This window comes from Pyrus communis, chromosome 6, assembly GCF_963583255.1.
Source record: "Pyrus communis chromosome 6, drPyrComm1.1, whole genome shotgun sequence".
Taxonomy (NCBI): Eukaryota; Viridiplantae; Streptophyta; class Magnoliopsida; order Rosales; family Rosaceae; genus Pyrus; species Pyrus communis.
Window position 1 is genome coordinate 27,186,976 of NC_084808.1, and position 114,560 is coordinate 27,301,535.

At 36.5% G+C, this 114,560-nt stretch overlaps 13 protein-coding genes across 17 annotated transcripts; 7 read left to right on the forward strand and 6 right to left on the reverse strand.

Moving 5' to 3' along the window:
• The first annotated feature begins 12,062 nt into the window (after nt 1-12,062).
• Nucleotides 12,063-15,331, forward strand: LOC137738172 (transcription factor bHLH30). The gene is made up of 2 exons (XM_068477798.1): nt 12,063-13,058; nt 13,937-15,331. The coding sequence occupies exons 1-2, from the start codon at nt 12,480-12,482 to the stop codon at nt 14,429-14,431; spliced, it is 1,074 nt and encodes a 357-aa protein (XP_068333899.1). The 5' UTR covers nt 12,063-12,479; the 3' UTR covers nt 14,432-15,331.
• Nucleotides 15,332-22,077: 6,746 nt separating this feature from the next.
• LOC137737442 (uncharacterized) lies at nt 22,078-27,062 on the forward strand. 2 transcript variants are annotated; one of them, XM_068476912.1, is made up of 14 exons: nt 22,078-22,413; nt 23,263-23,353; nt 23,500-23,584; nt 23,725-23,794; nt 23,960-24,029; nt 24,453-24,522; nt 24,644-24,689; nt 24,795-25,044; nt 25,132-25,337; nt 25,492-25,566; nt 26,102-26,162; nt 26,315-26,395; nt 26,499-26,578; nt 26,700-27,062. In XM_068476912.1, the coding sequence occupies exons 1-14, from the start codon at nt 22,277-22,279 to the stop codon at nt 26,776-26,778; spliced, it is 1,401 nt and encodes a 466-aa protein (XP_068333013.1). In that variant the 5' UTR covers nt 22,078-22,276; the 3' UTR covers nt 26,779-27,062. The 2 variants fall into 2 exon arrangements, with proteins under 2 accessions (XP_068333013.1, XP_068333014.1); XM_068476913.1 differs by lacking the exon at nt 22,078-22,413 and having other exon boundaries at nt 23,292-23,359.
• A 131-nt stretch (nt 27,063-27,193) lies between these two features.
• LOC137737443 (leucoanthocyanidin reductase-like) lies at nt 27,194-31,167 on the reverse strand. 2 transcript variants are annotated; one of them, XM_068476917.1, is made up of 5 exons: nt 30,839-31,167; nt 30,581-30,721; nt 29,317-29,554; nt 28,024-28,215; nt 27,194-27,734 (listed from the first exon to the last, which is right to left on the reverse strand). In XM_068476917.1, the coding sequence occupies exons 1-5, from the start codon at nt 31,040-31,042 to the stop codon at nt 27,463-27,465; spliced, it is 1,047 nt and encodes a 348-aa protein (XP_068333018.1). In that variant the 5' UTR covers nt 31,043-31,167; the 3' UTR covers nt 27,194-27,462. The 2 variants fall into 2 exon arrangements, with proteins under 2 accessions (XP_068333018.1, XP_068333015.1); XM_068476914.1 differs by having other exon boundaries at nt 28,024-28,227.
• Nucleotides 31,168-39,254: 8,087 nt separating this feature from the next.
• Nucleotides 39,255-45,175, reverse strand: LOC137737187 (transcriptional repressor ILP1-like). Of its 2 annotated transcripts, XR_011068820.1 has the most exons (7): nt 43,783-45,175; nt 43,195-43,362; nt 41,657-42,333; nt 41,268-41,550; nt 40,762-41,051; nt 39,832-40,118; nt 39,255-39,402 (listed from the first exon to the last, which is right to left on the reverse strand). XR_011068820.1 is itself a non-coding variant. In XM_068476590.1 (6 exons), the coding sequence occupies exons 1-6, from the start codon at nt 44,959-44,961 to the stop codon at nt 39,926-39,928; spliced, it is 2,790 nt and encodes a 929-aa protein (XP_068332691.1). In that variant the 5' UTR covers nt 44,962-45,175; the 3' UTR covers nt 39,460-39,925. The 2 variants fall into 2 exon arrangements, 1 of the variants encoding a protein (XP_068332691.1); XM_068476590.1 differs by lacking the exon at nt 39,255-39,402 and having other exon boundaries at nt 39,460-40,118.
• Nucleotides 45,176-47,018: 1,843 nt separating this feature from the next.
• Nucleotides 47,019-50,449, forward strand: LOC137737552 (SUPPRESSOR OF GAMMA RESPONSE 1-like). The gene is made up of 6 exons (XM_068477070.1): nt 47,019-47,177; nt 48,249-48,390; nt 48,578-48,764; nt 48,844-49,340; nt 49,617-50,093; nt 50,199-50,449. The coding sequence occupies exons 1-6, from the start codon at nt 47,170-47,172 to the stop codon at nt 50,250-50,252; spliced, it is 1,365 nt and encodes a 454-aa protein (XP_068333171.1). The 5' UTR covers nt 47,019-47,169; the 3' UTR covers nt 50,253-50,449.
• Nucleotides 50,450-54,063: 3,614 nt separating this feature from the next.
• Nucleotides 54,064-54,647, reverse strand: LOC137738072 (small polypeptide DEVIL 4-like). Its single transcript, XM_068477674.1, has one exon. The coding sequence runs from the start codon at nt 54,471-54,473 to the stop codon at nt 54,321-54,323; it is 153 nt and encodes a 50-aa protein (XP_068333775.1). The 5' UTR covers nt 54,474-54,647; the 3' UTR covers nt 54,064-54,320.
• Nucleotides 54,648-58,617: 3,970 nt separating this feature from the next.
• On the reverse strand, nt 58,618-62,098 carry LOC137736934 (serine/threonine-protein kinase STN7, chloroplastic). Its single transcript, XM_068476260.1, has 10 exons — nt 61,518-62,098; nt 61,340-61,429; nt 61,086-61,208; nt 60,847-60,948; nt 60,514-60,682; nt 60,315-60,408; nt 59,847-59,940; nt 59,686-59,742; nt 59,190-59,603; nt 58,618-58,968 (listed from the first exon to the last, which is right to left on the reverse strand). The coding sequence occupies exons 1-10, from the start codon at nt 61,962-61,964 to the stop codon at nt 58,798-58,800; spliced, it is 1,761 nt and encodes a 586-aa protein (XP_068332361.1). The 5' UTR covers nt 61,965-62,098; the 3' UTR covers nt 58,618-58,797.
• A 1,470-nt stretch (nt 62,099-63,568) lies between these two features.
• Nucleotides 63,569-65,312, reverse strand: LOC137736935 (probable galacturonosyltransferase-like 3). Its single transcript, XM_068476261.1, has one exon. The coding sequence runs from the start codon at nt 65,295-65,297 to the stop codon at nt 64,032-64,034; it is 1,266 nt and encodes a 421-aa protein (XP_068332362.1). The 5' UTR covers nt 65,298-65,312; the 3' UTR covers nt 63,569-64,031.
• A 6,647-nt stretch (nt 65,313-71,959) lies between these two features.
• Nucleotides 71,960-76,716, forward strand: LOC137737660 (receptor-like protein 4). Its single transcript, XM_068477203.1, has 9 exons — nt 71,960-72,226; nt 72,315-73,367; nt 73,472-73,622; nt 73,733-73,804; nt 73,895-73,963; nt 74,688-74,756; nt 75,322-75,399; nt 75,617-75,825; nt 76,151-76,716. Exons 1-9 carry the CDS (start codon nt 72,145-72,147, stop codon nt 76,255-76,257), a joined length of 1,890 nt encoding a protein of 629 aa, XP_068333304.1. The 5' UTR covers nt 71,960-72,144; the 3' UTR covers nt 76,258-76,716.
• A 12,688-nt stretch (nt 76,717-89,404) lies between these two features.
• LOC137736919 (AP2/ERF and B3 domain-containing transcription factor RAV1-like) lies at nt 89,405-90,934 on the forward strand. Its single transcript, XM_068476238.1, has one exon. The coding sequence runs from the start codon at nt 89,506-89,508 to the stop codon at nt 90,724-90,726; it is 1,221 nt and encodes a 406-aa protein (XP_068332339.1). The 5' UTR covers nt 89,405-89,505; the 3' UTR covers nt 90,727-90,934.
• A 5,463-nt stretch (nt 90,935-96,397) lies between these two features.
• Nucleotides 96,398-99,778, forward strand: LOC137737868 (methionine aminopeptidase 1B, chloroplastic-like). 2 transcript variants are annotated; one of them, XM_068477441.1, is made up of 11 exons: nt 96,398-96,582; nt 96,668-96,749; nt 96,972-97,212; nt 97,683-97,844; nt 97,955-97,996; nt 98,345-98,416; nt 98,596-98,675; nt 98,842-98,939; nt 99,028-99,075; nt 99,278-99,427; nt 99,515-99,778. In XM_068477441.1, exons 1-10 carry the CDS (start codon nt 96,456-96,458, stop codon nt 99,421-99,423), a joined length of 1,098 nt encoding a protein of 365 aa, XP_068333542.1. In that variant the 5' UTR covers nt 96,398-96,455; the 3' UTR covers nt 99,424-99,427; nt 99,515-99,778. The 2 variants fall into 2 exon arrangements, with proteins under 2 accessions (XP_068333542.1, XP_068333541.1); XM_068477440.1 differs by having other exon boundaries at nt 99,278-99,778.
• A 1,284-nt stretch (nt 99,779-101,062) lies between these two features.
• Nucleotides 101,063-102,667, forward strand: LOC137737101 (allene oxide cyclase, chloroplastic-like). Its single transcript, XM_068476473.1, has 2 exons — nt 101,063-101,437; nt 101,867-102,667. Exons 1-2 carry the CDS (start codon nt 101,203-101,205, stop codon nt 102,388-102,390), a joined length of 759 nt encoding a protein of 252 aa, XP_068332574.1. The 5' UTR covers nt 101,063-101,202; the 3' UTR covers nt 102,391-102,667.
• Nucleotides 102,668-105,236: 2,569 nt separating this feature from the next.
• Nucleotides 105,237-106,892, reverse strand: LOC137736537 (zinc finger protein WIP6-like). The gene is made up of 2 exons (XM_068475789.1): nt 106,426-106,892; nt 105,237-105,914 (listed from the first exon to the last, which is right to left on the reverse strand). The coding sequence occupies exons 1-2, from the start codon at nt 106,846-106,848 to the stop codon at nt 105,456-105,458; spliced, it is 882 nt and encodes a 293-aa protein (XP_068331890.1). The 5' UTR covers nt 106,849-106,892; the 3' UTR covers nt 105,237-105,455.
• Nucleotides 106,893-114,560: the final 7,668 nt, after the last annotated feature.

A 114,560-nucleotide genomic window follows, 5' to 3' on the forward strand; every position in this document is an offset into this window, starting at 1 on the left:
GACCTTTCGCTCCATATTCTAGTAGTTCACTCTTTATTTTTCAACTTATGGTTCTTTTTTTTCTTTCTAAAGAACAAAGGGACCGGCGAATCCTTGTCACAATTTAATGGGGATGATCATTATGATCAAGTGGCTCAAGTTTTTTTGTTTTTTTTTTTTGTTTTTTTTTTACATAAGCGATAGCGATTTCATTACTAATTAAGAATGGTTACAATGGATTTTACTTGGGTAAATTTCTTTATTGACCATTACATTGATCTAGAGATAATTTGTATAGACACTCAAAATGATTAAACTCTTATATGGTTACCACAAATAAAAAACCGTAAGTGAAAATTTACTGTAAAAATAATAGATGCAACAAATATATATATTAGGTCACACATAAAGAGTGGCTCAGGTTAATGGAATGGAATCCTCTCTAGATCCCTTCCACCTAATCTATCAAGTCTGGATATCTGAGTCATTGAAATTTGATCCAACGATTACAAATAGGGACTCATTTAAAAAGTTATAATAACTTTAACTGTTGGATTCAATTTCAATAGCCCAAATCTCCAAACTTGATGGATTAGGAGGAAAGAATCCGGAGATGATCCCTTTCCCAAGTTAATTTCTAACGACAAACAATTGGTTTTACAAGAGTTTAATTAGTAAACGGTCACATGTCAAAATGTTTCCCAAAAGCTGAACATAGAGATGATGCAGCATAAAGAGAAAATTGAGTGCTTAATATTCTATATTTTTATTTATTTATTATTTTAGAAAACCTCAACACACAAAGAGAAAATTGAGTGATTACTATTCTATATGTTTTAGAATCTACTGCTCATCCGCCAATTATTAGGTCGATCGATATACACACATTGTGTCATTGCGAGCCGATTTGCTGTGCATTCATATAACCTAATACCAGTACGTATCCGATTATCCGAAGACAATAAACTTCAAAAAATAAAAAACACATATAGATTACGGAATTCTAGATATGATACGTCAACACAACACAACTCAAAATTCACATGAATGTGTAATCCGATGAGTAGATAATTGACATAACTATTATTTGAGTAAGAATGATAAATTTTCTCCATTTTTTTATGAATGATATGAATTATTGTATTACTATTATTTTTACATTGACTAAAATATTGATCAAAATATAGGCCGATACATATCCTAAACAACCGAGCGCAGACACAATGCATGTCAAACTTTTGCCAAAAATAATTTGGTTCACTTTTCTATTTTCTTTGGTCATATGATTTGGTCCACTTCACTTGGATCACCTAGCTAGTACCAATTATTGGTGTTACTAGCTAAGATTAATTTCCTGAAAAAAACAAAGATTAATTAACTAGTTGCTTGTTCATATGAGAAAATTTGACTACTTGTACTTTCATGTGATCAGATATGGTTTATTATACGATCACAAATTAGTAGTGATTGACAAATTGGGCAGCTTCAAAGCCTCAAGCCTCGAGACCTTGGAGGCTTGGAGGGAGGAAGAGGAATCAGTAGATTTTTTATATATGGCACAAGACAATATTGATTTGGGACCAATATTAGTACATGTGTAACCTCTTCGATCATTCGTTTAGTTGAATATCAAAGTACGCGACGAACAAGACTAAGAAGAATATTATTAAACAAACGAGAATGCCGAAATGGCTACAAAATCCTAAGAGACTACATCGTGACTAACTTGTTTCTTAAACTAAATTACGAACTATATTTACAGAAAACTAAACCTACGACTCGGATGGGCTAGGCCCAAATCCTAAACTAACAAGCAAAACTCAAATATTAAGATAAACCTAAGTACTAATATTTTCCAACACCCCCGTCAAACTCATGGTGGTAAACGACATGAGTTTGCCAACAAGCAGATGCATATGCAAGTTCCATTATGCTAATTTGCAATGCCAATTCCAATATGAAATTCCATTAGTGCAAGTGCAAGTTTCTAATGCCAGTGTCAGTGCCAGTGCAAGATTCCAATGCCAATTGCGAACTTCTGAACAAATCAATAAAAAATCCAGTTCACCATGTTAACAACGTCATCCAAATGATCACCAGTTCAAACACTCGAGCAATCGTTACGGTGGGCAACAACAGGCTTCCCAATACAAGCCAAACAAACCATATTTCTTTCTTGCCCGTGTGGGCCTAAACCTCAAACAATTTTCAATTTCCTTTTCTTCCTCGTTCTCCACGTCGAGTTTTACTAGGCAGTGCATACAAATACCATTACATATACTTTGACTTCAAAGTCCAATCTAAATTCCAAATTTCGTCATCAATTCCACAGAAATCAAAACCCAGACTTCAGAAACAAATAACAGAGCAGCGCTAGTGCCTAATACCTCAATTCTTGGGTTTGGGGTTGGTCAGATAGCAGGTTCGTGGGTCGAGTTGCAGCAGCGGTGTGGCGGGTCAAGGTGGATGCAGATGAAGGTGGTCCAAGGAGGAGACAAACTCGATCCGAGTTTGTGTTCTCGGGTCTGGGCTTCGTCAAAACCAGTGGCGAGTATGAGATTGCTAGGGATGCAGGTCAGACGCTGGAGTACGGGACAATAACGAACGACGAACAATGAACAACGATAATTTTTTTTCGTTTTTTTGACTTCAACGAATTTATCTAAACTGGAACGATCAAACAGCGGAAGACGACAACAAACTGACACGGGACGTACAAGAGCAGATTAAATCCCGAAGGATCAAAACTGCTCTGATACCAATTTGAATATCAGAGTGTGCCACGAATAAAACTAACAAGAATATTATTAAACAAACGAGAATGCCAAAACGACTACATACTACATCTTGACTAACTTGTTTCTTAACTAAATTACAAACTATATTCATAGAGAACTAAAGGAAACCCTAACTTGGATGGACTAGGTCCAAATCCTAAACTAACAAGCAAAACCCAAATATTAAAATAAACCTAAGTACTAATATTTTCCAACACCTTTTTGTTGATCTTATGCGTTTGTAACCTCTGGAGTGTTTAGAATCTCATAAAATGTCTTATCATTACCGGTAGAAACTCTATGTTTATCTCTTTCATTGTGCGACGAGAGAAAGTATTGAGGGTGTATTACGATGGATGACATCAACCAAAGAATCTCTCTTTGAAAAGGTAAGACGTTAGAAACAATACCAATTTGTACAATGCAATTAGGTCGCCAGGATTAGTGGTGGGTTCGAAAAACCGAAAGTTAAAGGCAAAAAAAAAAAAAAAAAAAAAAAAAAAAAAAGTAATGCTAGGGAGACTAAATTTTGAAAACTAAAGAACATGGAAGTTGATTATTGATTTATTACTTAAGCGTTGATAAACGCGCTTATTCCTACCTGTGACACATATTTAGTTTACAAATTTAGTCCCCTTATCGTTACCAAAAAAAAAAATATATATATACCAAACACCAAACTGAAATCTGTTGGTTTAGTTTCGATTTCAGTGATCCAGAAACCGAATCAAATTGTTTTAATTTATTTTGCTGATATGCACTCGTGGGTTTATATATTTCAGGCCGGTCAGGGCCGGTTAACAGTTTTCAATTTTTGGGCCTTATTATCGTTCTTCTCCAGTCCTCACTCTCTCACTGCTCTCAACAGTTAGAGACTTCACCAAAACTCGATGGAGCTTTCTCTCTCCTCGTCTCCCACCGGCAGCTGATCTTCGTAACCTTTCGTGCTTGACGAAATTGTTATTTAACTTACTCAGCTCCTTCTTCGCTGCCTCCTCATGCGTTGTCATTTCTATATGTTTACAGCCTACTTCTTCTCGAGAAAAGCTTACATACAACTGAAACATTGCCGTGACGACATCTCAACTCTATCGCTCAGGCCACCAAAATCTTAACTCAAACATCTGGAATGGAAGCACTTTGTAAACCCAACGAGGCACTGCGTCCAATTATTTGCCAAGGCCCAAGTCAATCATTTTTGGGCTCAACATAAACTTCTAGTCACCCCGATTAAGGTAGGCCCTTGAGCCCATTGGACCGGCCCTCTGCTGCAAAAATTACAATCCAACCGAAATAGGAAGGAAAAAACCCCTTGAATTTGGGATGAATGATACTAAATTGTCGACCCAGAAAATTGATTATCAAATAGATAATATTAGAAAGACTAAATTTAAATTAAAATTGTAAACTAAATGATCACTAATAAGAAATAAACACGTTAACTAATACTTAAGTAATAATTCAATCATCAACAACCACATTATTTAATTTACAAATTTTGATTTTCCTAGCATTACTGTTAGCAAATTAAAATGAACAAAACATGTACAAATTCATATGTCTATAAGGAAACAGTTTTCCAAGGGTAGAAGGCATTGTGCACGAGAGCCATTACATTCAATGTTGCTTACAATTATTAACATTTTTGTCCCTCGTATTTGAGGGAAACCGTGAAGAAGTTGGAGTATTATTATAAAACCAATTAGCAATGTGAGGAGTAGTCCAATTACTTATAAGTACATGCATGGTTATTCCTCTTATTAATGAGGGATTCATTCCCCCCACGCCCCTTCACATGTGGCGAATTTTCAAGCTTAACACATAGACAACACAATTCGGGTGACGTAGAGCACGTGTGACTGTTGGACTTCACACATAGGACAACATGTTATGATACCATTAAGAAAGTTTAGATTCCACTATAAAATTAATTGACAATATGAAGAGTAACTTAACTACTTATAAGCACATGTAAGATCATTTTTCTCATCAATGTGAGATCATTCTCAACAAACTAATCTTATGTAACAATTTTTTATACTAACTTCAACTAAGGAAATGGAGATATTTAAATCTAGACATAATGGATTGAAGATGATAACACTAAAAATATGTTAAAACCTTTATTTCCCGTTCCACACTCTCCCAAAAAAGAAAGGCTTGCCTTGCTTAAGATTAAAGGGATTAAGGCAAAAGCCCTTAACCTGGCAGGTAATACACGTTGATCAACTCTATAAAGACAGTATAGTACTACTGCCATGCATTTTCAGCTCCTCTGATTTAGAGAGACATATGCACTAACATTAGACTCAACTTTCGGCTGTAGAAGTGAAATTTCTTGTGGAATTGACAAAGACGTATGAACTGGGTGGAGGGTATGATTGGAAGCAGCTAGGGCACTGTCCCACCAAAGGGACAAACCACCTCCTTGGAAATTAATTAGGTGTTCTTCTTGTCCTACAAATCAACGGATATCAACAACTGGCCGGGTACAAATCAAATACTCAAATATTCTTGTTCTTCCACGACTGGGACAGCTACCCAGCCCTCTATACCATATAGGGCTGCAAATTACAAACACATACATGCCCAGTCAAGCACCATAGACTGCTTTATTGGGAAAATGAAGTTTTGTGGAATTTGGCTCAAAGTAGAGATTTTTCTTGGGCCCACTCAGAGATCTTATTGATCACCACAAATTAGCCTAACTACATACGGGACAAATCCGACCGTCCATTCATGTTGCCTTTTTGGTTATGGAGCTTATATTTGTCTAGGGCTCTGGGAGCTGATGGCCTAGGAAGAAGGAGAACAAACAAAATGGGAGGGAATCTTTATCACTTATGTGCCCTGAGATTGAAATGCTGATTAAGAAATCTGCACTATAGAAAGTGGTAATGAAACAGCCTCAACTAGGAGAAAATTTGTTATATCATCCGTTGTACAAAATATACACAGTAAAGTTAGGAAAAGTATTGTATGGAGGTCTCCTCAAGTTAAGACAGTAATTGATCGATATGACCATCAAAAATTGTCTCATAACAGAACTAGTTGTTGATGATACTCTCTTCTTGGTTGCTTTTTTATTTTTTATTTTTTTTATTTTTAGCATAACTAAAGTTCATACAACCATGCGTCTATTTCTATCATCATATCATCCAGCTAACCATATCTTAATAATAAAAATAAACGCGTGATTGCATGCAACCGGTAAGACATAAAACCCTCTCATCAAGTAGATTATTTAAACAGTCAACTTAAGAAGAGAGAATGGCACTTGTGGAATATTAGGTATGCTACAATATGAACTTGCATATGGTAAATCTTAACAGTTTGCATTTTCTCCAAAAGTAGGATCCAGTTAAGTTGATGGGTAGGTAGGTTTGTTTGGTTGGAGTTCAAGTATAAACTTTTGAGAGAAAAATATATTTGATCATGACTTAATGGGAATACCATACGAATGTTAGAAAAGCTGCTGCATTTAAATTCAAATATAAACACTGAGAAACAAATGGGATCCTGTTACTTTTCTAATATGTGACAAAAGGATAGAATTATTTAAATGAGTGCCTAATCTCTTCTAGTCTTATGATAATCTGTTTTATTTATAACCAGGGCAAAGGGTGATTAATTTATATAAGCAGAGACGCTTAAAGTAGACCCCGTTTTGTGGACTTAACTACTACTACTAGTCTTTGCAACTTGCAACCCACACTCAGCTTTGGCAAAAAGTGCCTTTAATTAGAAGCACTTCACTATAAACAATTATTCTCCCGTACGATCTTTACACATATCCTACTATTTTGTGGCCATCTACATGGACCACATCTCGTAGATTAAAATATATTGAATACGTTGTATATTAATATACCGATTGCTTCAACTGTAATGCAGATGTTTATTTCCTCTATTTGGTGAAATGAAAGCAAGAGATACGAAACTAAATTTAACATAAAAATTCCTCAAAGACTAGTTGTTAATACAAATACATAAATTATACCATAGTCATCTATGTTAGTATGTAAAGACATTTCACATCGAAAACTTAAGAAATCTTGAATCAGTTTATAAGAAAATGAGCTACATTCTCAATATTGCTAACTTGTCTTGAGTGAAGCCTCAACTTCCTTTATGGACGATAATTTACGAAAATTATTTAGATCAATAAAAAAATTGAAATGATCGATATTTTGATCAGCTACAATATTAATTTGGGAAAAAAGAAACTAAAATTTGCAATTGGAATACTATATATTATCATTTTCAAAACGCCAGAAGAAATGTGTGACCACTTACTCACTTAGGAAACAATCTGGTCACAGTCCAAATGAAATAGGAAGCTGAGATTGTTTGCGTGATAAAACTTGCAAGGTTTTAGGCTACGTGACTGACTGCAACTATAACGACTAATTTAGATTCATTGTATAAATATTTAATTTATTGCAATGACAGGTACTGATTACTGGGGTTTGTAAGTGGGTTGCTAGAAATATTTAGAAAGAAAACGACTAAATGAGTGAAATGGGAAAAGAAAATTGTAGGCCAAATACTGAGCATCAATTATGAAAGTAGAACCTGCCTTTTTTAACAAGCTCTGTCCATAGTTGTAAATTTCTGAACTTAACCTTAACAAGCTGCGAAAAATCCTCTTTAAGTTTTTAAATGCCCCTCATTCCTTTTGTTTTTTTTTTTTTTTGGTCCTCACGCACTAATGACTAAATCTTGTTGAGTTGCATGTATTTGGTTAATTAGGACAAATAAGCATTAGATTGTCAATACAACAATTAAAGACAAAATTAGACAATAGAGTAAAAAAATTAGGTATTTTGTAACTAATTTTTTCAGCATTTGCAATAAAACTAGCTTTATTTGTCCAAAAAGAAGCTTAAATTTTTTAAGGTGCCCCTCTTAGTTAAATTTCTAGCTTCGTCCTTGATGATGGGGCATAACACTTCCTATCTGCGGATTGAGGGGACCAATATTTCGGAGGATGGCATATATTTTTTTCTAAACTAAACCTTAAATCTTTACAAATCTAGTGGTAGGTGGTAACTATCACATCTCCGCCTGGGCCCCTACCACATCTCAGGTCCAACTCCAATGTAGCATAATATTGTCCGCTTTGGACCCCGACCATGCCCTCACAGTTTTGTTTCTGGGAACTCACATAAGAACTTCCCAGTGGATCACCTATCCTGGGATTGCTCTCGCGCGCTACTCGCTTAACTTCAGAGTTCCGATAGAACCCAAAGTCAGTGAGCTCCCAAAAGGCCTCATGCTAGGTAGAAATAAGAATATACATATAAGGCTTACATGATTCACTTCCCTAAATGATGTGGGATGTTACAATAACAATTGGCAAAGAGTATGAATTCATATATCTTTCAGTGGAGGAAGGATATGCATGTCAGTGGATATAATACCTTGTAATTTAATTTCAGTACCTACAATTACAGAATGTGTACAGAGTATGCATGCATGGTTGGTCCACTAAGAATTAAAGTTTACTTCTGAAGGTAAGTTATGGCTTTTGCGCAAGAGATCCATCATGCTTGTACTTAACCCCTTGTTTTCATGATGGCATCAAAATGTAGGGTTTTTCTTGCTTGTGCTAAAATCTAAATATTATATTTTTAAACTCCCTGGAGACGAGTTAAAATAAGTACCAATAGAGGCCATTTGCTCCTTCAAATTGAAAAGAAATGAACCAGTAATTCTTCTTATTTGTGGAACACTCGAACGGGTTTGTTTTAAGTTTTAGTTATCTCTCCCTATGAATATTTAGTCTTAGGTTAGTTTTTTTATACCTTTTTAAAATATGTTACATGTACCCTTTAATCAACTAATGTTTTTGTAATGTAATTAGCATCCTAGAATGATCCTACATAATTAACAGTGTATATGACGTCCATAATATAAGACCAACTAATCTTGTAACAATAATAACAATGTCATTCCGTGATAATTTTACCATTATTATGTAATTGTAATTTTACTATTTCATAGAGTTTAACTACACATTTTGTGTAATTCAGACGCCGAATGTTAATGACATGTTGTACCTTACATGGTGTCAGCTAATAATATTTTATGTTTATATACTATAACAAGACGTTTATGGCGTAATAATCAATGTTGCCAGTCTACTAAATAATATCATTCTATAACACTATAATTATGTAAGATTAGACAGTAAACGTTCAGCATTATAATTTAACTTTATTAAGGGTACAGTAGAGTTTCCCTTTAGTTTTTACCGATGATATTTTAGATTATTTGTTGTTAGGTCATAGTTTCTTGAAATGGGGAGGAGTAGTCAAGAAGCATGAAACTTTGTCCAAAAGAAAAGCCAGAAAAAGCAAATGAACATTGGTTAAAAAAATGTGAAGGGAATTCAAAGAACACTCATTATATAAACCAACACACAGACACAGCTGGTAATGAAGTTGGAAGCTTAATTCACGATGCCTGCAGGAGAGAGGGAGGCATTAGGCAGCAATAAGCACGAATAGTGGTGAGAGGGAACAAGCGTCATGACAGGGTGGGACTGATGTCATCATAAACCCCACATAAAGCCCTTCTCGTGCATTTTGTTAGTGGTGCTGCAGCTATCATCAAATGTTTGAATCAGCATGCTGTAATATATACATACATACATATATATATATATATATATATATATATATATATAATCAACATATAGTATATATAACATAAATAATGTTAAGAAGCTACAATAAAAAAAATAAAAATAAAAAAAAAGGAAGAAGAAGAAAGGTATAAAAAGTTTATTGGGACCAAACTCTCCATGCGTGTGAACAGTGACCACAAAGTCCCTCCAAGGGTAAACCCTTCCCATAGTCTCCAAGCCCTAGAAAATATGATTAAAAACAAATAAAGATATGTGTATATATGAAATAAAAGTACACTGAACATGTTTAAAGATTACAAAGCTTCCAGGTTGCAGAAGAAAATAGTAACAGTGCCTTGTGACTGACCCAAATGTAGGGAGAGGAGGTGCACTAGAGGAGACATTGGAATGAACTTGCTTGTACTTGTTACTTAATGGGTTTAATTCATCATGTTAAAGTTAAACAGCTTAGTAACCATAGCTAAAGCCACTTTAGATCAAAGCCCTTGTTAGCGTTGGCTTAAGTGGCGACAATGGCTAGTGAGTGAGAATCAGGTATTGAGTTAGCAAAGCTAAACGTAGCTTTTAGTTGGGGTCAAACTTAGCCTTATTCTTTTAACTTGAATCCCTTTAGCCCTTTGATTGAAGATTGATTTTGCCAATTTTAAGACTAAATGTGGCCTACAGTTCTTGGTTGGAGATAACCTTAGATTGATTTTAAATCTTTTGCACCTATTTTTTGTGCAATAATGTGGTTCAAATTCGTCTTTGACAAGAATCGAACCTAAGACCTCTCACTTACAAGTGAAGAGGAATACTACTAGACCGTTAGTACTAAGTGGCAGTTAGACCAATTTTTTAGAACATATTTAATTATACAAACCATGTGATGTGTCATCAATAAAAAATAAGCACGTTAATCAACACTTAAGTTATATATAATTCAATCATCAACAATCACGTCATATAATAAACAAAATATGATTTAAATAGGTTTCTTTCTAACATTACCTTATATCAAAGGGATTAAGACAAAAAAGGGGATCGCTCTCTCACTAAAAATAATTAATTATTGTGTTGGAAAGGGAAATAACTAAAAAGGTAACTAGTGTTAATAATGATTTTTGTTTACCCATGCTGCTTCTATAAATATATACACAAATATTAACTGTGGGATTACCCAGAAGGCCTCGACAGTGAGTAGCTTTAAGGCATGTTAACATTGTTGTATCTTGTTTTTAACATAAAGGCATGATAAGTAAAAGAAGGTGTAAACCTCTTTAGGGCCAACCAGCAACCAGTAGGGGCAGGGAAATAGAGCTCCTGGTGCAAGATTAGAACAACATTGACAAGAGAGGAGGGAGGAGCCTGGAATGGCGTGCCCAGTTGCCACACAACAAAAAGTGTTTGGAAACATCAATTATTCCCCTTCCTCCTTCCCCTTGGTGTTATTGTTGCCATGGCCTTTCATGTTTCAATGAGAAATCTTACCAACTACCAAATGATATACACTTTTTCATATTTTTCCCAAGTATTCATCATCATTTTGTCTTCGTTGGAATGTGGCTAAGAAATAAATTCAGACAAGTTATAATTAATGACATATATAAGAGGTTATGAGGTAAGAATTACATGCACTAAGTACGTTACTGTAACAGTATATCGATTCAATAATTTAGTATTATGTTGTTTACTTTTTCATCTTGTAATTGAGTCGCTCTAATGAGTATGAGGACAACAAGAGTATGAAGGATGCCTTTGAAATTGAACTTGCTCCTTCACGCGAATATCCCATGATAATGGAATTGTACAACATATCAAGCTCAAAAGGTAAGAAGCATAAGTAATATGCAATATTGTACACCATGTATTTGTAGAGATATCATATGAGACTGAAATCCAAGGTATAATACTCAGAGAGAGAGAGAGAGAGAGAGAGAGAGGAGAGGAGGGGGGGGGGGTGGAGTGTGCTCCAAGACACAATGATTACATAGTCTTGGGGAAGCAGAAAGGGTGGCATGGAAATAGCCAAGAGTATGGAAGAACGTGGGGACTTGACCGAGGTATATACGAAAGGAAAGGCCTATTCTTAAATCATGAATAATAAAATTAAATAATATAAATTAAGAATATAAAAAGAAATTTAAAAAATTAGAAAAACAAAAAGGAAAAGGGTTTGGCTACGCCTTTTATCATGATGATACTTCTCAGCCTTTTTGGTCTTTGGTCGGTCGACAATCTGTGTGTTGTGTGTTCACTCTGGTTAATTGTGCTGCCTGCCTGTGTTTCCCATCTCTATATAGCTACCTCCTCCTTCACTCAATCCTCTCTCTCTCTCTCTCTCTCCAAGTAGTACTACTGCACTCACAAAGTGTAATTATTTGCTTTGAACCAATCACAAAGCAACAAGCAAAATGCTTTTTATTTTACATGGAGGATTATGCTTTTAGGTTTAAATTATATTTAATGTGTGTATATAAAAAAAAAAAAAGAATAGTGGAAAGATAAATGAATAAAATAGAAATGGGATCCATCCCCACCCTGAAAGCTACAGCAATGGAATGGATAGAGAATGCCGTAAGAAGAAAGGAAAGGAGACTAGCAGTACTCAACAGACTATATATTTAGAGTGGTGGAAAGGTGCAGAGAGAGTCACAGGTTTGGAGAGAGGGAGAGGGAGAGGGAGAGATAAAAGAATTGAGAGAGGAGAGAGAGCAAAAAAAAACCAAAGGAAACAAAAAGATACCAACAAAGCACACAAAGGAAAAGGAAAGCTCAGTTGAAAACCAAGGATAAAAAGGGTCCTCACCCCAACAAACACAGCCCACAAAGGCGTGGCAGATCAAAAAACCTACCCGAGTGATTGAGATAGAGCGAGAAAACAACAAAACCACAAGAGAGAGAGGGAGAGAGACGAACATTGATCATCCTGAAACACCAAAACCCTCCATATATACATACACACACATATATATTTATATTCCCTTGATTCCGTTTCATCCTTCTCTTCAATTCCTTGGCTTTTAAAATTAGTACTTTCATTTTTTATGAAACCCTAGCTAGAAGCCTAGAAATATACACGAGAAGGGAAGATGATGTGTGGGAAGAAAGAAGATCAAGGGGAGTGCTCTCAGTCAGTCCAGAACCTACAAGCTTTCCAAGAACACTTGTTTCTCCAACAACAACAACATCATCAGATGCAACAACAACAACATCATCAGATGCAACAACAACAAGGTTTGATTTTTCCACATGATCATCAACCTCCTCCTCCAATCTTGCAGCCATGGACTCTCCCACCGAACCACACCTTCAACCCAACCGCCCACGACCCATTTCTCCTCTCAACTCCTCCCCCAATTCCGTCGTCATCATCCTATGCTTCTTTCTTCAACCGAAGAGCTCCTTCTCTCCAGCTCACATACGACGGTTCAGCGTCTGACCACCACCACCACCTCAGAATTTTGTCCGAGACGCTTGGACCGATGGTTCAACCCGGTTCGGGCCCTTTCGGTCTTCAGGCCGAGTTAGGAAAGTTGACCGCCCAAGAAATCATGGACGCCAAGGCACTCGCCGCTTCTAAGAGTCACAGCGAGGCTGAGAGGAGACGAAGAGAGAGAATCAACAACCATCTCGCCAAGTTGCGCAGCTTATTGCCCAGCACCACCAAAGTAAGTATATGCTGAAAATAATAACATTGAAACGACACCAAAAAAAAAAAAAAAAAAAAAAAAAATCTCAAACATAAGTGATATTATCATGCGCGTACAACATGTATTTTTTTTTTTTTTTGTTATATGGAGGTTTTCGAACTTTGAACCTAGCCTCCCTTATCCATCACCCACCCACCATCTCCAGCGGACTACAACATTTTGTATTTTATATAGGGTGTGACAATATTCTCTTTTTCCTACCCTTTTTCGGTTTCTCTTGTTTTGTTTTGTAATGAGCTAGCTTTTCAATTTCAATCCAATATCTTTGTGGATCTTCTTAAGATTCTATTTAGGCTTTAAGATTATGCGCACCTTCCATCAAGAGTCGAGACCTAGCTATCTTTCATTAGAAATGTGGTTACATTTTATGAATAAGCTTTTCCATCCTTTTTCTTGTTTCTTTTGGTTTCTTCTTTTCTGAGTCGTGTGGTAGTTCCGAGGTGAGAAAGGAAAAAGAAAAAAAACCAAAGAAAAAGGAAGAATAAGCGTAATGTCGAAGTGTTGATGTGATAAAGAGGAACCATGGAGCAGTTAAAAAGCTTCTCATGGAAAATTCTTGCCGGAAATATCATATATATCACACATCAGTCAAACCATGTTCGAGAAATCAAAGAAATTAAAGGCCAGACAAAGTAGCACCTTTGTCAGTCACTAAATGCACCCATCCCATGATCTTCCTTCAAAAACCATGCCATTCATCAAAATAACATTAATTAGCTAACCTAAATTCTTAGTTATTTCGTTCAAGTGCATGTAATGCAATACTAATCAACATTAAACCAAATAAATAGGGTTTCTGCCTTTTGTTAAGTCTCTTTTCTGTTTTTGTGATATAGACGGACAAAGCTTCATTGCTAGCGGAAGTGATACAACATGTGAAAGAGCTGAAACGCCAAACTTCTCTGATCGCCGAGACGAGTCCGGTACCGACAGAAACTGACGAACTATTAGTAGACGATGAATCGGACGAGGACGGTAAGTTTGTGATAAAGGCCTCACTTTGCTGCGAGGACCGATCGGATCTCTTGCCCGACCTAATCAAGACATTGAAAGCCTTGCGCTTGAGAACGCTCAAAGCTGAGATCACAACACTCGGCGGACGTGTGAAGAACGTGTTGTTTATCACCGGAGAAGAGGACTCAAGTAATAGCGGAGGGGAGCAAGTACAAATGCCGCATCAGCAGTACTGTAAAAGTTCGATACAAGAAGCGCTGAAGGCGGTCATGGAGAAGACCGCCGGCGGTGGTGGTGATCAGGATCAGTCTTCCTCAGGGAGTGCTAAGAGACAAAGGACTAATAACATCAATATCCTTGAACACAGGTCGCTTTGATTAATTAATATGAAGCCTAGGGCTTATTAGTTTTAATTAATTTTCTTTTATTTCTTTTGGTGGTTTGGGTTTTTCTTTGGTTGGTTTGTCGTGTTTGTTGTGGTGTATTTCCGTGATTGAACAAATGAGTAATGATGGTGTGGTTTGTGTACTACCTGCATTACTCCAAAAAATTGGTGAGAGAGTGGGAGAGAGATGGAGAGACGTAGAGAGAGAAGGTCTTTGGTTTGTTAGGAAGGAAAAAAACAGTAGGATCTTTTTCGTGAGGAGAGAAACCTTATATAAAATCCAAAGGTAGAAACTAAAATTGCATCATGGTCTTTGATTTGATCCCTTTTCAACTCAAAGATGCAGTCTGTCTGTGTTATGTGTTGGGGTTTTTGTTTTTTTGCTACTAGTTTTGTTGATCACTCTCAATCTAATCAGAGAATTGAGCAGAGCAGTTGTAGCACTGGTGGAACTATATATATTTAGTACTGTTTCACTAGTCAGTTCTCTTGTGGTAATGATAATGGTGACGATCTCGTTTTGTCATGAACAAAATTGGCCACCGCCACTGGTCGCCATGGCTCTACCACTCTAGTCTTCCTCCACAGTTCGTACGTACAGACTCTATTGTTCTTTTTGGTAATGAGCTCTATGTTCAGTAATGGAAAGCAATCGAAACGCTAAGGATCGAGCGAGTGCGAGGCATGCATGTTTCAGTTTTATCAGATCCTCTTTTATCACTGATATTTACTGATTTAAATAGACAGTACTGCTCGTGAATGTCCATATTCTACTACATATTAATACATATATTTTTGTGTATTTTTGGATCCTTTATGCCTTCTTCTATTTATTTTGTCACCGCTTTTCTTGGAGGAATAGATATGCACTTCGTTATTGGTATATAAACATGTGCGATGTGTGTGTATGTGTGTGTGTGTGTGTGTGTGTGTGTGTGTGTGTATGTATATATATTTGGTATATAAACATGTGCGAAGTGTATCTGTATATATATGTGTGTGTGTGTATGGAGAGAGAGAGGAGAGAGCATGTTGATAACTTGATATGGATTAATCAATATATTCTTCTAATTTCACAAGGTAATTACTAATTAGCTTCTTATGGTTACGTATGTGGTTGCATGAAGATGCGCAATATCACCTCCCTTTAAGTTTCCTTTTGCCCTTCTCTTTGGTTGGGGGATAACAAAAGTTTTCTTAAATTAGTCACCTGACTAAAGCTGCTGTTTTTCTTTTTTAAGCGATAATGTTAGTTGGTTAAATTGTTAGTTATTAGGAGGGTGAGCGGTAAGATCGAACCCACACTATAGTGCATAGGCACCATTGCTTTCTGCCACTGCAATTAAACACCATATGCAATGTTGCTGAGTTTTGGTTAAAGGCATGCAATAACAAAAGTGTAGTGTTATTTGCACTCCAAAACTTTTTTGTGCATTCCAAACTTTCTATATTTAAAAAGAACAATACAAGTTGAAATCTTTTGCACTCAAAATCTTTTGTGGCCTTTCTATGACCTATCCCATTTGTTGACATCTGGCCAATCATTTGAACTCCACTTAACAGTGTTACTCAGGTATATAAGGCACAAATATGAGAGATTTTTCAGTGTGACCGCAACACAGGGTGGTACATCATGTCACTATGCAAATGGTGGGATATGTGTGTTAAAAAGTTAATAACTTAAAAAGTAAAATTTCCTACCACTTATATAAAAACACGTAGTATATCATCCGTGTTTTAGTCACAATAAAAATTTTCTCCACAGATGGGCCAAAGAAAATTTGGATGCAGAAGATTTGAACTCAACCAATACATAGATTAAATGTGCCAGAAACGTAATATGGTACACTAAGTGTCATAATACAATTGGTTAAAAATTTAAAAAAAAAAAAATTTAACCAATTATATTATAACTTTTTGTGAACCGAACTGTGTTCTCATGCACAATGAAATAATATCTCCACTTTATGAGGAGTACCCTAAAAACTTGATACGTACATTTCAAAATGTAAATGAAAATATGAAATGCATGAACTTATTACCTATATCTGTGTGGAATAATTATGTTTTCGAGGGAATATTACTGCATCGGCATAATTGTTTTTGCTCGATTATGTGAAACGTCATTTGATGGATACGAATATATACTTGGGAAACCCAGCACTACGTACTCGAAAAACAGTTTATGACAACGTCATTACATGCAAATATTGCCTTATCTCGATCGTTTATTGGGTTTCTGCACTCAAAGGCTTTTATGTGATCTATCCCATTTGTTAGCATTTGGCCAATCATTTGAACCCCATTTAACATTGTTAACTTTTTAACTTATCTTTTTAATAAAAAATAAAAAATTAAAGTAAAAAAGACACGTGTTACTCAAGTATATAAAACACGGAGAGGCCAAGGAAGATTTTGGATGCAGAAGATTTGAACTTGACCAATACACTTGATTCAATGTGCCGAAAACGGGGCTTGATACACTAAGTGTTATAATACAATTGGTTAGAATTTTTTTTTTTTTTAAAAGTGCATTTTTGCTTACCATCATAAACTATGATGTATGCTTACCATACACCTAATCAATTCACACGTGTCCTTTCACTTAACCTTGGTTAATTTTCTTCAAAATTTACAAAGTAACATTTATTGTGAAAGTTAACTAGAGTTAGATGAAATAACACGTGTCAATTGATTAAATGTATGGTGAGCTTACACTATAGACTATAGTTATGGTGGTGAGCCAAAATGCTCCTGAAAAAAAAATTCAACCAATTGTATTATAACATTTTGTGTATCGGATCGTGTTCTCGTGCACATTAAAAAATCTCTCCACGTGAAGTACCCTAAAAACTTGATACGTACATTTCAAAATGTAAATGAAAATTATGAAATGCATGAACTTATTCCCTATATCTGTGTGGAATAATTATATTTTCGAGGGAAGATTACTACAGATCTGCATAATTGTTTTTACTCGATTATGTGAAACGTCATTAAATGGATACGAATATATACTCGGGAAACCCAGCACTACGTACTCGAAAAACTATTAATGACAACGTCATTGCATGCAGGTATTGCCTTATAGCTCGATCGTTTATAAGGTTGTAAGTTGGAATTCTGTTTCTGATTCCGACTATAAAACTTTCAAATTTGAATTTGAAAATTTTGAATCCAAATATTTTCCGAAAATTTGAAACAGAAGTTGAAATGCATTTAGAGATTTCGAGAATTTATAATTGTGTATGTTGGTCGATTGGCGCTGTGCGTCCAATTCCAACTTTTTATTGGATATAATACACCTGCTGGTTCATATATAAATTATTGGAAAACTGTTGTCATTAGCAAGGAGTGCTGGATAAATAATGTGTTTAAACGGTTGTCTCACTGGAATTGGTCAGATTAATTGATAAAAAATAAGGTTATCCACAATTTCAGATTAGTTTTATTATGTGGTATTCTAAACCACCCAATGATTCAGTTATAAAACTTAAATGAATATATAAGGCTTAACTATTAATTAGTAGTAGGAACAAGTAATTGGGAGTATGAATTTTTCCTCCTCGTGGCAAGATGAAGCATGCATGCCACTTCGGCTAATGGCAATGAACAAAATCAAATCTATCTATTATGTATAGAGCTCGTTTGGAAACTCTTTTAAATTACTGAAATCGCTTTTGATGAGAGTGTTTTTGGTACCAATGTCTAGTAAAAATGCAAGTGAATCTTGAAAAAAATACTTGAAGTGTTTCTTGCAAAAAATATATAACTGGCAATTCTTGCAGGAGGGACTGTAAGTGCTTTTGAAACCCAAAAACACTTTCACCAAAAAAGTTTTCATTCATCTTGAAGTACAACTAAAAGAGCTCTAAGTTTTTATTAAGCATTTTGTCAAGTATCATACAATAGCAACTATACCAAAGTTATAGGAATTATGTGAAAGAGATGTACATTTTGGGTCGAGCAGCATAAGGTCTTGAAGCTTTTTTGGGCCCTGAAGTTTGGGTTAACCTGATCTAATGTTGCAGTGGGTTGGAAACAACGCTGACGTAATCCGTGATCAGTTTGTGACGGAAGCAAAACTCAATACTTCTTAATGGCCCATAGTGCTATCTCCATGTTCCAACCTCAATAATTTTTTTATTGCACCAATTAGAAATGAAAGAATAACCCAACTTTAGTGTATATTTTTATTTTTAAATAAGATCATAAACACAAACTACTAGAAAAGTTGAAGTAGAAAAACAATAAGCTATGTTTATTCTAAATATTATACTAATTATGCCCCTCATCTCTAGCTTGTTCGTGGTTCTTCCTCTTGTCGGTAGTGGCAGATTCGACAATAACGGCACAAATGTTGTGGTGGAGGTAGCAATCTTCCAGATTGTGTGAGTTTGCTCTTTCTGTCGTATTTTCTTATGGGTTATACTTGTATTTGGACTACTTTGGACTTTCTGTTTCATTTCGTAGTTTTTTTTTATTTTTTTTTATTTTTTTAAGTAATGAATGTTTCTATTTTGACCAAAAAAAAAAATCGTTTTCAAGTTTTCTGACCAAAAGTAAATGATAGAAGTATTTTATTTAGTTTTGGTATTTTCCTAGTTCCGACAGTGAGTTGTGTGAGGAAGCTTCGTTTCTGGGCCCCATCCTCGTGAAATAATAGACGGGCAAAAGTTGAACCCTAAATTGTATAATGATATATGGATAAGAGGAAATGTGTTTAGCAACATGTATATATTGAATATAATTTTATATCAATAAAAAAAGAGGTTAAGCCCTTCTTTGTAAGTTTTTAAAAGGATTTACGGTATGTCTTGGTTTAGGATGGAGGTAGTCGCCCTTCCTCGGATGATTGATAATAAAAATGTACAAAGAATAAAAAAGGTGATATTTGACTTTTCAAAAGATGAGTAGGAGTTCCTACTAAAATGTTTGTTGCTGATTTATAAAACTTCGACTTATAATCAAAGTTGTTCATATTTTGTAACGACGGTAAATAGTTATTTTAAATTTATTGTAATTTATAAAGGGGTTTTTGAACATTAGTTGTGACATCCCACATCGCTCAGGAGAGTGATCCTTATATGTATATTCTCATCTTTACCTAGCACGAGGCCTTTTGGGAGCTCACTGGTTTCGGGTTCCGTTGGAACTCCGAAATTAAGCGAGTAACGCACGAGAGCACTCCCATGATAGGTGACCCACTGAGAAGTTCTCGTGTGAGTTCCTAGAAACAAAACCGTGAGGGTGTGCTGGGGGCCCAAAGTGGACAATATCGTGCTACAGTGGAGTCAAGTCTGGGAAGTGGTCCTGCCTGGGCGGGGATGTGACAATTTGGTATTAAAGTCTAACCTTGGTCGTGGTGTGCCGACGAGGACGTCGGGCCCCTAAGGGGGGTGGATTGTGACATCCCACATCGCTCAGGGGAGTGATCCTTATATGTATATTCTCATCTCTACCTAGCACGATGTCATTTGGGAGCTCACTGGCTTCAGATTTCGTTGGAACTCCGAAGTTAAGCGAGTAGCGCGCGAGAACACTTCCATGATGGGTGACCCACTGGGAAGTTCTCGTGTGAGTTCCCAGAAACAAAATCGTGAGGGTGTGCTGGGGGCCCAAAGTAGACAATATCGTGCTACAGTGGAGTCGGGTCCGGGAAGTGGTCCTGCCCGGGCCGGAATGTGACATTAGTCTTTGCAAAAGATTAAAATTAAAAAAAAAACCTAGTGCTTGTAGTGTACTTTTATCAAAATTGATATTCAATTTTTATTATTTAATGTGTATTTTTATTTAATCTCTCCACATTAAATTTTAATTTTATTAATATGCACATATTTAGTTCTTTAATTATAAATGAACATAGAAAATATTAAAAGAATTTTGTGATACAAAATATATAAATACATGATTGTGTTGTGCCGAAATATATATAATTGACTTTTTTGTACCTACATGATTGTACTGAAAAATATTATAATGAACCTAAATGTATGTACCGAAATGTATTATATTGAATTAATGTACCTAAATATCAATACCGAAATGTATGTACCGAAATATATGTACCGAAATTTATGTATCGAAATATATGTACCGAAATGTATTTACCGAAATGTACGTACCAAAATGTATGTACCGAAATGTATTATATTGAATTAATATACCTAAATGTCAATACCGAAATGTATGTATCAAAATGTACGTACCGAAATGTATGTACCAAAATATAGTATATTGAATTAATGTACCTGAAAGTCAATACTCAAATGAGAGGTATTATGTTTGAATCTCATGAATGGCAAATTCGATACCAAATTAAGTTGTTCATTGTGTGGTTTAGCCGAACCCCCGCGCCTTAGTGTAAAATATATCGTTGTACTAAAAAAAATAAAAAAATAAAAACTCAAATGTGTGTACCAAAATGTATGTACCGAAATGCATGTATATGTTTAATGTACCTATATGTTTGTATCGATGGATATAATGAAATATTCAAATATATTAATGTACCTAAATGAAGAACATACGAAATTGTTATTGGACTGTATATTATAAAAAAAAAAAAAAAATTAGTTGCCTAAATGTAGACATTAAATTATTATGATAAATTATATTTAAATGTAATTAATACATTAAAATAGGAATAAAAAGATAAATAAAACATCAAAATATAACTAATAAATGAGATGATTAAATGTACTAGGGACTAAAATTGGATTTTAATCTTACACAAGGTTATAGTCTAAAACTCATCTTTTTTAAGGATTAAAATGAAATTTTATATTTAATTTATAAATTGGGTTATTTATGCATTCTTATTTTGTTTCACGTGATGATCTTCTTCCGGCCGGTGTTGTTATTTACTGAGAAAATTGCCGCTGAATTATACAAAGTGTGAAAGGATGAAGTTTGTTATGCAGAGTCATCATTTCTGTTCTTTTCTCCATAAATATATTCAATACAATTTGTCCATTTCAGGGGGTGGATTGTTAATCAATCAAAACAAACAGCCAAAAGGATTGTAAAGTATCTTCTTAATTTAATCTAAGATCTTTTTTTATTATTTGTTTAAAGACAAACTAATGAAAGGGACTTGAAAATTTTGAGTTTCAACGATAATAACAAAATAAAGGGTAAATTGAATAGTACTAGATTTGATTTTTTATGTAAAAATATAATTTTTCGTTAAAGTGAACAGTATCGTGGACTTTTCGTTAAAACTCCATTTGTTTAATTCATTAATCAATTGATTTTTTTTTTCTTTTGACAATTGATCATTTGATTCTTTGTTTTTAAGTTGTGCTCGTAAGCTCGTTTGACAGTGCTGTTAAAATAACTGAAAAATTTTATGATGATTATGTTTTGAGTTGTACAAATGCATTTCATAATGTCCTTTTTAGGAAAAACACTTCAAGTGCTGTTCAAGAGCAATGTTGAATTAACTTAAAAATACTTTTAAAATGACTGAAAATATTTTAAAAAAAATAGATTTCAAAAGCACTTACAATATTTACGAAGAATTTATTTCAAAAATATTTTCAATCGTTTTAAAAACACTTTCAAGTTATCCATCTAAAAATTTATCCCGCAAACGACACTTCTCGTGAAGGTGAAATTGAAGAATGTAAAACAAAAAACAAAAGCAAAAGACGCTTCTACAAGCAAAACCTCGAAGAAATCTCCTTTCCTGTCTTTTCTCTCATCAGTTTTAAACCTCCGACACCCTTCTTCGCTCGTCTCTCCGTTTCCGTACACTCCCCCTCTAAAATCCGTCCTCTGCAGACAGAGATACGGAGACAGCGAACCTTAATTTCTTTGCAGTAGTTTCTGGAAAATGTTGGTTCAGAGGAGAGTGATGACGTGGAGATCGGTGGCCAAGTCTTTGCAAACACTTGTCGCCCACGCCTCCCTTTTGACGTTCACGATTCTCCTCGTTCTCAAGCTCCACCGTTCCGTCCGCTACTCTTGGTGGTTCGTTATTTTTTCTTCCCTTTGCATTTTTCATGTCTATTGTTTGGCTGCCGAGAAACTGAGAGAAAATAAAAGGGGAAAAACGGAATCTTTCATATGCGTTTGAATTTTTTATTACCAGAGAGTATTAAGAGACTGTAATTTATCGTCTTTTACTGCATTGTACTGTGAAACTAAGGTGCCCATTTGTGAGTTTGTGAAGTTTTTACCTTTGTGGGTTCAAATTTCTTTATTTAGAGAGTGAATTGCTGAGAATCCCCCTCAATATTCGAGTAAAAAACTTGTGGGTTCTGCTTATTAATTTAAAAAGTTACATTCTTGAGCTCGTAGGTGATTCTATTGGGCATGCATTTTCGATGGTCGTGGAAGGTTGTTGATCGAGATCTTTGGATTTTATTTGATGTTTTTAGTTAGGTTTTGTTATGCTTTTTGTTTCAAATTCTTATGTGGACTATGATATTTCGGCATCCGCAATTTCATTAGCTCAATGAATCCATTTTGTAAGATAATTCAATCAGACCCATGCACTATCAAATCTATAAAAACAGAGTTGAAAACATACGAATTCAGTTAGGAAATTAACAAGGTGTAAGCCATTCATTGTTGCCATGGTTGTAGTGGCTGCTGCGTTTGCATTGTAGTTGTGGCTGATTAGTGAAGATTGTAGAAAGAACCTTTTGAGGCCATCGCTTGTAAGAAAACTGCATATGGTTTAGGTTCTGTCACTTGTAGTTGTCTCGAGGGTTCTGAATATCTTGATGAAGCATAACTATCTCTAAAACTCCCAAAGCTCAGCTGGCTTTTTTGGTATTGATTAATATATATTGTTCTGTTTTCGTAATACTGCAGGATCATATTATCCCCTCTGTGGCTTTTCCATGTAGTTGTAGCACGAGGCAGATTTTCGTTACCTGCTCCAAAGCTCCCTAATGATCGCAATGTATGAGTTAGTATGTCCATTTTTTATTTTTATTTTTTGCATTTGTCCCCACTGTGTATGATCATTTTTTTCATAGACGATCCAATTTATTTATTTATGTTTAAAGTCGAGCAACGAAAAAGTAAATATCTCTTTCTTATGGGCAGTGGGCACCTTTTCATGCTGTCATGGCGACACCATTGCTTGTCGCATTTGAACTAATGCTTTGTATATACCTTCAGAGCAGATATGGTATACAGGCGGCATACTTAATGACAGGGATCATTGAAATCATGTTCTTTATCTATAACGTGTTTACTTTTCGGTGGTCAACAAAGGAATCATCAAACTGTCACTTATGATTACTTCTTGGTGAATTTTAATGTGTGCAGTTGTAAGCTTGAAGATTGTCTTTGCACCCTTGTTGGCATTTGAACTAGCAATTCTATTTGATAATGTCAGGTATCTGTATTTCTTCCAATCATATTTCCAAATTTGAACATCAACCTGAGACGAAAAATCTTGTTAATTGGTTCTGTAAGACTCTGTAGCTTGCATTGTATTATGTGATGTTTCTGTTAAGGAAATTGTAATACAGTTTAAGTAATTAATGTTTCTATTGTGTAGGATGTGTAAGGCTCTAATGCCTGGAGACGATGAACATGCGAATGATGATGTGATATGGGAAACGCTTCCTGTAAGTTTTCCACTATGTTTTCAAATGACGATTGAGTTGGGATGGTGCATTTCTTGTTCTTATTAATAATTGTCTTAAATGAATGCAAGTGGCGAGTATGACTTGAATATACAGTAGTCCATTTGCTCTGGCAAATTTGCAGTATTATTACAAGTAACTTTTATGTGGCATGCTGACAAGTGATAATTAAATGTGTTACTCGGAAAGAAGAAAAAATAATGGTAGTGAAGACCTTTTCTTTCTCTAATAGTATGTATATTGGATTGTACAAGTAAATTAAGGCTGCATTCCCTTGCACAGGCAGTGAATATAAAGATGGTAATTGTTGTGTGATATATTCCTTGTCTGTGTATAACTGTATATTGTATTTTTGGAAATTCATTTACACTTTCTATACTAAATTTACCATTCTTTGGCTTCCAGCACTTCTGGATTTCTATATCCATGGTCGTCCTTCTTGCTGCCACAGTATTCACTCTTTTAAAGATAAATGGTAAGTTTAGTTATGAGTTGTAGTTACTGCGTGATATACTCCTTGTTAGCGTACAGTTATCAATAACGTTACCATGTCATGATGCATTGCTTTGGCCTGATTAACTTTATTCGACATACAGGTGATATTTCTGCTCTAGGCTGGTGGGACTTATTCATAAACTTTGGGTACTGTAACTACGTTTACATTTGTGTATACAGTAATGTTTGAAATTTATGTTTAGTATTCTTTGTCTTCACCTACTGAAGTAACCTCTGTATATCCCTTTACAGAATTGCACAGGGTTTTGCCTTTCTTGTTTGCACGAAGTGGTATAATCCAGCTATTCACAGACACGCTCACATTCAAGAACCTTGTTCATCTTCCATGAATGTAAAATACGTTGACTGGAATAGTGGCTTAGTTGTTTCTTCAGATGACGATCAAGACGAGACTGTAGTATGCAGCCTGCAGGATATCGGTGGGCATATTATGAAAATTCCTCTAATCATTTTCCAGATCCTACTCTTTATGCACTTAGAGGTATATTCGGCGTTTAAAAGAACCTATTTGTTGATAGTTTGGAATGTTCTCAACATGTCATCATCTCAAGTATATTTGTCGTTTCAGGGGAGGCCATCGGCTGCTAGGCATATCCCAGTTCCAGTTCTTTTTGCTCCTCTTCTTTTAGTGCAAGGAACCGGTCTTTTGTTTTCTGCATATAGATTAACAGAGAAAATTGTTCTTTTAGTACATGATGGAGTTTTTTCTGTAAGATACTTGGACATAGCATCAAAAGTTCGCGAGTATTTTGGGTTCTATCGCCATGGTTCAAGGTAAGGCTTTATTTCTTGGAAATGGAAAATTTAAATGTTCTCTGGAGATCTCTACTCCAACGAGCTGTAAGCAAATTAAAATTATTGTCTAAATTGTTGGTTATGATTCATTTCATCCTGTTGGCTTGTTGGTTATGATCCATCCTGTTGGCAGGTTATTGGGCTGGTGGTCGATTGACGAAAGAAGTCGAGAGGAACAGGCTAGACTGTATTGTGCAGAGGCTTCAGGGTCTGTGATTTCTATACATTCATAACTGCATTTTTTCTGCAACATTAAGCAATTTTTCTCCATACCGCCTGCTTTCTTTTTTAAACGATATTAAAGTGTCCTTGTATACTTTTACTTAGAAGTTTTAAGGACCTCAAAATGTTGTGTAAAATCTGTAGATGCTGCGCTTTGAGTGCGTTCTTATGTGGTAAACATAGATGCTTGATATTCTGCAAGGCGTGTTAATGCACACCACATATAATGGTCGTTTTCTTTTCTCCTGAAATTACAATGTAGTTATTGCTATCCATTTTTATCCTTCAGTAATCTAGACAGGTCCTGCTGTTTGTGCCTCGTATTGCCATCGCGTCTGTTGCTAAAATATGTTGCAGTTTTGATTCTTATGCATTTATAGAATATGTTGCAGTTTTGATTCTTATGTGTTTTTTTTTCCTTGCAAGTTCTGTTGCATACAAACATGCCCCTTACGTTGCATGAAAGTAGATGTATCTTGCAAAGTCATCATTGTCAATCCTTGCTTTGATCTTTCTTTCAGGTATAACACTTTTTCACCTGATATAGTGAAGAAGTTGCCTAGATCGGACCTTGTTGAGGAGGTGAACACTATTTTAATTCTATTGGCCGACGGCTACCTCTTAATCGAACCATTTGTCTTGGTTTCGGCATTGTTTTACTGTCTGATTGATATTGGATACATGTAATATCAGCTTATAATAGTTCTTTAAATACTTCTATTTTTCTATCTCAGATTTGGAAACTGCAAGCTGCACTCAGTGAGCAAACAGAAATCACGAAATTTAGCCAGCAGGAGTATGAAAGACTTCAGAATGTAATGCTTCAACAGCGACGTTTAATATTATAAATATATACAAAAATTTCAATGTTGATTTCATAAATGTCACAAGCCTACCTGCTTTTGATGAATCCTGCAGGAAAAGATCCTATGTAGAGTATGCTTTGAAGAACAGATTAATATGGTCCTGCTTCCATGCCGGCATCATGTTCTGTGCAGGTACCTTCTTCATGTACCCTTTCACAGCTACTTGTTTCCACCCTTACAGCATATTATTTTCCATCGTTTGCAAGTTATGGTGATTTTACTCACCAATTCGGTGTTTTTAACGCATTTTCAGCACTTGCTGTGAGAAGTGTAAAAAGTGCCCCATATGTCGTGTCAGAATTGAACAGCGAGTGCCGATATCTCATGTGTAAAGTATGCCCGAAGACCAGCAGTTGTTGCTTGTGATTTTCGGATACTAGGTCGAGACAAGCAATTGGAAGCTGGAAATTTTTCTTTCAACCATGCCCTTTTTGTTGTGGTATAATACCAAAAATTGTAAATATGATGGCGATATAGTCACGAATTTCAAAAGTGTTGATTGAGCTTACCTGTCCATATTTTACACACAATCTGTCTAAGTCACGATTGAGAATGCGACCATTTGAAAGGTAAAAAGCTCTGTTCATCTTGATTTTTTTTTTTTTTTGCTTTTTGTTTTGGTTCGCAATATTTTAACCTAATTTAAACTACAGAAAGATGAATTCTTTAATGTAAGCCAAAGGGCATGCACTGTTCTCGTCAACTTGATAACGTAAAATCCTACTAAAATATTGCAAACTTATGGCAGAAGAAATCCGTCATCATATTGAATAATCAATCACCTCACATAATTTAACAGACTTATTACATTGAAATATCCAACAACCACAAGAAACTGGAATCCTTTTTAACAATGTAAAAATGAAAATCCAGTTACTTTGTCCAGCAGCCAAACAACCAAATTAGCATCTTCTTTGAAGAAACCCTAGGAAACCCCATACTGTTGAACTTTCTTTTCTAGTGGGAGTAAATCAAGAACATGAATTTGATCAACAGTCTTGATTCTGATAGATTGATCAAGCACAAGTGGGAGTGACAGCCCTGGACTCGACGACGGCGTTTTTGGTGGAGACTTTCTGATCCTTCTCCTCCTGCACTAGCTCTAGGTTGTCCTTCAACTTGAGAAGAAAGTCATTGAAGCACTCATCCAAGGTCCTGAAAGAATCTCCAGGGTAGAGAGTTCCCACTTCCACATCACGAGGCCCCTCCACTGCAAAATTCACCTGACATCCTTTGATAAAGATGTCATGCGTGAACGATGCCACTATACTTTCTGGTATACGATTCTCTGCAATTAGTAAACTCTAACTTGTTACAAAGTACATGCAAACTTGCCAACCTAATAGGGTTTATATATTGTATTCTAAACTAGTCTAATCTTCACATGTAGGTTAGGTTAGTTGATCGGATTAATTTTGTTTCGGCTTCCTGTATCCAAGCTTCGAGTAAGATACATAATTCATGATGTTAACTGACGTAACTTACATCTGCATCTATATATTAATTCGTGGCACCAAAAGATTGGTCCCAAACACATGCCTAATCAAATGTAGGTGAAGAGTAAAAAGGGAAGTGACCTGCAGCAAGGGCTAGTAAGTGATTTTCAGTGATGGTGATTCTAGGGAGAGTCCGGCCAATTTTCTTCTCCCACAGAGATGCAAGCCCGTTGATGTCGTATAAATTGCTCGGCGGTCGGAAATGAACATTTTTGTTGATTGTTCGGATGTCCTTCGCGGTCTTTATTGTGAATTTTCCAATATCCGTACCGTCTACAAAATAGGCTGTGTACGAAAATAAAACACCAAACATATTTCTTTTAGTGGATAAACATTGGGACCGAACACAGTGGGCCCGAACTTTGGGTGGGTTAGGCACGGGCACGGGCACGGCACAACAGCAACGGATGAGAAAGGACAATGGGAAAAGATTATTGCAATATTTATCGTCTATATACAGAGGGAGAAGAAAAAATGATATTTTTTTTTATAATTTTAGAATTGTCTTTCTCTCATTATGATTTTAAAAGAAAAAAAAACAAATTGACAAAATAAAAATAATCACTGTGTAGTGGGACTGGTTAGTCAGTTTATTATTTTCTAAATTATAATATTTTTTTATTATGGAAAAATAAATTTATTCAAGGATAGAAACATTGATAGCAACAGTTTTTAGTACAATCAAAGAGAAAATCATTTCTTGCAATTGTGGGTAAAGACCTATCCTAGTATAAGTATCATGAATGGAGCGTCAAATGCTAGTAATAACATCGACAAGAAAATTCGCCTCCTAAAAGATAAGAGTCTAAAATATAGAAGAAAACAAGCCTACAAGTAACTTCGTGTCCTCAATTATAATCTTCAATTATGAAACTATATATATATATTTTTTTTTTTGTTATATAGTTTCATATTTTGTTCAAAAAAATAATAGTTTCATAAAAAGCAATATTAACTAAAACAAAATAAATTAAAAATCAAAACAATAAATAATATATATTAGACTAATAAATAAAAATAAAATAAAATAAGTCATGGCAAGAGCCTAGTCACTAATAAATTCACAAATTAAATGGAAAAGACAAAAAAACACTTGTACCCCTAATTAATTGGAAAATAAAAAATATATAACGAATATGTTATTGGTACCTACATCATTGATTTATTTGATACATTTGAATGACTAAATGATTATCGATTTAAATGATTTTTTTTTAAGATAAACTTCAAATGAAGATTAAGAGATTAAGCGGTTCTGATTATCAAATATCTACGTTAAAGATACATTATTTGCAAATAAAAAAATTAACTCGAATGCAAGTATTATCATATGCTACAAATTCACACAAAAATGACTAGGTGTGTACCATATACCTTTGACGGTGCCATCACCGTAGATTTGGAACCGATCCAACGGTGGGAGAACCTCAGAGGGGTGTGTGTTGTCAAAGTAGGGCCAAGAGGCAATGGAGTTGCAGCAAATGTATGTGTAGGGCACCCCAGATTTCTCGACCCAACGTCTAACCTTGCGTTTCTCCACATACATGGTGAGCCCTGGTTCAACCGGATCAGCCCTGTCCACATCATGTCCAAACTCCGAAGGCAAAAACCTCTGCAACATAAATTTTGCAGAAAAAATATTTACAAAATCATCAAAAACCTCAGCAACATAACTGCCTCGTTTAATATTCCACTAAAAAACCTTTAATTGTTCCTAAAAGCATTTTTCACAGAACATATTTTAAGAACAGTATTTTTTTTCAAAATATTTATAAAAAAAAAAAAAAAAACTAACGAAAATATCATCAAAAACTTTAGTTTTAATGAAAATGACAAAATAAAAGTGTAAGTGAATAGTATCAGGAATGACTTTTTAAAGTAAAAATGTCTATAACGTTAAAAATGAACTGCAACAGAAGTGCTTTGTTAAGATTTTCTTAAAAAAATTTCAAAAACTTGCTTGGTTAATTTTTTTTTAAATATTTTTTTTTTTGTTTTGAATTCAAGCTACTTCCAGCAAAAATTGGAGGACAGAGGATCGGAAAGAGAGAATATCGAGAGAGAGGAAATAGGGGGTGACGAGAAAGAAAGACAGGGAGAGGGCGAGGAGGTGAGGAGAGAGAAGAAAAAGAGGGTGATGAGAGAGAAGACACCGAGGGTGATGAGTTAGGAAAAAGAAGGCGAGGAGAGAGATAAGACAGAGGGTGATGATGTAATTAAGAAGAGAACAAAGAGAGGGTGAGGATGAGAAGAGAACAAAGAGATAAAGGTGAGGACAGAAAAAAGCAAAAATAAAGATCTTCAGAAAAAGAGAGAATTTTTAAAAATTCAGTTTTTTAGTGTTTTTGAGATATAAATTTTCTAAAAACTTATTCTCAGTGTTTTTGAAAAATGCCTTATATTTTTAAGGCTAGTTTTAAATTTATTTTTTTTTAAAAGTCCTGCCAAATAAGAATTCAAAATTTAAAACTTAAAAAATGTTTGTAAATTTAAAAAATTGAACTTGAGTAAGATTCCAAAACAAACTAAATATATAAAGATATTTTGTTACATTTTTTTAATGACAATATTTTGTTCTAAAAAAAGTACATAATATAATACATTTGTGTTTTTTGTGTGTCGGATATAATATATTTACCTTAACTGTACCAACTGCTGCGATGGCCTCGACTAGGGCAATCTGGTCCAATATTGTCGCACCGCCGACGGCTGATATTACTGTCTCGATTTCATGCTCTCTCAGTATCTTCTCCATTAGGGGTTTATCAGAAATCAGCCCCTGAAAATGGTCGATATTACAACATATTAAAACATGGTAAAGTGAACAAAAAATATGAACATGTAAAGTCATAAAAAATATTTTGCAAACGTTATGTACAGAAAATTATTTTCATACGTGTAAGATTATGGCGCCTTTGTGTTTGAAGGACTTGACGGTGTCAGCCTTAGAAGGGTGAAGAGGGCCGGGCCGGACGAGAACATACGTGGGTTGGCCAGCGGCGAGGCTGGCTTCGGCTACAAACCTCCCGATGAAACCGGTGGCGCCGACAATGAGGACTCTGCCATTTATGGCAACAGAAAGAGAAGGTGAAACAGTCATGGCTGTTGCTGCTGCTAGCTCTTCCTTCCTGCTACAGAGTGCCTTGACTTTTCTTCTTCTTTGTATGTTTTTTTTTGCCCTCAAATTTCAAAAGTCCTTTTTTCCCAAGTTATTTTTGACACGATTGGGCATGTGAAGTGTGTGAAGTAAGGGAGGAATATATGTTGTCTATATATAGATGGATACTTTGATTTTGTTACTATTTTTGCCATAAGGCAAAGGGAAGGCCCGTTGATGTAATTTCATCTACCCTTCAACATCTTTGTAGGTGTATTTTTATCGTATCATATGATCAAATGTTTTGAAGTGTAGCTGACTATTCTGCTTCATGCGTTGACTGATAGCTGTAGCTATATACAAACAATTAGCAAGCTCTTCTTTACTTATTTTGTAAGATTTGAAAGAAGTTTAATTAATTGTCCAACTTTAACGGAGGTCCATCCTCTAGGGTTTAACATCAACGAATTTTGTTTACTTTTGGAGTTGAAGAAAATCAATTCACAATCATGGTATACATTCTAGAAGGCTAAGAGTTGAGATTATTCCGTAGTCTTAAAAAGGCAATTCCAAGCAAGCAATGTTTTATGCTTTGTTAGACGAGAGGGGGGAGAACATTTATCATATACAAATTTATCTTACTCAACAAAAATGTTTTGTTTTCACGATTCGAATCCATGACCTTTTGATCATAGATGAACAACTTTTCCATTGGTTTCTTGAAGAGTTGTATAACTCCATTTGAATTACGGGATTTGCAAAAATGATTTGGATATGATAATGAGGCTTAGTTTGCAACATTAACGAAAAAAATGTAAATGTATTTTAAATAATTAGATGCAATACATTTTTTGACAAACAACCAAAAAAAAAAAAAAAAAAGATGCAATACATTTAACATGTATGTTTATGAAAATAACCGCATGCTATGAGTCTTTTGAAATGCATTTGTTTTCTTCCGTTTTTTCGTTGCTCAAATATAGGATAAATGCTATGAGTCTAAACAAATAATTTGACATTATAATATATTATCTAAATCTGCAAAGTTTGGAATCCGTTTGTCCAAATGAACCCTAACATTTCCGGAATCCTTAATTCCATTTTTACTGCTAACTTGATACGATCTTTGCATGATTTACAAATTCTACACTCTTGAAAATACCAAAAAAAAAAAAAAAAAAAAAAACTTCAAGATGGGAAAATAGAATTTCCTTCTAGTGCTGAGACCCCACAGCCACATGATAAGTTGGAATCTACGAGTCCACCAGCAGCCAGGGGCGAGTATGAACCAAGTGTCTTGAGCTTGAATGTGATTCCTATCTGCATTTTCAGTTTTGGTCAAATTTCAATTAATTTCCAGCATAAAAAAGTGTTTATTTTCTGGAAACCATGATAGTGTAGTTCAGTTTATTAGCCAATAAAACAAAGGAAAACATATGGCAGATGTGTCATCGGCTTATCCGCTACAATTATAATATTCTTCTCGTACAAAAATTGCATGCAAATTAATATTATCGGTTTCTGTTTGGTTTACAATAAGGTGATGCTATTCATGTACCGGTTTTTATTTCTCATATATTCTTTGTTAATTTTTATCATATGACATTTTTCAATTCATTCACTTCAACGATCGAAATTTAAAGGAATAATATCACTCTTCAATAATTAGGCTCTTTCTTTCAAGTTTACAGTTTTAATCTTCCTTTCCTTGCCAAATAAGGATGGAGGCTGCTGCAAAATCTTGAGTTCTTGGTGTCCCACTTGTTAAAAGCAAAGTATTCTTGCACAACTCTTTCTGGCAGGCATCTTTGGGGGCCGCCCCGTTGGCATGTTGGTGAGGTATTTTGGAAGCTCTTCTAATTCTTGAAAGAGGATCTCGCTGGCGTGTAGGTAACGATAGATTAATACGGATTTGGCAAGATCGATGGCTTGAGCGGCCTCACCTCTTTCATCCTCTCACACCTTCTTCGGTTGACCGCGAAGTTGAATTCGTATCTGATTTGATTCATTCTGAGTCGGCTTATTGGAACCGTGATTTGGTTAAAGAGTTGTTTTAACCATGTGATGCTTACAGAGTTGCTTTTAGTTTGCGTAACGAGGCTTTTTCTTCACATCCGAGTTCTGTGGGTGCCTCTATGTGGAGAGCCATTTGGAAAGCTAACATTCCTGGTAAGGTAAAAATGTGCGTTTGGAGGGCTTGGCTTAATGTTTTGCCTACCCGTGCCAATTTGGAGAAAAAAATGGATGGCGGTGGACAATGTTTATATTATTTGTAGTTACTCTTCACAGTCAGCGTTACATGTGTTCTGTGACTGTCCATTTGCCCGAGCTATTTATTTTTCTTCCCATCTCAACATGGGTCCAAGGCCCCCGGGGTTGTCCTCTATGTCCAATTGGATGTCGTCGTGTGTGGCTTCTCTGCCTTCTAATCAGCTTGCTTTATTGTTCATTCTCATTCACTCTATATGGCATGCAAGGAATTCCTTGCTATGGGATGGAAAAATTGAAAGCCCGGCCCTGGTTAGTCACTTATCTAAACTTCAACTGGATGATTTCATCAAGGCTAAACCAATGTCACACTCTTGCCCTATACAAGTGTCGTCCCATTGGTGTCCTCCTCCATCTGGGTGGATTAAGATCAATGTGGATGATTCTTTTCTTGCAGCCTTAAACCTGGGTGGTGTAGGTGCGGTCTTTCGCGACTAAGCCGGTAGCTATGCTGGAGGTTTTGTTCGTCAAATATCCTCTACATCAAATCCCACAATGGTTGAACTATTACCTGTCCGTGATGGTGTTTGTTGGGCTATGCAAAGGAATTTTGTGGAAAGTGACTCTTGCAGGTTGTTCAAGCTATTGGCAACCTCAAGCAAGGTGCTTCTCATATGGACTTACTAGTGGATGACATTCGTGATGGTGTTTGTTGGGCTATGTAAAGGAATTTGTCAAGAATTATTGTGGAAAGTGACACTTTGCAGGTTGTTCAAGCTATTGGCAACCTCAAGCAAGGTGCTTCTCATATGTGTTAACAGTAGTGCAGAGAAGCACATAAATGCAGAAAGAGCATGTATCGAAGAAGAAAAGAGAGAAGAGAATAAGAGAGAGAGAGAGAGAGAGAGTAATTGATTACACTGATACTGAATTGATGTATACAGTAGCCTTACAATCTTCTTATATAGACTCTTAGTCCTTAAGCTAGCTGACAGTTACTAACTAACTAACAATATATCTGAGGTGGCATAATAGAACTGCTGAGATGGCATTTGATGTGGCACTATCTTCAACAATATGGACTTATTAGTGGATGACATCCGAACTAGCTTGAGGGGATTTGAAGCTTCGCAGGTTTGTTATGTTCGCCAGTCTGCAAATGACATGGCTCATCGTATTGCCAAGTTGGCTCCTTCTTCTTCCTCTGAATTTTGTTGGTTTGAGGAGCCCCTGGATTTGATTGTGGGTGCCCCCTTTGATTCTGTATGATATGTTTTCAATCTCAATGAAACCACTATCGTTTCTATTAAAAAAAGAAAAGAAAAAAGAAATAGATCTTTATTTCTATGATAATTTAATTAATCAATCAGTATGCGCAAAAAACTTTAAACTAGTATTACATTGTAAATGTACGCGACATTCTCTGTAATCCGTATGGAAGTTGACATATGTTGGCCTTCAATGGTTTTCAACTTTGATGAGGTTGATTATCTTTGGTAAATGATGAACAATACTTGGCCAGTTGGCCATGCTTAAAACGTTTTGAAGGAAGTCCAAATCCGCAAAACAGCCTGTGACTAATTCATAAAATTTTGTGTTTATGATTAGAATTGTTTGTATTATCAATCAATCTGTAAGGATTATATCTGCAACAACAACAAAAATATATAAAATTGTTTAGTCATTGAACTGTATAATAATAAAAGATCGAAATCATTAGAAGTATTACAAATCATTTGTCATTTGCTATAACCGATTGACTAAACGAACCATCTATCATTTTCTATAATTTAGTTTTAATTAATTTAAATGCAGTGATGATATTTATATAGTAATTTATAGTATGTATTGTTCTGTTCATAAAAACAAAATAGGCCACAACTATTTTGAGGAGGAGTTCCTCCACAGTTTAGTGGAGCCAAGTAATGCTCATAAATGGTCTTTACAATTTCGATTGAAAATCTAAAATCCAAGAGATTCACGTACCAATCCAAGACTATAAATAAATAGTCTCAACTCGGAATGATGATTCTACTTCGTAATACAATCAATTAATTTGTGTCAATATATGATATCTACATTAAAAAAAAAAAATCAAATAAAAGTGAAATTTTCTCAATACGGTTCGTCTCCGTTATTTTTGGCTTTCACTAAATACTATATCACCTGCACATTATTTGTGCATATACTTCGCGTGTACGAACTCGTTAATCCACCTTGATTGTTCGAAGTTTCAAGTTTCACCAACCAAGGCACCTACAACAGCATGTTGTGCACACAATTTAACAACGTTAGGTCTCAAGACAAGAAATCAATTCAAGTTTGACACTCGGAATGCACTCACCAACTTCACTGTTGAATTTGGTCAGGTTCTTTAATTTTGTGGTCCCTGTAATGACATCATACTTTTAATGTGACTCTTGCGATGAAAATGTTGCTAATTCAACACTTACGATGCCATGGTTAGCAATTATAGTCCAAATTATAACATCAATTAGTTTTCCGTTAAAAAACTCACATGAGCATTTTGTGCATGGTTAAAATCGTCATTTCAAACACTCAACTTAACTCAAAACTAATTGTAGCAGTGGTCTCTTAACTTAACTCAATATTAGTTTCTTTAGTCTTTGAACTTAATAATGTGTTGTCTGGTAGGTCTTTTTCACTAACGCCGTCTATTTTTCTGTTAAATTAGGGATATATTAAGAACTTCGCCCTACATCACTAAAAATGAATTTTTAAAAAATGAGAAAATAAGAAAGAAAAGAAAACTAAAAAATAAGTTTTTTTTTTAGAAACTTGAATACATAGGAATTTTCTTTTTTGTAGTTCAATATGCAATTTGTAAGTTGTTGAGTCCACCACAATGACCTCCTACCAACTTTGAAATCGCGTTTGCATTATATTTAAAAGTTGCTAAAGTTCAACCATTTTTATAGTTCAATTTTATTTTGTATTAAGTTTTAGTTATTATTTTATAAATTTTTGTTTTTTTTAAGCTTATTCTATTGTTTTTTTTATTTTATAATTTTAAGTTGAAGAATCTAATATATCCCTAGATTTAACTTTAAAAATAGACGAAGTTAGTGAAAACCACTAATGATGCAAGACAGTGTTAAGTTTTTGATGACCAAAAAAAACCAATATGAATGTTTAAGAATTAAAATTAAACTAAAGGTGAAATTCAAGGACTACTGCTACAATGAATTGGAATGGTGTTTTCTGTCGCTCCCTTGTCTCCAATATTCAGCTTTTCAAATTTTCTTGCGACTTTGTTTTTTTTTTTTTTAATTTTAAAATTTATACGATCTGCATCAATATGCATGGTCCCCTAGCACTATATCGACAACAACTATCTAGGCGTGCTACTGCAGAATTGAAACCAAACAAATCAAATAAATATAAGCCACGTACCTCAAAAATCTGAGTAATGCATGGAGACATTACATATATCTACGTTCATGGAATTCAACTTGGACTTCAAAACATATAAAATAATTTCCAAAACTTGTTTTGAAGTCTCATCTGGTCTAATCCCAATATCCAAAACTTGTTTACCTTAACAGAAAAAACTTGGAGTTTACTTCTTGTAGTGTAAGAAGTACGATCGTCGCAAGAACTGAGCTGGTCATACAATGGATATAATATTAACAACACAGGCGGCAATTGGTGAAGATTATTGTAAAATTGGTTCATCAAAAAAATAAACGGTTCCTTTATCAGGATGAACAACGTAATAATCTTCAACTGTCGAGATGATAATGGTACATTAACCAAATTCATGAGTTTCTATCATTAATAAAAAAAAACCTATCAATAAACTGAAAAACTAAACATGGTGAAATCAGCAAATTACGATTAAAAAAAGAAGAAGAAGATAATAATGAAAAACTACAAAAAGAGTTATGTCCAAAATGATCATAAAATAATAGATTCCTTTTAGTTCCGTGACCCACGGCCTCAAAGAAAGTTGGTTGCTGAGCTAATATCCACAAGTATGCTTGTAGCTGGAGAAAAAGACTTATACAGAACGAATTTATTATTATTGTGGTATTCTGAAGTGCATGTGACGATGAACTCTTCATTTCTCTCGTATAGGCGCTTTGAATTTGACCGAACGAGTACGAAGTTTTTGAGGGTTTTTGTGTTTCCTCTTTTTCATTTTCAGTTTTGGTCAAATTTACTTAACTGCCACCATATTCAAAATTGTTTATCTTCTGGAAACAGGGATAGAATTGTACTGTTGTGTGCAAGTACACTGCGGTCGGTCCTACTAATTTACCCAATAAATCTAAAGGAGGACAGATGAGACGTGTCTTGTGTGGGGTTTTACACAGAGGAATTCCAACATGTATGATACCCGCAAGATCTGATTGATTTTTTTTGGTGTTATTTATTGGTAGGATTGATCATTTGTGCGTCAAAACAATCTTCTAGATCTTCGTTTTAAAGCATCTCCAAGAAGGTAGCAATTGAATAGCAAAGTTAAATTTGTTACTCTAAGTACAAAAAACACATCTTTCACGAAGACATCAACTCAATTAACAACTAAGTAGCAATTTGGTGTTATTTATTGGTAGGGTTGATCATTCGTGGCATCAAAACAATCTTCTAGATCTTCATTTTAAAGCATCTCCAAGAAGGTAGCAATTGAATAGCAAAGTTAAATTTGTTACTTTAAGTACACAAAACACATCTTTCACGAAGACAACAACTCAATTAACAAATAAGTAGCAATTTGGTGTTATTTATTGGTAGGGTTGATCATTCGTGGCATCAAAACAGTCTTTTATATCTTCATTTTAAAGTATTTTCAAAAAGGTAGCAATTGAATAGCAACGTTAAATTTGCTACTCTAAGTAGAAAAAACACATCTCTAATGGAGACAGCAACTCAATTAACAAATAAGTAGCAACTGACCTTGTATATGAAACTAGAAACTTTACGTTTAAGCTCTAGATAATGATTACACCATAAAATAATCAACAATACTAAAAAAAGAGATCAAATTTAAAGAATTTAATTAAAAATAAGATTTTCTCAATACGTCATGTCTTCAAGAAATACGCAACATTGTACACAGAGTCGCCTTGTTACTTCGTTATTTTTAGTTTTAAAAAACCTAAATCATTTTGTGCGTATGATTCGAGCTTGTACGAAATATTTAATTTGGCATCAGTTCATTGTTTGAACTTAATTTGAAGTTTAAAGTTTCACCAACCAACGCAAGGCACCTACAACAGCAAGCAAGCATGCATGCATACACGCGGTGTAATCTAATTAGTTCAACATTGTTAGGTATGAAATGATCGTTCGACCATCGAGACAAGAAAACTGTTAAAGAGTTAATTAGACACTCGGACTACTGCCCATCTGCTTCGGATTTTTATCAACAAATAAGTAATTAAGAATGAGCTCACCAACTAATATTAATTATTGTGGTGTAATTTAATTAGTTCTCACTTGCAAAACGCTCTCTCTCTCTCTCTCTCTCTCTCTCTCAAAACTCATGTAAAGCTCGACTTTCACTGGACACAATATGAACTTTTGAGGTATGTTTAGTTTGGTTTACTTGTATTTTGAGATAAATTTGTTGAGAATTGAGCTTTTGTTTGTTGCTCCTTAAAATAATTCAATACTAGTGGAGTTCTGTGAAAAGTATTTTATGTTTTTATCTCTATAAGTAAAGCTCTCTTATTAAGACATGTCGGTCTTAATATTATGGGTGAGTAGGTATGATTAAGAATAAAACGTTAATGTGGTTTATGGAAGAGTAGGTGCGATTAAGAATGCTTCAACACAATATTAATTAGCAGACACCACCAACTTCCCAATGTCCCCCTTTTGAACCACTTCCAAAGGGAGGCAGATTGTCTGCCCTACTGTTTGGGTGCCATTCCCATCCTTTCTTATTTTGTGCGGTCACGGTTAAATCACATCAACATTTTATATTAATTTTTTTTATAAAAATAATAAGACAGAAAACAATAGGAATATAAAATCCGTCTGACCACAGAGCCATTGCGACCGCTGTCTCACCATCCAATGTCAGCGAGCATATGGATCATGGATGTATCATCGACTACCGACACATCGCCATCCGTATTATTGGTATCAATGCGTCGAATCATCGCCTATGTGACTTTTTGCATAAACTGTGGCAGACATGGTAGGATCGTAAATTTGTCTGAAACTTTGGTAGCATTTTGCTATTGCATCAGGGTAAAGGCAGAAGATTCCCAAAAGTTACATAAGAACAACAGGCATTGGAATCGAAAACTACGTAAAACCTATCCTATAACGATCACATATCGCTTCGCCGAAAAAATTCACATCCAAATTTCTCATAGGTAGGAGGAAGAAAATAAATAAGAACCTAGTGTTTTTCTTCTTTTTTTTCATAAGAAACCTAACTCCTAGAGCTCATGCCACAAAGCACATCTCCCCCATTGCGTAAACTAAAGCAAAAGGGACAAAGACAGAATTATCTTCTTAGACTTTGTGATGACCCGTTCTTTTGTTTCATATATCATGTCCAGCGACAACGCAAGCGGAAGAGAGATATTTGGGTCAGAGATTTGCACCTTGCGTTTGTTTAAAGTGAGTCGCCAGAAAATGTAGCTGCAACCTTTGACATTTTTTTGTGCTTCTCTCGAAAATCTTCAGGCTTCTAACGATTCACAATGTCTCCTTAAGATTGAATGTCCTTGCTATGTCCCTAGCCTTGTCATACTGGTTCAGATCAACCAGCATTTTCTTTAATCTACGGGCAAGTCCACCAGTTTCACTTTGTGTCACACCAAGCGAATGCTTCTTCTCCAGAGTCCTACCCAACGAGAGCACATAATCCACCAGCGATTGCAACTTACGGCTGCACAATAGTTATTTCTTTAGGCAAATGAATAAGAGCATTGAACATGCAGTTAAAGGCAGTTTATGTACACGAATGTATAATTTTCATTTTATAACTCATGTATTGGTTAATATATTTAAAACTGAAGGTAAAAATTAAAACGACGAAAAAAGGAAACTGAAAGGAAGGAAAAATTATGCAACAAAAAGAGCACAAGGCCTCAGCATTTTAAGCTGACATAATACTCACAAATTACAATTAGACTTGGCAGTTCCTGCTCTTTTAAGTAAAGAAGTTTGCTATGTTTTAAAGGGAATGTAAAGCCGGTTTATGATAAAAATAATGTCCAACTCAACATGATGTTCAAGCCATGTATCTGCAATGAAAGGTTTATAATGTAATAGCATCAAATTGTACAAAGTTCAGTACCCTGTAAAGGTATGGATGACCTTGGACAAGATGAGGAAGGTGAAGAATGGAAAGAAAGGAGAAGGCTAAAACTCTTGCCAATTTGAAGCACCATATTAGTTGGGTCAAAGCATCACATCGTCTACATCATTAATTGAACTCAAAAATCCATCACAGGCATAGGACACAAACATGCACACATCAAATAAGCACACTCACGCATGGAAGTAATCTGTCTTAGTTGAAGCACTACCTGCGGTCCCCTGTGAGGTTTGAACCTGCCCACACCCCAGATAGAGAAGCAACAATCCTTTCAGTTCTTGTAACAGCATCATGCACATTTGCGGCAATGCTTCGAACATGAGGTAGAACTTTACCACACAACAGCTCCTCAATGGCAAGCTTCTCTAGAATGGGAGAAGCAAGGATTTCCTTCCACAAGCAGATATTTTTCATCAAACGAACAGACATACCGAATCGATATGCTGCCAGCCGTGCCGCATCTGGCACTGCTGTCAATACAAGCGGGCTCCATGTCGGGACCTATACAGTGGAAATGATCAAAATTAATTTCTTGGTTCATAGTTTCTCCGACTTAGAATCTAGAGTTGACAGGTAGGTAAGGAAAATATAAATTAGATAGCATAAACACATCACTTTTATAAAATGTACATGCTTAATGCATCAATGTTTAAAACACACATGCATATGCCTGATTAAATGTCTTAAAGCTTTAGTTTGATAATTCAAAAGTTGTACCGTAAGATTAGTGACAGCATCAGCCAGACGGGTGCGAATAGCACCTAATAAATCTGCAAGAGCCTCACTAGAAGGTGGAACGTAATCTGTTACCAAACTTGTGGCAGCAACTGCATTCTCTGTCTCTCGCATACTGAGAATGTTCCAACAGTAAACAACTTGGTGATGCAAAATGGGTAAAGCAACCTTTTCCACCAGATCAGGGACAAGGTTAGCATCAGCATCATCTGATGCCAAATCATTTCCATCCTCCAGTAAACCATAGTCCATTAACAATGAATGCCTGAACAGAAGAAAAGAATATTTAATATAAGGATGCAAGTAAGCAAGCAGCACTACTTCTGTGTGTGGTTCAGTGTTCTTTCTAGAGGGTGTGAAATGAAAAGTACCAGTTCATGTTTAGAAAATCTGTTTTATCACGGAGGGGGTCCCACTTCAAAAGCTCCAGCCGCACATAGGGAGAGAAAATAGTAGGAACACTTAAAGACATATAAGCATCACGGTAGCTTGATGCATACTCTCCCTTCCAGTCTTCAAACCTTTCTTTGACCACTGAAAGTTGAGAATATTCCTCTGCTGCATCATCGAATACTTTACCTGCAGTGTCGAGCACCAACTGGCGGTGTTTATGGTATACTTGACTCTCACTGTCACTCTCATCAGTGCTTGATTCTCCTTCTATTGTTCGATGGGAACTGTCCACATCCATGGATGACAGTCTCTTAGAGTCGTACCGTACTTTCCTGCGTTGTCGAGCCTCATACCTCCCTTTCATATCCATACGTTTCTTAAGGTTCATATCTCTACCAAATTCGTCTAACTTCACTGGTAGATTTGTTTGTTCTCTCAAAGCAGCAGATGCCGCTTGTGCTGCACTTTTAGCAGCTGCAATTACTTCAGCACTGCTACCTTCTTTACTGAAGATAGACATTGCTGCTTTTACAGCTGCTTCTACTTCCATCATTTCATCATCATCAGCACTTCTCCTCTCCAAAGTAGATGACGCACGTTGTTCATGAACTTTCTGCATTTCTGCTTCAAGCTCTTCTATATAGGGAGCTTTAACCTGAAAATGAAGAATTACAGGAATAGATAAGTTCAGATCAACATGATATGTTGTCCTTACCAGGATTGAAAAAAATGGATCAAGTAGATACTAGAAGTCATATGCCACATCTCAAATATATGTTTATTTCGAAAATGAAGTAAACCGTCAAACACAGTAAGCAAAAGCCAACAGAATATCAATGGTAACCAATGTTGAGTTAGAGGCCTTCATTCTATACAGTCTTCATGTCCTTCGTTGGTAATCTATGGGTAGAAGGCCTTTTACCTGCTATGGTTAGCAATCCACAACGAGAACCCTGTTAGAGTTCAAATGTGGTTGCTACAGTGGAATATTCATCAATCATTTATGTGGTTGCCTAACTTTGATTGAATTTCCAAGGATAAACAAATTGCTATCTGCTAATATGGGAAGGACCACTGCCAGTTTCCCTTTCAAGAAGAATTGTTAACTTTGTCGACCATTTTTCTTAGAGAAAAAGGTGTTAGGGGAAAAACGGACAAGTCTAAATTTTTATACAAGAACAAGAAACTAGAGATTAATCCCTTTGATATTAACAATGGGGAGTTATGGCCATTTCGAATTCCTCCTACAGTAGCCCACTTTTCGGCAACAAGTCCTCAGTAAGAGAGTGAATTATAATGTGTATCATATGCAAATGTAATGAAGAGTCAATGATTCATCTATGCTGCCAGTTTAGCTTGAAACTCAGGTGCATTGCATTCTGCCGGAACTTAATGTCCTTGGTTCTACCACAATTCTAAATGAAATGCCCTCCAGTTGGCATTCCATATTGGTAAGCAGGCAAAAGAAAACTTTGGGGAGCAAATGCAAACCATATTGTATTTTACGATAACATACCTGCAAAAAGTCACATATGGAAGAGACAAAATCGCGAAGCTTTTGCATGAACTGGTACTTCTCATCAGCAGCAGACAGAGACTTCTCGAGAGCAGTAATATTCAACAGCGAGGCAGACAAATTTTCATCAGTCTTAGTCAGTGACAACATGGTTCTGCCATGACTTGCCTGAGAGATCAAAACATATTTTGAGTACATGGTTATCATATGAATATGCTATAAAGGCAGATAAAATACAACGCAGATATATCATGTCAGTAATGAGCTCCCTGAGATTGATAGAGTTTTTATTTCCAAACGTATGGCTCATTTATTCAACTATGTATTCTCTGGTTTACATTTGTTCTTATTGTCAAATGCATTAATGCCACAAAATCTGTTGGAAAGTAACACAATCAAAATGTTATTCTATCTATGCATTAAAACCATAGCTAGTGAACTAAAGTTAAGACCAACATACACGACCACATTACTAAAAGCCAATATGTCACTCAATTATTATCCTATGATACCTAGAAATGCTTTACCTCCAACATTGATAGATTTCGATATAAAATTCAACTTGACCAGAAGAACAGCAATTCATACCTTAAGCTTCATGAAATTTTCTTCCAAAGCTTTCCTAGCAATGTCCGCCTGCGCCTTTATGGACATCACATTCGAACCTTGTGATGCTCCAATTGCCCCTCCTATACTTGGCCCAACAGGCACACTCTGTGCCAAACTATAACCCGTCACTGCAGAGTAGGTAGCCTTTGGCTGGGGCACACTAGGAACCGCAGGAGCGCTAGTACTGACCACCCCGTCATCCACCCTCTTTCCCAACCCTTTCCTAAACTGCTCTTCTTCCCAAATCTTCTCTTCCTCATCCTCTTCATCACCATCTTCGACACTTTCCTGCCTCAATCCAGCATCCACTGCCCTATCATCAACATCCTCAAAGACCCCCTTTTTAGAACCGTCCATCTTATCCCCAAACATTGCAATTCTGCCTCGAAACTCTGGTTCCTCATCACTCAATCCTTCCGCAGCGCCATGATTACTCCCTGAATCCAATGAGATAAAATCCGGGGCTGCTGCCCTCGATTTCCTCAGCCGTTCCCTCTTTGCCCGAATTGCATCGATGGTGGCTTGATCAGGAAACAAACCAGGTGAGCTCTTGCCCTTGTCAATTCCCATCGAGGCCAATCGGGCCTCCGCATCGTCCTTTTCCCTATTAAACAAACTACCCCTTTCCTTCTCATGCTTCTCGTCGGAATCGGAGTCCAACTCCCGGGCTTTTCTCAGCGTATCGGAGATTGAGTCCGTGGGTTTGACAAGGCCCTTCAGAACAATGGTGGGCTCGGAGGAAGGTCGGGAGCTGGCTAGGGTTCGCGTGTTCTTCTGCAGCTCACGGAGCGCTTCTTTCGTGTAGGTACCTGCTTGTGGCTGAACGTTGGACGGCACGGAAGTGGACGCGGAAGACGAATGAGCGAGACGGTCTTTGAGAGCCGTCAACTTATGAGCTGAAGAAGGCTTGCCGGGACGGGAGGAGGGCTTCTCGCGTTTGGAAGAAGAGGCGGAGCGGGACGGGGCGGCTGCGTTTTCTTCGTCGTCAACGAAGCTGAGAAGCTTCGGGGCTTGGTTCTGTGGCTTCTTGGGCTTTGACGAGGAGGCGGAAGAGGGTTTTGATGAGGATTTAACTGCGGTTGTGGTGTCATTTGCGTCGTCGTTTTGATCGTCGCCGTCGTCGGCGCGGCGGCGGAAGTTTCTGGATCTGCTGCTCATGGTGGCGGTGGCGGGTTTAGGGATTGCAGCATTCACTACTGCCCTGGTCTGGTCATTCTGCAGGAACTGAGATCCTCTCCGGATGCTTCTCTCGGGATCTGATGGAATCAATCAATCGTCACCGTTCACACCGGATCGTGCGGTTAGAAATCTCTTCCACTTCTTTTTCCGTTTTTTTTTTTCGCAAAACGCGATGCATCTCTTGCTCTCCTTTTTTTTTTTTTTTTTTTTTCTGTTCATTATCATTTCGCAGAACAAATCTCTTACAATAAAATTTGTTTAAGAAACAATGCCCGCGGTTTCAAATTTCAAAAAGCAATAGATTTAAAAAATTAAAAATGAAATAAATTGTAATTTTTTTTTTGGATAGGAAGGGAACAAATATATTAAAGAGAAAAGCCCATAGAGCAACCTCATGGCTGGTTTGGTATTGCTGTGCTTTGAAAAAAAATTGATTCTGCTGTGCTGTGAGAATAAGCAGCTGTGAAATAAAGCAGTAGAGTGTTTGGTAAACTTTTTTGTAAAAGTGCTTTTGAAAAAAAAAAAAGCAGTATTAGAATGTTTGGTAAACTTTTATGTAAAACAGATGTGAAAAAAAACCGGTTTTTCAAAGCTAGGTTTTGCAGCTTCTTGTTTTTGGCTTTTTTTCATCCAAAACTGTGAAAAAAAGCTGAAGCTGAGTGTTTACCAAACACAAAAACAGCTCCCAGCTTTTTTTGATAGCAGCTTTTTTCAGAATTACCTCAGTACCAAACCAGGTCTAAGTACAGTCAAATAGAAAAGCTGGACGAGCCGCCGTCAGAATAGATCTATCCCAAACATGAAAATTATTTACCGAAAAATCAACACTCGTGATAGCATCCGTCAGGAAATTAGCCTCTCTGAAAACATGCATCCAGCTAATGTCCTCAAAGAAGCACGCCAGCCTACGAATGTCATCAAGGATGGTCTTCAGTCGCCAGGGAGCATTAAAGACACCGCAGATACACTCAATAACTAGTTTAGAGTTGCCTTCCACAATGATCCACTTAAAACCTCTCGAATTTTCCATCCAGAAACCACCGCAAAGTGCCAAACATTTCGCCACATAAATAATGTTCTGCCCAACACGACGAGCCCCAACAATGATAGGTGTTCCATTCTCATTTCTAATCACAAAACCAGAGGCAGCATGTTGATTAATCACTAAGCCATTAAAATTGAGCTTGACAAAACTAGCTGTAGAGGAGACCATCGAATGGAGTTAGGCTTCGTCTTATGCCCTCCTGAAGGACCGTCAAGCATCAAATGATTTGTTGTAAGATAATCCGTACCCATGCAGAGCATAGTTCCACACTTGTCTAGCCAAATCATAGTTAACAAAAAGGTAACTTAGACTTTCATTTTCTGAATTACAGAGAGGCAAAATAGTATGCCAAACGATCCCTAGTTTGGAGTTTACCCAAAATGAGAAAGCCAACTGAAAATTTTAACTTTATGCGGTAAGTTAAGCTTCCACATTCTTTTAAGAAGCTTACTGGAAATAACATTGATATTGGTAGAGTTCTAATTTACCATTAGTATTTAGATCCCAACAACATGAGTCACTTCGAGGGACCAAAAGTAAGGGGATGCTACAAAATTTGTTAACAACATCGACATCAACATCAACCACAAAGGATAATTGATGTCTATCCCACTGGGCATTAACAATGATCTGACTCACTCTCAAGTCTTGATCAACATTGGTGAGTTGAGCATGAGACAAGAGATTGGTAAGAAGGGAAGGAAAAACCGAGTTATGGATTCAAAAAATAAATTGTAATTAGTCCTTACTTTTTCTTAGTTTGTATAAATTAAAATAGTAAATGGAAATTAAAGTGGAGTTAAATATAAAAAATGAAACTTTAACGAAAAATTCTTGCTAATGTTTATTTTAATGAAAAACCACATTTTTACATTAAAAAAATCAATTATAATATTATTCACTTTATCTTTTATTTTATCATTTTCATTAAATTTCAAAATTTCCCAACATCTTTCTTTAGTTTTCTTTTAGTTTTCTTTTGTAAAAAAATCTGAAGTCCTTTTAGCGTCAATCGGTCTCAGCGTGGAAGCAGAGACGAAGCGGAGTGAGAGAGAGATAGAGAGAGAAAGCAAGTCTGCTACGGTCACCGAAGACGGAAGCTTTGCCTCTGAGTTGGGCTTCTTTATCGTCGCCGCTCATCCATGGCTGGGTATTTTCCGATGACTTTTATTGTAGCTTTTTTTTTTTTTTTCTTCCAATTTTTTTAGTGTATATTGATGCTCCTATAATTAAGTCATAGAATTTTCAGAGGTTTTATCGAAATTTTTTAAATTTATATGGAAATTCACGATTTTGAACTAACCCATCTGTTCATTTGATCGAATGTACCATGAAAAATTTGAACTTTGAGAAAAATGGTAGTGCTTAAGCTTTAACTAGTAGAAACTACTTTGATTTGGTTGAGCGCTATGCTGAATCTTCACTCTAGATTCATATGCTTGTTTCTTTACTTTCTACGTTTCCTTTTAAATTGCACGCATTTTCGTTGTACAAGCGATATTATGCCTTAAACTAATCTAAAGTGCGGGAGGGGGATTTCGAAGTCGGGTGCATAGGGGAGCACATCCGGTGTAGCTAATGTGGCTACGCCCACTTCTGCTTGTACCCCTTGTTATATTTAGGTGGAAAGGTTGAGATGGATTCGTATAATTGTGTAATCCACTGCCCTTTGTTCTCATCGAGTTATTAATTAGTCTGGTTTTTGTTACCATTTACAATGACTCTCCTCTGTGCGAGTGTGCTTTAAAATGCTTTATATGTTTGCATCCCTCTACCCCGAATTCGGGAGCATGAATGTCGTGATCTGTGAAGAGTGATTACGAGTGTGTTTTGGCACTAAAAGGTTTTTTCTTTGCAAGTTATCATATATTTTCTAACATTATTTTTCATTTCTCTAGTCAAATTATGCGTCATTCCATTTGTTTACATGTATACCATGATAGAAACAGTTCATAGTTTAAATCTGTTGCCGGTCGTTGTTTGATAGTTTTAGGCAATTTTTTTACTTGGTTATGTATTCTCATGGGTTAATCTTTTTAACTATGCTGTTTGTTCTCAATAATCTCTGTACTGCTGGTTATATCTTTATGTCTCTTTTCAGTGTCCTTCCAACTTAAAATATCTATTCTAATTAAGCTTGGTCAAGAGTTTAAATACTTTGCTGATCATATGTGGGAGCAGCTGATTGCTTCAAGTGTAACCATTTGTGTAATACATGCAGGCCATCATGGTTGTTTGACAAAAATAGAATTGCAACAAAAATCAGGAGTGCATCTGGAAGCTATGATTCTGTTGGAATCAAATGGCAAAGCAACCCAACTAAATCTTGTCCAAAATGCCATTATATGATTGACAATAGTGATGTAAGATTTTTGTTTTTGTTTTTTTGATCCATATGTTTGAAGTTTAACGTTTATCGATGAAAAACCATTAGGTACAGAAGCTCCGTTGGAGTATTTTTAGATGAGTTTGTTTCTGTTTGTTGGTTCATTTATTTTTAACGAAAATTGTAGAACTTTGAAAATTAGGGTGTTTGCCATCTCTTTCCAGGTTGCTCAAGAGTGGCCGGGTTTACCCAAGGGTGTAAAATTTGATCCAACTGATCAAGAGATTATATGGCACTTACTTGCAAAATCTGGTGTAGGTGATCAAAAACCCCATCCTTTTATTGATGAGTTTATTCTAACTGTTGACGACGACGAAGGAATCTGTTGTTCCCATCCTAGGAAACTACCTAGTAAGTGAGAAACATTTGTTTTGTTTTAAATCTTTGACCCTTAAATCTTTATTAATTGATTCGAAAAATTAAATTTTAGATGTTAAGCTAGATGGAAGTCCATCCCACTTCTTTCATAGAGCAATTAAGGCTTACAATACTGGAACACGAAAGCGGCGAAAGATACATGATGGTGATGGTGATGTCCGCTGGCACAAGACTGGAAGGACTAAGCCAGTGATATTGGATGGAGTACAAAAAGGGTGCAAGAAGATTATGGTTCTTTACATGAGCACGGTCAGAGGAGGAAAACCTGTGAAAACCAACTGGGTTATGCATCAATATCACCTAGGCATTGAGGAGGATGAGAAGGATGGAGAGTATGTTATATCAAAAATATATTACCAGCAGCAGGAAGCCAAGCAAGCTGATAAAACTGACCAAGATGTTCCTGAAAGTATTGATGCGGTGATCACAAAGGTAGATCCAGTCACTCCCAATTTGGTTACTCCTGAACCTCCGCGCGCTGAACAAAAGCTTGGTGATTTTGATTTGGGACTGGATACTCCTGCTCCTTCCAGAGATCCCTTTCTTCAGGTATAATTTTTTTCTTAATTTTGTTTTTAGTTTACTTCCACATTTCTACTAGCAGCACAAGAAGGCATTTTTATCTATTGTGTGACGAACGTATTCAAATTGAAGATTTAAAACTTATACTGCTTGCATTTGTTCCTGCCTTCATGGGTACTTTCTTGTACATTCCCTCCGCGTAATCTTTCATTAATATGTAGTGTAAGAATGTGGCATAAATGTGAATGATCCAAATAGATACTGATATGGGCTTATTTTTATGGCTTCTGTATCCAATTGAAGTATCGTGTGGAAGACGGTGCTGAAGATGAAGTGCATCCTGATGTTGACTCTGCTTTGGATGAAGCTCATCCCGAGGTGAACCGTGCTGAAGATGTTCGCCCTGAATCTGAAATTCCTGACGATTATGATCAACACAAGGTAGAAAACCAAGCCGATGAAGTAATTAATAACACTGAAAACATTGATCATGCTCAGGAAGATCCAAAATGGTGGGACAATGAGTCACAGAACCTTCTGGATTCGCAACAACTTGTGGAAGGGTTGTCTCTGTGTGATGAGCTCCTTCAGAGCCAATCTCCAAATAGGGGTGGGCATGAAAATGGTGAACAAGCACATGTCAAACCCCGTCTTGCTGATTACGCTAAACTAGGACCTGAGGATTTAAAGAAGGATCTAGAGGCGTGCCAAAATATTGTCCTTGATCCTGCTAATATTATGGACCTTGATACACCTCCGGATTTCCGACTCAGCCAGCTGGTAAGCCGTCTTCTCTGCGACTTTCTCTTGCTTGTTGGTGTTGACAATTTTCCTTTTTCTTGCATTTTCCATTGTGCTAACGCATTTCTGGATCGGGCATTGTAGGAATTTGGGTCACAGGAGAGTTTCCTTTCTTGGGGTGGCAAGGTGGCTGACTGAACATGGTTCGGGATTTTTGTGTTGGTTATGGTCAAATGGTGGTAAATATTTTGTAGCTACGTTTTGATTAAACTATGCCTTTTGTTAAAGAACTGCTTTTTTGTAACTGTAATTCTCTGATCGTTTGTGTTCAAACATCGATCGAACCTACTCTTTTTGCTCTCTTTTAAGCATCAAGCTAAAATGCAGTTATTTTATCTGGTTTGCTTTTGTGTCTTTGGATTCGAAAGCTTGGCATTCGAATTATAACGGATTCAACTGCATAAAACAAGTGAAAACGGAAAGGCGAGAGACGTGTGGACCATCAAATGATTGAAAACTCGATGCTTTATCAACGCCAAGGAAAACACTGATGAGTTTCACCTCTTGTAATCGAATGGGAACAGGTTGGACAATGAAAACATTCATGAACTCTCAGGGCTGCGCAGGTCATGCAAGTTGGCTTTGAAAATAGCTTGAGAGACCACTGGGCCTAGCCCCGCTGTTGAATTAAGCACTTGGAGGTAAAAGTGCTTGTTGATGAGCAGCATACTTGCTCGTGGGGAATCCAGATGGGACCTAACCTGGAAAAGCAGCTTCTACTGGTGCCCTTTTAGCATGTTGTAGGGTAAGTGACCTAGTTGGAATAGGGCACGGCACCCCTTTGTTGTATTCGCAAGACCTTGCCTAATGCTTCCCTCCCTTGGCAAATGCAATTGGTCATCTTTTTCTCTTTGATGCCTTGATGGGGCTAAAAAGTAGACAAAGAGGGCCACAGCACCCTGGCTTTTTTAGGCTCCAATGAAAGAAAAGAACTGGACAAGGAGCCCCTGAATTTTATATATCTGTCTACATGTTGTGCATGACGTTTTGTCTTTATAACATTATTAAAACACGATTTTCTTTAACGTTAACCCTATTTATGTAGGGTTTTTAGATGCAAGATTTAGCAACCTTGTTTTGTTAACAGCCAGCATAACCCAATAAATTTTTTTTTTCCAAAAAATAAAAAAATACTTATCCTAAATCGTGTATTAATTATACATAAGCAACCACCTTAATGCAAGGAGACACCATGGCCTGTGGGCCATTTTTTGGAGGATGATTTTCTTCATTTCTAATCTCTCTCCTTTTCTTCCCTCATATTTGAATAGTTACGATTAAACCACGTCAATATCTTATATTAATTTTTTAATAAATACAAAAAGACAAAAAACAAAACGTGAAAGAACAGCAAAGAATAGGATGAGAACAAGAAGGGAGAATCCTACTCCCATCCTTTTTCCAAGAATCCCAAATAATGAGAGACAACCCTAGAAAAAAAACATGACTAACTCAAGTCTTAATTCACATGAAGGAGTTGTATATGGTTTTGGGCTATTTCTATAGCAAGTACTTGTGCTCGTAGTTGGCCTTTTTGAAAAAGCGTGTATATGACTAATAAGCACTTTAAAGTTTATTATCTAAGCAATAATTTTCATTTTTTATGATTGAAAAGCGTTTTTAATCATTTCAACAGTTGTTTTAAAACATTTTGAACCAAGCTTATAATCATCGGCAAACAAGTTTGGAGAATGTCGCATCATCATGTTAATTACATGGATGATGCAACTACATCTTATCCATTAAATACTTGAACGTTGATGTCCATGTAACATTATTGGAGGGAATTGAGGAAGACAAGACACGGGATGTGGCATGTGGGGACAACGTGTGGGCCCCCTGTTTGATTAGAATAGAATCTGACGTTATGTTGGTGGGGTTGAAGATTAGGGTGGCGCACGTGGGCATTGTGAGCCTGCCGTTTTGACCCAATCGCTCTGTGTCAGGCGTGTTTTTTTTATCCAGAGTAGAATTCTCCTTTTTTACTTTGTTTTTTAATTTTTTTTTTAATATTTAAACGGTTACGATTAAACAATATTAATATTTTTTTATTAATTTTTATAGACAGATAATGACAAAAGAAAGAATCCTACTCCCCTCACTCACTCATTTTTGAGTGACAGGTGAGCTCAAAAGAATAAAAAGGCTTAAAAGCTCCGTCTTTGGAGAAAGATTGTATGCATCGAGAGATTTTACCATCATCGTGTTCCTAAAACGGCTTTAGACTCACTCCGTCATTTTGACGGGTCTAATTTTAGGGTGTGTAAGAATGATGCTCGTATTAGTGAGAGTGTATAACATGGTCAGTTCGATCAAAAGAACAAATGTTGAAACCTAATAAAACACGTCTACTATTATAATATGAACACTTTAAAACACATGATAGTGTATGATTGCGTAAAAATACTACGAACATAAAACATTACATGGAGGTAAATTTCATAGAGTAAGACGGATAGGTGACAGGCCGACAACAGGAAATTAGGTTGCACATTCAGCTCCTGTACAACTGACATTCTGGCCCACCCTTCTCTCTTCTGAAACAGAAAAACACAAAATTATATTAAATCAATCAGAATGCCACGTGTCTGCTCATTATTCATTGCCTGTATTATGGAGACAGGTGTCCACATATTACGTGGGGGTGCATTGTATTACTGTAGACTAGAGAGTACGTGTGCTTATTTTTTTTTTACCAAAAGTAGAAGCTGCCTGGACTTACTTTTAGGAAAGGGTTCATCTCTGTATCTCTTTCACCAAGTTCATATATTTGGATCATTGAAATTTGATCTAACGGTTATAAACAGGAATCCCTTAAAAGTTATAATAACTTTAATCGTTAGATCAAATTTCAATGATCCAAATAGGTAGATTTAGAGAAATGGATCAAAAAAGGATGCCTTTCCTTACTTTTAGCCCCTTCCCTTCTTCTCCCTTCAAAAGTTAAGAAGAGACAAAAGGGAATACTATTGGGGGTAGGCCCATTACGACCGTACACGTGGCACACGTGAACTTGAGTTGGATCCAATAATTGAACTGGCCCACAAAGAGAGGGAAGGGAGCTTTTGAGTTTGGGTTTTGGACCCAAACGTCAAAAAAGCTGGTTTCCCACAAGGCCATGTTTGGAAGCTCACTGAAATAATGGCTTATTGGAAGAGAAAGCTTAGGTGGAGCTGATTTTTGAGGAGCAGCTGGTGCTTGTTTGGTTGAAGACAAGAAGATCATAACAAGAGCTTATGATATTATAGTGATTAGTTATGGGCCAACTGCAATTGTTTCTTTAATTAATCATTGGCCTTCCAAAACAACCATATAGAAAAGGAATTATGACAAAGGGATTAAGGCTTAAGCGATTATTTTAAGGTTCAATTTTTGTCATCAAGTGTACTTAACCGACTTGGTCAAAGTACTAATCATGAATTTTGATGCTTCTACCTTATGCCTAAAGCACTTTTTGGACATGAAAATCTAAAAAAGCAAAAATAATTTGGGATACTGAAAAAAGAACAGTTTGAATCTAATCTTCACTTAACATTTGACCAGATGAACTTCAAAATTTACGATTTTGTAGATCCTATATTATTGTCACCAATGTTTCTGTTCACCCAATTTCATTGGGTCATAATTGTTCTTTTTAATCAAGATTAGGGAACATAACAAAGCCATTTGAAAAGGGAAGAAAACTTTGAGAACTCCGCATCACTTCTTTGGAACTGAAATAGGACAAAGAAAATAAGAACATCATCAAGGTTGTAGTTGCTCTAAAGAGATCTTCACTGATCGTGTACATCTGGTGATACAACAGATTCGCTCAAAGTATAACCTTACATGGAATTCTTTGGTAATTGAAACTTTAAACCCTTTTTCCTTTTTCAATCTTTATACTTGGAAATCCCTTCCAAATTGTAACAAACTGAAACGATATTGTTATATGAGAAGAACAATGAAATATTAAGAACTCTAGCTTGTTATATCATATAAAAGTTTATATATTTAGGCTATTCCGATGTACATATCTAAGCCCCATAAGGCCAAATTAACCCCATACAAAATTTTGTCTTCAACTCTCCTAAAAACATTCGCTGGCTATTTACAACTCCACCAAGAAGATAAAAGATCGATGATAGAAGAAGAAGAAAAAGAGGACAATTAAGAAGAAATTAAAAAGAAAAACCAAAATCTTCCTTTCCCCATGTCATCATGTTTTCAATCATGCCAACAGAGGAGCATGACGACACACCTCCTGATGATGTAAAGCCTGGCTCTTTGCTGTCGCAGGACCCCTCCGAGTCCTTTGCTTGACGACGAAGACAGCCTTCTCTTGCTGCCTGCCATGCTGCCAGAGCTGCCAATCTTCATATTTCAGAGAAGTAGGGTTTTCTTTCTTTCTTTCTGTCTTCTGACTGCAGTGAGCGAGTGAGTGTATGTGTTTCTTCTGCAGGTGATGAGCTTTGAGAGATTGTGTGAGTTGGGTTTGAAAGTGCAGAGGCCAGAGGAGGGGTTCTTATAGCGGGAGGGAGGACCAGATGAGGAGAAATGTGGGTGTGGTCCTTGATCCACATTGGTCTTAAAAATGAGCCGAAGGATGGGGCAGTGCGCCCCAAACCCACTAGACAAACACCCACAAGTGGGCCCCACTGCCCTCCATCACTATTTTGAGAGTGATTTTTTAATATGCTAGAACTCAGTTCGGTACATCAATTATAATACTATACTTGGTTGAAAACTTTTAAAAAAGAATTCCAATCAATTATATTATGAAAATTGGTATACCAAACTTTGTTTCCGGCAAAATAAAAAATTTATCCAAACTACTTTGAAATCCCTTACCTTACCTTACATCAGCAAAACACATTAACACAAAATGATAAAAAAAAAAATCCAAGCAAGCACTCTATCTCTCTCTCACAATGTAATGGGAGGCAGATTCCCTGCCCTCCCACTTCCCGTGCCCTCCTGTTTGTGTGGTTACGGTTAAACCACGTCAACATTTTAAATTAGTATTTCTTTTTGTCTTATTATCTCTATAAAAAATATATATAAAATGTTAATATAACTTACCATGATCACACAAAACAAAAAAAGAAAAATGGGAGAGCAGAGAATCAGCCTCCAATATTGCTACGCCACATTGGTCTAGCAAGCACTCTGTCTCTCTCACATCACATGTAATATTGCTACGCTACATTGGTCTAAAATGGACTATACATCATATACGTGTGTGAAGTAGGCATTACCCACCAGCATAATGGGTCGGCCACTACTCACCATAGGGTTGCAAGTTTTTTGGTTGGTTCTGAGTTGCCCTCTAATTTTGTAAATAATGAGGTACGGGATACACACACCAATTTAAGAAAAATATCTGAATCTTTACACGCATGAATTCAGTTTTCATTTTAGACGAACTGACATATGTGTGTACACAATTTTTTTCCTTAATCGTGTGCTTTCAATAAGTCACTTTTGTATATAAGCAAGTCTGTATGGAATAAGTATCCCAACCTAATTTTCTCCTATATTTTTAGTGCTTTCCTTTGTTGTCTTCTTTTTAAGTGTTGGATCCACCTAAACATGCAATAAGATTAGGAGGGGATAGGTTGAATCCTACGCAAGAATCCACGTTTATTAATCAACTAACTTTTGGTTAGGATGCATGATTAGTGGCTTCATCATCTTTTTATCATCAGACAGGCTTATTATTTATAGCAAAACCATTCATGTAGGGACAAGACAACGGCTTTGATAGCAATGTTAGACTTTCCTGTACCATGCTCCGGTAATTACTGCATACTTTAGGTCACCGCTGAGTCACTGCCCCCGTAACAGAAATACGAATGATGTAAGATTAGGGTTACGTTTAGTGAAGTGGGGCTTAATTTTCTCAAAACACGGTTCATTTTTTCCTGCTTGGCTTTTTCTTTTAGAATTATTAGTTAAAGGGAAGGAGTTGAATTTGCTGAGTCATGATATTTGTATATATGCAGAGTAGGACAACATGGCATGCAGTTGTAGATGGCGATAAGAGAGTAAGATTGGCATGAGAAATTCTTGGGTAGAGCTACCGCGCCATGTCCATCCGCCTGTCTAAGTCGCACACAAAGTGAGCTTGCATTTGGTGCTACCAACATGAGTTTGTGTGAGACTCGAATGCAAGGAGTTCTGTTGTGTGCATTTTTGCTAGACGGGTGGCATGGTCGACAGCCATACTCAAGAACTTCTCGATTTGCAGAGCCTTGCACTTTAAGGAGGCGGAAATTAGTTTTTGGGTGGACAATGTGACAGACATAGTTTGTCTCTGGGTGCGAAATGAGACGGTAGGAATATATGAAAAGGACAACCAAATATTATGATGATTACGAGAGCCTGCTTGGAAGGCATTTCGGACACTGCTGCTGATTACCTCGCTTTATGAATTTAATTATTATGCTTCGGTGCTGCACCAGAAGCAAAGCAAAGAAAACCACTTGCTTCGTCTCGTGCTCCTCCCATTTCTCTGAGGAGACCAGCTTCCAATAACCCTCAATTCTAATAAGCAAATTTTATCCATTATTCTATTCTGTATTTGAGCAATTTTAAGCTGTATATCGAATCAGGCAATGGCACTCTCAAGTGGTTTCTTAGTTTCTTCCATCCTGTTCATACTTTTGTACATTTGTGCATGTTAGGTATGTACTATGTCATATGCAATACATTGAGCTTCGTTATTTGTATCATCTCAACAAACAATTCAATGTAATTTAACCGCAAGTTCATTTTTTTCAAAAATAACACACTACATAATCAATAAAGATACTAAAGATAGTACATAATCCACAGCTAGTTTATTCTACCTTTTTTTCACCGAATTTTCTACGTAATTTTCAATGTCACAAGTACATATGTTCATACACACAATGTCAGCGTGCACCCTCACAATTTTACTTGGTAGATCGAGTTTTTTTTTTTTTTTTTTTTTTTTTTTTTAAATCAAGAATACTTGGCAGAGACTCTAGGTACCGTAGAGTATTATATACAAAACTTTGGGAACTCAAATAATACCCCCAGAATAGAGCTAGAAAATGGTGCTGATTAAATTAATTTGAATTCAATTAATATAATCTGAGAGCGATATATCCAAAGTGTCCCATGTATAGTTTTGAAGCTTGTGTCTCTCATGTTATGTTTGTTGTTCCAAATTAACAACGAGGTCAAGGTCAGAGTTGCACGTGAACTTCTCGTGATTTACAATGCCATTGCCTGCAATTGACTCAACACATATATATTTTTAATTTCATATTATCTCTGATCTAAGTAGCCTCAAATATATATATATATATAGGAAACCCTTAAGGAAATGGATCCCTATTTTTTTTTTTATATAAAAATGGAGATGAGTTGTGGAGTTTACACCACATCAAATCGATCCGAACCATCTATTTTTTAAGTTGCACCTCATAGATCATTCTTGCAAAATATTAGCCAAATTGAAAATGTTTAATACATCTAATTGAATTTAAAGAAATTAACGGATATTTTGTTATATAATAAACAATGAAATTTTATCTTGATAATGAAATAGACAAATGGTTTCGGATTGAATATGAAACGAGACTTACAAAATAGACGGTTCAAATCGTTAAAGTTCGATGTGAAGGGGGCCCACACCTAATCCTCATTTTTTTTTCAAAAAATGGAATCTTTTTGCATAAAGGGTGTGTGTGTGTGTGTGTGTGTGTGTTCTCGGTGCTTGTCTTATAAGCAACTTGAATTCCTTAATTCCAGCATGCAAGTATCTGATGTGCTTCCTTACCACTTTCCCTGCAAATTCAAGGGTAACGGACCTAATTAGCTAGCATTTGCGTTATGCCTTGTATGTATGGAGTTCAAACGTGCATGTGACAAACATCTGTGTTTTTGGTGGAATGTACGGAATTGAGCAGCAAACTACAGACTACAGTCGTATTCTTACATGCATATATCGGATTTTGGGTTTTGGCAGGCTTTGCTTCGAAGGAAGCTTTTCGTAATTTGAATGAATAATTAGCCACGTTCTTGAATTACGCGTGGTTTTCCTAAATAATCAATGATTATGTTCTCGCACTTTGCATGATCGTTGACCGCGTAGCCCCAGCATGGCAGCATGGTATGATCATGAGCAGTGCTGGTTTATGACAAATACATGATAAGATTACGTTCTTAGTTTATCAACATTGGACGAAATGGGGTCCAAAGAGGAGGATTTGAAGGTTTATCGAGTTTTTTCGCTAAACTCATTGCATTACGAATTCAAACATTTTCAAAAGAAAATATTATTACAGGCTCACGACCTTGCATGTTTTTGATTTTTGAAATGTGAAATTTGAACTCGAATGCAAGAAGATTGACACACTACCCTAGCCAGCCAGCATAAACTCACGTATATGTTTTTCCCGTGTTTTGGAAGGACAGAATGCTTGCTTGCAGTTGAAGTTAATGGAGGACTCTGCAACTGCACAGTGAAAGTCCTAAATGACAGAAACCACTGTTCAAAGTATAAATATTTGGTAATGCCGTTTGGTTCAAGGTACAAATATGTTTGTATTAGATTCCAGCTAATCCTTTCATGTTTAAACATAATTCTATATCACCAAAGTTGGTCAATTCAGATTACTACACACAATTTACAGAAAAGGAAAAAAGGTATATTCTTTTTCACAAACTTGAATCAATCCCCTCTTGGGATCCACCTGCTCCACCAGAGACTCTTCCGACGGCTGTTGATCTCATCCATGCTCTCGTTCAACGTCTTCACAATCTTCCTCTGCAGCCGAAGAGCTGAAGCCAAAGCATTCCTTCCCAGTGCACTTGCCTTCTTCTTACTAGTAGGATCCAATTCCTGCACATTATATAGAAGTGTAACTCCTGAAAAGATTACAACTTTAATGATTTCCGAATGGATGGTGATTTTTCACACTCCTACATTCTCATTCTGCACTCCTCTTGTTTATGTCCATTGATTCTCCTTTGATTTGTTCAACTCAAAGGCTAGGAACAAAGGGAGGAGTGCTGAGGAGAAAATGGGTGTGCGAAAAGCATTTCCTAAGTTCAGGTACAAACTTTAAGGTCCTGGAGCTCAGCTTCTGTGAAGCCACCATCCTGCGTGGTTCCTGATCGTGCCATTAGCCTAATAATCCATTTGGCAGCCTCCCCATAATCTTGTTGTGTATATCGAAACACTTGCAACCTCAGGTTCTGCATCAAGGACAGAGCCAACAGTCCTTCCTTGTCAAAGTAGGGATACGCTAAGGCTGTTTTCGCACTGATTCTTTGTCTCGCTTTGTACCGAACCATTGATGTCAGGAGCTCCCATCCAATGCCACCATCCAAATCCAACAACTCAAAACCTCTTCGTAGATCAGCACTAGCTCGGGGCTCGGCGGCTTTTCTCCACGCAACCAAGTCATAATCGCACCTTTTTAGCTGACGGTTGAATTGTATTAGGCTGTTGTCACTGCGTAATGATGGGACGGCCTGTACGAAGAAGTTGAAAGAGTATTGAGTGAATCATTTAGTATACCAACAATAGCTATATTCCGCAGGTTATGTCACTCACCATTTGTAGGAATATGAGACCGGCACTGTAGATATCAAATCTATCCGGTAAATTCATCTGTTCAAGACCATATAATTAAAACCATTAAATCAATTTATCTGCCTGAGAAAGTAAGTTAGCAATAATAAAATTTGAGATGATATAATAATTAATATTTTCACCTGCCAGAGAACTGGGGAAAGTGCTGTTGCCACAGGAGCAGAAGGTGCAGATGGCGTTTGTGTGCTCATGATGTATTGCTCTGGTGCAGCATATCTGAAACGGAAAAGACCCAAACGACATCATGAATGCCTACAACAAATTGAGTGAGATGCTATAAGAAGTGAACCTTGCTATTAATCAAACATGCAAATTACCAATATTTATTTTAAAAGACATTTATTCCGAGATCAGATATCGCATATTTGATCAGTACTTACGTCTCATGTATTATTCACTTCACAAAGTGCAGGGTTTTTGTTGAGATTTTAGTCCCTTGGATGTCAAGTAAACGTACATTAGCTTGGTGAAGCTGATATTTTTTTTAAGGCTTTGTTCCTCTGATGCAGGATTTTAGATTCATGAGTTCATCATGCCTTTTTGTAGCAATTAGCGAGTACGCTACTTAGACTACTTAGCTGGAAAGATACCTTGGATCCAAAAGAAACTCCTTTGGGATGTAGTTGATGCCGACTCGCAAGTCTGCTGCAGCTCCAAGATCAATGATCTTGAATATACGAGAGCCTGCACATTGTTAAAACGAGAATAGGAAACCTTCAAATATGAGAACAGTTGAGATTTGCTGGTTCTTTATCGATTTATGTACAGCATGCTGATAAGTATTAGTACCTTCAGAGAAAATAACATTCTGTGGCTTTATGTCCCTATGCACAATCCCAGTTGAATGAAGACCATCCAGTGCGAATAAGAGCTGTCTCATTATCGTTTGTATGATTCTGTTTTCCCTTTCCAAACCCTTCGGCAAGTCCTGAACCTTTCCAAGAATCATTGTTTCTACCTGACATTTGTGTGGCATGTTTCAGGAAAGAATTTATTGGAAATTCGATAAGCCAATGGACGGATCAAGGTTTGGATATTATAGTTGAAACTACAAAATCATCAAACAGTTTCAGAGAACAACGGTTTATGAACATGTAAAGGCTTATGGGAGAAAGTACCAACATTGTACGGAAACTCTTTACTTTGCATCAAATCATAAAGAGTGGCCTCCCCTTCAAACCGCCATATAAGCCAATATTCAGGTCCTTTCTTTGCAGAAGAACTCTGCAACCAGACTCGTCACAATTAATAATTCCTACGACGGAAACTAGAATGTGCAATGGAATGAACTATCAAAGTAAAATTCCAATATAATGATACCCTGAAATCACATGGTACTAGTAGGCATTATAGATCAACACCTCAAGAAAGCCGTACAAAAAATCAGCACAGCTGTTCGCACACGCCCTTCGCACACGCTCGTTCATCCAAATCTCCACCGCGCCGTATTCAGTAGCCTTTTTCAACACCAAGTCGCCTTCTTTCTAGCGATAACCAAAAACAACACATTAGTACATCACATTCATTCCCATAAGATTTACAATCTCCGATACAACTGGCTCAAAGACATTATCTCCAATCTCCGAATCAACCAAAATTATAATTACTGTATTACCTTGGAAGAAGACTTCTTGTTAGCCAACGAAACTTTGTAAACAACTCCAAAAGCACCTTCCCCCAACTTTTTCCCCAAAACAAAATCATCCTGTGAACCCACAAAAATCAACACAAAACACACTTCAGATTTCCAATCAAAATCCAAAATTTAAACAGAAATAAACTAAAAGTTTTACCTTTTTGTAAGTGGGTCTGAAGAGCCTCTCAATAAAAGCAAGCACAAACATGTCAAAGAACCCCGGAGCCACGCCGGGGGTGGCCCAGAGATACGACAGGGCGCCCAGAGCCAGAACAGCACCCGGGGCCGTGAGCGTCAAGCCATCGGATTTGGGAAGAGTGCTTCTGTATATGATGTCGCCGCACTCCATCACCGTGCACGGCAGCCCCACTCCCACCCCCAGAAACAGGTCGTTGACGGCGTGGATCAACTCGCCGCCGCCGGACGCGAAAACCAGCAGCGTTTTGGGGTTTAAGATTGTGATTCTCGAACTGCGTTGCTGGGATTCCAAGGTAGGTCTGATTTTGAGTTTTTTGCCGAGAAACGGGGAGGTGGGTTTTGACTGGTGAGGACGGAGCTTGGCCGTCCCCACGCTAACTCCGCCGGCTGCGACAGTGGCAGCCATGGCCGGAAAGCGAGGAGGCTTTGGGAATTTGTGTTGGGGAAAATCCAGGTAGCGACAGTCACTGGCTCTCTTCAAGCAAGTCCTTCAAATTTACACCACCACTCGCAGAGTCTGATTTTTTTATTTATTTTTTATTTTTTTATTTTTTTGGTGACGGTTATTACAGGTATATTTGTGGAGGGAAATGGTTCGAGGGGATTAATGGATTATAATTCAGGAAGAAAGGAGAGATTGACACGTCAACTCATGCACCACAGGGTTGGAGTGGGCTTGTGGGTATGGGAGAGTGGAACTATTTGGTTGGGCTGGATAATGGGCCTCTACATTCCATGATTGCCAACTAAAAAGGCCAATTTAGTTTTCTTTAAGAAATGTTTCACATTTCCGAATGCTTAGGTGTGGCATACCTAATCTCAACATGAGACTTTGTTTTTTATTATTAAAATTATTATTATTAAGGAGTAGAGTGAGAGTTCAAAATTATTACAACAATTTAGGAGAAGTGGGAGTTTCAAACTTGGGACGCATGGGTGAAAACTTAACACCCTATCCACTAGGATATTGGACCAAATGCAATTTCAACATGAGACTTACTTTCATTTCTCGTGTAGGTTAGTAACTGCAAGATATCTCAGGAGAAAAGTGATTTTCACACACCCATTATATCGTCACAGATACTCCTTTTTAGTTATGATCACCAAGTTGGATAAATCAAAATGAAATCAACGACCATAACTATATAGGAGCATGTAAGAGGCTAAAAAAGACATGTCAAAAAATGAGAATAATACTCGTAACTTGCATATTATTCTTGGTAAGTAAACATATCCTCAATGTGGTTATTCATTTTAGTAATATACACTTATACTGTAACACGGAGATACCACATGATCAAATTTGTCCACACAATAATATCTTCCCACAAACCAATATTTGAAGGTGAACACTACTTGGCTGCTGAAAGTTCAATAGCCGCTCATGCTAATATCCAATCACATTTAAAGACGAATCCAATTTATGCTTACAATTTTAATTATTAAAACACGTGCCTAAATGTGATTGGGTATCAACATGAATGGTTACTAAACTTTCAGCAGCCGAATAGTGTTGGAGGTGGAGTGAATTTATCATCCACTAGGTCGCTGCTCACATTTGCTCGCATGACAATGATTAAATGCAAGTATATACACATGGCAACCATCTTCGTTCATGATTTCATTCAATTGCACCGAAGAATGTCTCAACGGTTAACAACCCACGTGAATTGAAACTCCAAACATTTCTTGCACATATGCCTTCCCTACGCAAGCCTTGTTTGGTCAACTTTATAAGATACTCCTCACAAGGTATCAAAAAATGAAAACCAATTTGTAATTTTCTGAAAAAAAATGAATAATACAAAACACGTTCATAAACAACAAACCTTTAAAATATCTACTAACTGTAGTGTGCACTGAAATAATGAAATGACTGAATGTGCGGTCAAAAGATATAACAGAAACCGACGAAGAATCTTAATATGTTATACGTCGATGCATGCTTAAAAAATCAACCACCAACGCTTCATATTTACAGAAAAGAAACATAGTGGGAGGGCAAGATACTTTTCTTTTCAATGATTTTAGTCCCAAAGGTGAAGAGTAGCAATCATATTTGATACACTTCCACTATCTTACTATACTTTTCACTACAAACCAAAAAATATCCAATTCCTTAATCTCCTAATTTTCACTTACTGAAAATACTTTTAAAATAACTGATACATTCAAAATGGTTAAAAATCACTTTTAAACGAGATCTATATACGCGCTACGTACGTACGAATACAGACCATCCAGATATTTGACATTTTACCATGCACAGAGTCCCTTTTTCCTTGGCCTTTCACCACGTGTCTTCGAACCACCATTTCGGGTAAATCTCCGTTTTAACCGCCGTAAAATAAGATGCCTTAACGGACCCAGACAAAAGGAAAACTCTCGCAGTTGATCCTCCATCCCTTCCCGACCAGATGACAGCAGTGATACGTATCCAGTACAGGACGCCTCCGTGAATCGCGATGCACCCTCAGATATCAGAGAACAGTGACGAGTGACGATGGTCACGATACAGATCATACGGGGCCCACAAGCTATCCAACGGACACGGCTGCTTCGAGTCCAGCCTCAGCCACGGCTTCCCTTTCCCGCTCCAGTGCAGCAGGCTGACTGGGCCGGAATGGAGGTCCCTACACAGCCCCTCCACGTTGTCACCGCCAAGGCCATGCTGGTTCCACCTGTGCTCCACCCCCTCCACATCACCCGCGAACACCAGCAGAAACGGCGGCAGCGAACCCAGCTCGTAGATACGACACCGTTTCTGCACCCGCATCCAGTGCTCCAGCTTCTGCGTGTACTTGCCCTCCCTCCACTTCCACAGATCGATCACCATCACCCCGGTGTTGAAGTAGCACGCGCTCCGCCCCTTGAACTCCGCCGCGAACCCCGCGTTCGACCAGAATTTCGGGGTGAAATAGTTGGTGAAATTGGCGTGGCAGTACTCCGGCGCCCCCAGCACGCGCCGCCCGAGGTCGATCCGCCACAGCCTCGCCACGTCGTCGACGACGATGAGGTCGGAGTCGAAGTAGATGATGCGGCGGACGCCCGATGGGAGGAGATCTGCGAGGTAGATGCGCGCGTAGTTCAGCGGCTGATCAAGGGCGCGGCGGACGGAGTATGAGATCTTGCCCCGGACGAGGTTGGAGTCGAACTGGTAGAGGTGGAATGTGAGGTAAGGGAAGGTGGAGGTGATGACGTGGTGGAGGTCGGAGGAGCGGCGACTGCGGTGGGAGGCGGCGATGAAGTGGAAGACTATGTTTTCGGGGCAGGTAGCGTGACGGAGGACGGAGAAGACGCCGGCAACGGAGCCGCGGAGGTAGGTGGTGTCCAATGTCATGGCGATGTGGATGATGGAGGGATCGTAGTGGGAGTTCTGGTCCAACGAGGACCATACGGTTCGGGGGCATCCTCGTCCGTTGCGGAATGCAGGTGCTTCTCGGAACTTGGGGAGCTCGACGGAGGCGGAATTCGCCGGAAATTGTACGGCTGCAGCCAGGAAGAGGGCGGCGAGGAGAAGGTGGAGAGGACCATGGCCCGGTGGCATGGTCTCGTTGGTGCGGGGAGTTTTGAGTGGGAATTTCGGAATTAAAGAGTCAAAATTCGAAGGGTAGACTCTGCTTTGCCTTTCGGGATTGGAGGAGGGAGAAGGGATGTTAATGTTATCTTGAGTTGGGGGTAATTTGGGTATGTCATGCTGGTGTTGTGGGACCCGGAATGGATTGTGAGCAATCCGCATCCCCGTCAAATCCTCTTTGCGAAGATTTTGGAGATTCATGAATCGTATCCGTTCATCATATATTATATGATTATAAATGATTTTAAATATTTTTATTTAAAATTAACACAAATAATACCTAATAAAAACTAACCGTATATATACGATGAACGAATACGATTCACGAATTTTCAACATCCTCACTAGAAGAATCAAAGGATCTTGTTTGGATTGTGAGATATGCAGCTAGGGGAAGGGACCGAGGGAGGGCCAAAGGCAACGCCAGGCTGGAAAGAATGCGACCTTTTGTTTTTGAGAACTAGACGCGACCTCAGGGCCTTTGAGAAAAAGGATCTCTATTTTTTTTTTTAAATAGAGATTCGGAGGAACTTATTCTATATTAAATTTTAACGATATGAACTGTTTATTGAAAATGTGTAGGAATAATGGGGTGTAGCCATCTTGTGGTTGTGGTGGTGGTGCTTTCATCGGCGACATCCTATGTGCAGATGAAAATGTAAAATCTAAATGTAAAAATATTGATGTACTAAAAAAAAAAAATGTATGACATGTGCGTATTTTGAGAGTGTTTTTATAGCCCAAGAGCTTTTTATTTTTTATTTTTTTCCAATTACAATCAAAAGCAGTTTTTATTGTTAAAACCACATTTGAGTTTTAACCTTAGAATAATATACTAATAAAACTTGAAGAGATTGAATGAATGAATGAATGTGCATTGATCCCATCCTAATTTTTTGTGGGGAAGGTAAAATGTTTTTAAATGCTTTTGGAATCCGAACGAGCTACTTAGACGTTATCCATTAATTAAGGGGACCGATTGGTGAGATTTTTAACGTGTTGGAAACACGGTTCGGTATACCACGTGTCATAATATAAATGGTTGTATACCTGAAAAAAAATTGTAACCCATTATATTATGGTACTTGGTGTACATGGCCGTGCTTTAGGCACACTTGATATTTCTCAATCGATAGATATGAGCATTGGCGAAGTCAAGAATTGTCAGGAAGAAGGGCAAATATTTTTTGTTTTTTCAAACAAACGATATTATCTACACTAAAGGGGTAGGGAAATGGGCTAAGCCTAATAATGGGCTAGCAATAATGTGGTTCAAATTTGACTTTAGTGAGAATCAAACCTAAGTCCTCTCACTTACAAGTGAGGAGAAATATCACTAGACCATATGGCTAAGTGGCGGGTTAGGGCGAACTTAAAAGAGTGCAAGGTTAAAAAATATATTAGCTAATATTTCATCCAACTCAGTGTTATCACTTTGTTGGGAACTACCCGGAATAGTCGAAGATGACTACCTGAAATATTTGAAGGATGACCACTTCGAATATTTGGAGGAGGGTTTAAGCCTTTTTTTCTTATAATATCATTTCATTATGTAATTGTATACTATGGCAAAAAAAAAAAGTCTTCGATTCTTAATCAATACTAATATCATGTAAATTATTCATTAAACAAAATTCAATTCAATTAATCAATACCAATGAGAATAATCAAGAATTCAATTTTTACTTTAAATAACAAGTTTATTCATCAATAATTATAAGATTTCATATTCATATTCAATAATTAATAACCATATTGATTAATTACTGTATGATTCTATGTCAAATAAACAAAATTTCAAATTAAATAAGCAATTAGGGTTAAGGCTAACATAAATTTGGAAATTAAAAACTTCATCTAAGAGAAAAGGGGCCAAGAATGGCAGCTGGAGGCTAGCTGCTTACGGCTTGGATGGCTTAAAAGCTTGAAGTTGAAGCCATAATGTTTGGTAGCAGGGGAATGAAGGGCCCAATAGGATCGGTTCTGCTGCCATCTGATTAATTTTATTTTTCAATTCTATACCTAAACGATGTCGTTGCATTAAAGGAAAATTTTTAACTAGGACTAAAGGGTGTCGTTTGGCCTGGCTTTTGAAAAAAATATAAAACCAAATGCAGCGAAGTTGCGCACCAGCAACAAACCCAAATCCAGATGAACACAGACGGAACCACCGCACCAACAGGCACTTTTGATGGGACTAGAAGGGCAAAACCATCGTTCCTAAACTTGTTTTCCGGCGAGGGGAGTGGTGACCACCACTCTTCGTTCTCACGTGGCTTCGCCACTGGATATGAGTGCAAGAGAATTTTTTAATGTGTCGGCGACATAGTTTGGTACGGCAAGGTAGTTATACAATTGGTTGAAATTTTTTTAAATTTCCACTCAATTGTATTATTACACATGTGCCAAATTACCCATTTTAAGATCCATGAGTGATCCATCATCCATCCAAGGCTTCCATTGTCCATATGAGTTCAATCGATGTGAAGTATATACAGAGATAACAAGTATTGTTACATGAGCCATTTAATATTACAATCTAGTAATATATCTCTTTATTTGTGAGTGAGAGGTCTTAGATTCGATTTTCGCTAAAGGTAAATTTGAACCACATTATTGTCAGCACATTATGAAATTTAGCGCACTCCCTCCTTTTTGTATAGATAATATCGTACGTTAAAAAAACAAAAGTTATATGCTCATATGACATTTTTAAAAATTTTTGAACAAGTGAGATGATAAAAGTACCATGCATGTCAACTTTAAGAAATCAATGTCAATGGCGACGTTATTTAACATGTTAATGCCAACAGTTGCAATGCATTACACCAATGAAACCCATCACCCCCAATAATTTAAAAAATAATCGAATTGCAAAAGCAAAAATAATCATACGAACCCACAGCCAAAACAAAAACACAAAATTCTTATTTGAATAAACTTGTCACATTCGTGCACGAGTACTAACATAAATATGACAACAAACAAACAAATTGACATATTGACACCTAACATTCACGATTTAATCAAGCCACCCATTGTCTAAATTAGACTTCCCTTAGTTTTTTGAGGCCATCTTAATCTCAAACTGGAAAAAAAGAGAGGTCCAATGAGATATCACACTTTTCTTGCTTTGCTACCTCCTCAACTTCTATGTTATTATTAAATTTGAGCAAGTGAACAAACTTAATCAAAGGATAATCATATGAAAGAAACAAATCAGAGTGGTTAAAAGTAGTTTGGAAAATGTAGTAAAATTAGTTTTTCTATAAGGCTTTTAAATCAAAATGGTCATTGAGATTGACGTAACATCTCACTTTAGTCCCTGAAATTTGAAATCAATAAAAGTGGTCCTTAAATTTGTCTATCATCAATCATTTTGGTTATTTTGTAAAAAAAATCTTCATTAGATAATGATAAAATGGTAAAAATACACTCAATTTTTGTCAAATCATTTTGGCACATTTTTTTATTTAATTGAGGGTATTTTTGTCACTTTGGTGCATATTTAACATAATTTTGTACAGAATTACCAAAATGATTGATGGTAGACAAACTTAGAGACACTCCTATCAATTTCAAATCTCAAAGACAAAAATAAGAAGTTATGTCAATTTCATTGACCATTTTGGCTAAAAAATATTTTAATAATTTTATCGATTTGTTATTAGTTATTACCATTAAAGTTCACACTCCCACCTAAAAGGTTAAAACCAACGATCGGAAAAACAGCGACGGAGTCATTTTCCTCCTCTTTTTCTGTATCTTCTTCCTCTTGGAGCATTTTTCTCAAGATTTTAAAACTACCTCTCTCTGTACGTAGTTGATTCTGGAAAAATTGGAAATTTGAGTGCTTGCTCTGAGTGGACCTCACCTCTATTTCTATATGAAAATAATACGTTAAGAAACACTGAAATCGCTCAAATGAGTCCAATTTCATTTTCTCAGTTCTCATCCGATTTAGTAAATACGTCATAAATTTACATATCGATATTTCCCAAGGTTTTAAAAAACGTTAGGCGCTAGTCGGGCGATGGGTTAGCGCCTAGCGCCTAGGCGGATTTAAGTAAATTTCTTGTATATCTTGTAAATAAGTGCATATTTACACTTACAAAAAATTATTTGTGTATGAAATCCATGTATAAGATAATAAAAGAATGATAAAATGCAAAAAGAATCTCCAACAAGTCCAAAATTTAAAAGCACATTAAGCATATATGCTATATAACCATAGTGAAGAGTATTGTAGGATGACACATGTACAACAAGTTCACAATTTAAAACAACATAAAATGGAAAATAGGAGGAAAACAAGGAAATTTAGTAATATAAGCTACTTATCTTTAGCATCTTGGAATTTAAGCTAATACACAACACACCTATTCTATAAAATTAACAAAATTTCAAGGTATAATTAGAACTTAGACTTTAAACAAATTTCACCAAAAAAAAAAAAAAAAAAACCACCCAGCCGCCTAGCACCGCCTAGGGCTGCCTATCCCTCCTAGAGGCACCCCGATTTTTCTAGCCGTTTTGTACAAAATCTCCTCGGTTCCAAGGTGTCACATCCCGGCCCGGGGCCGGGGCGAATCACTTCCCGGGCCCGCTCCACCACCGTAGCACGATATTGTCCGCTTTGGGCTTACCATTCCCTCACGGTTTTGTTTTTGGGAACTCACGAGCAACTTCCCAGTGGGTCACCCATCATGGGATTGCTCTAGCCCCTTTCTCACTTAACTTCGGAGTTCATACGGAACCCGAAGCCAGTGAGCTCCCAAAAGGCCTGGTGCTAGGTAAGGATGGGAATATACATATAAGGATCACTCCCCTGGGCGATGTGGGATGTCACAATCCACCCCCCTCAGGGCTCCGACGTCCTCGTCGGCACACCACGGCTAGGGTTAGGCTCTGATACCAAATTGTCACATCCCGGCCCGGGGGGCACCACTTCCCGGGCCCGCTCCACCACCGTAGCACGATATTGTCCGCTTTGGGCCCCAACCACGCCCTCACGGTTTTGTTTTTGGGAACTCACGAGCAACTTCCCAGTGGGTCACCCATCATGGGATTGCTCTAGCCCCCTTCTCACTTAACTTCGGAGTTCGCAATGGGGTCATGGCATGGCATGTATTCCTTTACATGCAATGGGATTGCTCTAGCTACCTTATTAATGAAATAATTAAACTGATCAGTATACTTAATAATACAGCCAATGGGGTCATGGCATGGCATGTATTCCTTTACTTCAGGTAGCTGAATATATATGTCACATTTATTATCCGAATTTATTCATGCCTTTTAAAATCAATAATTATACTGGAAAAAAATTAATTTCAACATTGGAACTTTGCGTTCATATTACGAGCACTGTTAGCATGAGGCACTGTAGTGATAATGCACTCGTGCCGTGTTTAAGTTGTTTTAAAAAGTACGAGGTTGATCAGAATCAGAAAAAATCTGAAAATTTTTCAATGCATCAACGAGTGATGCTATCTCCGTTCTTATGGTTTACAATTTTACATGTGATTCCTTCTTAGTTTTAATATGAATTAATTTCGTCAACTAAAGGAACGAAGTACTTAGCCATCAGCCAAACAAGGCCTTGCTCATTTATTAGCAAAGGGATGGTGGCTTGTTGCATTGCGTGGTCTTAGTTGCCAAACAATGCTTGGTTACTTAAAGATAAGTTGGAACACTTACTCAAAAGTTTTGTGTTTAAATTATAGAATTTTGTGCTTACGATCAGAACCGTTCACATTATAAATCATTTTGTAAAGATTATCTCTGCAAAAAATTAATTAAAACCAAAATCATTTAGTCAATCTATTGTAGCAAATACATAAACGATTCATAATGTTTATAACAATTTCGTTTCATTTGTTCATGATTGCCAGCCCAATAAACGCACTGTCTCCTATGGACATGGATCCTCCCCGGATCCAATTGTCCTAATCCTAGGGATCCATCAATCCGGATTGTTGAAATTTGATCCAACAGCTACAAACAGGGATCCGCTTTAAAAGTTATAATAACTTTAACCGTTAGATCAAATTTTAACGGTTTGTATTAATAGATCCCTAGGATTAGATCCGGAGAGAATCCATGTCCATCTCCTATTGACAATGCAGACGTAAGCAACAAAGCCAAGATTCAGTTTCTGGTTTGGGACCCCATCTCTTTCTCTCATTTTTTTTTTTCTTCATATATTTATTCTTCAAACTCTTGTTTATTTATGTTATTTAATTTATTGTTTATTTATTCATTTCAAATTTTACAAATAAATACAAGTGTAGATGCAATGAAAATAAATGTATCTTTTAGTGGTTAAAAATTTTAAATAGACAGTAAGTGCAACATTAATCGTTTGCAAATTTTTTACGCCCAATAAATTACCTTTTCATTTCATTCTGTCATCTAAGTTTGTCTTAATTTCAAAATGAGTTATGAAGTTAATTAGTCTATGGACTTGACAAAATGCATATATAATTGAAACTCAAAGTTGAGAGAAAATGTGGTGACCCATTTTAAAATTGAAATGAAGAAAACTAAAATTGACCAACTTGCTTCCCAATTTATGGACACCCACTATGTCCCTAACTAATATTTTGAATTCTGTTTCACCAAAACATCCGTATCTTGTTACTTATAATATCAATCACATTCATACGTGACGTCAGGACATAATATAACTGCTAATTTGCATGATTTTGTCAAATTTCCATCTACTCTACCTGACTGTGTTCCTATATTCCGGATTTAACTCCTCTAATCATTCTAATTTTATATTATTTTTGTATTAATTCCGTTATTTACCAACCCACCCACTCCCTCACTCGACTTACCAACTCCACCCCCTCAAGTCCAAATCTGACCACCACCTTACTTTCCCTCCCCGCTAATCTCGCCGCCCTTATTCTCCGCCTTTTCTCTTTTTTACCCTCCAAATTTCTCCCCTCAATCCGGCATCGTGCCCTAACACTCCTTCCCCGCTCCTTCCAAAACCAAAAACATGACCGCCGTCGTCTTCCTGCTCCTCTCCCTCTTCTTCTCCTCCTCCTCCTCCTCCGCTTCTCCACCGCCTTATCCCTACGGTAATAATCTCCACACTCTACACATTAACCGCTTTAACTAACTTTCTAACTGTCACTGACTCTACTACTTCTTTTTCTTCTGTCGCAGGTGGAGTCGCCTACCACATAGACTCCGGCAGCACCACCGACCAAACCGACCCATTCAACACCACCTGGCTCGCCGATCGCTTTTTCACAGGCGGCGCATCCGCCATCGTCTCCGAGCCCCTCCAATTCCACCACCCCCAGGAGCAGACCCTCCGCTACTTCCCTTCATCTTCCGGCAAAAAGAACTGCTATATAATCCCCAATTTGCCCTCCGGCCGCTACTACATCCGCACCTTCACCGTCTACGACAACTACGACGGTAAGTCACACTCCCCCTCCTTCGACGTCTCCGTTGAGGGAACTGTGGTCTTTTCCTGGCGCTCCCCGTGGCCCGAGGACCTCGCCCGCACCGGAGCCTACTCGGATCTCTTCGCTTTCGTCTCCGACTCAGACGCCGATGTCTGCTTCTATAGCATTGCCACCGACCCTCCCGTCATTGGATCCCTCCAGCTCTTCCGGGTTGACCCGGATTCCTACGACGCCGTTACCCTCGGCAAAGACTACATTCTCGTCAACTACGGCCGGTTCACCTGCGGCTCCGATCAGTTTGGCCCAGGCTTCAGCAACGACACCGACCTCTTCGGCCGCTCATGGCAAAGCGACAAGGATTTCCGATCCACCAGCGACGAATCCACCGTCCGATCCATCACCACCAGAAACACCATTGCCAACACCGACCAGGGCCCTAACTATTTTCCGATGAAATTGTACCAATCGGCAGCGGTCGTCGGCGGCAAAGCCCTGGAGTACGAATTGCAGGTGGACGCGAAGCTCGATTACTTGTTGTGGTTCCATTTCGCGGAGATCGATTCGAGCGTGACGAGGGCGGGGCAGAGAGTGTTCGACATTCTCATCGATGGCAAGAATGTGAAGCGAATTGACATATTCAAGGAGGTGGGGAGCTTCGCGGCATATTCATGGAATTACACAGTGAAGAACTTGAGTAGTAATGCTCTGAGTGTGAAGCTTCAGAATGTCGTCGGCGCGGTGTTGATCAGCGGGCTCGAAAACTACGCTCTGGTTCCTGTTGATGTTTCCACTGTTCCAGAACAAGGTATTAGTTAATGACAATTAACTTAATTGTTTGATTGAGGATGATGATAGTTGAATTGTGATTGATATAACTAACTTGGGAGCTCATGGTTCTATTATTTGTAGTGGTTGCTATGAAAGCGTTGAAGGAATCGCTTCGAGTTCCCGATCGGATGGGGTGGAATGGTGATCCATGTGCTCCGTCCAATTGGGTTACTTGGGAGGGAGTTTCGTGCCAGCAAAATAAGAATGGAACTGCCCTCGTCATATCTGGAATGTAAGAGTTTTATTTTCTTAATCAAAAGTGTTGAAGTCGATTAAAATAGATGTGTGAAGTTGTAAATCTACCTGCATTATCCATTCAATTAATGGTATCGTGTATTTCAGTGATCTTGGAAGTCAAGGATTGAAAGGGTTTATCAGTGACCAGATTAGTCTCTTGTCGAACTTGGTAAGCCTGTAAGTATCACCTGCAAAGACTAATTCTTGGTGATTCAACTTGTTTAGGGTAGAAGTTTATACTATTTTCTCATTCGAAAAAAACTGCAGGAACTTAAGCTCCAATTCTTTGGAGGGCGTATTACCATCTGGGCTAGGCCAAAAAACTCTCCATAGGCTGTAAGTCCCACTCATTTTCCTACAATGTCGGTAGAATACTTTTGATCTTTGTTGTGCGATTGATTGTTTCTGTTTTAATGTTCTTGTGTAACTGAAAAATGTTCTGTACGGGAACTTCAGTTGGTTGACCATCTATCTTGATTCTGTTGAGTATAATCTTATCTCAATTGATTTTTTAATGCTCTTGTGTGACTCGGAACTGTCTCATTGTTAGTATGCATGATTTTTCTTTAAATCGACTTCATATTTGTTTACTACAAGTGTATCTCACTGTTAATGTCAGCAGTTGACTTCAAATCAACCTAAAATTGTTCACTGTATAATTCATGTGTTAAACTAGGTTGTCATATAGTTTGGACTTTGAAATCTTGCCCTGAAGTTTGAGAAGTTTTCTCTTGCCATTTTTCTTTCTCTTCATCTAAATGACATTATCTAAATAACAGACTTAGCATTTAAAGTTATGATGTTCACTTTTGTTTTCGTTGTCATATCAGCTCCAATGTTTTTTTTTTTTTTTTTTTCTTTTTCTTATGATCTCACCTGTTGATTTCTTTTCTGGAAAATTATCCAAGTTGCCCATCGAGACCAGTTATAGTTAAGTATGCAAAGTTAGCATGGTTGTTAATTTCATATGTTGACAGAGTCTGATATTTTTTTTTTTACTTTTTCGGTTTGTTACTTGATTCTGTGTGATTATTTATTGTTATTACATTTGTATTTGTAGGGATTTGTCGAACAATCAATTTACTGGGCCTATACCGCAGAGTTTAGCGACTTCAAATCTCCAGCTTGTGTAAGTGTTCTGCTTATACATTTGTTTCCATCATTTGGTTATGGAACTCTGTTGTGGACAGTTTAATTATGAATTCCAATTATGTGAGTTTTCATTTTGTGTGTGGAACCTTGCTATGAAAATGTTCTCCTGTGATCACGGAATAATAAGGTTGCATTTTTTTAAGTAGGAAGGGCTTAAAGCAAATGTGTTATTGTACCAAAAACTGAAGATAGATTTTACGTGTGGTAGACTTTTCAACATTCTTTAAGTCTGGGAAACTGCTGCTTCAAATTTTCTCAAGTCTTGTAATCAATAGACATCTTCTACTGATAAGTCACCAACACTTAGACTAGGTTATTAAACATATGTTGTTCAGTAAACTTTATACTAGCTCGTAAAGGTCTCGATCTTTCCTTAGGAGTCTTGCCAAATGCAAACTGTTTAAGTTCTATTTAACCTAACACTGGCAACCATATATAAACATTATGCTAGCTTATAAAGGTCTCCATCTTCTAGTCTTGATTGCCAATATGCTTTCCATGTGTTTATTGCTTTCTTTTGAATACACGTTCTCTGTTATCAGGTTACTGAACAATAACTTATTGGAAGGCCAAGTTCCAGAGGAGCTCTATTCTGTTGGTGTGCATGGTGGAGCAATTGAGTATGTCATTCGATATTCTCACTTTTTTTAATTATATTTTACATTTTGATGAAGCTGCACATTTCTAATATATGCTTGTACGATTGTTTGTAAGGATAAAACAATTGTGTAGGTGTTAACATCAGTATTCAATGACCTATTAACATTATTGTTGTTGGTTGTGATAAGAGCCTTTCATTGTATACTTAACTAACGAGCAACTATGTTTCTTTGACAGTCTTTATGGTAACAAAGGTTTGTGCGGTGTACCATCTTTGCCCGATTGTCCTTTGTTTTGGGAAAACGGAGGCTTATCTAAGAAGGGTAAAATTGCGATAGCCGTATCCTGCGTTCTTGTTTTTTGTCTGGTCATGTTGGCATTGTACATTTTCTGCATCCGAAGGCGTAGGAATGATTATGACTTTGGCCTGCCGCAAGACTTAATGTGTAAGTATGAAAGAAGTTCAGATTTGTCAATATATCTCATATTTGGTTGTTGATTATATCTTTTTTGGTGTTGATATTTCGTGTTCATCTTTGTTTCTATTTCACAACAGTAGCAACTTAATTGCAATTCACATACTGGTGTTGTGTTTGTTGCAATCTTCTACAAACATGAATTGTAAAACCGATACAACAGGCAATAGCGCCAGAACATATTTCTCACTTCCATTTCTAGGCATCGTTGTCTTGTCTAATCTGCTAGCATATTATGTATTCAGTTTTTCAGTTTCTTCTGACGGGTTTTTTTACTTTTTCCCCTTTCTTCAAGCACTTTCTGCTAATAAGAGAAACAGGTATCAAAGACAGAAGTCCCTGATGCTTCTTGAGATGGAGAGCCAACATGCCAAGGCATTAACACCATTTACTCCCCAATAACGGCGACACAGAGTTTTCTCTAATAGGAATGTAGCAGTGTTAACATTTCACTCGCGAAGAAGATATACGATGGGGAACGTGATTCTGTTTGTACAAAATTACAAAATTTTCAATTCTGATTTGGACAGCGCCCCATCCCTGCTTCACAAGTTGGCTTCATGGTTATTGCATATGTTGGAACAATTTTTTCAAGCACGAGGTCCTCCCGAAGCCGGTCTGCAGTACAACCTATCGGAAATTTTGATTGCCAAAAGAAGTGCGTAAGTCCGGAGCCATTATACCGAAGTTTACTTGTTTATATTTATAGTCGAAACTGGTGTCTCTTCCAATTCTTTCCCCAAATTATATATCACTGATTTTTAGTCAGATTAGTGTTTCCCTGCAGAAATGTGTACTTTTATTGTAGAGGATTTTGATAGATAATATGCTAATTTAAGTTTCTGGGTTGCTTGTTCGTTATGAAGCAGAATTGAGAGAAACCCTAAAGTTATTTGCTCTTCCTATTTTTAAGAGTACGATTTTCTACAATTTGCTGAACTGCGTTACTCAAGGATGTGTGATCTCTGCGTTCAATGTTCTTTTTCTTGCAATGTACTCCTGTGTTTCTTTTTTTTTTTTTAAATATTTGGATTGAATAAATCAAAAGAAAATTAAAGAAGCGTTATCTACTATTGTTAAACTGTGGTTCCAATCAACGACTGGAAAAGTTGTCTTATGTGCGTAATCATGAGAAATTAAGAGATTAGCTCGACAGCAAAATTACTAGTTATCATTCGTGATCAACTTGACAGGTTAAATAAGAATTTTGTCTCGAGCTCCATCAATTCAAAATTTAAAGATTGATAAACCGCATATAAATAATTCTGCTCCGCTGGGAAAGCTCCCCTTCATATTGGTTCAGGCTTGATATAATATGGTTACAAGAAGAGAACTAATAATTCAATTGGAGTGGAGCAGGTGATGTTTTAAGAGATTCTGATGGTAAATAGATTTTTGGGGTTTGCACCAATTTGGGCATAAGTAAGATTCTCAGTAATGAGCTGTGAGGATTTTATTTGGGCTTACAATTGACATAGAGGTTAAGGATTGATAAATTATTGGTGGAATCAGACTCTACTCACAATTTATTGGTTGTTGCAAAGCTGCTAGCAATAATCATCCTTTGGGTCCCTGGTTTCGGCCTATCGAAAGTTGCTTTCAAGATCTTGGCAATGCGAACTTCGGTATGTCTACAGAGAAAATAATTTTGTAGCAGATAATTTAGCAACATATAGTTTGAATTTAGATTTAGGCTATTTTTACTTTGATAATCTTGTTCAGTTAATTTTGTTCATAAGTATCGACCTGGGATATCCCATTGTTTGGGCTGTTAGCATTTAGCTCTTTTTCAAACAAAAAAAAGAAAGAGATTAGCTTTTTTTTCTTTATTTATTAGGAGAAGGAAGGAAAGAAATGATTCTCTTTTTCTTTGTTCATATAATTAATTGTTACTTAACGTGATAGAATTTTCACCTCTGTTTGGTAGAAAATATCAAAAAATAACAACTAGAAATTGAAAAAAAAGAAAGAAAACTATTCAAGCCAACAAAATGCATGGCAGGTAGATGTCAACCCGTATATAATAAAGGGTAATCGTTAATATTTTATAATATAAAAAGTCATAGGTTACTGTTAATATTTTAAGTAATGTTAAGCAGATTAACTTTTTATACTAAATATATAAACTACATAATGTGTTAGTGTCACTAACAAAGAAATAAGCATGTTAATTAACATTTAAGTAATAAAATCATTAACAATCAAACTGCATAATTTACAAAATTTAATTTTAAAAGTTGGTATTCCTAATAAATTTACATGCAAAGCAATGTGCATAGTAAATGGAATTCTGAACGTGAGTTCACTTCCCAAAGTGCAACATTAGCTGCCACTTTGACAATTATGCAAAAGTCATAATTAATTAGTACAAAATTAATCACAAAATTAAGCAAATCATAAGCAAGTTTTGAACCCGGCCGCACAGAAACAAGGACCGTATTAATATTATAAACACCACATGATCGGATGATCCTCACCTCTACAGCTCATTCGAGCAAGGGAATCTCTCATGCTTTCACAAACATGAATTGTGACAAATTGTCAAATAATTAAAGTTAATTTAATCAGCTCCTGATGGATTATTGTGACTTAGAAGTTTGAATGAGATGTGATTAAGTGTTAAACAATTGTTTTAACGTAATGCATGCAGTTAATTAACTATGTTTAGGCAGACATCCACGTCAGGGGCATGCAGCCCACTTGTAATCTCTTTCAGCAGAGACTTGGAGTCGTGGGTCTTTGTTTCTTGGACTATGTCTTCTTCTGCTCTTGTTCAAAAAGAAAGAATATCATGCATTATCATGTACGTCTTCAAACAAGTTGGATTCTCTCTCATCTCTTTTTCGTTATCCTTCATTTCCTTTTTCCTCCTCTCTCAGTTTCTTCTTCTTTTTATTTTCTTTCTTTACAAAAAAAGGAAAATAAGATGATGATGTGGTTTAATCTTGAGCATTCAAATAGAATAGGAGGGGAAAATTAATAAGAGGGATAAAATCCAAATGCATTGTTGCAATTGCCAAATCTCTAATTGGAATCATAAACATACTATATTAGATTTAATGACTTTAGTTAGGGTTAATCTAGATGGATTGTTGTGATGGTTAAGCAAAATCGATACCAGCTAACTCCTAAAATCATTATTTGACTCTTTACATGTAACTCATTATAATCTTAATTTTAAAAGTTCTTGTCCGCGGCATACATGTACTTAAACAGTGATTTGTTAAAAAAAAAAAAAAAAAAAAAAAGACTCTTTATATGTAAAGAGCGAATATATTTTTTTCCTGTTCCAGTTAGGCACACGGATTAACATGGAAAACCCTAATGCCTTCATCTCTTTTGGTCTACAAACCCAAATGCCTTGGGAAAAAAAAAAAAAAAGACTCTTTATATGTAAAGAACCAATATATTTTTTTTCCGGTTCCGGTTAGGCACACGGATTAAACATATAAAACCCTAATGCCTTCATCTCTTTTGGTCTACAAACCCTAATTTCTTTACCAAGCAACTGGGTATTGTGCAGTTCACATATCTTAATTAACGTTTTGCATGCAAGTTGTAGCTTTTGGACTTTGTCAAGATGAGGACTTTGCAAATGCTCCAACTGGGCCAGCTTTGGTTGAAAGAGTGAGTATTTAACCTAACAAAATGTATGGTTTACAAAGTCCCAACAACGATCGAGCAGCTCGAGCAGCATTTGGAGATTTTGACTTTAGACACCATCAAACAGACACATTCAGAAAACGCTTCTTCCCTAGTTGACATTTCTTTTAATAACAAATGTGCAAAGACTTCGGTACGTATAGATTAAACTAACGGTTTCACAAATATTTATTATCTCTGTTTGTAGGTGCTTTTTTTTCGTATTTTTTGAGTGAAATTTCCACGTCCAACTGCTACTCTTGATCAGACAGAGTCTTGGGAAAAAAAATTGGACTTCTGACTATATGGATTATTAACTAATTAGATTTTAAATCTTTGTTGATTTAAAAATCAAAGTAAAACCTTAATTATGAAACTATGCATGTATAACTAATACCGCTTAGGCATGTTGTAATGGATGTTAACCTTTTGATGTTTTCATCATGGCGAACCCTTAATTTGATGCATATATATCTCACTCGCCTGAAAGATCGTTTTCGTGGAGTCTCATTAAGTTGCGTGGTGAAATTAGATTTTAATACTAATTAAGGGTTTGTTTAGAAGTATTTTTAAAACAATTGAAATCATTTTTGGTGAAAATGTTTTTGGACCAATCCTTAATAAAATGACATGTGAATATTGAAAAAACACTTTAAGTGTTCTTGGAACCCAAAAACGTTTTGTTTGAAAGTGATTTTAATCATTTTAAAAGCAGTTCAAAACAAGCTCTTAATCGTTAAGATCGTATAAGCAGACATTGACCAAATAAAACTGACTTTTGAGTGTATAATGCCGAAAAACTCTGTAAACCATCATAAGGTATGGTATTTTGCCTTTATGATGAAAAAGTTGAAACCTAAACCAGTCACCACTCTTTATGATGAAAGTTGAAACCTAAACCAGTCACCACCCAACTGGTTAATAACCCTTGAGACAACCCATAACCCTCCCTTTCTCTGGTTTTCAGATTAATCAAAACCATCAAACTTGTTGACTTCTCCTAATTACATAAAAATTAAGAATATTTTCGTATATATAATTATCAATTACCAGCACATAGCCGAACTTCTAATTCAAACCGCGATTAGTCTTCCTCTAAGTGCGGATTAGTCCAAACTAATTTAGAACCTGTTGACCTGGTTGACCTCGTGTTGTGTATTGTACTCATGTGGTATTGCCAACTCACCCACAACGCCCTCAGCTAATATTTTTCTTAATTAATTCATCACCGCATGATCTCAGTCATCTCACCCACATAATTCCGGCAAGTGTGTGTTAAAAACAATTAATAAAACAAAATATTTAATCAGACAAGAAAAATATTGTGACTATAAATAACTTGGAAGGTAGTGGCATGGGGGATAACGTGGAATGGAGGAAGAAAGGTAAATACTTATCTGCAACATTAGAAAACAAAACACAGTCGCAATCAATCTCAATATTTGAAGATTGAGGCTAAACTATTTGCTGATATTAATTTGTTGCTAATTAGGTCGTATTATTTTGGTGATGGTGGACACCCACAACAGGAAAAGTCTAATTTGACTATGTGGCGTTCAAATTTTATGCGTGCCATGTCGGCAACATAAACAACCTCATGTATTATATATGCATATATATATATATATATATATATATATATATATATATATTTACGTGTGTCGACCCGCTAGGGTTTGGTGTTTGAAGCATAGCATTAGCATTAGCATTATCTAAGGAATTCATGCACGTGATAGTATAATTAGTTGGTGACTTTTTAAAAGGAAAACTAATGAAAAGGGTTTGAAAACTTTAAGTTTTAATAATAAAGACAAAATAAAGGGTAAAGTGAATAGTACCATAATTGACTTTTTAGTGTAAAAATGTGGTTTTTCGTTAAAGTGAACAGTACCGTGGGCTTTTCGTTAAAACTCTCTTTTTTAAAAGCAATTAGTTGGTGATTAAGAACGGTAAGAATACCAAAGTTTCATTATTTTTATTAATTTTTTTTTTTTTTAAAACATAGTGTATTATGCGATATACCGTAGCACAATTCGATATAAGTAAAATCAGAGTAAGAGTTTTGATCATCAAAATGAGAAGATTCTTACATACAATTGAAGATTTATCTTAGCTCATTATCCTGTTTTGCTCATTGTGTGTGAATGTAATGGGCGAAATATATGACGATTGCGCCCAAATTAATAGTGATTTTCACCTTTTTAGGCTTGGATGTGGAACATGAATCAATCACGTCAAAGTAAACCATATAAGATGAAACAAACAAGTAACACTATTCCCACTCAAAGGAGAATCTGAAAGGAAAAATACAAACAATGATTGAGAATTTGAGAGTGGACAGTACAGCGTGGAGAAAAAAATCTAAAAGCCTATACATCGTTCAAACTCAGTTGATCAATCAGAGAAGACCCCATTGATGCAATTTGCGAGTCAAACACTGCAGGTCGACGATCCATCTAGAAGGGCATAATATTCTGAATTAGATGAGCCTTCTACAGTGTTTTAGACACTACTGACTGACCCATTTGTAATTCTTGTAACGTGGTTAGGGAGGGAAACTTCCGTTCGTGCACCAGGCATGTTATGTTAGTAAAATTCTAAATTAATCATACATGTTTACATTTATTTAATGAAGAAAAATTTATGTTCATCATATTGTGTATGATTTTGGAAATGCCATTAATAAGTAAGTAAAACTTCTTTCTATGTGCACAACTGCATAATCGTGTGATCCGACATGCGAATCTGTATAAATCCTAAAATTTGGGCAGCTTGAGTTTTTCTTTTGTTGCTGGCTAGTGTTAAATGTGAATACATAAGAGAGGGAAGCCCTAACCCTAATGATGTTTCTTTATCTTCTCACCCACTATGTATAGATTAAGGAAGACTTTGTGTGAATCAAAGTCTCAACCAATGGGAAGAGTTATGTGGCACACAGGGACTAGGACAGAGTAGGACCAGCCCCGATGACCCAATAGCGGGATTGCTTTTGTTTTGGTCAAGAAAAGCAGCTTATAGTCACAGACCCTACTACTACTTTAGAGCCTAGTGGCTCGAGCAAAGCTCAATGGAAACAATGTTGCTGCTGCCTACTTGTCGTTGGGGTTTAGTTTACTTGAATAGTAATATAGAATCTTCCACGCTCTTGAACATTAAAATAATTCAAAAGTTTTCTTTGACCAAGTTCAATTTTTCTCACGAGAGTTTCGCTGTACTTCAGCCTTGATTCAAGATCTTAGTTGTTTTGTTAATTAGCACTTAACCCCTAAAAAGTTAAATTTTGAACATGTAAAAAGATTTATCAGAAGATTGATTAAAAAAATTTATGGCTTAAGTAATTAAGAGCGGTTATACAAAAGATAGGAGTAGCTCGAATACTTTTGGTTATGATATCAAGGACTGGTTTGGAGTTGCATAAATTTTATTTAAAAGTAGCTTCTTAAAAAAGTTGGAGCCTTAATTGTGTTTGGTAAGTGAAAATAATTATTTTTTTCTTTTCAAAATCATGGGTTTAAAATATTAGAAAGCAAAAGTAGTTTTACACCTGTTTCTAAAAAAAGCTTTTCATTGGAGGCAGGTTAATAAAACATTTGTATTGACAATCCCACCCCATCTTTTTTTGCTAAAAACACTTTTAGCACTATAGTTTACTAAATACGTACTTGTTTTTTTTTTACTTATTTTTTTTTTTTAACAACTATTTATTATCACAGCACAACATAAATCATTTATAAAAGAAAAAACAAAGTAATTACCCAAACTAGCCCTAAGAGTTACTAACCTTGTTCAATTTTTATCACGTTGGACTTATGTGTTGATTTCAGGCATTTGCTTTGCTTAATTTATCACCAATATAGATAGTTATGCTATTAAATCTCTCTTATTAACCCTCAACCGGAGAAGTTGAATTTTCAAATCCACTTCGAATGTTGAACTTTTCCATGCAAATGCTAGGGTTTACAGAATTACAGCTGACTAATTATCACGCATGTTATTTTCTGAAACATTACCCTTAAATTACCCAACTTAATTCAACAGTTTAAGCAATAATAAGCATCACCTGGTTTTAACCTAAAAGGTGGGTCATTGTCCACGTCGACGTCGGTGAAAGATCAAGCAACGGTCAAGGATCTTATGATATCACTCAGTTACTTAAGTTTTTTTGGTCCATGTTTTTTATTTTATTTTTCCCTTAAATTATATCTTGTATTTGTTGGTGGAGTGTTGATTACGTGCGAGAACAAGTTGGAGGATAAGAAACAAACAATTGGCAAACCAAATAATGCGTGTTGTTAACGTGGAAAAAAATAATATATAAAACCAAATTTCCCATGTTGTTCCCATAAATTATTTCTGGTCTTTTGTTTTGAGAAAAGGACACGGCTTCTCTACCCTCCCAGTTTCCATACATTCTCATCCTCTCTTATTTTATGCAGTCACGGTTAAGTCACGTTAATATTTTATATTAATTTTTTTATAAAGATAATAAGACAAAAATAATAATAATATAAAATATTAACGTGATTTAACTGTGACCTCACAAATATAAGAAGATAAAAATCTATGAGAACTAAGAGGACAGAGAAGTTGGTCCTTGAGAAAATATTCACTTTCATGATAACACTGTTTTTTTCCCACAACTAGTGCAAATTGCAAAATAAAATAAGAGGTTTTGTACACCTGTGTTTTGGGACCAGTGGTCCCACCTTCACCTAGTATGTGGCAAGTGGCAAGTGCCAACTGGCAAAGCGTGTTTAATAATGTATCTTATATCACGTGTACAGTCAGCAACCCCGAAACCCTAATCTCAATTTTCACCTTGATTAATTATGCATTATCTTCAGAGAGTCTTGGATTATGATCACAATTAAAGGTAAGAGTTGCTTGAATTGGATGCCATGCCATTCTTTCATTAAACCCTAATGCTTTCATTAGCATCGACGTACATGATGCCCCCTGTCTTCTTATCAACAAGCGTTAATGTTTATTTTTTGGGTTAAGTACGGAAAATCCAAAATATGCTCGCCTTCGCGATGAACAACGTCGGCCACGAGGTTTTTGGAGCCGATCGGCGGTTGAACTTGGCCAATGAAGTTAGAGATCCAACATTCTACGGACTTAATCTACATAATTATTGTAACATGTCTTGTTACGTAATATATAATCTGATTCGTTAATAATTTTATTTGTACACTAAAACCCTAAGTGGTCACTTAATAAGGCGACCTTAGGGGAAGGTCCTATATTTTTTATCCCAAATGTGCTATTTATCTACTAAGCTAATGGATGACATGAATCTTTTTCCATGGCCTAAAGAAAACTTGATGACACAAAGCCTTTTTCCCATCATCAAATTCCTCGACGTGGTGACTTTTTTCTTTCCTTTTTCTATTTTTTAGGCCGCACAATATGACTTCACACTTGAAAACATAAAGTTCATAAAAATTAAAATTAAAGTCAAGCTTGTGTGCGTGCGTGTGTGTGTGTGTGTGTATAATTAAGCTTATCTTTGTCACATATTGTATGTTGGTTTCCAATTATTGGCCATTTAATCAACTAATTTGTACTTATATATATCCCTTCAATCTTTTTATCTTCAAGCATCCATATCAAAGATTCCCATATATTTTTTTCGTCACCAGCAACGTGTAAAATTGATCTTTCTATCTTTGTAAAGTTAATTTGACGTGGAACTTGTTGCAAATGTGTTGACAGGGTATGAGGTGGCGTAGTGATCTTCGGTCACCACAACCAACTGAAAAATGCCCTAATGGCTCAGAAACTGCCGACAAATATATAAACATCACTATACATATCACAAAAACTTTTCTTCATTTTATATTTAGGTTACCAAAAGTTTTGGAAAGAGCAGGCCCCCATCTCAAGGTTATGAAATATTGCAAGTCTTTTTTTATGACTTACGTAGAGAGTTTTAGCTTCTTTGTTGATTTTTATGGATCGCTAATCAAGAAGGATTGTCATCAACAGCTGGACTCAAACATTAACCTTGGTCTAGCGAAAATCCTTGTTGGCAAAAAAAGAGAGATGCAACACAAGAACTTCTCAGAATGTCACTCGTACTTATTCGATTTATAATTATACAAGAAAAAGATAAATACATACTTTCATTTAACTTTTGATATCAATGTCACTTAAGCACTAACTAGATTGGGATATCATGACACGTGAACTGAGGTTCCTCGTCACTACCTCCACTATATATTTGTTACTTCGGATTAATCAAATAGTAGTCTGGCTAATGTACGATAAGGGTGTGACACATGGTCGACGGAAAAGTGTTTATTCTTTACCTCAGCTATAATTACTTTATTAATAAAAAGGTGAGAAAAGTAAAGCACCTGAACAATGTCTTAATTGGATTAATTAAATGTTCTAAATGTGAAAAGGATAGGCATGGTGATCAAGGCTGCTACCGCCTAAGAGATAAACCATGTAATTTTATATGCAAATGGTGATTAGGGAAGGACTATTGAGAGAGCTAGAAACTTCAAAACCAATTAGGGAATACTTTGTGATGATGATTAAAGATAACAAGAGAGATTAAGTAGAGTAAGCAGAGAGCTTGGTGGGAGCAAGCAAGTGATTATTCCGATAAGATAATATAAATATCTATGGCCTTAATGATCTAATTAGCCTGAGGCCCCGAAAGATCAAAAATGGCACAGAAAAGTGAAGACATGTGACGCACGCTTTTAACTTTTTTTGTGTCGGCTTTGGATATATATGCTGCATATGTTTAATGTTTGGATTTGATAGGAAATGACGTACAAACACACTAATGTGGCAATCTAATGAGTGGTGACCTAATCGCTTAGCAAATTAGTCACCTGTTAACCATTAATAATTAGTTGGATTCAGCATTTTTTGTAATCAACACGAATCAAACACGAAAAGAAATAACGTTGTATAGAGAAATGTATTAGTTGTACAATCAGAACTCAATAAGTTTATTGGAGAGGATGCACCTCAAACACATCAAATAATTGTGGGTTTTTAGCTAAAATTGTTCACGAGATTGATGTGATTCCTCAATTTAGTTTTTGAGATTAAAAATTAATAGAACCAGTTATTGAGTTTGTTCACCATCAATCATCTTAGTACTTAATTGAAGAAAAATCTTCATTAAATAAGAATAAAATGATAAAAATACCCTTAAGGGCAAATCGTTTTGGCATATTGTTCATTAAATCGAGGGTATTTTGGTTATTTTGGTCCTTGTTTAACAAAAATAATTTCCGAAATAACCAAAATGATTGACGGTGGGCAAATTCAGTGACCACTTCTACTGATTTTAAATCTTAATAACCAAGTAAGAAGTTATGTTAATCTCATAAATCATTTTAACTAAATTGATGCTCGTACTCTTGGTTTCCCACTTGGAATGAGTGGCAATAACATAACGGAAAGACAGGATATCCGTAGTACAACAACCGGAAAATAGATTTAAAGAAAAAAAGGGTTAATTACACGTAAATGGTAAATCCTCCTTATTATCCGAATTAAAAATGTGGATGCAAATATGGAGAAAGTAGGACGCATGTTAACAATCAGAAAACCACAAGTCCATATTGGCGCAGTCCAAAAAAAGCCGACCCACCGTCTTCAGCGCTCCGGTTTTGGCAAGTTGCCCACGGGACCCCCAGAAGACCGTGGAATCCTCCGTACATTGAACCCTTAAAATACATTATATAATATCACAATTCACTTGAAATGAAATCCTCACCTCACATCACATCACCTCCTAACCCATTGTATTAGTCTAGCATTGGTGAAAATTAAACCCAAATCCTGAGGGCATGACTAATTACGAAGAATAAATACGAAGGGAGCGATGATTATTCTTTTTCGTGTCAATGTATTATGCATTTATTAATAATTAAAGAATGAAAAATATGCTTCAGCGCGATATACCGGATAATTAGATTTCACATACTTCTCTGATTTATTCTCACACCGATTTATGATATTTTCGATTTTAATTAAGTTAATGTGACACGAAAAGAATAATGTAGAGGGAGTGGGTCTAGTAAACAAGGCTAGGTGGCCACTTGGAGTAGATCTCCACTTGGAGGGAGAAATGTCAATGTTGGTTGGAAATAATGTGAGATGCATACATTTATTCATACAATGTACAATTTTAAACAATTGATTTATAATTTTGTTTTGTATTTTTGGAGATCGAGATACCAAGGTTGAACCTAGGCAATAAGACAAAACATCAAAGTAGGGGAAGGACGAATCAAATCAAGCCAGGTACGAGCTGGGTGGGGTTGTAGAGAGAGAGAAATGGGAATTTCTTGTTGGATGACACTTTGCCCTTTGCCCCTTGCCCCTTTGTTTTGAGACTTCAATCCTCCAATGCCTATCCAGTTCTAATCTCTCTCTCTCTCTCTCATTGATTTAACTTTAGCCCCACAACCCATCCTACTTCCTACCGCTAGTGGAATGGAAGCCTTCTCTCAATGTTTATCTGCATTCTCATTTGATCAATAAAAGCAACACACCAAAAACCAAATCATAGACTTCACATTTATTTGCACGTTTTGATCAAGCATCCCATATTATTCACAATTTAGATAAGATTCGCATTTTCATTTATAAAACATATTGTTTTGATCAATTGATTACATATAATCACATCGACTTATAAGTATTATTTGCAATTCATATAAGATTCGCATTCTCATTTATAAAACATATTGTCTTGATCAACTGATTACATACAACCACATCAACCAATAAGTATTTGAATTACTCAAATGTAACCGACAATCATTCTGTCCTAACTAATTAATTTAACTCATATCGACATTTTCTGTGGATAATAGATTGAAAAGAAATGATACAATTTTGCATTTATTTATATAATAAATTGAGGTGATGGTAATAGAGGAGAGGCCATACTAGAGGGGTGGGAGAAGCATGCAGGAGAAATGATTTTCAGGGGGGGATGAACTTAAACCGAGACAAGGTCCACACTCATGTGAACCCCACCAACTTGTTTCATTGGGACCCACCTCACATACACACCCCACATCCCACACATACTATCACCCTGCCTAGCTATCTTGTATCCCCAAGGGAGAAAGGAAATGAATTCGGATCTCTTCCTCCTAATTCATCAAGTTTGGAGATTTAAGTCGTTTAAATTTGATCAAACGGTTAAAGTTATTATAACTTTTAAAGTGAACCCCTGTTTGTAGCCGTTGGATCAAATTTTAACGGTCCGGATATTCGAACTTGATGAACTAGAAGGAAAGGATTAAGAGATGATCCATTTCCAGAAAGAAAGAGGAAGATATATATTATATTAAAGAAAATAAAGTCACACTTAGCAATTGCATACAAATAATATCTAGGCATATTCTCTTCTAATGGTTTTGTTTGATGGAAGAAGCTGTTGATGCCCATTGGAAATCATGGTTTGTTTTTTACAGGTTTTGTTTGATGAAATTCGTCTTTTGATTTTATTTTGCCGTTTTATTATCGTGATTATATAGAACTTTTATATTACCGTTTTAGACATAAATAAACATAAGTGTGCATGTAAAAAAATTAAGTACCCGAAAATCAATTTCCAGTGTTTGGCACTCTTTCAATATTTTTCTCCTTGTTATTCCCTATTTGCCAATAGTTTTCCCCGTTCTGTATATTTTTCTCAATCTCTCGCTCACACAGAATGAACCTTCCCAGCTCTTTACCATCCCAATCCTTTGGGTTGACCCACCACAACCACATCGCGATATCTCCATATATTTCCACACTAATAATAATATTAAAACCATATACAACATACTAACAAGTAAATCCCAAATTAAACCACCCCCCCCCCCCCCCTCTCCTATATATATCCATCCTTCAAACAATACCATTTCATCCCCCCTCCTTCTCTCTCTCAAAAGCACCTTCTTACCTCACCTCTCTCTCTCTCTCTCTCTCTCTCTCCTCCTTCCAACATACAACATACATAATCAACAAACAAGAAAAATGGACGGAATAAGCAGCACAGAAGAGAGTACAAGCAGCGACTCCATATCCATTTCCCCACTCCATCATATTGTTACACGTGTGGACCCACTTGCCAAGTCAGCCCCCCAAGTGGCCAGCCTCTGCCGCGTCGGCAGCGGTGCCAGCAGCGTGATTCTCGACCCCGAGCTCAGCAGCGGCGGCGGCACTGGCGGCGTCGAGGCCGAGTCCCGGAAGCTCCCTTCCTCCAAGTACAAAGGCGTGGTCCCGCAGCCCAACGGACGCTGGGGTGCCCAGATTTACGAGAAGCACCAGCGCGTCTGGCTGGGTACCTTCAACGAAGAGGACGAGGCCGCCAGGGCCTACGACGTTGCTGCACAGCGCTTCCGTGGCCGCGACGCCGTCACCAACTTTAAGCCCCCATCCGCCGAACCCATTTCCTCCTCCGACGAAGAAAACGACGACGTCGAGGCCGCGTTTCTGAGCTCCCACTCTAAGTCCGAAATCGTCGACATGCTGCGAAAGCACACTTACAATGACGAGCTGGAACAGAGCAAGCGCAACAACTGCGCTTACGGGAAGCGGTCCCGGACCAATGGACCACTGGGCCTATTCGGTACGGACAACAGTCGAGTCCCGAAAGCGCGTGAGCAGCTTTTCGAAAAAGCCGTGACCCCGAGCGATGTCGGGAAACTGAACCGCCTCGTGATCCCGAAACAGCACGCGGAAAAGCACTTTCCTTTGCAAAGCGGAAGCGCTGCAACCGTAACGGTAAGCGCTTCTTCCGCTTGCAAAGGAGTGCTTTTGAATTTTGAGGATGTCGGGGGCAAAGTTTGGAGGTTTCGGTACTCTTACTGGAACAGCAGTCAAAGCTACGTGTTGACCAAAGGGTGGAGCCGGTTCGTGAAGGAGAAGAATCTGATGGCCGGGGACATTGTGAGCTTTCAGAGGTCGACCGGACCGGACAAGCAGCTGTACATTGATTGGAAGGCCAGGATGAGTGTGAATAATAACAACAATAACGGGTCAAGCCCGGTTCAGGTTGGTCCGATTCCGATGGTTCGGCTATTTGGGGTCAACATCTTCAAAATACCTGGGAGCAGCGGGGCCGGGTCAGTGGATGCTGCTGCAGCTGCTGCTATCGGCGGAGGTTGCAATAATAATATTGGGAAGAGAATGAGAGAGATGGAGTTACTGGAATTAGAGTTTGGCAAGAAGCCAAGGATCATTGGAGCTTTGTAGCATTTTCTAATTTTTATTTGTTTTTCTCTAGCATTTTGTGAAGTTGCAAGAAACGTGATATGTAAATTAGATGACCCAAAAAAAAAAAAAAAAAAAAAAAAGGGCTGAGCTGAAGAAAGCAAAGCTTTTGAAATTAGGTGCAACAAATTAATTTGATAAAAGAAAAATTCAAGTTGAATTTTCAAAGGATAAGTCAATTTTTGTTGTTTCTGTTGCTAGCTAGCCAAGTGGACTGCTTTCCAAAAAAATCTCTCCCTCTAATGTTCGATTTGTTAAGGGAGGGTTAGGCATGGAAGTGGAAGGAACATTTTGTTGCTTCAGAAAGGCAATAAAGGGACTATTTGGCTTCAATTGGCCAATAAGAATCAACCATTGATTCATTGCTTCTTAGTTCTTACTACACTTTTTTTGGCATCTCAGAGCATCTTCGAATAAAATGTCAAATCCTAAGTCATCAAAATCTTACAATTTTTTGGCAACTTAGAGTTCTTATATTTTTCGTGCTAATTTTGACATATGCACCAATCATAAATCATAAAAATTTATTCTAATTGATTTCATTTTAAAAACGAATCAAACATATATTATTATAATTTTTTGGCATCTTAGAATTCTTATATTTTTCATGCTAATTCTGATACATGCACCAATCATAAATCATGAAAATTTATTCTAATTGATTTCATTTTAAAAATGAGTCAAACAAAATTATTATAATTTTTTGGCATCTTAGAATTCTTATATTTTTCGTACTAATTTTGACATATGCATCAATTATAAATCATGAAAAATTATTCTAATTGATTTCATTTTAAAAACGAATCAAACAAATATTATTATAATTTTTTTTGGCATCTTAGAATTCTTATATTTTTCGTGCTAATTCTGATATATGCACCAATTATAAATCATGAAAATTTATTCTAACTGATTTCATTTTAAAAATGAGTCAAACAAAAATTATTATAATTTTTTGGCATCTTAGAATTCTTATGTTTTTCGTACTAATTTTGACATATGCATCAATTATAAATCATGAAAAATTATTCTAATTGATTTCATTATAAAAACGAATCAAACAAATATTATTATAATTTTTTTGGCATCTTAGAATTCTTATATTTTTCGTGCTAATTCTGATATATGCACCAATTATAAATCATGAAAATTTATTCTAACTGATTTCATTTTAAAAATGAGTCAAACAAAAATTATTATAATTTTTTGGCATCTTAGAATTCTTATGTTTTTCGTACTAATTTTGACATATGCATCAATTATAAATCATGAAAATATATTCTAATTGATTACATTTTAAAAACGGGTCAAGAATATGAGTCAGAAGAAAAGAAAAATTGACATTGACTTGTCAATCATTCAATTAATGTTTAACATTTATGTTTTGACATCTACAGTAAAAACGTTCTTAAACCATGTAGTATATGTACCTAATAATGATGGTTTTTAAAGTGAACAAGTGGAAATAAATAAAATGGGGATAATTAGCAACACAGAGAGGATGAGAATTAGTTAAAAATTGATTATATTCAATGGATTTAAAGTTGAGACGTCACATTGGTTGAGAAACATATACTTTATTCGATAAAAAAAATGTGTTTAAAAACGGTGTAATGGATGACAGAAATCCACGAAGGACCATGAAAGCAAGTAGTAATAGAAACACGTTGGCTACACCAGTATGGCTTATAGGTTGCCAGCTGTACTGAAGGAGATGTTTTGCTTTCTTGCTTTCAAGTTCACTCTCTTACGTAGAGATTTTTTAGTGCGTCAAAAATATAGTTCGATATATTAAGTGTAAAATTTTCAACTAATTATCTTATGACATTTAGTGTATTAGACTATTTTTTCCAATGACGAAGTCAGAATTTTCAACTAATGGAGGCATGATATTGACTAAAAACACTTTATTGGACTATTTTGTCGAGCACCTAGTAAGTATTTGGTAATTTCTATTGACATATGCCGAAAATTTATGTCAACATATATCGACAACTATTATATGTCGATGTTTCAAAGATATTTCCCTTCGAAATAATTATCCATTTTAATTCTTGGTTACTTCTTATAGTTCGGACATATTATAAATAACAATACTTAGCTACTAAAAAATGAGTAGGAACTCTTATTCAAAACTCTTAGTGTTTTAATTACATAGCTTTATGCTTATAATCAGAACCATTTATACTATGAATCACATTGTAAAGATTATCTTTGCAAAAAATAAATTAAAACTAAGGTCGTTTAGTCAATTTATTGTAGCAAATACATAGACAGTTCGTAATGTTTTTACTAATACCGTTCATTTGTTTTTAAACAGTTTGATAATTAAACGACTTTAATTTTAATTAATTTTTTGCAAATGTGATCTTAAATAACTTCAATTGTAATTAAATTTTTGCAAATATGATATTTATAGAGTGATTTATAATATAAACAGTTCTTATTATAAACATGAAGTTCTATAAATTGACAACGAATAATTTTGAAAAATTTTAAGTAGAAGTTCATATTCATATTTGAGTAACCAAGTATTCTTCTATTATAAATTCTATTTCTGGTACTTTACTCGATCATTCATCACTGCACGTGGAGATACTAATTAATCGCAAATTAATAACATGAAAGATAAACCCGAATATTGACAATGAACCACAATCTTAATAATTTCGTTTACAAATCATACACACATAACATTGCGCTGCTAATTAAGAGGTAGGTTAGATCTCTTAATCAAATCCTGTAGGCAGTTCCACATGTGTTTCACTGTTTTGGTCGAGCAAGTGACCATTGAATAAGTTGTTGCAGTTATATATACTGATTAGTTGACATCTCCATAATCTGAACTCATTAACCAGGTACACCGTACGGCGTCACCATCGACCATCCCCTCATCGGCAATAAGAAAATATTTAACGTAAAGAAATATCACATGCACACTTTGAAAGTTAATATTACTTCATAAATGGTCAATATATGCATACTCATGAATATTGGGAGAAATTTATATAATTGAAGGGGACTATACTTATTATGTCTCAGTTTTAGGATGTGTTAATAAAATAACTTAAGTCTATGCATTATAATTTAAGTAGAATAATAACGTCATGTAACCGTATTCTAGAAACACTAAAAAAACTACCCAAGAAATAATACTCTATATGCTATTATAGTATGATGCGTATCGGTCTTCAGAATCACATAAGATTATATTGACTTGTTATAATTAATATTTGACGAGTTCAAATGGCAAACCATTTTTATTTTATATAGTGACAAGAGGGAGTAGTGAAGATTAATTAATTGTACTTAAGAGGAAATATTGAAGATTAATTGTACTTAATTTATAAGCAATAACATTACTTCCCATCTTGCTTAGTTGCATGTTATGTCCTGCAGTTCGTCGTAACTTCCATGAAGATGTGGTTTATGTGAAGGAATTTACAAGCACTGGCGGAGGCACATGAGGACTAGAGTAGTCCTAGGCCTATCCTAACTTGAAAAAACAAGATTAGTATTATACCTATATCTATTGCATTGCAACCCTTCTCAACACTTCACACAAAAATCTAATCATTTATCTATCTTTTCATCCAAATCTCATCCCAAAATTAAGTATAATATTTCATATGATCATTATCACAAACCAATGACATTAAATTAAAACCTATTATTCACTTTTAATTAAAAAAATTGTCTTTCACTCATGCACTGGCAGAGCTATTCCCCCTATTCTTCTTGAATTTCATATATTTAGCCATTCCAAATCCCAAACGTATTGAATAAAGAACAATAAGGTTTGTGACTTTCTATTATTCTCTATAAAATATTTGTTTCTATTCTATCCTACCTCTTCCTTGAGTTTTAGGGTTTGCAAAATTTTTAGTAATTTTCTCTATTGAGTTTAATAATACTTCAAGTAGTATAGATGACATCATGCAATGGTTTCAAAACATGAAATTCGTCGAGAATAATTATAATTACTATAAATAGATAAAATTATCTATGCATATGTTAATTTTGACTACTTAATTATTTGGATATATGTTATGATGTTTAGCATTAGTAAGTTTACAATCACTATTGGTTTGGTTTTCTTCTATACTTGTGTGAGATCTCTCCTCATAAGAAATTCTGGCTCCGCCATTATATACAATCCCGTGATTGATATATTAAACAACTTTCAGATCATTTTTGTGTAGGAAATAATTAACGTTGTGGCCATCCATGGGTTTGACTACGTGCACTTGGCGTCGGTGGCACCCACAATCCAAAATCCAGATTTTTCTTCCGGCAAGTCGATCGTAAAGTTCTTGGTTTTTGGCTGTGTTTTTTCAACTTTCTCCTTCTGTCAATCAACCGTAATATTCCACTCGCCATTGCCTGGCCCATCCTTCCGTATGAACGCGTTTACTTCAAATTTAGATTCCATTAGGGTTAGGGTGGGTGGGCATACTAGTACATAAATTGGTGAACCAGATCGATCTGGACAAATAAAAATAAAAAAAAAAGCTTTTTAGCCCAAGTAGTCATTGAGATTTGCGTAATCTCACCACTTTGGTTCCTAAGATTTGAAATCAGTAGGAGTGGTTCATGAGTTTATCCATCATCAATCATTTTAGTCATTCCCTGAAAAATCTTTATTAAATAAAGATAAAATGACAAAAATACCTTCAATTTTTTTGTTAAATCATTTTGGCTCATTGTTTATTAAATTGAGGGTATTTTTGTCATTTTGATTCTTATTTCAGAAAATTTTTCACGGAAGGACCAACATGATTAATGGTAGACAAACTCAGAGACCACTTATAATGATTTCAAATCTCAAGAACCAAAGTGAGGATTTATGCAAATCTCAGGAACCATTTTGGCTAAAAAACCTAAAAAAAATGAAATTGGGTATAACAAAAAAATGTATGTTGAGTTGACTTTGAAAACCAAACATATTGACTCGATTTTTTCTTTTTGTTTTCTTTTATAAAAGTCCGCTCGGATTGGATTGTTTGTCTGCATATTTATTTACTTAGAATAAGAGAAATCATGAATCAAGAAAAGTAAAATAAGGATTAAGAATGAGATAGACTAACCATACAATTGATATGATTTCTAATTTTCATGTATCTAGGTTATGGATTTTTAGTCAGAATCCTGCACTTTTGTATTTCGTTTGTAATATCTCAATAATCATAGTATGGTAAAAGTAAAAATTCTAAAAATCGAAATAATTCCAATTTTCGTTACAGGTAAATGAAAATGCCATTGTAGTTGTTACATTTAAGCATCGAATTTTAGTTGGACTTCAATTTCGTGGAAGGCCCACAAGCAGTGTTTTGGGCATTGGCCAAAAATAAAAAGCCCAAAGTCCAAGCATTTTTTTCATAACAACACCGAACACAACGACGTCGAATGGTCGAGGCCCAGTATATTGCAAAAAAACCTATTTTTTCATTCAAATTTTCACATAAAAAATGATTTGAAAATTTTGAATTTTAACAATAAGAACAATATAAATGATAAAATAAATAGTATCAAAATTAAATTTTTAATATAAAAATATAATTTTTCGTTAAAATAAATAATATCGAAAACTTTTTGTTCCAAATTTTCAAACCAACCCAAAACGCCCCTTATTCTGTTGCGTTATCCACTCTCTCTCCCACTTCCCTCTTCCTCTCTGTGCTAGTAGCAAGAGCAAGAGTTACAGAGAGAAAATGGCAGTCGCCGGAGGTCTGCAACTCTCAGCTCCTTCTCATGGCTGCCAAGGCCAAGTCTTACTAAGTTCAACGAAGTCAACTCTCTTCGTCGGGTCCCCACTCAGCTTCTCCCTCTCCACCTATGGTCTGGTTTCTCTTGTTTTCCTCTGTGAATGTTCCTCGTAATCATTTGGTACAGCTACGTTGTTTTATATGTTCTATGTGTTCAGGAAAAGAATCGTTTTATCGGAAGAACCTCGTTGTGTTTGCTCGGAGACTTTCGGGGTTGGAGGAGGCCATGAGAATTAAAAGGTACGCGCCGCTCCTGCTTGTTCCAACCAAGTCTTACAGTTCCCTCAAACCTCGGATTTCAAACAAATTGGAATATTGTAGCTTGCAATTAGTGATAATTTTGATAATTTGTGTTAATGAGAAATGTGACAACCATTTGACATGTATTTGGTGAAAAAAATATATATAAATGAAAATTCGATTCAGTTTATTTCGTTAAGATGACAATTGGATAATGTGTAGAGAGCGTGAGACTCGGCAGCTTGCGCCAAAGATTGGAAGAAGGCCGCCATTGAGGCGTGGAAGGGTGTCGCCACAACTTCCCGTTCCTGATCACATTCCGAGGCCTCCTTATGTTGGCTCATCTATATTGCCAGAAATTGCCAATGAACATCAATTTCCTCGTTCTGAAGGCATTGCTGATATGCGAGCTGCGTGCGAGCTTGCTGCTCGCGTCTTAGAATCTGCAGGAAAGTTGGTTAGGGTAAGCTTCTCAGCTTCTCATAGTTGCTGCCAAATTGTGTTTGTCTACAAGGTTTGTGCATGTATGTTCGGTGGTGCCAAACTCTCACTTGCAAAATATGTTTGAGAGATTGAGACTTCCACAGATTTTCAGTTCAATTGACTTCCAAAGTTAGTGAGTCCAACTCGATGTCAAATTCTAGAACCTTGCAGGTCTATGTTTTAAATTTTGGGTTTAAGCACAGTTTTTACTCGTATTAGGTACCATTTTTCCGCTATCTGAATTTAGGTTTGCAGTTTCATTTTTTTTTTTTTTTTGGATATTTGAAGTCTCAGCTTTTTGTTTCTTATAAAAAAATAGTAAATGTACTTTTATTCTTCAATGTCTTATCTTACTCCTTTGATACAAGTTATGTTTGTTGCCATTAGCGTTTTAATTGTATGTATAGGGGTTTTTTGATATTTTGTTAACATCTTTTTACATCCTTCCAGCCGTCAGTAACAACTAATGAAATTGACATAGCAGTGCACCAGATGATTATTGATGCTGGTGCCTATCCCTCACCACTTGGCTATGGAGGATTTCCGAAGAGTGTATGCACATCTGTTAATGAGTGCATGTGCCACGGAATTCCTGATTCTCGACAGTTACAGGTTTCAAAGACTACATTGCACATTGCTCAAAGGCTACATTGCACATTGCTCCTTGCATACATGTGTAATGTGTTCATGTCATATCTCACTAATGGTAATCTTTTTGGCAGAGTGGAGACATTATCAACATAGATGTGACGGTCTACCTAAATGTACGCTCCTGGTTTTATGACTTTCATCATTTTAGCTCATTTGTATCCTTTCTCTAACCAAATCGGCTCCCAGAAAATGTTTTATGTCATTCGCTTAATTTTGATTTTAAGGTAGATTCCTGATTATTTATCTATCGAGTTCTGCATTTACAAACACTAGTTATCTGCCAGCTATCTGTAGTTTAATGTGTGAATTCATTAAAATGGTTGGTATCGAAGCTTCATTTCCTTTATTCGATAACGAATGGTATGATGCAAACAGTGGGGTATTTTCGTTCTTGTACCATTTCCTATTATTCACTAATGACCGGTCTGATTCAGTATATTTCGTGCTGTCTCCTTTGACAGGGATATCATGGAGACACATCAAAGACCTTTCTTTGTGGGGAGGTCAGTGAATCAATCCAACGACTAGTGAAGGTAAACTTTTTCTGCTTGATAGTGTTGCATCTTGTCGTTATTCAGAAGCATGGTTTTATCATTCACATCCATCCGAGTTTCCTATCTGTTTAGGAATATACTACATATCTATTCCGTATTAAGCTTTGATTTTGTTACAGACGTCCAACTTATGCATTACCAATCTATCTTGGTTGCAGGTAACCGAAGAGTGCTTGGAAAAAGGCATAGCGGTTTGCAAGGATGGTGCTAGCTTCAAGAAAATTGGAAAAAGAATTAGGTTTGCTTTGCATCCTTGTGATATATTGGATAAGAACTTATTCTGGACATCTTTTAGATGATTGAGTGTCAGTCCTCGACCGGAAAGAATTGCATATTTTACACCATTGAACAAAAATGCACAATTCCTTCTCTTGTTCTTAAGTTTTTATTTGGTTCGTTTTCAGTGAACATGCTGAAAAATACGGTTATGGCGTAGTAGAGCGCTTTGTTGGGCACGGTGTAGGGACTGTATTTCATTCTGAACCATTAATACTACATCACCGTAAGCCACTACTCGATATTAAACCTTCGTTACTATCTTTACCTCCGAGACATGAACTGCTTATAATTGTCATGTATTTTTTTGACAGGTAATGACCAGTCTGGTTCAATGGTTGAAGGTCAAACATTTACCATTGGTGAGTGCACTACTTTCCATACTCAGAAATCAATATACCTGCAACTTTATCTTCTCCAAGTTTGTAAAGTCGATGGTAAAACATGCATAAATTTTACTGAAGCGACGCGGCGTAAATTCAAGTTCCTAAGTTTGAGCATGCGACAGTAGAATTCTGACCTATGATCCTTATCACACAAAATGTTATTTCTCTTTTGGTGCAGAACCCATCCTTACAATGGGAAGCATCGAGTGTAAAACGTGGCCGGACAATTGGACGACGCTGACCGCGGACGGTAGCCCGGCTGCGCAGTTTGAACATACCATTCTGATTACGAGAACCGGTGCTGAAATTTTGACAACATGTTAACCTGGTACTACTCCTTTTCTTCCCTAAATTACCGACCATGTTTGTCGTGCACAAGCATTCGCTTACCGTCCAAGTCTCCACGGCGGTGTAGCTTTCAGCACGTGTTTTTAGGACGAATGAATTTTCCCCAGCCGCGGTCGGGCAGCCAGTCACCTTCGAGAGTCTCATGTTTGACCAGGCGAAAGTGCAAAAGTATGCAACTGCTTATGGAACCGCAAAATGCCTGTAAATAATTATTTAACATTGAGAATTTTCAATTGTAAATAATTGTTTCTTCCTGACCAAGAAAAACCATGGTCGATTGTTGTTAGATGAGTTTGAATTTTCAAAACTTATAATGGAGATTTGATTATGTCATGCTTGATTTAAAATCATCAGCCGCGAGTGTGATATATCGATATTATGTATATGTACTTTAGTAAGAGCAGCCGGTATTGCTAGTAATTCTTTTGTTATTGCCAAACCAATTGGATAATCACTCGTTCGATCAAAAAAGTTTTTTTACTTACTCTTTTCCTTAAACCTTACTTTATACTTACTCATCGTGATGTGAATCTAGATCATTAGCAATATCATAATTTCTTGTAAAAAGAGAGTAAATAAATAGTAGTGTAGATATATCATAAAATGGATTTCTTCCGTATTGGGATTATTGGGGGATTGGGCAGTGCATCGATGATCTGGACCACCACCATTTTAGGGCAGTGAGCAAATGTACAGTCTTAAAAGTTAGGATTTGCGGTGGCTTAAAATGGAGGTGGGATGATAGGAGGCAGATTGTCTGCCCTCCTCCTGATATGGTGCTCTCTTCATGTCTTTTTATTTTGTGCGATCACGGTTAAGCCACGTCAACATTTTATATTGATTTTTTTTTATAGAGATAATAAGACAAAAAGCAATAGGAATTTAAAATATTAACGTGGTTTAATTGTGACCGCACAAATAAGAGGGCATGGTGAGGGCACCATATCAGGAGGGCAGACAATCTGCCCGGGATAATAAGTCACGATCATATGATATGATAAGTTAAGGTTTCGATTCTGTCAAATGCAACAAATAAAAGTTAGAGATCTACATTAAGAAGACTAACATAAAAAAGTACCCATTCGTGTGTATCATGTTAGAATCGTGACATGACATGAAAGTATTTTATTTTTTTTGGAAAACACATGAAAGTTTTTAACCAAAAGTTCTCTTCAAGTTGTGAGCATAAGTTAATGTGTTCAGGTTAAAAACGACTAGGGTTTTGGACTCGGTCCGGAAAGAAGTCATAGGTTTAAGCTTAAGCAAACAAAATCTTGGTTGGATTGCCACAAAATATGTTTCTCCGACCAAATAATGCACCCGCCGACACCATGCACCGTCGTCCACTTGTCACACGAAAAAGAAGCCCACGTGTTCAACACCTTATATAAACTTAGAATCCGGAATCCTAGTATATCCGTTCATCGTACATCGTACAATTATAAATTATTTTAAATATTTTTATTTAAAATTAAATACAAAAAATATCTGATAAAAATTAACTGCATAATATAAGATAAACAGACACAATTTTCAAATTTTCAAAATCTCTACCAAAAAGAATCCGAAGAGCATCTATCGATGAACTTATTCAAACAAAGCTATCATACTATAAAACTCCCCCACCATCTCACTATTTATTTTCCAACACCTCACCAATATTCTAATTTGTCCTCGTCACTGCCAGTACTTTCCCACTTACTTTCCGATCCACCTCCTCTTCCAGAGACCGAGACTGCATCTCCTCTGCCATCCATGGCGTCTGCAGGCTCTCTCGAAGCGATCTCGTCCCTCCATTTCTCCAACTCGATCAGGTCTTCTCCTCCATCTTCTCAAGCTCAAAGACTGTTGGGCTTCAATCTCTCTCGCTCCTTCCCAACCCTTAAATCCGCATCAACCAAGCAATCCCTCTCAACCCCCAGAAACTGCACCACCTCAGCTTTCTTCGGCAAGAAGAAGGAACCAGCTGACTCTGATTCTTCACGACCCAGTAAGCACTTTTTCCAGCCACCATTTTCTGATCATGGTTTTTTTATTTAATTTGTGATGTCTTTATGTATAATTGCTTTCGATCAATTCTTAACTTAGTCACCGTCTGAGACTGCTTCTCGAACGACTAAAAGCGTTGTCTAATAATCATAAACGTTGTGTACTAGCTTGATTGGAATTTTGGAAGTGCTAATTGTGCCTTTGACTTAATTTGGCAGTAAAACTCAAACGTGCTTTTGACTTGTAGAACTATTTCTAAGTTCTTTTCTAAGAAGTACTTGGATTTTTGATAAAAACAAAAATTCAGCCGTTGTATGATAAAAGCGATTACAGCAAAAGTGATTATTAACATAAGTGCTTCTTGAACGAGTTGTAGAAAAGCTTAATTTTAGAAGTGAGCAACTGATCAATTACGTTTGAAATTTTCCAGCAAAAGTTCAAGAACTGAATGTGTACGAGATCAACGAGAGGGACAGAGGCAGCCCAGCATACCTAAGACTGAGCAAGAAAGAAGTCAACTCCCTCGGCGATCTTGTCCCCTTCAGCAACAAGATCTACTCCGGCGACCTGGAAAAACGTCTTGGAATCACAGCAGGCCTGTGCGTTTTGATCCAAAACTTTCCCGAGAAGAAAGGAGACAGGTACGAGGCAATCTACAGCTTCTACTTCGGAGACTACGGCCACATTTCAGTTCAGGGAGCTTATCTGACCTACGAGGACACGTACATGGCCGTGACCGGTGGATCTGGGATCTTCGAGGGAGTGTACGGACAAGTCAAGGTGAAGCAGATTGTGTTTCCCATCAAGCTGTTTTACACGTTTTATTTGAAGGGCATTAAGGATTTGCCGGTTGAGCTTACCGGGAAGCCGGTCGCTCCGTCTCCCAGCGTCGAGCCGTCTGCGGCCGCCAAGGCCACTGAGCCCAGTGCCACCGTCAAAAACTTTACCAACTGATCAACCACGGTGGTTGTGGAATTCGCCACAAAAAGAAAGCAGAGGACAGTTAGTGGCGGTGGACTTTCTGCTGCAATCTCACGTTGTCCTTACCAACCTCGTTTTTCACCTTGTCTTGTTTTTTCACTCTTTATTTACCTTTTTTCCCCTATCGATTGTGTTTATGTTTTGTAATCCTATATTAGTTTAAGTGAAGTTCTCGGTACTGTTCTTTAATTTTCAGACACTTTAACGAAAAGCATTTCTGAGTATGTATTCAACTAATAACTTTCAGACACTTTTTTTCTATTGCACATGTTTATCTATGTTCTTTAATTATCTTTTGATTTATTAAACTCAACTGTAATAAAAAATAAGCATGGGTGTGCGGAAGAATATTTTTCATTTACAATTCAAGCGGAATATTTTACATTTTTTTTTCTAGATTCACAAAAAAAGTAACAGAACGATGACTCATTTAAAAGTACTTTTTAAAATAACTGAAAACGTTTTTAGAGAAAATGTTTTTAGGTTTGAAGATCACTTACATATTTACTAAATATTGGTTTCAAAAATATTTTTACATGAAACGCTTTCAGTCATTCTAAAAACAATTCCAAACGAGCACTGAAAATCAATAAGGTATTGAGGAGCCAAGAGGCTGCTTGTTGAACAAATTGGTCATCCACATGATGTAAAATATATCTTTTCTCACCATCCCCATAATGTATGAGATAAATGTATGCATTTCGATTAGGGTCGTATTCTATAGTTACAATTATACCATATATGTCTTTTACATTCCGTCGAAAATCTATTTTAGGGTATAAACGCTTATGACCTCCCCCTCTATGAAACTGGGCCAAGAAAGGCTAAGGACCAGACACTGGGTTGGGTTTAATTGGAAATGTCACTTAGACCCAAGAATTGTAGACATATGCATATGGGTCGGTCCATCCATTGGAAAACTAATACTGTATTGATTCAATTGGGCTGCCCTAGTGGTCCAGCAGCTTCTTCTTGCCTTTTATACCCATCTAAACGGTCAACAACTATAAAAGAAGGCTAATTTAACTATTGGTTTCTGTAGTTGACTTCAAATTCTCCTGTTGTCCTTATGTTTTCAGTTGTGTCATTTTTAACTTTTTAGTTTACTAAACGTTACAATTCAAGAAGAAATCACACTTTTGTGTGTTCATTCTCTTGATGGAATAAACGGTTTGGGGACACTATCTAGTGAAAAAAATTGAGGTTCTACCATAAAATTAGTTGACAATATAGAAAATAACTGAACTTACTTATAAGCTCATCGAAGGTCTATCCTCCCATCGATATTAGATTCATTCTCAACTTTTAGTTACTAGGACATCGAATCTACACGTCGATCTTATCTGGTAAAGTATTGGTCTTTTGAGTAAATTCGACCAGTGACTTGCACTGTGTCTGTACATATCACATGGATCTTGTACGTTTGGGTTTTATGTCCAGTGAACTTGGCTGACATGTAATTCAAGTATCCAACTAACAAAATCAATGAAATTAGCCTGAATTAGATCTTATTGCTTAGCATCCGGACGATCCTCTGCCTCTTCTTATTTATGTTTGCATGCGCATCTAATTACATCTGATATATTACAAGCTAGCAAGCCCTCAGGTCCTCAGGCTGTTATATACATTTATGATGTATCAACCATCACTTTTTGTACTTGGCCATATGAGAGTCCCCATTATTTTTTCCAAAGTAGTCAACCAAACCAGTCTTTTTTTGCTTGCCCAGAAAATCTTTATGACCCAGAATCTGCTGTTTATTACATAAAACAACTGAAACCAGCTGGGAAAGCTTCCTCTCTTTTCTCTTTCAATTTTACTTTTAACTTTTAGAAAATATACACGATTATTTTAAATTATATTCGTATGTGTGTGTAAATATATAATATAACAATCTAGCTATATATAACCACCAGAAAATTGCATAAACTGCTGTACAAGTCGTTCGAGTCTTTTAGCTAATAGCAGTATCATGAATTTGATGGAAGGCCTCGTTTTCCAAGGTCGATGTTTGCAGACACAAAACAGACATAAAAACGTTTAAGAAGAACTAAATATTGCATGCAAGCAATATTAAAAGCAACGCGCTAGCATTCACACAAGCTGCACACGGACACAAATTAATTAATTAGCAGATTAGAAGCCGATTAAATTAACAATCTCGTGATGCACATGCGTGCTTTGGAGTTGTATGGCAGCTGCTGCACACATATATGACATATAAAAGCAAAAAAGGAAAGAAAAAAAAGCCAAGAAAGGATGAGCTGGGAAAAGGACGAAGGAAAAAAGGGTCATAAATACGTAACTGGGAGACGGAGGTAAAAGGGCCCATTTATGCATGCAGAAAATTGATAGATAGGGTTAAAGGGGAAAGCTCACAGCCACAGAAGTCTGAAAACGTTTAGTAGTACCTGTTTGTAGTTGTTCTGAAAAGGAAAAAGGAAAACCCTTGAGTGAAACCCCAAATACAGTAATTTTTCAGTGGTCCCAGAAACTTTCCCCTCACTCAGAATATAAAATATATGGACGGACTCATTGGTCGTTCGATCCAAGTGTTAGTATATTTTTTTAGTATTTTGTTTTCACTAGCTAATAGCTATCTCTCCAAATGTAAAAGCTATGAACAGTACAATCTGTGACTCCACTGCACATTTATCTGCCCTCCTCTCTGTGTTCTGTAGTCACTGAATTTACTTGACCACTTTCCCTCCCTCCCTCTCTTTCTCTCTCTCTCTCAACATGTATTCATTTAACAAAAGATAAAAATATATTATGTATCAGAAAAGGTACGTACTTTAAATGAAGGATTGAACTGCCACTTCCAACATTAAATGCATACAACCTTGGCTTTTCATTGTCTTGTTTGTTGTCTTCATCTTCTCACTCCCGCACTCTCTCACAATCAAGAAAAAGACATAAATGAAACATAAGAGACAGTCACAGTCCCATCACTCACTACTAACCAAAACCCTAATTACTTATTATACCTAGCTAGCTAGCTAATCCAAAAAGTTAAACTCCAAGTAACTGTGTATTAACTAATTAATAACCAAATCATCTTCATTGTTATCGTCATCCTCGTCATCCATGTGATCTTCTTCCTCAGGCTCAGTACACAGCTCCACAGCATAAGGTGCATGTCCATCACCAAACCCACGAACGTGGTCTTTGAGCGATCTCTTGTGCTTGAAATCCGACCCACAAATGCAAAACCAGAGCTTCCCGCAGTTCTTCTCATGAGTCCTCCAATCGCCTCTCACTGCAAACGACTTCCCACACTTGCGGCACCCAAACGGCTTCGTCCCATGCTTTCTCTTGTAATGTGTCTGCAGTGTCCGGAAGTCCTTAAGTGGCCTTGACCTTGGGTGTTCTATGCTGTTCTTGCACCCCTCTGCGCAGCAATAGCATGGAAGTCTCAGCACTGAGGATGCTGGCTTTGTCCCTCTTAAGGATTCTGGTCCCTTCCTGTACTGTGATCCATGCCCCCACATATGCATCTACATACAAATAATTAGAGGGTAAACACAAACTAAACAAAATACATAGATTAGGGTAAAAGATGTTCGATTGTTACATAGATTAGGGTAAAAGATGTTCGATTGATCATTCCACTCTTTTTTTGTGATTTTGAATGCAAGATGACAATTTGGGAGCAGAAATAAACGGCAATAAACAAATTGTAACACAAGTGTTTCATAAACACGAGAGAAATAAACAAATTGTAACACAAGTGTTGCATAAAATTAAAAATCTGTAACAGGGCAGTATAACTATGATTCCACTCATAATTTGTGATTTTGGAGCGTAAAAAATTGAAAAAGAGTGGAGAAATAAACAAACTGTAATGCAAGTTTTGTAAAACTGTGTTCCTAGAACGGTAAAAATCATGAGGAATGTTTTCTGTAGAGAAACCACTTGCTAAAATTAGATAACAGCCATTATTAGTAATTACTTAATAGTGGTGGTATTGATTTGTGTGTTAATAATTATGCTGATGATGAGTACTACCTGCATGTTGTTGTATCTGTTGAATGTTTTGCTGCAGACAGGGCAAGAGAACTGGGTGGGGCCTACGAGGATTTGTGCAGGGGAGGGAATCCAGTACTGCCCTTCCACAGGACCGCCAATGTGGCTGTGGTTAGGGTTGCTGATGAACGATGAGCTTGGCCTACCGCCTCCACTAGTCGGTGGCTCAATGTTAAGAGCTACAGTGATAGTGCCGTCCTCAGTATCAGGATTAGGGTTTGGATAATCATGATAAAAAGTTTGGTGGTGATCAGGCTGAGTTGAGGAAGCAGACGGGTGGTGGTAGATGAGGTGGTACTGTTTGGGAACATGATTATCCTGTCCAGGAGGGCCAAGAGAGAGAAAAATGGAGTCCTCATCCTGAAAATCTTCATCTATAGTAGTACTAGTGAAGGGAGTTTGCATGGTGGTGGTGATTTGGTTTATTTGTTTATACGAGAGAGAGAGAGAGGAGTGAGATTTTGGGCTGTTGGTGGAGAAGGTAAGTGGGGACTAGAGAGAAAGGCAGAAAGGCAATAAATAAAGAAATGAAATTTTTTTATGTTATATATTGTGGGGTACTTGGTTCTTTTGTGTTGTGGGATCCATGGATTTCACTATATTTCAGGCGCAGGATCTTTACCAATTTCAAATTTATCAGTGAGTGGCCTGCTGTTAGTGACATTGGAAGGTAAAGTTGGGGTGAAAGAGGATAAAATTTTCTATATATCTAAAATACTTATCACGTGATGTATTTTTTTTATGTATAAGTGGCCAACATATCGAGATGTCTATTTTTAACGTTTTATAATTTGATTTGAATTATAACACTACGCAACGATGGTACATGCATACTAGAAAATAAATCGAGAGAGTGAGAGGGGAGGGGTCTGCAAGTTCAACGTGGACTGGATTGGATTGGAAAGGAGAAGGAAGCAAACAATATGAGATGAGATGTTTGGGTTTTGGCGTGTTTGGGAATGGAGGAGACAAAAACCGGAGGAGAGTAGTGGCAGTGGCAAAGAATGCAAAATGCATTGAGGATAGCGTTCTTAAAATTATTACCAACACAAAAACACCACCACTCCTTACTTTTTCTTCCTCGCTTTTCTCCAAAACCCTAATTAATGCTGGATTCCCGAGTCCTTGGCTTAGCCCTGTCTAATATTTTCTGCCCCTCTCTCTTTCTATTTATTTTAGAATAGTGTCAAAAAGATTAAATTTGGAGATAAAATTTAGAAACTAAATGATGTGTTACTAATAAAATGAACATATTTATTACCATTTAAGTAATAAACTAAACATCAACTTTCATGTTTTTTTATTTTCAAAATATAATCTTTGTAACATTACCTGTTATTTTATTCATCTTCTGCCCTTATATACTCTCTCTCTTTATCTCTTCCAAAAGTAGAGAGAGATACAGAGTTAAAAAGATGAATCTACGGACATGCACGCATATATTGGCATACAGTATGTGGAGGCCATGGAGAACTGTAGACTGGAAGGCGTGAGTTTATCTCCCCAATTTTTGTTATTAAAAGACATGGTGATAGTGATAGTGAATCAGTGATGGTGCCAAATAATACGAATATTATTAATTTTGGTGGAAACTGGAAAGGGACATTACCATTTTAATTTTCAAATTTTACTTTTTGTTTTTGAAGTGTATATATATGAAATAAAATTTGAAAAAATGAAATGCACAAGAACTGGCATGGGTGGTACTGTTTTTCTTTAAGGGCAAGCCACCTGCACTGTAAGAAAGTAAAGAGAGCTCACTTTACACCCTACCCAGCTGCTTAAAAGTAACATTTCATTCAACTATTAATACTACTGCTTATGTTCTATACTTTTTCAATTAGAATCTCAGACAAAATCCATGCACAAGTGCCATCGTGGTACATATATGTGCAAAATCTCAATGTTCAACAGAAAGTGAAGATATATGAGACAATTCTTTTGTCTTGGCACCTCCAAACTCAATGTGTCAACAGTTTGTTTCTCATACCAACATGCATGCTAGCTAGCTAATTTTAAAAAGCTATGTTCACTTTTGACAACACCCCATTAATTTTCCTACAAATTATTTAAGGTGAATTTGATAAACATTTCGCTTTTAATTTTTAGTGTTTTATTTTTGTATTGTAATTTTTTTTTAAAAGAAAACAAAGAGTGTGGGAAGAATGAGGAATAAAATGGTGTACATTGGAATAAGGATGGAGGATGGATGGTGGAAAAAACTGTGTATAAAATGATATGAAAATTAAAAATCAAAAACCAAAATCAAGTTTATGTAATTTTCACTTCCAACGTTTATTTTTATTTTTATTTCCATATATAGTTTCTACATTTTTTGCTCTTCTTTCCCACAATCTCTCCCGTTATCCTTTCCCATTACTCTATTTTCACATTTACTTATCTTTTATTTGTAGAGCAAAATAAAAATTAAAAACAAAATAATTATGGACTGACCTTATACGTTGCTGTACCACATACGTATCTGTTTTCTAGATGAACAATGAACGGCCGGCCAACCTAAACGATTGGTGCAGCAGCAGTGACATAGTTTGACTGGATACCGCCCAAAACAGGAAGTGTAGATGGATTGTAATTCAAACCATCCCATCAATCTTCAGACATGATAGAAATTGATACAAAGGAAAAAGATAAAACAAGAGAAATGCTTAGGAGAGACTTTCAAATATTCGACTCTCTACTACAATACTACACTCATGTTTTTGACATAATATCTCTATTACAAAATTACTTTATGTTTTTGACATAATATTTTATAATATTGATATGATAATTAACGTTAAACTGTAAGTTGACAGAGTCCATTGTCGTGTTTCTTCCTGAAGCGCTCCATCAATCCCATTCACATAACCCCATGGCAATGGACTACCAAAAAAGGACTGGTAAAAACAGTATAGGTTTCCCTATAGATCCACTTTTAAGTTTCTTATCAGGTTTAAGAGATCCACTAGCACTGGATCGGTGGATCCATGATCATGAGATGACTAATCAATTGACAAAACTAGTGTGCTCGAAAACATGCATGCATGCATGCATAGCTAGCAGCTGATAGAGAGAGAATGGTAGTTTGCCAAGCATAGGAGTCTAGCTAAATAAATTTTATAAATAAAGATCACTATTATTATATGCATGGTGCTGCTTTTGAACATGAACTTTGTTTTAGTGATTAATTGATGGCTCATCAGATACTTCTCTGAGACAAAGGTCAAGTGCCTGCATGTGGGTTCGATTCGAATTACAGAAAGTTTCTGTACCACTTTTCATCTTTGCCGTTTTGCCTTATGATTTAACAAGATTAGCACAAAATGGATTTTAACTAACTATGAAGTCTATAATATGCTATTGCAAATACACTCTTATAGATACCCTTTTTATATACAGAAGGAACTGTAGTTTTAAACACCTTACTTCATGGATACAGTTACGCTCTTAACCACTTAAGTTGTATATCTCTTATAATTTCTTAAATACCTTAGCAGCAATGAGTTTAGAAAGATACTTATATTAGTTATATATATGGTTGAAATAGAGCATAAGGCAAAACAACATTTGTCTCCAAACAGTCATGAATGATCTATCCTAATTCAAGAGAGATTCTCTCATGCAAACATGTTTTATTTTTAGTGGCATCATTATTTAATAATTACTGCCACGTTATCAAAAGCTGGCACAACCCATCCAATAAACAAATGCCACTCAGCAAACTAATTACATAAGAGAATCTCTCCTAACCCATATTGCAACTAATCAATACATAGAGTGAATAATTGAAACTCATGTAGTATTAAATGTTGTGTATATATATTGGATGGGGTGTATGTATATAATGAATGCTAACGAGACTCTCTCAAAAGTGGGACTCTCTATTTACTCTCGGTCACCTCATGTTTTTGGCACAATGTTTTATATTATTGACACAAAAATTGACGTTAAAATGAGGTATTAAGGAAGTTCATAGAGAGTCTCACTTGAAAAGAGACTCCTTATCATATGTATATATAGTAGTGGATGCAGTCCCTAGGATTGTTGTTGAATGACATATGCTAATTAAGGAGTTAAAAAGACAAAGCTGTTGGTCACGCATGTCACTGCATTGCAAAATTTGTGTATGTGAGACTAGGAACGCAGGAAAGACAAAGTAAAAATTTCCAAAACCTTCGTCTTGTCAAAAAAGGAAGCTGGGGAAAGCCAACAGTGCCCATCTCATCAGACTTCATAGCCGCCCCCATTGATTTGTCACGGTCCGCAGCTGAGCGATGAGCTCCCACCCTCCCCCTTTTCTCTCCCTCCCCTGTAATATTAACTACTGTTCAAGTCCCAGTCCCAGTCCCAGCTCACCCTTTCACACGTTAAGATTTGATTTTTGACTCCACCCCACACAGGGATCTCTATGTGCTTCCGCCTGTGTAATTACTGTTTATGTTTAAATTTGAAATTTCTGATCAGTAAAAACTTATTTTGTGGAGAGTGAAAACAAATGAAAAGAAACCTTGTGTGTGTGTGTTTTTAATACAAGCAATATAGGAGGTAGGAATCGAACACGAAAACTCAGTATAATGATGAGTGCACTTACGAATTGAGCTACAAGTCATTTGCAAGTTCATACCAAACTTAATTTAATGTTTATAACTTGATAATAAAATTTTCATTACTAAGGTCATTTCCAATGCTAAGACCTAAATTCTGGATTTAAATCAAAAGACAAATGTGATCTTGATCTCAAACTTAAATTTGAGTCAATGTTTATAACTTTGGAGTTGTTATTAACATTCTAAAAAAGATCGTATGTAGCCACATAGTACTATGGTCTAATGGTTGAACCACATTATTGATAATTCATTGTGAGGCTTAGTCCAACCCCTCCTCTTAGTGTAGATAATATCTTTTGTTAAAAAAAAAAGACAAAAAAAGTCGTATCCAATCATCAAAGTATAATTAATCTCTTATGTGTTCTTAAAGAAAAAAGGCCTAATAACATTTCACATATAAGTCTGAATATTAATTCTTGTGCACTGGGGCAAAGAATATAATAGGTCATAACTCACACTACTTTGGGAGATATTTTTTAGTTTGTCGGAAACATGGACCATACGTCATATGTCATTATACAAGTGGAAAGATACTTAAAAATAAATTTTTCTCAACTTGTATAATAATATATGGCGTACCACACATTTGAAAAATCTTTCCTACTTTGGGACCTCAAATATGAGAATTTGAACAAAAGGCTTCATGAACGCAGGAGCATCAACAAATGGATGTGTTAGTCTCTGGGCCCTGGATAGGGTTTTATTTCTAATAAAAGCACCCAACACCACGTGTTATGTTGGGGCTGATGAGATTCTTTTGTATTTGGGCAGGCCCGTTTTGGGGGTTCCATTTATAAACTTGTGGCATACAATAAAAGCTTAGCCCATTGTTCTTCAACATCAACACTGAGTCACTGACGGAAAGAAAAAGTTGGGTTACTTTTATACTTGCTGATTTGATTAGATTTAAAGAAAAACTAATAAAAAAAACTTGAAAACTTTGAGTTTTAATAAAGACAAAATTTTCGTTAAAGTTCCCCAGATTTAATGCCCCACAGGATCAAAATCATTCACGTTGATCACATGGCTTGGCAACTTTAAGCACTTTTGAGGCTACAACCAAACAAAAATTTTTTTTTTTCAAGCAAGAAAATTTCCATTACATTTAAAACTAGTACAAGGATCGAAAAAAACCAGGTAAACAGCAACAGGTAAAGTAAAAAGCTCAAACAAAATAAGAGCTGCAACCTAAGACACAACTAGAGGCCCACACAAGCTTAGATTCGAAGTCTACAAAACAAACAACAAAACCCTAATCTCCAGCAGCATAAACCAGACCAATGTTGCCGTCACATCTTTGGAGGAAGCCATACTTCGAATTGAGAAAGTAGACATCAGATTTAAGTCTCTTTCACAAACCCCTACAATATATACAAACAAAGTATCTTATGGGTAGAAAGTGAGACTAAGGGGTATGTAAAATACCTAACACTTAGCCTCGATGAGGATCTGTTGACTCTAAAAATTACAAAACCTAAGCGGCGCGCAGGCCGAGTAACTAATAAGCTAACTAAGTCCTTGGTTGAATGCGGGGCGTGCCAACTCGTCGGCCGAGCTCGGCCGAGGAGTAAAATTTATTGATGTTGCATTGAGCGCGTTGCTGACTTCTTTACCTTGCGACTGCGACCGAGGAAGGAACACTCTCGGTCTTCAGGTTCTAGAGCCTAAAGACAAGGCTGCTAGTTCTGCGAAGTTCACAAATCATCGGTGCCTGATTTGGTCACTGTGACTATATTCGTAAGAGTATAAGCACGTCGAATCGACATCAGACTATACGGACACAAATATTCAAAGGTGATGTATGTCTTGATGGTAAAGGTGGTTCGACCGTCAGAATACCGAACTTTGAAACTCATCTGTGAGTATCCGATTCATAAAATCGCTTGCCGTCCAGTACGCCGAATGTCGTAACTCATAACACTTTACTTCGCTGAAAAGGCTAATAAGGTGACCTCCGCCAACAAAGATTCGAAAACCCTTCTCGATTGAGACTTGGATAGGTAACCAGTCGGCCTCGGTGCAATGCTATTTATCCAAACTGAAGGTGCTCCTCGGTCGACTGATTCTACGGCAATAATGCTGTTTATCCAAACTGAAGGTGTTCGCTGGTTGCCTCCACAGTGCTGTTTATCCAAACTGAAGGTGTGTCGGTGGAAAAAGGAAAATGAAAAATCTCAAGATGTTTGAGAGGTTTTGTGCAGGGCAATTATGTGTTAAATTGAAGGTCCTCAATTGTTGCATGATTTCTTGTATTTATAGCACTAACTCCTTGAGATCGAATTAAACTCCTATCTGGATTGGGAGTCCTTGCTCCGTTCCAACTTTGCTTCGAACAACCCTACTCCCATTAGGACTTTGAACTCACCCCCCATTCGGGGCTTTATTCATTGCTGGTCAAGAATCCTAGTTGCACCAGGACTTCCTTGACCCTTTTTGCTTATCTGGACTACTTCTTCTTGCGATAGGACTCAACTGTCCCTGCTAAATGGCCCGGAATCATCAGACAACCCATAATATTTTTGACACAGCTTTGGGCCGAGCACAAACCTACACTCGGCCCAACAATATTATTTTGGGCCCAAACAGGATCTAACATGTAGGTTGAGGGAGGGGAAGTGAGGGAGGGAAGTGGATTCAATATCCAATTTATGATCAAAGTCCACCAATTCGAGCACTTGTGGGGTGGGGATGTAATATCACAACTAAAGATGAGTGATGAAGGAAAATTAAAAGACATAAAGAAATAAAGCGGGCGAAAAACGCTTGATAAGGGCATGAAGCCTAAATTTGAGAAAAGCTCATGGGATAGTTGAGACCCGACTCAAAGAAAACTGAGATAAAACTCGGGGGAGAACTGAGAATTAAAAAAAAAAAAAAAAAAAAAAAAAAAAACTGGAAATGAGGAAGGAAAAGGAGGTAAGATGCAGGCAAGGAAAGGGGGCAAAGGAGATGGAAGGGAAGGAAAGAGGAGGAAAATAAGGAGTAGCGGGTTGCCGCTTACCCCGAGCAAGACCAAGGGGCAGCGGTTGAAACTTTGAAACTGGGGTAGTGTTTCTTCTAGATCTGAGTTTTGAAGCCCACTAAGAGAGAAAAAGTCTTGTGTGTTTATGTGACTCATTCCATTATTACCAAACTGAATATAATCAATTTATTAATTAAGTGTAAAATGAATATTTTGGAGTAATTATTTTAATATTTAATAATTTTATGGCATGTTTACTTATATATATATGTATATATATTGAGTATAATTATTCTAATTCTTGAATTCATGTGTTCACTAAAAAAAATGGGTATTTGAGTTCCTAATATCTCATGTGTTCACTAGAAAACGAAATTTTCCAGAAAAATTTGTAACCCAATGCCTGAAAAATTAGGAATTTATGTCGCATTCCCATTACTTCTTTCCCTTCTTTAAATTCGAATTCCCCTGTGTTTTAAGTAAGGATATCATTAGTTGGAAACAATTTAAGAATCAAAGTTTAGCCAAAAACAAAAAAGTACTTACTT

Bases quoted from the DNA above. Each gene is read 5' to 3' on its own strand.
- LOC137738172 (XM_068477798.1), top strand. From the start codon at position 12,480: ATGATGTGTGGGAAGAAAGAAGATCAAGGGGAGTGCTCTCAGTCAGTC. The intron at 13,059-13,936 runs GTAAGTATATGC...TTTGTGATATAG, and splicing joins TATTGCCCAGCACCACCAAA to ACGGACAAAGCTTCATTGCT.
- LOC137737442 (XM_068476912.1), top strand. From the start codon at position 22,277: ATGTTGGTTCAGAGGAGAGTGATGACGTGGAGATCGGTGGCCAAGTCT. The intron at 23,585-23,724 runs GTATACAGGCGG...TAATGTGTGCAG, and splicing joins ATACCTTCAGAGCAGATATG to TTGTAAGCTTGAAGATTGTC. The intron at 23,795-23,959 runs GTATCTGTATTT...TCTATTGTGTAG, and splicing joins ATTCTATTTGATAATGTCAG to GATGTGTAAGGCTCTAATGC.
- LOC137737443 (XM_068476914.1), bottom strand. From the start codon at position 31,042: ATGACTGTTTCACCTTCTCTTTCTGTTGCCATAAATGGCAGAGTCCTC. The intron at 30,722-30,838 runs GTATGAAAATAA...GACCATTTTCAG, and splicing joins AAGGCGCCATAATCTTACAC to GGGCTGATTTCTGATAAACC. The intron at 29,555-30,580 runs GTAAATATATTA...TTTATGTTGCAG, and splicing joins CAGCAGTTGGTACAGTTAAG to AGGTTTTTGCCTTCGGAGTT.
- LOC137737187 (XM_068476590.1), bottom strand. From the start codon at position 44,961: ATGAGCAGCAGATCCAGAAACTTCCGCCGCCGCGCCGACGACGGCGAC. The intron at 42,334-43,194 runs GTATGTTATCGT...CTTCATTTTCAG, and splicing joins CCATATGTGACTTTTTGCAG to GTTAAAGCTCCCTATATAGA. The intron at 41,551-41,656 runs GTACTTTTCATT...TCTTCTGTTCAG, and splicing joins GATTTTCTAAACATGAACTG to GCATTCATTGTTAATGGACT.
- LOC137737552 (XM_068477070.1), top strand. The intron at 48,765-48,843 runs GTAAGTGAGAAA...ATTAAATTTTAG, and splicing joins CCATCCTAGGAAACTACCTA to ATGTTAAGCTAGATGGAAGT. The intron at 50,094-50,198 runs GTAAGCCGTCTT...CGGGCATTGTAG, and splicing joins ATTTCCGACTCAGCCAGCTG to GAATTTGGGTCACAGGAGAG.
- LOC137738072 (XM_068477674.1), bottom strand. From the start codon at position 54,473: ATGAAGATTGGCAGCTCTGGCAGCATGGCAGGCAGCAAGAGAAGGCTG.
- LOC137736934 (XM_068476260.1), bottom strand. From the start codon at position 61,964: ATGGCTGCCACTGTCGCAGCCGGCGGAGTTAGCGTGGGGACGGCCAAG. The intron at 60,683-60,846 runs GTTGGTACTTTC...CACAAATGTCAG, and splicing joins GTAAAGAGTTTCCGTACAAT to GTAGAAACAATGATTCTTGG. The intron at 60,409-60,513 runs GTACTAATACTT...AACAATGTGCAG, and splicing joins GAATGTTATTTTCTCTGAAG to GCTCTCGTATATTCAAGATC.
- LOC137736935 (XM_068476261.1), bottom strand. From the start codon at position 65,297: ATGCGGATTGCTCACAATCCATTCCGGGTCCCACAACACCAGCATGAC.
- LOC137737660 (XM_068477203.1), top strand. From the start codon at position 72,145: ATGACCGCCGTCGTCTTCCTGCTCCTCTCCCTCTTCTTCTCCTCCTCC. The intron at 73,805-73,894 runs GTAAGTATCACC...AAAAAACTGCAG, and splicing joins TTGTCGAACTTGGTAAGCCT to GAACTTAAGCTCCAATTCTT. The intron at 75,400-75,616 runs GTATGTCATTCG...TTTCTTTGACAG, and splicing joins GTGCATGGTGGAGCAATTGA to TCTTTATGGTAACAAAGGTT.
- LOC137736919 (XM_068476238.1), top strand. From the start codon at position 89,506: ATGGACGGAATAAGCAGCACAGAAGAGAGTACAAGCAGCGACTCCATA.
- LOC137737868 (XM_068477440.1), top strand. From the start codon at position 96,456: ATGGCAGTCGCCGGAGGTCTGCAACTCTCAGCTCCTTCTCATGGCTGC. The intron at 96,583-96,667 runs GTCTGGTTTCTC...CTATGTGTTCAG, and splicing joins CTTCTCCCTCTCCACCTATG to GAAAAGAATCGTTTTATCGG. The intron at 96,750-96,971 runs GTACGCGCCGCT...GATAATGTGTAG, and splicing joins GAGGCCATGAGAATTAAAAG to AGAGCGTGAGACTCGGCAGC.
- LOC137737101 (XM_068476473.1), top strand. From the start codon at position 101,203: ATGGCGTCTGCAGGCTCTCTCGAAGCGATCTCGTCCCTCCATTTCTCC. The intron at 101,438-101,866 runs GTAAGCACTTTT...GAAATTTTCCAG, and splicing joins CTCTGATTCTTCACGACCCA to CAAAAGTTCAAGAACTGAAT.
- LOC137736537 (XM_068475789.1), bottom strand. From the start codon at position 106,848: ATGCAAACTCCCTTCACTAGTACTACTATAGATGAAGATTTTCAGGAT. The intron at 105,915-106,425 runs GTAGTACTCATC...ATTTGTATGTAG, and splicing joins ACAGATACAACAACATGCAG to ATGCATATGTGGGGGCATGG.